This window comes from Amia ocellicauda, chromosome 2 (assembly GCF_036373705.1).
Source record: "Amia ocellicauda isolate fAmiCal2 chromosome 2, fAmiCal2.hap1, whole genome shotgun sequence".
Taxonomy (NCBI): Eukaryota; Metazoa; Chordata; class Actinopteri; order Amiiformes; family Amiidae; genus Amia; species Amia ocellicauda.
In genome coordinates, this window is record NC_089851.1 from 8,931,162 (window position 1) to 9,049,807 (window position 118,646).

General features: G+C 38.5%; 2 protein-coding genes across 7 annotated transcripts; both read left to right on the forward strand.

The window, feature by feature from the left end:
• The first annotated feature begins 28,170 nt into the window (after positions 1–28,170).
• On the forward strand, positions 28,171–85,534 carry nrp1a (neuropilin 1a). Of its 4 annotated transcripts, none has more exons than XM_066717655.1 (18): positions 28,171–28,544; positions 29,860–30,246; positions 32,111–32,285; positions 48,117–48,298; positions 53,424–53,651; positions 55,927–56,082; positions 57,648–57,814; positions 68,081–68,236; positions 69,866–70,010; positions 72,633–72,964; positions 74,917–75,061; positions 77,004–77,114; positions 77,593–77,649; positions 79,350–79,496; positions 80,088–80,365; positions 80,757–80,853; positions 81,165–81,218; positions 81,610–85,534. In XM_066717655.1, the coding sequence occupies exons 2-18, from the start codon at positions 30,174–30,176 to the stop codon at positions 81,894–81,896; spliced, it is 2,790 nt and encodes a 929-aa protein (XP_066573752.1). In that variant the 5' UTR covers positions 28,171–28,544; positions 29,860–30,173; the 3' UTR covers positions 81,897–85,534. The 4 variants fall into 4 exon arrangements, with proteins under 4 accessions (XP_066573752.1, XP_066573733.1, XP_066573760.1 ...); XM_066717636.1 differs by having other exon boundaries at positions 28,175–28,544; positions 81,607–85,534; XM_066717663.1 differs by having other exon boundaries at positions 28,176–28,544; positions 77,004–77,093; positions 81,607–85,534.
• A 6,592-nt stretch (positions 85,535–92,126) lies between these two features.
• Positions 92,127–106,634, forward strand: LOC136763576 (integrin beta-1-like). Of its 3 annotated transcripts, none has more exons than XM_066717675.1 (15): positions 92,127–92,270; positions 97,090–97,156; positions 97,684–97,769; positions 98,544–98,760; positions 99,167–99,334; positions 99,771–100,006; positions 100,194–100,349; positions 100,749–100,844; positions 102,404–102,493; positions 102,969–103,109; positions 103,528–103,730; positions 104,025–104,263; positions 104,792–105,014; positions 105,741–105,970; positions 106,235–106,634. In XM_066717675.1, the coding sequence occupies exons 2-15, from the start codon at positions 97,090–97,092 to the stop codon at positions 106,261–106,263; spliced, it is 2,181 nt and encodes a 726-aa protein (XP_066573772.1). In that variant the 5' UTR covers positions 92,127–92,270; the 3' UTR covers positions 106,264–106,634. The 3 variants fall into 3 exon arrangements, with proteins under 3 accessions (XP_066573772.1, XP_066573780.1, XP_066573787.1); XM_066717690.1 differs by lacking the exon at positions 92,127–92,270 and adding an exon at positions 97,282–97,388 and having other exon boundaries at positions 97,091–97,156; XM_066717683.1 differs by lacking the exon at positions 97,090–97,156 and having other exon boundaries at positions 92,143–92,270.
• Positions 106,635–118,646: the final 12,012 nt, after the last annotated feature.

The following is a 118,646-nucleotide window of genomic DNA, read 5'->3' on the forward strand; positions in this document are numbered from 1 at the left end:
AAGCATTATGAGAGAAAACAACAACAACAAACAACAAATGTATGCAGGATTTGTACATGCAATGATATTTTTATGTGTTTATTTTCATTTAATTAGTGGCTGATCAAAGTAGTGGCTGATGTGACAGGATGGAAGAGACAGACTCTGCCATAAAACTTATCACTAAATAAAAAATAATAATTACAGAAAAAAACACACATTTTTGTATTGTATCTTAGTAGCCCACAATAAGGCTTTGTTTGTGGAGGGAAAACAAATTAGAGGTAAACTCTACAAAGCGTGACTGCTCGGAAAATTCCAGAGCAAACGGAGAACATAAGATACAAAATACAATGGCAAACAATTCATAGAGGGAGAGTGGATTACCTGGGAGGCATTCCTTCCCATTGAACTCTTCTAGGTACTTATAAGATAATATTAAAGGCTTTTTTTCTTATTTTTATGTTTTGTTTTGTTTCTTAAAACAAAAAACAGCAGTCACAGTTTGCATGAAAGTGCAGCTTTGAGCACATACCTATAGTCCCACCAAATGAGCAAGTTTTTCATTTTAGTTGAAGTCCTGAGGAAATGGGTTCTGATCCCAATTAAGCCTCCGGGCACCTGAGAAACCTGACCTCCCCTCCTTCAAGTGAGCTACTCTCGTATGTTTGCCAAGTACTCAGTGCTGTCACCTCCTCGTTAATTCAGGACGTCCAGGATGCTTGGTGGTACAGCTTGAGGATGGACTGTCTGACTGGAGAAAATGTGAGGAAGTCACTCTAAAGCACCTCCATATGTACATACAAGCAGGATAGTTTGGGTGTGAGGGTTCAAAAGAGATCACTCGATACTGCCAGCAAAGGGAATTTGAATTTGCATGGCAATTTAGAATTGCTCAAGATACAGAAAGACTTTGCATGATAGTTTGTTTTTAATGTTTTATTTTCAGCATTCAGGCAATCATGGTTTTTGATTGACAGATTTAAGTCAGTCTGTGGTTGGATTTGAGTATCTTGTTTGAGCCACATCGTTGGAGAAGCTTCTCCTGTACACTTTGTGATTTCTTTTTTGTGTGTTTTTTTCTGTCCCAGATTGATCGCTGATGCATGGCATATTCCTGTTTCTAATTCTTGCATGCATCGCTAATCAAGAGCAGATCAGTACATGCTTAACATTATGCTCTGAATCATTTACCTATTTTTTATTTATTTTTGTATTGTTTATGTGAAATGAAAACAAAATTGCCTAGAATTCTCACGTGTAAACACTTCATCCTCTTGGAGAAACTCACTGAGCTTAACCAACCAAGAGCAGGTTTGACTCATCCCTGTTTTTTGTTGGGTACCTGTACGTAGGAAGATAGATACATGTTGGGGGTTGAAATTATTTGCTGTTTGTACTGCAGTTCCCAGTGGTGAAGAAGTGCCATTCACTGATACCTCACGAGAGATATCATACTGTGCAGCTAAAGACAAGAATGTATTAAGCTCTTAAAAACTATTCAAATGATATGAGAAAAAGTGGTAGAACGGGTTCAGCTTGAACCAATTTCCAATAATCTAGAATCAGCAAAGTGCTTGCACATTCAATGGGATCTGTAAAGATAGATTTTTTCGCATATCTACTGCTCAAAAAGTGGATAAATGGGTGGATACTTTTAGTGCAGTTTCTCATTTATAACTGTGAATATGTGGACATGAAAACGTATCTCTGAATTAACTGGTATCGTTAAGTGAAAATGATTGCACCCGATTTCTGAGATCCCCTCTCTCACACAATAGAGATGGATGGTTAAATTGAATATGATGCAAGCAAAGCCATGTTTAAGTATTTTGTGATTATACTTGAAGTGTATGAATTAATAAATAAATGGACAGATACCATTTCGCACATATCTATTTATCCAGTAAACGCACTCCACTGTGAACAATCCCAAACTTCAGATTATTTTGAGGATTATCATTTCCCCCTGTGATATACGTTACATTCATCACTGTTTTCTACTTCCAGTGGGAAAGTATAACAACTTATCTTGCTGTGTCTGAAATAAGAAGCGATTATTTCTTTTATTACCTAATGTTTAACAACAGCCTTCAGAACTCACTTATAGCTTGGCAAGCTTCCAGTTTGATACTGACTGAAGTTACTTGAATCCTTCAGATTCCCTTCGTGTGTCTGATAGCAGACAATTAGTCAATACTAAATCTTTAAGAAACACATCTGTGGGAAAGCTCAACCAAAGGATGGGGGGAGTTAAAAAAAATCACATGAATTAATAACTCAGATAATAGCGCTTGTCTGGGATTTTAAAGTTCATTTATAATGTATCAAGGAAAGTGCTCATAAAACATTACCTTGATAATCATTGCTCAAGCAGACACAATGCTTTGGTATTCATCCCGATGGAGTCCATCACAAAGCGGACTAGTCAGAGAAATGGAGAGCCAGTGACACTGACAAGAATCAAAGCCTTTCTGCTCAAATATTGATTGGCCGTGTTTGTTTTCCACATCTTTGCTTTGCTGTCAGAGTTTTTATGAAATCCAGTTAAAAGGGCAATGGGACAGACCATCCTGGCATCCGAGCAATAATAAATGTGTTGGACATTCATATACAGGATTCTGCAAGACATTTCAGATTTCCTGATTATCCTCTGGATCTTTAGAGGGCTATAGTATGCAGCTCCAACCTAATCCCTAATCACAAATCACAAATCCAATCAAGAACTGTGTATTTTTACTGTGGAGTGAAGTTTTGATTTGGTCTGGGACTCGCTGTATAATACAATTCAAATTTCAGTTTATGGTCTCAAAAGCTCCATTTTGCAGGCTGTATGAAGTTGGTACTTTGAAGCTCTCGAGATCATCCTTATCATCTCTTAGTTATTTTCTTATACATCTTTTTTTTTCTGGGTTTTAATTGGTCACGTTGAGTAAATACATTTGAGATGAATCCCGGTCTTGTCATTTGGAGTATCCACGTTTTCCCATGATGCTAAACAGTGAAAGTTGCCTAACTAACTCCAGTCTTTCATCTGCATTTCCACTATTCTGCCCAGTATGATGTGCTGTAGTGCTGTGAGGCAAGCTGCCCCCCACCTAATATTAACTTGACATTCCTCCGCAGCTCACCAGTCTAAAGACAAAAGCTTTGCCACTTTTCCTTTGTTTTTCTTTGAACATTGGAAAGAATCCATAAGACGAAGCAACCTGATGTTTGGAGTGCCACCTGGGACAGTTGCTTTAGCAGGAGTGTGAAGAAGAATCTCTGTAGGGACGGGGAGGGGGTCTGGGAGCATGGGGTTCTTGTGTGAAGTTACACAGGGCTTGTCACCTCATCACCCTGGGTTTTTGCCCAGCCATCTGCTTTGGCTGGAGCCAGCGTTGAGCAGCTGTCAATCATGAAATGAAAAAGAAAAAAGGTGACTATAGATGAACTATGAAAGACAGCATTGCAACAGCATGTATCCTTTATTAATGCAACTGTTAAGAACACACACTGCTAGGGAAATAATAACGCGTTAGGCGGATTAGTAGAAAACACATAATTGGAAGTTTGGATTCGGCGTTATTGTTATTGTGTATTAAAGGAGCAGGGTCCTTCTAGTGCAAGTGTCTGGTTGTTCTCGCTGCCAAAACTGGAAATAATTCATGTGTTGGTTGTGCAAGCACTTAATGGATGTCAGTGTGGTTTCTGTCAAGAGACTTTTATCTTAATGGAGGAACAGGAAGTGTTGGGAGATGGGTTCTTAATTGGAATGATGAAATTTTACTGGGAGTGAATTCTTTACACTTAATTAACATATGACCAGCTTCTAGAATGCTGGGAATGTTATCAGTTTTATTTAATTTTTGTGTGTTTTTCATTAAGTCTAAGTAGACTGCAGCTACATATTTGTTTGTTTTTAGTTTGTTTAGCTCTATAGTTCCTGTTCACAGCAATAGCGTGGCACAGGCACGATCTGTGTTCCCTAATTATTAAAAGCACCGTAAGCTATGGAAGTTGCTCTGCCTGGCACATTATATTAAACACGCCCTTCTCCGGTATCATCATTGCGGGAGATGCTTGAGTCTTCTGGAAATGAATTGCCACAACTTGGATCTAGAAGGGGGTGAGATAAAACAGCATGCTCTACGAAAGCAATTTATTTCACCAGAACAACATTTGAAAATAAATAAATAAATAAATAAAATGCTTATTGAAGATAGCAATCTGCTTGAATTCGAACGCTCAGCGGATTTACAAAAAAGTTTTTGCTTTCACACCTCTTTTTTTTTGCCATGTAGTGAGGATGACAAGGAGATTAATGTTGTTTTTGGAATCTAAATACTGAAGTTGTTTAAAAGATGCAGAGTTAGAGGAAATGATGAATGTCCTGTTGAGAATGTGACATCCTTCACAGGGTATTTCCCTTTAGGACAAGTGGTGCTTAAAGACTTAAGAGTTTTAAAACAAACAAGCAACAAAACCACAAAAAGTATACACATGACAAATACATGGGACCTGGATACTACATAACTCTGTAAGGCGCATGCTCCATAACATTATATTAGACACTTCAGGTCTCAAACTCTCACTGCAGAAATTAGCAATAAAGGATTCCACTAGAACACAAAACTCCAACAGGTAAATACAGATGATATAAATCCCCTCTTTAAGCCCATTCACATTTGAAGATAATATGGGTGTCTCTGAAAATCTTTTCCCCAGAGAATTTATTCGATTGAAAATCTCAACGAAAGCAACGTTAAAAATGAAAAATACATGTTTTCAGACGATAGTTCTTACAAGCTGTGATGTGTAAAACAAACAAACCACCTCAGACAACAGCAGAAGAAGGAAATGTCACAGCCTCTGTTTTGTCTACAAAATCAAATGCATTTATCTGTAAAGTATTTTCCTCCAATATATGAAAGGGCTCTTACAGCTAGTCAACATCATACACAGCGAGTATCTATGGAAATGACTCATTATCCGTGCTTCTTATTTCTCTGCTGTTCCTAACACTTATAATGTTCAAAAGATAATACATAACCAAGACAGGAATGTAGCCACATGTTATGTTTTGCTCAGGGATAGAAAATGCGTAACAAAGAAAAAAGCTCAGGATGAAATCTGGAGAGGGAATAAACCCTCAAGATGCATTTTTCTCTAGACATAGATTTGAAACAACAAAATACCAGAATGCAGACATTTCTCTCTCATTACAAAAAGGTTAATGCCATCGAGCTGGTTTCAAAGATGGAACTAGTCCGTGTTCATTAAGGAGAATGTACTGAATGTAAAAAATCTTCAAACATGACAAATTAGGGACATTATATCATCTTATTCATGTTTGTTAGGGAAGTGTCCATGAATGAAATGCAAAAAAGTGACCATTATGAAGTTATGTTGAGCTGTACGCCAGCAAACTGTGGAAGCGCAGGTCATTCACAACAAAACTGTTAATGTCAATGTACACTTCCAATGGTTTTTTTTGTGATAATAGCTTCTCTAATAAGAGAAAGTGTAATTACTTTGCCTAGCAGTACCATAGTTTTACTGTGTCATTGAAACTGAGAACAAAATGTCATCCACAAGTCAATTTCCATATAAATATCATAGGTTGCTGTAAGAGCCAGTGTCATTACTGTTGTCACACCTATTACAGTGGTAACAAAAATCTATTTACATACTGTATTATAAAGATCAATCCAACCCACAACCCCCCTATGCATAAAGCCCTCTTTGTGAAAACAGTATCATTCATATTTTAAAAGCAATCAAAGATTACCAACTCAAGGAAAGCACTGAAAAATACATGCTTTGTTTAGGTAGAAAAGACAAATTATTATTCTTTTTTCTGTATTTAGTTTTTTGTTTGTTAGGTTTTTACTGCTGATAGTATTTGGAATAACAAAACAGACAAACTAGAGAGAAACTGTTTTGCTCAGCAAATTATCCCCTCTTACAAAATGATTAGATGGGGTATTTGTTTTACCTTTAGCTGTATATAAGAATAAGAATAAGAAAAACACAACATGCAACAATTTCAAAGATTTTATGGATATAAGGACATCAGTCAATTGAAATACATTCATGAGGCCCTAATCTATGGATTACAAGTCTCCAGTTCTGAGGGAGCGTGTGATTGGCTGCTGACTGCAGGAATGTCCACCAGAGCTGCAGTCGGGTCTAGACCCTGGTGAGGACAACGAGCCACAGAGGAGCTGCCCTGAGACGCTTTCTGACAGTGTGTGCAGAAATGTTTCAGTTCATAAGCTAACCTCAGACTATCCCACAGGTGAGAAAACCAAAAGTGGAAGTCCTGGGCTGGCATGGGTACACGTGGTCTGCGATTGTGAGGCAGGTTGGACGTACTGCCAAATTCTCTAAAATGACACTGGAGTCGGCTTATGGTAGAGAAATGAACATTCAAAAGAACAACAGCTCTGGTGGCCATTCGTGCAGTCAGCAGCCAATCACACGCTGCCTCAGAACTGGAGACATCTGGCATTGTGACAAAACTGCACATTTCAGAGCAACCTTTTATTGTCCCCAGCACCTGTGTAATGATCATGCTGTTCAATCAGCTTCTTGATATGCCACACCTGTCAGGTGGATGGTGTTTCTTGGCAAAGGAAAAATGCTCACTAACAGGGATATAAACACTTTTTGAGCTTATTTTGAAAACAGCCCTTTGGCTCATATATAAAACTACAAGTGTACCTTTTGTCATATAGCAGTGATGAAGAGATATTAAAAGTCTAGATGCTGATGCAGCATATTCCTCCCTTCAAGTATTAGCATAAAATAGGTAATATCACGCTCAAATTTTAACAAGTATAAAGCTATGAAATAAACACTATCCTCTCATTTGAAGTCCTTTTTTCATACCATGTTCAAGACAAATCTCTTCTACCTTTAGTTTTTAATCATTTAACTCTGAACAAAAGAGATGTTTTAAGTTTTGGTTTTGTATAGAGCACCAGGATAATGGACACTTTCCACTTCCTGTTCTTTTCCTTACATACTCTCCTAATTGATTAGGCGGATACTTCCTAATGAAGCAATATGTCTTCCAGGGATGGGGGTTGCGGCTGTCTCCTTTAGTCACTGTTCTTCATTGGGTATGTTAAATCACTCCTATATTATTATTTTTTTAAATAAGCCAAGGATGCCTCCAGGGATGGTGAGCATATACATTCTGCCAACCACATTTCACAGAACTGGGAGACTAAAGGATGATGAATGCTTCCATCTCAACACATGCAACGTGCCTCTCCGACTGCCTAGTTCCTCAGTCTCCAAAAAGAAAAGGTTGGAATTGTTATGATGAGTTACAGACAAAGATTTTGAGTGATAAATCTTTTCAGTGTTGGTAGGCAAAGCTCAGCTCGGACATGACCGAGATCTCTGAAATATCCAAAGGACAAAAGCCGTTGGATTCCAGCAGTCAAGCCAAGTTGATTCAGCAGAACTTGGAAAATGGACATTTGCAAAAGCAGATTCAGAAATGATATTGGAATTGATTTGCTATCATTCATTGCTTTAGATGCCGTGCGCATTAACCCAGTGCAGTATTTCACAAATCAGTTAGATGTAAGTAAATGAGATTTAGTTCATAGTCAATACCTTCGCCTTCAGGTGCTTGTTACATGCTTTAATAATGTCCATTCCACATATTGTGCAATGGACTAAAGTAAAGATGAGGCAAAGCTGTGCTGGATTGAAAACACTGTCAACAGGCAGTGTATGGCAACACTATATGATAAATAAATACTGTGGCTGTACTCAATGACTGCAATTTATAACACTAAAATAAATGCACTGGCTGTGTTGTCTGGTCATTAACTACCTCCAGGTTCGTTCATCTGGGAATTCAACCAAAGGCACATTGCACATGTTATCCGTTGTATCACTTGTCACATTTCAGAATCACCCGCACAGTTATTCAAATCGTATTGTTTATGTGACACATCGATATGGTATTTAAGTTCACAAGCTATGAAGTAATGTATCAGCCCCCATCTCCTTAGCCGTTTTAAACTTTAGGGTTCCACAGCTGTAATTACACGTTTAATGAATGGGCACCTAACACATTTTCTGGCAAAATCGCTCAAGATTCCCAGCTGCAAAGCCCCATTTCATATCATTTAACAGAAACATAGATGCCTTTGAATGGTGAACCACTGCCTGTAAAAATATATGTTAACTTGGCAACAGATCTCAATAATACTGCCAGTAAGTGAGGCATGGGTTTCTGAAAAACCCAAAATCCTCACTTTAGCTGTAATTATTGAAAAAGTCAGCAACTGAAGTTTGACCGTAGCTAACACAGCTTAAAAATAACCCTGGGATTGTCAGTTCACTGCACAAGAATAGATGTAATTTGTTAATGCTTTTCGCATAGTAACCATCTCAATATGTTTATACACAAATAGTGATCTCCATTTGTCCCTTCTTTGTAATGCGTAACAAAGACCCCTTGCATTATCAGACTAATTAACAAATAAAATACAAGGTTATATAGGCAAATGGGAATTAAATAAAGAGTTGAATGAGTTGAACAGAATCTATGTAGGTGAAATAACTATTAATGCAATTACCTGTTCCCCTCCAATATAATTTATCTGGCAGAATTACATTCTCCTTTGTGGCACTTTTTGGAGACTCGTCACAGTGCAATATATGATGCATTTTTCTCATCATGGTGCATTCTTCTCATACTATTCTTACCTTATCTGTGCATTGCACATTTCATTTTTCTATAACATTTTATTTTAGAATCATCCCAACATAGAGGATATAGCATTTGGAAATCCATGTTTTGCTCATGACCTGTCAGACAGCCAAACATTTTGACATACATCTTGTCGCGTTATACCAAAGTATCTTTTGACATTACATCATTCTTGGCATATGTCCCAAAGTCCTATCTGACTGAATATTTTATTAATGACTACTTCAGTTCCTAAATAGTTAATCGATAATACCTTATCATGACGTATTCTCCCTTTAAATTGTATTTTGAGTTGAGAAACCTTTTAAAACGTGCATTGTTTAAATACTATTATATCTATATATTATTCTTAAATTAGTGCACTGAGTTGCATTAAAAATAGGTGTACAGTATATGTTTGTGGAAATATTATAGATTCATCAGAAAATGTAATTCTTTTGGGGATTTATTTTGATACATAACGTATTGCTGCTAATGCATATCAGTGGATAATCTTCTGTGGCATTTCTGAAATTACTGAAAGTCCCTTTTAAAATGTAACATTGGCTTTCAAAAGCTGATAGCATTTCAATGTAAGTATTATGAACACCAGTATCCAAAGTTACAAATCAACTAGTGACATTATCACATTTAATAAACATGTGCAAGAAAGGAACTCATACCTTAAAAGTGTCAAATATCTTTGATGAAGTAAAATGTCTTTGATGTTCTCAACCAAATGTCTGTTATCTACAAAGGATTTAAGTTTGTCTTTATTAGATTTGTCCTTTGCAAAATCTGCGAGGTCGAAGTTCAATCCACTGGGGCATAGTGCAAGGGGCTAGGAAGGGTCCTTATCTTTAAGCTTTCTTTTTTGGACTTCTTGGATTTTGGCAGGATTAAGTAGTGGGGTCAGAAATATTTGGACTTAGGTGTGACATTCCTTAGGCACATCATGACAGCAGTGGAAATGTAAAACATTACTATACAACAAAAACAAAAATCCCTGAGGAGGGATTGTAAGAATGTTGAGTACCATCAAGTGGAAGCAGGTGCATTTTAATTACTTGCAAATCTAATGGAACTGGGAGTGCCTGGTACTGAACTACTGCAGCTTATTAATGCCATGTTCACTGTCTTGTCTATGAATCTTTAAAGCCTGAATGTTATTCCTACTGTTTTTCAGGCTTTGTTTCATGTCCTTCTTCACAAAAGAGCATACAAGCCCTTTTAGGTTTGTTCAGGGTAGAACAAAACAATTCAGAATACTAATGATCGGTGGTGTAAATCTCTTTTCTAGTCTTTAACGATGCTGTGTCTTTAATCCGGCTTTGTTCCTCTTTTAAAGTATGGTTCAACTCAAACAGTTATTGTAGAGGACATGTAGGTTTGTTTGGGTTTGTTACTATCCCTCTCTACAGTTGTGCAGTTGTAGTCAGAGTTATTCACACCTTCTTTTTGGAAACATGTTACTCAGTGATTTATTCGGTTTAGTTGTTAATATTAATTAAATTAATTATATGTACTTATTACTTACATCCTTCCCAAAAGGTTTCTGATCAGTGATTCAGCCTAGAGAGAACTGTAAAGGATCCAGTTGCTTGAACCTAGGCTTAGACTGGAGGTGTGTAAGCCTTGAACGACCACTCTAAACATCGGTGAAATTTCAGATTCAAATGTAGCATCCATTATAAAGACATTCAAGGCTAGTGAGTGGTTTCTACCTTTCAAGGAAGAAGATGAAAGAAAGTTTTACACAGTCATGTGATCAGAAATGTGGTTTGGGATCTTCAAGAAGCTCTGGCAACAATGTGTCCAAGAACACCATTTGACTTTGGCTGCAGGATTCAGGACATTGTAGGGTGGTGCAGACCAATCCTAAAACACACAAAATGACATTCCATGGATGCACATTCCACCACGATTACATGTGCATCCAAGTCTCTTATCATAAAAGGTGGTTTATACCAGAATTTAGTTCTCGACATGAATTGAAAAAAACATTTAATTGCATTTTGATAAGGACAAGGACAGAGGCAATAGAATAAATCTATGGGATGTTTTTTTTTTTTTTTTCAAAATATAAGAAAGAATAATAATCATTCTAATGCCCTATTAAGAATGAATGCAGGGTTTCGGAGAGGAAAAAAGTATTATATTATATGAATCATGCATTAACAATAGATACACCAGAATTTGAATTGGAAGCAGCAGAGGGAGAGGAGATTAAAAATTCTAATAATCTACCAAAGACGTTCCACAACTCATGGTTAATGGCACAACAAAACAATTCAATACTCCGGAGGAGAGTGAAATTATCTTCATCAAAACACTTCCCAGCCTCCCCAAGAAGAAGCTTTTAAATAGCCAGCTTGGGATTAAAACGCTTTTCAACAGGAAATTTCTGAATAACTTTCAAATGCGTCCTTATTAAACAGTACTTGCTCGGAACACTTTACTTCTGAAGAGATATGTTGAGAGAAGGTAAGTCAATAGTGAAATACCCTATGGATGCCAGTTGACAGATTTCTTGCATTGGGATTGGTACATTATATGCACAATAATTATGCCAAGAAAACTCATAATGACATTTAAAAATATTACAGCCTTTGTATATATGTGCACATCTAAAATCTTGTGTTTCGTTGAATCTAATTAGATACAGGTCACTGAATTATGCATACGGATGACTGGCTAGGTGAAAATACTATCATTGCTGCAATTCGATAGAAAACAATGCTGTGCAGGGTAGAAATGTATTTCAGCTGTTAAGGTTTTGAATTAAGAGGAAAGGTTAAAGAAGTTTGTTTAATTCTCATTGGAAATCTTAAGAATTTGTGACTTGGGAGGCTAATTGGAAAGAAAATAAAAAGGGATGCAGTGCTCAAATTGTGGAATAATTCAGCAGCAAATAGAACAGGATTAAATTAGCACTCAGGGCTGACTGGTGCATTGTGAATTATTAACTCACTGAAATACAATTTGGGCATAATCAAGTATGTGTTTACATGACCCTGCTTTTAATGGCATTCTAAGCCGAAGTTCGTGAGGAGGGCAATCCCAATCTCATGTCTGACATCCACCTTTCAAAGCATAAGTATCTGGCAACACATGCTTTGCATCCTTCCTCCGCCCCAAACACCACCTTTGCAGCCGCTCCTGGGCTCATTCCACTAGTAGGGGGGTATCCAACGGCCTCGTCCTCATTGCCCTCGTTCCCGTAGTCAAGTGGGTCCATGCCAAAATAAACTCTGGTTGAGGAGGGACAGTTTACTTATAATCAGTGTGTTGTTCATATCCTGAAAAAGTGTCATGGCAAGGTATTCACTTAAATAAATGAATGAATGAATGAATGAATACATCGTTTACCCATAATACACTCTGAAGGAATAGAAAATGATTTTCCAAATCCAAAGCAATAATTAGAGGTTTCCCCCATGGACGATAAAACAATATCCTCAGGTTGAAATATGTTGATTAAGAGGAAATCAGAAAAGATGGCAACTGCATTAGAACCTCTCACCCAAAACCTGTCACAGGGCTGAAATATTCCTTATGTGTGAAAAGTACCTTCATGTTTTCAATTCAATCAAGTCATACGTCATCGAGTGTCATCTGCATTTGGATACTGTTATGTTTGTTGCTCAGTCTGATCGATGGGGATATTTATTCTCTCTTGTAGATTATACAATTTGAGGTGTTTTAGGAAACGTCATGTCACAGGTCTTCACAGCACAATCTCTTAATTTCTGGACGAGAAGGCTATATTTTATGTATATTTTGTGGTACTTCATGATTCTTTTAGATTTTTTACTTTACAAAAAATGTTTTGTGATTAAAAAATATACATTGCGTCTTACAGTTATTGCTCCATATGTTAATTTATTTATGTAAAATGTGACCATTAAAAAGTATTCTGAAAAAAAACATGATATTTCAAGAGTTTTATGATTTATTTAAAAAAATGTAAATCAAGCCAAATTTTGAAATAACTGTGAATAATGTAGTTAAATATTAATCCATCTGTTTTGTTGTTGCTTCATCAGGTTTGGCTTAGTACCTTCTGAATTAATGTGTGTCTTAGAACAAAACAAAGATGTGCATAAAAGAAAACGAAATAGAAAATATATACATACATGCCTGACTGAGTAGTTCCTAATAAACATCCCAACAGCTCACAGAACTGTATGGAAAAATAGCTTGAGTCTATTATTCAGATTATCTATATTGCACTCAGCATATCCATTCAGCAAATGATCCAATTTCAAAAAGGCTTCCAAACAAACAATACAAAAAATGTTATTTTCTAGAAAGCCCTAAAGGGAAAACTAAAAGTGGTTTGCAGATAAGTACTTTCTTTAATAGCTGCAATAATCTTTAATACCATATCATGTTTTGGAATACTTAAAGCTTGAAATAACATACTGTCCAAAGTTTTACCTTTTTGTTGTTTCTGTTGATGTGTTTTTGAGTATTTATTTAATTTGAACCCCCAACTTTTGCCAATCATTTACCACTGGCTTCTGTATTCACCTTTGTACATGTCAGAACGTGTCTGGGAAAAGAGCTCGTGAGATTTGGCCTCACTATCACAGTTGTTCCCACAGAGCTTGCATTTCCCCTCTGAGGTATATAATAGATAAGCAACCTTTGTATACTTTATAAACTGACCAGAATAAACATCAGTCAAACAGTTCATCACAAGTCAAAGACTTTGGGCAAGTTACTTCTACTGAATCGGAGCCTCGCCAAGATTTCTGTCACGTTGTCGCTGCCCACATTGTTATTCTGCTTTGTCTAGGAGGGCGAGAAGCATTCGTTCTGCAATCCAGAGGACTGCTGTCTGAGGAGAAAACTATTAGCCTGCCCCAATGTGGAGATTTATTGAAAGACCTTTTTGAGACAGAAAGGATTGTCTCATCCAGAGAAATGGGTCAAGCTGGAGTTGCCCTCCAGGCAGACGCCATCCCGAAGGCAGTGAAGGGGCAGGGGTTCATATGTGTTCACCCTGGTGTTAAAAATGATCCAGAAACCCTGAATTAAATGAAGGGACATTTCAGAGGTCTAACTGTGTGTCATCATCTTTTGCATACTTTGCACTTATATATATAATTATTATATATTTTTATTTTAATGCAAAATAATTGAATTCCCTGAACTTGGTATAGTATATTCACTTCCATTCTGCTTCTTCTTCAATTTTAAATGTTTTATTTGTATTTTTCTCAGGTGTGCTTTCTCTTTTGAACATCTAATTTCATTTTTATTTTCCTTATATTATTATGAAAAACAATATTCTTTGTTATAAAGAAACTGAGATACAATCTATTGAATTTAAACCTAATTTCCTTTATTTTATATGAAGTGACAGAAAAGATTATTTAAAAAGTATTGTTACCAAATCATCCTGGCACTGTAATAGTTGATGTTGAATTAAAAAGCAGTTTATTGCATTTAATAAGAATGTAATAAAATGCCTGTGTATTTTCCTTTTTCAAGAGAAGCAATTTAAAATGAATGATGTCTTCACGTTTGTATTTAAGTTGGATGATTCTGTATGTGCTTTGCAACTACAAGCAATTCACCTTAGTCCTGAGTCTATACAGTGAGTTTGGGAATTATGTAAACTATTTATTTACTAATTAAGATGATTTTCCTGAAACCTAGCTGGACAGTTTTGATGCCAAGGTAGATACCAAGCAACCCGGCAGTGGCGAGTCAAGCGAGACCAAATGTCAGCGCTGTGTAGCTGGACCTGCAGTGCGTGGGGTGGCATTAGGTCAGAAAGTGGCTCACAAAGATGGTTGTAACATATGTGCATTCATCAACATAGTTTTAGCTGGCAGCTGCAGTCTGCAAAATATACATGTTGAAAGGTCAGCTGCATTATGGCCTTTCTTTAGGTACTTAAAAGATTACAGATTTTAAAAGGGGCTTTGTCTGCTCCCTCCACTGTGCTGTAGATGTAAGTAGACTGCATAATGGGATGCTCCAAGCCATGAGATGGGTCTCTCAGGAATTCTTCTATTACTCAACTTTTCTTCCCCATCACTCTGGGGGCTCATCTCAAATCCCACCACTGTCAGTTACATATTCTGAATTTCTTTGAGGGAAATGCATATTTATCTAAAGAGAGGGGGGAAATAATAAACGAGAGTATCCACATATACCTAAAGCTATTATGGTTCAAAGCAATTCAAAAGTGCATTCACAGAAAGAGGCAGACATGAAACGGTATGAGAAGAATATAAGATGTAACTTGCATGGGCTTTTTTTTTTTAAATACCCTAAATTATTTAGAGGTATGTTGAATTTTGTGTTTTGATGTCGTTCTTTGTCGTATCTGTGTTGGAGTTGGCCTGCTGAATTATTGTTCTGACTTTCTAGTCTTAAGACAAAGGGACGTTTTCCTACCCTTCTTCTAAAGGCGTTCACTTATTTAATAACCCACAATACAGAAGGACAAGATTGCTTAAATAACCACCCTTGACTATTTTTATCCCCTACTAAAAATAATTTCTCCTCACGTCTTCATACTTTTCCATCAACAGAGGACCCTGGTCTCAAATATCTAAAGATCATACTTATCACATTTGACCAATGTGCAATACCCAAAATCATTAGTCAAAGCTAGCATGAACAAAAACCTTGACTCAGTGATATGACTTTATTAATTATTAACACAGAGGATAGGGGTATATTCTCAATTCCTCAATAAACTGAACTATTGACCAGTTTAATATATGTTCTGTGTTAAGAAATGAGTAACTAACCAAAATTAATCAGTGACCTGTTTTTTTGTTACCTTGAAAGGGTAAAGGGTTTCACAGCAGTTTTCCCCATGACCATTTGTCCTGTGTGGGTGTTACTATCATCTGCTATTTACGCATTTATCTTAGCTTGTCATTTATATATGTCATATGAGTTGTTCCCATATTATCTGGCATTATCTCTGGCCCTTTTGCATGATATTTCGATGTACGAATACCTTAATCACTTAATCTGAGTTCTGCTGTTAATCACATGAATAATAAGGTCGGGGTCAGGGTGAGGGATAGAGTAACAGACTAGTTTGGGGGTTAGGGCTGAGACATGTGATCAACGTCAGAACTCAGTGGAGGTACATGAGGCAGGCATTCATATATTAGTCTTGTGGGATTCGTAAATGAATGCATTCAAAATTGGTGCCCATTATTGTGAAGTGTTACTGATATGTCACTACAGAACACAAGACAGAGTGCATATGTTCTCAAATGGTCAGTTATGGGAATGGTTAAGAAGATGAACAACAGATCCATTTCAATTCTCAAAAAAATCACAAATGCTTATATTTCCCAACACATCCATTGTTGTGCATGCACAAATCAAAATTTAATTTACTTTTATCTTTTACTTTAACTTTCCAAACCCTACAAAGCACCTCTTTGTTTGAATAGATAAAATGTGCCAGTCATGTGTTTGTTTCCCTTTGGAACATTAAAGGCACTTTTATTGCAGACAGATGGAAAATAAATCTGTAACTCTATGTCTTTGTCACTGATCTTTTAAGTTAACCTTTTAAGAAAAGTAAGAATCTCACCTAATCTGAATTGTGTTCACTATATACCACAACTGTTAAAATGGACAAATCCATTTACATTAAATAAACAAGGGATTCATTGGAAAGTGTAAAAATTATTTGCACATGTGTTTCTTTAATACATAAATAAGGGATTGAAAACATAAACTGCTAAATTGTCTGACTTTTCTTTTTCTTTTCATAGCTTGGACTAGTTTATTTTCCTAAAGCCACGAATCACCTTGTTCTCAAATGCTTTAGATTCCTGCATAAGCTAAATGGTCCTTACAGTTTGGAAATGTGGCAGTGAGCAAAATTAATGGCAAACATGTGGTTTCGTCACATGTTGATCTCACCTTGCAGAGGTAGTGTGAGTAATGGTTCTCCTTTTATTTACAAAGTCTCAAAGAGAATTAATAAGGCCTTAAATTGTTTTAAGGATCCAGCTGAACTGCAAAAGTGTATATTATGTTACAAATAATGTGTGTTGTGTTGTTAAGACCCTCTCTGTGATTTTATGACTCAGACGTCTACCCCTTAGGGGGTTAAAAATAACATGACAATTGTTGAGAAATGATTTAATATTTTAGTTGGCTGCTCCAGACATCCTAGGGGATGGCGTCCAGTACACCAGAGGTGTGTGTGAGCTCTGCCTTCATTGCCTCGATTCCGCCTCGGGTGTTTCTGGGATGGAGGTATGGCAATGTCAGGGTGTTGATTTTATGGATGATGTGCTCATTGTTAATTTATTTTAGGGAACGTTAATTGAAAGCCTTCATAAAAATGTTTTTCAATTAAACAATTTTCTTTTTGATTGGTTTTTCCTTTTTCTTTTTAGGAATATTATTTTACTTTTAATAGATTAAGCTAATTTTCTATGGACAGTTGAAGCCTGAGTCTATATGACCCTTTAATTCCCCCAAGAAAAAAATAAATCAAAATTCTCAGTAATCTAAAATATAGTTAGTGAAAGTATTATAGGATATATGTCAGACAAACTTGCCCAAAGAGTTGTCAAGTCATCTCAGTGACTGACATAAATTCCTGCATATTTGAGAAGGATATTCTGGCTTCAGTTCCTGTAGCCTTTCTACTAGATTTCCCAGGCACTGACTTGTGGTCATATCCACGTCTAAACCATTTATGAAGAAAAACAAAATATGACCAGTTCTGGGTATAAATCATAGGGCTCCTGTGAACCTCTACAAAATGCTTAAAATTAATGATGTATTTTATAAGTTGATGTGTTTCACTGCAAGGATTTCTAGCATTTTTTTACAGGGCTCTGTGGTCTTTCCCCCCCCCCCTTCTTCAATAGACCATAAACATATTTTATTTGTTATTTAACCAGGAAAAGTGTCCTCTGAGACCGAGATGGCATTTTGACTTGAGTAGAGGAATAAATGTTACAGACTGGCAAAATACAGTATAAATGCAAGTAGGCAAAAACAGGCATACATTTTCCTCCCCTAACTAGTCACTTTATATATAAATGGATTGACTAGATGTGTCAAATGCACAGTGGGTTTGTGTGTCTAAGCTCTTGAGGATTAAATCCAACATCAGGTTCTGAATTAAAAAATGTGGTCACCTAAACTTGGCTCTAATTGGAAAGCAAATATTCAGACCAAAAATCCCATCACCTGCAAACTCTTGAAGAAGCAATACTATACACAGTCCAAAAATCAGAAAAGCAATGAGATTTCACAAGCAGTATCTCTGAACCAATATCTCATACATGAATATCTGAGTGTGAAGGAGCTGTCAATCTACAAAATCTTCTCGACTCAAAAAGGATTCATTACCCTCATTCGTGCGCGTTTCTGTTTTCTTTTGGTAGCGCTAATTAACACCAATATCCCTGTCACCTCAGTTCCATGCCTGTTCCCATATCTAACATTTTTCTGGAGGGCTATGTATCATTGAAATGGCATCATGGTTTCCAAATAGTCTGTATTTCTATGCTTCATCTGATTTCTAATTAGATTTTTGCAGTAATTTATTTAATTATGATTTTTCACAGTTGTCATTTTATTTTCTGCCCTCTTCACATTCATATACATTATTCTTGTCTGTGTTGCTGCTGTGCCTTGACTAAACCTCATGTTCTGTTTTTTATACAGCTGTCTTTTTGTCTGTAAAATGTGGCTTATCAAAAGCTATATCGTGGCCTATGTGTAAGGAAGTCTTAGTATGTCTGCTGCAGCATTGGTCTTTATTTTCCACTGTGCTAAACCTGAAAGACTAGACATTTCTTTCAGTTATATCAGGTCAAGCATGATGGTTATGATTCCAGTCTATCTCAGTGGGATTTTCTTTTCCATTTTCCTTTAAGGACAGTTGGGAACTTAAATGAAGGAACATTCTGAACAGGGCTTAATGAGGGTCTGCAATTGAAAACGCGTCTTGTTTTTGTCTTCACTTTGCTTTGCCATATTTTTAAATGTAACCTTATCACTGTTGATCTCTGTGACTTCTTTATTTCCATTTGAACATTGTGTCATACCTAGAAATAAAATGCTAATGTGTTTACACGTTATCCTGCATATTGTTTACTTAATTTTGTCACATATTCTTGGCTTTTATCATCTTTTTTGTCATAGTTTCTCAGTGTTTCCTTCACACTACCAGTAACAGACCAAAAAAAGAAAAGCTGTCAAAGAGGAATAACCTTTATTATCTACCATTCTGTATTTCCTGTCAAAGGTTTATGTCAGCACAACAAAGTCATTCAAGGACTTTGCCTTGTTAAGACATACTGTTTACTGCTCCAGTAGTAACCAGTTTGAAAAAAAAAAACAATCCAGAGAAATCCTTTGGTTCGAAATGTACAATTAAAAAGGCGAGGAAGGAAAATATCTCTTATGTAAGGAAAATAAGAATCTGTGTCAGGCAGGGCCCCTTTGTGAACAAACCTGTTAAACATTTCAATCCAAACTCAAGTTGTCAGTCAAGCCACTCCAATTAAATTTGATCTAAAGCTTAAATAAGTAATCAACAATAAACATTAAGGAGAGTAGTTGCCATTATACAGTTGATACATTGCAAGACAGAACTCCCAGAATTAAAAGAACATGCTGTAGTCCATAAATACTGTTTTTGTAACCACTGAGCAGGTATTATTTAAATGTGTATATCATTTTTTATAATCCTCGTTTGGTACAAGAAAACATCTTGTTAAGGTATTTGAGCTCAGTCTGATTTGAAGCTGCTCTGTTCCACTTTCAGAAACCTGAAGAAACCAACATGAAATCTAAGATCTAGGATGTTTTATTTCCCATTAAATCCCAGCTAATTGTTTTAAACGTGTTATGAATATTTAATCTTCCTCAATATTGTCATGTTTTGAAGGGTTTAATTCCCTGAGAGAGTAACTTGATTTATTGAGTATGTAAAAAAGAACATTTAAGCAACATTTAAAATAAACTACTATTTTCATGTATGGCACTGCAGTATCTCTTTTGTTCAACAGTATGGAATGGTATGACATTTTCTTTATTCCTGCATAATTTATTTAGTTTTATTAGTTATTATAAACTGGGAAAGAAAAAAACATACATGTTGTGCTTGGCTTATTCTACTACAGTTTCATTGTCAACATTTTATTGTTATTAATACCATTAAAATATTTTATTTCAGCATTTTGCCATGTCCCCAAAACTAAATGGGATGAGATAAATAAATGTAACCTCCTTATTAAATTATATCGGTCAAGAAAGAAAAACAAAATCCGTCTCAGTTTTGTGGTGTGTCACAGCATTTTGCCTTGCAGAAATAATGGGAATATTCTATTAAAAAGGGAAAATAGTCTTCAGTGTAGTCTTATTTCATTATATATGGGGTGCATTTTGATTTTATTTTTTATTATATGTGACAGATCTCCCGTTTTAATTGCCGTATAGGCATGTCTCTGAGACTGTGATTCTTGTTTTGGAATAATCAGCATTTGCCAGCCTGGCCTGGTTTAAGTCATCCTCCAGTATTCTGGAAATCTTCTGAAGGACAAAATGGCACAATAGTACATTGGAGGGTAATTAACGTTTTAGTATAATTACAGGTTTCAAGCAAGAGCACGAACCTGTGTCTTGTTTGCTTGTCTTTACTAAGCACACCATGTTGTAAAAAGGCTGGCAAACTTTGAGCATTACTATTAGAAATGTCTTACTTAATACTAGTTATGAGTTTATAATCAGTATATTTCATTATTTTACAATTTCAATAGGCTGCCTTGTGTTGCCTAACCTTGTGTTGCCTAACCCCCCCACCCTGTCCTGTTCACATGAAATAGAACATTTACCACGCTTTGTAGAGAGTCGGATCTGAAAAAGATAAATTGTATTTTTTTTGCAAAGTCATTTTCACTCATTCTCATTAGGACTGTGAAGGCGCTCAGTTCCCAAAACCATGTGGAAGCACTTTGTTTCTCGCTGCACATCTTTGTGTATAATCCATTTGGCCTTTTTGTAATGGCTACTCTGATTAAATATCTTTTAATTCACAACCAATTGTAACAAAAACATTGTTTGATTTCTAAAAGTAATTGGCATTATGTTCCGAATACGATTTTGGGGTCGGATCCAAACTATTGTAGAAATCTCTGTGGGGATGACTTCATACTACATACAGCCATTGTGCTGAAGTACCGTAGTCTAATGTGTAGGTTAGAACCATGCCGTGTTTTGCAAATCTAGTCTGGTTTTGCAAGGTTATCCCTCCATGATAGAACTGAGGCACCTGTCTAGGAAATATGGCCACCTATCTACCTGTGCAGCCTGTGGGGAGATAGATTTGAGTGCAGCAGGTTCAGAGGTTGGGAGGCAGAGGACTTTAAGAAACATGTTTTGTTTTTTTATGATACAGGGAAGCACCTGAGGTGTAAAATTTGCAATGTGCGGTTCATCATGCCAAGCCTTGAGTACTGTAAACTGGAATATTTTAAAGTTGTGTCTTAAAGCCTTGGACCTTCCACAGTACATTACATAAAACGACTTATGTTTTATGAGAAATATGTTTATACTTATAGAATAACCTGAGAAAATATGGATTTTCGTTGGAGTTCCCTGTTAAAGTAACACTGATTTCAGTAATGCCATTCATGCCATTCATTAATTATACTTCATTCTTTAAAGCTGTTGTCTTTGAATATGACCCAACATTGAATATGATTATAGGGTCTGCACCCCTATATAAAAACAGACAATAAACAGTTATAAACCATGAAACCACAGATCAAAGAATATGTATATATATATTTCAAATAAAATGTACATCTGAATTACACCACCCAAACAACACCCCACATAATACAGATAATCAAACTGCATCAAGGATGTGTCCAGGCTACACTTCCAAACTGAAATATTTTACAATACATCTGTACAATTTAAAATACATCTGTACATGTTTCTGATAACCTAAACAACTCCCCTGCTGTGCTAGGCCTGCTTTGTAAATGCTGTCTATCTTAATTTATCTATGTGGATACTTTGATTTCTCTGAGGGACTCACTTTGACATTACAAGATGGAGTTACTGGTTCAGACTCAGTATCAGCAAAACAACTGCAGATATTGACAGTGGCTGTGCTGTGAACTTTAGCACATGATAGACGAAGACCCAGGGTAGTTGAACTGAATTCCTCCACACAAATGCTACACGTCATTCCTAATCATCAGTCGAAACATACAAAAATATATATTTATTGTTGTTTTTTTGGTTTGGTTTTTGAAGGAATGATAAAAGGATAACTCTGTTGTCTATCATGTCACAATGTAGCCATTGAATGATGAGGACAAGATGAATAATTGTAACTGTTTTTTATAGCAAACGTAACAGATTTTTATGGTTGGTGCAAAAGATGTAGAATTTTAATGTTTCCAAGTTGTTTTGACAATACGTTTTGGGAATAGGCCTTGTGTAAATTAATTAAGAAGAACAACAGGATTTGAAACTGATATGCCGATCTTACCGATCATAGCTACCAAATACACAAATATTTTTGAGGTTAATAATTGCAGCGAAAATTGCAGAATGACTACAGTCTTCATGAAAATAAATACTCGCATAATTTAAAGTAAAACTGAATATCATTGTGAAAGTAAACATCAATTCTGTGTGAGATGGTTAATGAAAGCATATCAACACACCAGACAATCTAGACAATCTAGACAGTTATACTTATTGGGGTATTGAGGCACCTGAGACCCTATGAACATCAGCTACAAGTAACTCTCTACCATGAGTTGTTATGATCACAAACAAGGAGAGGAGGTATTGTGATGAGAATTATTTCCTGGAAAATATGTCCTCTGTGGCATAAAGAGGTTATCAAATGTTCGTATGACGTATTGATCTTACTTTCATCGCTGTATATTACTTTTCCTTCAATTTAACTGCCAGCACATACAAACCATATGCACAGGATGTATGTTTGTATATATGATAGATCGAATGTATTGACAGCTCTAATTAAACAATGAGGCCAGTATAAAATATGGTACCCTGAAATAGAATGCTTGAATAGGTATATAACTTTTTTTATTTAAAATGCTTTTGCTGCAAAGTGTACTAGAAGATGTGTAAATTGCAGTCCTAATTAGAACACAGAAAACATACACGTAGCATCCCTTACTCATTATTAATTCAGGATACATCAGTCTTCCTTTATGTCCCTGGAGAATCTTTAAATATTTTTTTGCTATGTTATGCATATTTATGTATAGTTCCTAACCGCTTTGCTAAATGTCACTGTAACTGGATTGTTTCCTAATTAAAACAGTATATTCATCTTTGTTTCTTTCTTGCCCTGAGTCCTCATATCCCTCTTATTGTCACACTAAGAACATACAGACACATTGCATATTTATTATTTGTTTTTCTTTTGCTTGTAATTACTACAAATCTGTTTTTTTTCCCTCTAATAATTCCATTCACATTTCATTACACCTCATGGAAATCTCACTGGAGATATATTGCTTCAGGCAGAACTACTTCTGACCCCGATCTAGTCAAATCCCCAATGTGTACACGAGAGGAGGAGAATTCGGCTAGCGCGTGTGCAAACTAACCAGTGTGTAAGGTTAGCAATATTAAAGCTTGATAAAAGCACATTTTGATGTGATTATCCTTTATACAAACAGTCAAATGCAACAAAAAACAGGAAGAAAAGAAAAGCTTATTATTTTAATATCAGTCATGTGCACCTGTAAAACAAATGTTATAATCATAAGAAGAAGAAGATTATTTTGTGATACATGATCATTATATTGTACAGATTTTGTTAGTGCCAGAGAGCGAGAGAGATGAGTTAATAAGAGATAATACGTCGTTATAACGCAAAATTATCTTGTATTAAGACCCTTTGTTTCTGTTGCAGTAATAAGCTTCGGTAATTTTGCAGAATTCAGATAGTAGTAACATCACATTGATCTCTCTATACCTTTGCAAGCAGACTTTAATCTTGAATACTTGAATATACTAAATAGTGCGGTATTGTAACATACCTTTAACACTGATAAAGACAAATGATACATCATTCATTATCATAAGTTTTAGATATTTTCTCTTTTGCTGGGATTGTGACTGGACTTATCCAGGTCGGAGTCCCCTCTTGGATGCAGACCACGTCGTCACTGGTGCACCTTCATGCACTGCGTAACCACACAGCTCCACCCAGCAGAGTCGTGAAAGGACTGGCTAAAAGACATGGGGGAGATTTATACACTCTACTGAATTCGGAGGGATTGAGTCAGTGTAACTTGCTCATAAACTCAATGAGCCCCATTACACTTACAAGTCACAGACATTTGCTCCTGACCCACACACCTGATGGTTTCCATTACAGGTGCCTTTCTCAAGAGATTCCATTGGTAAACTTCAACCTTTGTTTCCACATATTTAAGGCATAAGAAGAACGGTTTTATTTGAATTTCAACAATCAACATTTTGAATTTTACAACAAACTTCAACATAGATAAAATGACGGGAGCCAGCCATTGCAACAAGGCTGCTTTCTGGTATTTCTATGTATTATAATAGACTTTTATTGTATATTTATCATGCCACGAAAGGCATGTAACCTCTTTATGAAAGTGCCACTTAAAGATCATAAAGTCTTAATCAAAACTGTAGAATCCAAGAATGGAAAATCAGTTAGAATGGTGTAGCAAAGCCAAAACCGACAAATAATTTTGCTACATTTTGTGTAAACCAAAGAGATCCATGTTATGTCTGACATTATGTGTCCTAGTGCTATCTGGGATGAAGTAAAGTAGAAAATATGTCACTGTCACCTCTATAGTAGATAAATGTGCCTCTGTATCTGACAGATGGCATGCTCATATCACTCGTCTTGCAATTGTGTTCTTACTCCTTTCCAAAGTTTTTCTTTAATTCCATTCCCATTATCTTCTTACCTTTTCACTCCCTACATGTATATCTGTTTGGGACTGAGGTGGTTACATGAAAAGGACAAAAATTAAATCAAACAGTCCATTCTTTGGGAAATTGTCTGCCTTTGTGTGGCACTAATTATTCTCTGGGAATGTATTCAAGATTACTTTGTTATGTTGAAACAAATCCTTTAAATCATTCCTTTATTGTTCTTTTACCATTCTCATTCTGACAGATAGTATAGCAAGAGCAGATAGTCTGAAATTAGCCAATCCCATTGTTCTTGTCCCTGAATTCAACTTTTATATTATTAGCCAAAAGTCAAAGGCTGTGTTAATATGGATTTACTGAAAAGCCATTAAGTGTTACTTATTTTATTTAAAGTGCATTATCTACAAATGTAAGATGAATTCAGTAGTGAGCATTTAAAATTAGTGTTGTTCCATGTATGAAATATTACTTTTACATGGACAATTCAGGAGTGAGGCAAAAATATTAAATAGGTAGAGGACTCTCTAGTAAAGTTGAGCAAGAGGAAAAATACACAGGGCTGAATCTCTTCATATATAAATTTTTAAACTAGCCTCTGAAAACTCCCTTCAACTATGTCCTCCCCACATGTGCAAATAAATATATTTTTAAACATATATACGGGATATACAGAATCATAACCATAAAGGGGACAGGGCACCTGCCAAAATATATTTTGATAGGATATATGTACTTTCAATACTGGCTACAATTAAAAGTATTTATGGTGTTTTGTTTATGATTGTTACTATTCCCGCTTGATAAAAACTAGAAGCAACACTTGTAGGAGTAGAAAAAACGGCAACAGATTTATTTTGAGATCCTCATAGACAGTGTCATATAGACTGGGTAAATACTCATACTGGATTCATTCTTATTTATCCACAAACACACAAACAAATCACGCAAAAACAGAAAGAATGAGAACCAATGTTGTGGAAACTTTACATAACTGATTTCTTAACAGAATTAGTAATCATATCAAGTCACACATTTTTGCTACCAACATGTCAGGACTAAATAGTCCTTTGATGTCCCTCGAACAGTAGTGTGTTGGTTTCTTTAATACAATAACATCCTTAAATAAAAATCTTATGTCAATGTTCTTAAAACTAACCATAACGGTATCATGTAAGGTCATGTTGATTTAGGGCTTATGGGTAATTTAATAGAGTGTCTTTGCATGTTCTAGAACACATTCTCAGGCCTGATCTTCGGAATCCCCTCATTCCACCCTAACTTTACATACTTAAAATAACAGAATAATAATAATAATAATATTTATTATACTGTCTTCCTGAATAATAATAATAATAATAATAATAATAATAATAATAATAATAATAATAATAATAATAATAATATAAATGTTTTCTGCTGTCCAAACATTGTATAGGGTTAGAATTATAATTTCCCCTTTTGCTGGGCTTCTGATCTCCTCATTAAGGCACTGCATTTCAAGTCAAAGTCTATGGATTTCTTATGCAATGGAGGTATTTTGTTTTTAATATGGGTGTATTTCCATCTGTGTCTATAAATCAATAATTAGTAAGCTATTAAGGGTTATTTGGGCAGCTATTGGAGGGCAGTGATTTATTAAATGGAAGATAGACTGGAAAGAGCTGTTCTTGCTTAAATGTGTTTCCACTATATGTTTAAAGCAGGGTTTTACTAGAGCCAAGGCACGGGACAGGAAATAGATAAAAAGATCTAATTATGAAAAATACATGAATTTGAGGTTCAATAAGCCAAAGTTATTAAGAGTTTAACCAGAATGAGAACTAGAGTTCAGTGGGAATGGCACATAGCAGAATGGAGGAACCCTTTCCCAGATCAGCTAAAGAGGAAAATGTGAGGCTGGGAAAAAAAAATCTTCATAAGACCTGTAAAGTGAAATAGAGTCCTTTCAGAGTTATTATTAAGTGCCCCCCAAAAAATGCCTTCAAAAATGCCGCTTGTAAGTGATGGACCTGCTCTTCTGTATAATTATCTCCCTCCCTGAAATTTGTATGAGATGTTACAGTTAAATGTATTCCTGACATTTGCAATTGACCAAAACGTGTTTCATTGTATAGAAACAGGTGAACATTTTGCTCAGGTTTCCAGTGGCGACTTTAAAAATCTCAACAGGACATGCTGATTTTATGTTCCAAAAATAAAGGCATGTGTTCCAGCGGCACAAAATGACTGTGTTCTCTGTAATTAAGTTATAAAGATTGTAAAGTACCTATAGGGGAAGGATCTGCGTAGATGTAAAGGTAAATGTCACCCAGGATAACCTACGTGTTGTGATCTTCCTGTAGGATTGGTTTAGTTTTACAGTGTTGCATTTGCAATGCTATCAGGAAGGGATGTCTGGTTAGTTTATCCTTATCTACTGCCTGGATACTGCTGTCTCTGTTGGGGGCTTTCTCCAGGGCACCTATGTAACTCAGACCTTTCATCTCCAGGATCTACCCTGGTGTGCAGAGAATGCTGCAAATAAAAACGTGCAATTGTATTGTATTGAATGCAACGGGGTTTTTTATGGGTGTGAATGCTAGTTTGCCTCAGTGTGTTTACTTATAACAAATCTCCAGAGGTGAAATAAATGGTATGTCAGGAAGATATATGATTATCCTATATAACTCAAACATTTGCTGATTGTGTAAATTGGCATTATATATTTGGAAAACATTATTCAATAATATCTACATTATTCTTTTTTTTTTTCATTCAGTGTTCTATGCAAATTCAGTCTACAGTGATAATCTTAATCTGACTTTTATTTTTCTTCTATCGCATTTGCAACTACTGACCTTCAATTAACGCGTATAAATGTGGGATTAAGTGTTTCGGTTGGTCTGCTGTGTTACAACCCACCCCACGAGTAGGAGCTGTCGCAGCCTGCCTTTCATTGGCGCAAATGCTGTTTCCACATTGTATTTCCATGCGCAGGTATTCTGCTTTCTAAACCTTTGGCAAGTTACTATGTTTATAAGCCTTGTATTTAAGTGAAGTGCATATAGAGGGAAGTGACAACCTATTTCCCAATGCAATTACGTGTATGCCTCCTAAACCAGGCAAAAGCCCTTACTATATCACCGCTTTTTGAGTCAAACTGATACCTGTCATATGTTGCGGACACGGATATCGTAAACTGTTATTGTAGAAAGGTAATATTTCCCCAAACCCCATCCTAAGCTACAGCTACTGTCTTTTTGTGTGAGGGAGACATGTGTCCTACAATAAAACACCATTTTTAAGAATACATTATTATTTCCATCAGCAGCAGCGATGATTGAGTAAATTGGTGTTTTCTGCTGATAAGTATCGTTAGCCTGTCCAATATAGCCCCCGGTGTGTGTCTGGCATCCCGCAGTCGGGGTGTGACTGACGGGCTGAGCCGGAGACGCGTCTCGCAAAGGCAGGGACGTGCGGCAGAAACAGAACTTCATTTCATCCACAGCAAGAAAGCAAATCCTGGGCTTTTTTTCCCTCCCAGTGAGTTTTTTTTTTTCTTTTTTCTGTACTGTCAGTCTTTTCCTCCCGCCCCTCGGTGATTAGACACCAGATCCTTCAGCAGACCCGTGTCGGAGCAGCGCAGGGGGGCGGACAGTCTCTTACTAAAGTCCCGGGGAAGCGGCAGCAGCGTTGTGTGTGTGTGTGTCTCATCTGGATAGAAAGCAAACACATTAAAAGAGGAAAAGTGGCAAATGCACGTCGCCACCGGCACAGATCTTCCGTGCGCTGACTTGGCCAGTCCTCCGTGTTGCAGAAGCGGCTAAATCGGCAGCGGCTGCAGGGTTGTCCTGTCCCGTCCGTCCCGTCCACTGTAATCGATTATTGCTGTCCAGCTGCAAGTTGACTCCAGCACCATCGCTCTGTGGTTTGGGGACCCCAGCAGGTAAAGAGCTAGTTTGTTTCTGTTGCTGTTGTTATATTGCACAGTGAAAATGAAAGTGCACAAGGGGCTGGGTGCTGGCGTGCTCTGTTATATAGTGTGCGTGTAAGGAGCATTGCACATATTGCGCACATTGCCAACGGGCTACATTGGGGAGATCTGCGAGACTGAGGTCTGGGGGTTTCTTTGGTTGATTTCTTTTTTTCGGTCGGTATTATGTATTTATTGAAATGGTTAGTTAGTTATTAAAAAGCAGTCGTATATCGCATATGCGTGTTCTGTTCTTTTTCCACACGCATGTGTGTATGAATGGAGGTTACTTTGATTCACAGTCGTGCTGTCTTCTGGCATCCTCTGGCTTTAAGTCACTGTGTGCATGTAGGACGAGGACATAATACGGGAAGACTGTTGCAATTCGTTTTTAATAATTCCATCACCGTCTTGATTTGATGCAAGTTTTTGTTATTATTTTGATATACAATCAATCCTAAAAGTAGCAAACTGAAATTGTGAATTAGTAGGACCGCTTCAAAATACTAGAGCACCATTAATAAAACATAGCATAATGCAGATGTGGTGATGTTTTCTTATTTTTACGGTTGTGTGTGGGGTTATGTGTGTGCGTGTAGCATTAATAAGGTTTGTCCCTATCATTTTCTAATATAGCCCAGTATGCATTTACGAATGTGGATGCATACGATCAGATGCGAGACAGAATAGAAGTACAGTGTATTCTGCAGACCATAGATAGAGGAATCCATGTTTTAAAAGTACAGAATCGGGGCATTAAATAATGTGCTTATTGTCTCAGTTATCTGGGGGCTACAAGTGTAATAACGGAAGCCGCATCTAATTACTTTCCATAGGAGTCGTCGGCAGTCGCCTGCTCTGTGGATTAGCAAGTTTAGAGACATGCAGTAGCCAGTTGCCATTTCCTTACATCGCGAACAGAAGGAAAGTGCGCCTGGGTCCTGGGTCCTGGGTCCTGGGTCCTGGGTCCTGTCACTTTCTTATCTGCCTGCCTGTCTAAAGCAGCAGCGAGGCTTTTGCTTTTATTAACCCGGACTCTTCTGCATATTGCAATCACACCAATCAGTAACTCCCTGTGCGATTTCAGCTGAAACAGCCAGCCAGTGCAAAAGTAATGGTAATTGGGGGAGTGTAGTGGGGGTGATGCCAGTCTCCAGATGTTCGCGGGACTGGTGTGTCTTGCCAGATGTGAGGATGCGCGCCGTGCTCTCTGCTATGTAGAGTGATCTCCAATATCTGCGAATATATATATATGTGTGTGTGTGTGTGTGTTTCTCACTTTGCACAGGGACGGATTACATCTGCTGGCTCATCGTCTACAAGGAGGTTTGCAAGTCGGGAGTTGCTTTTTATTGGCTCAGACTTGTGTACTAGGAGATGGCAACGCCAGCGCCGGGGAGAGGAACAGGACTGGGGCAGGAGAGAGGAAACCAGAGCTAAGTGACAGGATGCAGGCGACCTGAGGCACATAAAGAGCAACCTTACAATCCTGAGACACTGCTGCTTTTTTCTTCGCTCAAGCCCCGCAGGAAGACGCTATAGCAGAGACCTGTACGGAGTTTCGTTTCTTTTCTCATTTGCTCGTCCCTTCTCTATCGCACCATGAGGACGCATTGTGGATTAGTGTTGCACCTTTTCATTGGGATCTTCCTCTCCGCCCGGGCTCTGAAAGGAGGTAAGCGGCTGTTATTGCACTGCTGTACCGGCTCAAGAAGTCTTGAAGTTGGTTAAAAATGTGAAAAATGGTCTTGACACTGTGGAGGGCACCGCGGCTGCAGGGTGTTGTCACATTGTTTCAGTTCCAGCGCTTCACACGGCTGGGCAGCACTGGCACACTGGCACACTGGCACACAGAGCAGCCCAGCATATGCGCAACTTAATATTCAGTTTTAAGCCTAATAATGATATGATATTTTATAACGACTTGGTGCATTATCAAAACGTATTGAAACTGCATGTGCTTTTGCTTATTTCCACACATAATGACAAAAGGGCAAGTTCGAACTTTATATTTAAACTTTATTATTGTTATTATTATCAACATTAATAATATGCAGAAGAAGACTACAGACGTCCACTTATTTCAGTTTCCAAATTACAGTGATCACTAAGGTTAATGAACGTAATCGTGTGTATGTGTCCCGGTGGTTGCTGATGAGAGTGATGTTAAAGCCAGGCTACACCACCACAGCTCAGCCTGACTAATGTGCTAGTGAAGGGCATGTGTTTCTGAGCCGGTCCAGCAGCCCTGCGCTCAGAGCTCAGTCTAGGGGTCTGCGCCTCCTAATCTACCGGCAGAGAGACATCTTGCACAGAGCAGGGCATCCACAGCCCCCCATGAGCCGGTCACTTACACAAAGTGCAAAGTGACAGGGCTTAATAGTTTTAAAGACTTTTTTTCGACAAGTCTTTAACAGCAGCATGTTGTAGTGATATTTTCTGTACACGTTTGCCCCATCGCTTATTAATGGTGGTCATTACTTTTAAATAGCCCTTGAAATGGTTCTTTTCTTTAATTGAACGCAAGTAATTGCCCAGATGAAGCGGTATGAACAGCAAGGCTCCCCGCACGCAGAATAGGCTATAGCAGGCTGCTGTGCTGCGGGCTGCACGTCCTCCCTGGCTGGCTTTACTCAGCTGAATCAAATGACTAATTTCCTATGTGATTTACGCAGTTGTTAATTTGCCATATTAAAGAATAGACGCTGGACTATATACTGGCATACGGTTTTTAATAGAAAGGTTTCTGTGATGCCAATGCATATGATATATATATATATAGCACACCTGTGTCTGAGCTGCTAGCCAAAACACTGGTTTACTTTGATAAATGAGTGCATACATTTCCTAATTGAAAGTAATAATGTGAATTGTTTTCTGCTTCAGTGAGTTGTGAATGTAACTTCGCCTGCTCTCTGGGCTCTCCAACCCGGCCTCTCCTATACAGCTTTATTATTTCATTTTGAGATTCATAGACATTTTCATGAAATATTATAGGGACGTGTGCTAGTGTAGGAAATAAAACTTGCACTTTTCACTTGTCGAAGTGTATGCAAAACACCCAATGAAGTGTTAATTTTGTTTGTTTAAAAAGGATTTGTACTTGTTTATTTACACAGCAGTGATCAAGTAAAGCACTGGCTTTGAGGGAAATGAAATGATTTGAAAGCTCTTTAATAGGAGGGGATCTTAAGGGTTTGGTCTGTTTTAGAAACACTTTGCAGCCCCTGCCAGATTGATAAACTGAGGCTTTCCTGGAAATGTTTCCTCTTGGTGATCAAACAGAGCACTGGACATGGCTAAATTATCAAAAGGGTCTTATAAGATCTGACATGACATAGTGAACATATAGTGTCTGGACACATTGTTTCTGTATGTATTTAAATAAGGGTTCAAATAGCTCATGCATGGTTCCTGTGTTTGTTTGTCACAATTTGCGGTTTAAGTAGCAACTAACTGTAAAAAGGTTTCACACAGGAAACATTTGAAACAATGCATGTAATGTGACTGATGGTATTTTCTCTCTTTTTTATCTGCAGACAAGTGTGGAGATAATATCAAAATTACAGTCCCTAACTATCTTACTTCACCTGGCTACCCAAACTCATATTATCCGTATCAAAACTGTGTGTGGGTGATTCAGGCTCCTGAACCGTACCAGCGGATTTTAATCAACTTTAACCCTCATTTTGATCTGGAAGACAGAGAATGCAAGTAAGTACCCCTGTCTCGGTGCTATTTTCTGATAAACTGCGCCACTTGCTGGCCATGCGGAGAAGGTAATTTCGGAGTGTGAAGTCCCAGCTTGGTGAAACAGATGTTGGCAGTTTATGGAACAGCTTTGCGTTATTACCACAAAATGTAAACGCATTTTTCAAAATGTTTTGGCGTATTTTCTAGTTCTTGCAAGTATTTGAAATCAACAGTTTAGCTCAACACATTAGGGTAAACTCAGTCCCCTGGTACTAACTCGGGATGCGGTGGCTATAATCTTTGTTTTCTCCATCTTAACAAATGTAACCTGCATGGATAAGTTTTGTAGGATCATCTCTGTACATTTAGACATGGGTTGTGGCAGATACATCCCAAACTGGAATTGCTTCGTGGAGATGAATGATTCCTAAATATGATCATGAAATATTATTTTAATTAAGCATTTTGGTAAGCATACCATCCCTGCCCCACACCCCATGATGTCTCAAGTTGCAGCTGCCTGTTGTGTTTTTTGCAACTCATAGTCATGCAAACTGTGTTCTGCAGATTATATATAATGTTGGTATTTTTACTGTAGGGCTAGAGCACATGCCTCTCATTTCTAAGTCTTCTGTTACTATATGTTTCTCCTTACTTACCCTTATAAAACTCAATACGTGCACAAAATACCCCATATAAATTGCTCTTTTTATTATGGTCTTTACTTTTTTTTACAACTCTGTAAACTATCAGTAATTTATTACCCTGGTGACTAGTGCTGTCTAGCAGATGGGGGTCCATGACTACAATTGGATCGAATTTCATCACCAAGGGACTAATAAAATGTTCGCAGACCCTAGGACACTGAAAGATATTGCAGAGTGGATGGATATGGAGAGGAAACAATACTATTTGTTAATGGAATGAAACAGGACTAGATTTCCTGTGTGAAAAAATAAATCACTCCTTACACTTTGTTGATCCAAAGGATTATTGGGAGTCAACTATGAGGGAACAGTCTGTGGAATACACTATACTGTGATGTGTTATATAATAAATAAAAGTGAGCTGGATTAAATCTTAGCTAATGCATTTCAGCTAAATCTCAAAATTGATTTCCATTGGAACTTGACCAGTGTGCTTTGTTGTGGAATTGCTTTGAGCAGGATTACAATTAATATGCTTTTTATGTGCTGTACCTTGCCAACGTGTTTGTTAAAAGTGTTTATATATATATATATATATATATATATTGAATGCTAATCTTGTAACCGTGTATGTTAGACCACAGTGTTGCAACATAAGCTTGTGAACTGATCTGGATGAATATTTATTAAACCTAATGATATCACTTGGGCTATGAATTTTAAGCTGTTAACATATTGTTTACTGGGATTAATTCCAGTATAAACTAATTCTAAATGCTTTCAGTCCCGAGGCCCAGACCAATTGAAAACCATGACCTACTTGCCTGTTGTTAAAATACCTGATGACAGATTTTTCCTTCTGTGAGATGCAAGCCCACCACCAAATACTGGATTTAATCTGTGAGTTATTTTTGGGAGGGGGTTCAAGTTTTAATTTAGTCTGGGCCTAAGAGTTCTTATTGTAAGATATTTTAATTCAGAAACAGACCCACTTATGATTTAAACATGTTCATATAACGTCTCAGTTGTCCCCCTCCCCCCCAACAATTCCAGTTGTAGTTTAGCTTTCATAAAAGTTGAACTCATACTATAATAGAAAGCATAAAATGTAAAGAAAAGCTCCACACATGCTTCAGTGGACTACCCAGAATCCAATTAGCTGCAAATGGAGCTCACGTGGTGTACATGCTGTGAAACATTGTTGTAATTAACAAACTCAACAACAATGTGCTTGTGAATTGCACCAAGGGAGACTCTATTTCCATCTTCATAAGGTGTGGATGTTTACCAGCCATGTGGGTAGAATCAGAAAAATGTTACACACAGACAACTTAAAAATAACCTTAAAAGTAGATTTTAAACAACTCAAACTCAATAACGTCATATTTCTACACCAAAATGGGGTTGCTTTGAAACGTAGAAAAGTTGTAAGGAGTGTAAGCTGACAAGAACAACATCTGAACTGAACATCTCTCTTTGTCCCGGCTTCAATGAGCGGCTCCCCACTTGGCTAACAGGGACAAAATTGTAAATATCATGAATAAGTCTTTTGTGTCATTAAATGCACTTCAATCGCAAAGGCCAGCATGAGGAATCAAAGCTGCTAGAACAGAAAGGGCTGCTTGCTTTAACATGGACATTAGGTTACATGAATTAGGCACTTTTTCCCTGATTAGATTAAAGAAATTGCAAATTTCAAAGTGTTTGTATTTATATTGTTGGTTAGCTTTCACAAAGCGGATAACAGAGTCTGGTTTTATGAGAACAGTGCTGGGTTTAGATAACGCTAACTGTGTATTCCTTCTTTTTGGAGAAATGTGAGCATGTTTTTCCGAACGTTTCAACCGCTAAGTCCATTCCTTTTGTACCGAAACTCGTGACTGAAAAAGCCTTCTAATAAAAAAACATTAAATCTCAGACAAATCCCCAAAGAATTAGAAATAAAGTTTTAAAAGTTTTTGATATTAAAAAACATAAAGCCAAGCATGGAATATTCCATTGTTGTGAGTCGTGTTTCAACTCTTGGGAAACAATGAAAACGCAAACCCACCCACCAATCGAAAGCTACAAACTCAGTTGTTGATGGCGTCTTTCCAGTGGGTAATGGCCAGAGAACTGTATCAAACAGCAAGCTACCGTCAAGTGACACGCTTGGAATTTCCAACTGGCGGGCGGGTGGAGGATTGGTTTTGATCTGGGCCGTGCATTCAAATAATTACATATCCCTGTGGTTGTGTGTGTGTGTACTGTGTAGTGTAATGTGGAATGGAAAAATGTTTTTTCTCGCATTGGGTATTCACATCCTGTTTCTTTAACATTTATATATATTTATATAGATACATTGTAACTGCCTGTATAAGTTTTTTGTTGTCGCTATTTACAATCCTTTTCTTTTGGAGAGAGTGCAAGTAGGGTTTAGAAGTTTACTCTGTCTAAAAATACAGATTATTTTACTATCCTTTTACTGTAGCGATGAATAACTTGAATCATTTTCCCAAAATTTTACAATCTGAACATCTGAAATGAACAAATTATTAATTAACAGTCGTGCACCTGGCCAAAAGATGATAAAAACACTGTGGAAACGGATTGTCTCAATTTGTAGGTCTTTAAATGTAAATACGCCATTCTCCTTAACTCTGGAGTGTTAAATCAGTAGTTTCTTTACCAAAGATGTAAATGACAGGTTTCAACCACCCGAACAATCCACGTCCTGCAGGCTTGAAATTCCTAAGGTACCACATCATGATTTGTCCAGCAGTCCTGCCGCAGTTTGTCTCAACAGACAGAACAGGGGATTCTTATGTTTGTATGAGATATAATGTAAGTGTAATTGTATTTCTTCTTATTTATTTATTTTTACAAAATATTGAGTATTTATTTGGAACTGGTGGAGCGTGGATATGCATCTCCAATCTCAATTCAAAGCTAAAGTCGGTTAAAAACAAATGCATGTTTAATGAGTAAGATGATTTACACATTCTTCGTCCTTGTGACTCGTGCCAGCCCACATGGCCCGGCGCTGTGAAACCCGAGCCATGACTTCTCCAGCACTGAGAGATGAACAAGCTGATATATGAGGGCACCTTCTCCCTCTGGGGCTCATCCCATTCACTTCTGGAATGAGCCGAACAAAGCCGTGACTTTCACTGAGCTGTGCAAACCCTGCTTGGTTTGATTCGCTTTTCGGTTTACAAAGTATATCAACATAAAATATATTCACACTGTCATACGTCATTTCTTTCTTTAGTTGCATGTGGAAGTCAGGTCTGTGCTTGTTTTGCAGGCCTTAAGAGACATAAACTGAATAAGAGTGAAGTAATCATAAGGTAGTTTTATTCAGAGGCAGATTGTATTGTGCTTAAAGCAACACGAAGAGAACTGTGAGCAGACAGACTCTGGATTGAAATAACCTGCTCAGGCACACATCGTAGATCCCAAGCTGCACGAGCAAAGCAAGCGGCCCTTGGAAACGAGGGATTTGTACACTCCTGAGAACTTGGGGTGATGGCGTCACAGTAACGGGCTCATTATACATAATGAGCCCTCCTACTGCGGCAATCAAAGACAGGGTGACCTACATTGTATTAGGACGTTTTATTATGGCAGATTCACTTCTTGATTTAGTGAACAGTTCAATCAATCCATTTTAACTTAGTATAGTGCCTTTCGCGGGGTAGCCGGAGTATAAACAAGCAAAGAAAGAAAGAAAGAAAGAAAGAAAGAAAGAAAGAAAGAAAGAAAGAAAGAAAGAAAGAATAAATAAATAATCCATAAATAATTAAATAACATATAGCAAAACAAGAACTCCTATAGGGTGGCAGATTGTTATGGGAGAAAAAAGATCTCTGGGGGACCTCGACTTAAAGCCTGCGCCTAATGGTTGCCTGCCCTCCAGGCAGTATAATTATATGATACAGCAGCAAGCGGTGTTGCTAGCTGTGGTCTTCCCTCTGGGCTGGGGGGGACCCTCGCCGGCTCTCGGGGTGGGGGGTGGTGGGGGGTGGGACACATTATCAGCCCTTGGGTGGGCATGGCTCGTCAGCCCTCGGGTGTGGGGGTGCATTAGCAACCCTCAATTCTGTCACTATAAATAACATTTCACTGGTCTGTTGCTATAGATGACATTTCCCTGGTATGAACCACTGTCCTCACATTTACTTACTAGAAAAAATGTGCTCAGATATACCAGGTTCCACAGGACAGCCGTCTGGGTCATCTTTGCAGAAACTGAAATAAGAGCTCTTTGTTTATACAAAGCTGTTATGTACTCAGTAATTCATCCATAAATAGTGACTGTTAATGCGTCATCAAATTAAGCCTTTATGCTTTTAATAAAATGAAGCCCATTCAAATCTAGACAGTGTTTTCTGGCAACTTTTAAAGCAAACGGTTGTGAAAATTGTGAAACATTTTTCCAAAATTACAAAATTGAAGTTTGTTCCAGGAACTTTATCTTGCAGGTCATACAAGAAAAACACTTTTTTATTTCCCAGCTAGCCTAATCTGTAGTTGTTTCCAGCGGGTTTGTAGGCATTAGTGCACTGAAATGCTTTCTTATGAAAGGATGCAGTCACAGGACTCTCAGTCATATGAAACAGCTGCACAAGGAAAGTTCACCATTGTTGTTTATTATTTATTCCTTGGCCGACATTACAGAACAACTCCTACAATTTAAAGAAAAACTATATTTAAACAGGGATATGCACGACTGAAATGCTGATTAATATGTTTGCACAGGTAATATGAAAGATAAAAACATAATATTGCAATTTTTAAGAAGCATTGTTCAAGTTCATAGATTGAGTTAAGGGAGTAAGGGTTGGTGCGTGTTAAATTACATCAATAAGAGATTATTCTGCTCTTTAGTTTTACTATTCATGTTTGTTTTGATTGCATAGAAATTCTCAGTAAATCATGACTATTCCAAAATACTTAAGGTTTTAAATGAGTCATTTTTCAATGAATGTGGTTCTTTGTAAGAGAGTTTCGAATCATTAGGTAGCCTGCACATTGTTCAGTAATGTTGTTGCTTTTGTTAAATTCAGAGTCTCTGGATGTGAGTGAAGAAGTACTCTGAGTTAGCATAGACAAGCATTAGTATCTTCCACTTTACTACGGGAAAAACATACTAACCAAATTGTTTTCCTTCAATTTAAAGTGTTAAATCAACTCACCAGCCTTGCTTATATTCTTCCCGAAAGCTGTCTCAGATAATCAAAACAATCACAGACAGTTTTTGTTCAGATTTCTTGTCTACAGATTGCTTCATTCTGAGCAAAACATGAATGTAAATATGTGTGGGTATCCTTTTTTTCCTGAAAAAAAAGCCATATAATTATAGTTAATGAAAAACGTGAGGAAAGACCCAAATCATTTGAGAACGCCCTTGTGCAATTCCTCCCAGATGAGAGAAAATGAAGTAAAACATTGTTTTAATTGATGTGGCTCATATAGCCCCAATTTAAAATGCCATGTCTGGGTATGCAAGTCATGTTAATTTTGTGTTATGCTTTGGATGGTCTACACATTTGATGGATGTGCAAGACATTACAGTTGCTTATTTGTGATTTGAGGCTGGTAGGTTTTGCAGGGCATTGAGTTCCTAGGTCTTTTTACAATATATAGTAACTGCCTGCTTATTTAGTTCTCCCTTTGAAGTTGAATTCAATAAAAAAAAATATTTCTTTAGTACAACTATCAAAGGGATTGAAGGGAATGGAAATATGCCCAATGCCTGTGCTTACATTGAGGAGATTCCTTTCTTTTCTTCTTTTCATAACTCATAATCTTCCGTGGTATATTTGCATTTTGCTAAGCATGCATTGAGTCCTCCTACAAGATTCTTTATCCCCCAGTATTCACATACACACCATATGCTGCCATACAACCATCTCCATAAAAGGTCTCTTTTACCTTTCTATATCTCTGCTCGTTTTAAGAAGTCTTGCCTGAAGAGCTTACAACTAAAGCCCTTCAACTTATACCAGAGTGGCAGCTGAGAGACAGTTTTCACCTGCCCTTCCATCCCAAGTAGACACCAAAGCAACAGATCATAGGAATGCCTCCGCAGCTAATTACTGGAAGATATCTGTCCAACTTGGCAATGAAGGAGGAACTGTTGAATATGGAAGTCAGATTGCCTTGTGGAAACTGGCACCCTCGGTCCTTTGATCAGGAACAGCTCTGCAAGCCTCCCTCACTCAGACAGGCTTGAGAAAGAGTGAGTTGCATCCTGGCACGAGCTGCGCACAGCAGTCGTGTGGAGAAAAATGAAAAAGAGAAACAAACAATAAGAAAACGAGTCGTCTGGACAGAATATCAGTGAGACATCAAGGCAGGAAGGAACCTCCCCGGTCTGGCAATTAATTGAATAATTAGAATCGACGCGATGTGAAGTTTGATGTGTCTTAATGTTCCGGAGAGCCGTTTTGTTTTGCAACCGGTGCATCTTGCAGGGAGCCCCTTTCTTTCTTCTGCCGCGCTGATGTGATGCTCCGCCAGCCACTGTGCTCTGAATCTCTGCCAGGCGGTTTTGTTGCCTCGCCGTCAGGCTGTGTGGCTCTCCTGTTCGGGGACTGCAAAGCCTGGACACCCCCTGCCAGGATTGTGAAGGCTGATGGGGCCGAGTCCGGGAAGAAGATAGATGAAGGTTTAATTGAATCACTTGTAGTGCAGTTATTATTGCCCCCTAACGCTGGAGTCTATGGGAGGGGGATAAAAGAAGAAAGCTTGTCTGAGTTATGTAGGAGCAGAAGCATTGTTGGGAATTGCCTGACGGTGACCCTGAAAGGAGACCTTGGCGTTATTCATGCTGTCATCCATTAGCAGGGCTTCTCTGTTCACTGTGGAAGAGTGTGAGTCAAATGCCACCTAAAGGCTTTACCTTTCTGTGACCCCCTTCCCTCTTCTAAGAATACTGAATGCACAACTCATTAGCCCACGAGAAGATAATATGAATGATGGTACATTTTGTAAATGCCCTTTAGTTGCCGCTGTTTTTGTTGTTGTGATGTTGATTGTTTCTGAAGCCATGTAAATAAACAAATGGGTCACAATTTTCATCTCATGGAGTTGAGTAGACAGTATGGCCTGCTTCTTTTCTCTCTTTCCTGTTATATTAACCTATATCCCCTTCAGTAAATCTTCTTAAGATGAAACACTATCTACAAGTAAATCTCATTACACTTTAGAGCTTACAGTATTGTGTGTGTGTGTGTGTGTGTTTGTGTGATGGAGATGGAGACTTTTTAATTTGCACTGGAGAAAATAATTTGTAGGATGAATGCTTTGTGGTGCTGCCCGTTTCCTTTTGAACAGTGACAACAGACTTACACTGTGGATAAGATCAGCTGTCCTGGTTTACAGGAGCTCTTCCAGGCATGTAATATGTATTAGTGGGTTCTGGGAAGCAAGTTTACTGGGATGTGTTTGTCAGACCAGTTGATTGTAGCCCACTTGTGCTGAGCCGGGTAACATTTTTGGAAAATGTATCTCTGATTCCGTTCCTATCTTTGTTATGATCTTTCATGTGACCTCACTGCCCCATCCGCCATTAAAATAATATAACTTTGGCTTGGTACACGACGATTCTTCAAGAAGGACTTTCTGTCTCAATAGGCCTCCATTCAAAGAGGTCTTTTTTTAGGAGAGATGGTGCGTGTACGCCTGTGACTACAAACTAAAGATTCTCCCTCGGCTTCTCGGAGAAATAATGAGGCACTGCAGCTTGAACTGCTTTGTTCTCCCTAGACCATTGTATTCCTTTCATCAAAGCTTTCTGAAATGTCAAGGTGAGACACGTAAGAGTCATTGCCTTGGTAATAGCTGGAAAATTGGGCTTCTTGGCAGTGAGCATCAGAAGACCTCCATTTACAGTGCAGCACTTCGTTCTCTCTTGGCCCCTGTCAGGATTTCCTTAAGTGATCCATTTAGTTATGGATCTGGAACAGTGTGGTAAAGATACAGGCAGATTTTCATAGGGGAGACGTTCATTCGTTGTTTGGCAATGTGATTGTTTAGTGGCTCGTAACAACTTGCATTTAATTTCAAAGTTTCTAAACTATAAGAGAGCTGATTTTGCATATCTTATGTATTAGTGAAGTATGTGACCTGTCCCTCAAGGACATTCGATATCCTGCTTTTTAGCACAGCACAAAATGGCGCAAGATGGAGGCCAACATATGCAACGAACTGATGTTTACTTGTGAAAATGAAATAATTACATTGTAGCAACATTAGGAGCCAAGGTAGATATTGCAGCAGAAAACATGCCTCTGCATCTTAGGCATACAAGAATATTATCGTTTTGTTTGTTTTTCTCAAATGTGAAATATCAGTTAGATATTAGAGAGAGTCCGATAAGAAAGTATTGGACACTGCAAGAGTCATTGTCAAAATAATGTCGACACTGTCATAGCTGTGATCTTTTGACAAATTACTTGACTTATTAGAATATAGAAATAAAAACTGCAATTTAAGTACATATATATATATATATATATATATATATATATATATATATAAGAACATACATATTAGAAGAAGTGAACATTTTTCATAGTACAAAAATGTATTAGCAATTTTATTTTCACCAGTAGTGTTTTTTTTTCTCCATAGCCCCTTAGGCAATTTTCAAATGAACCATGATTAGCCATTCCAAAATTATTTGTAATTGAGAAAAAGGATATTCACCCACAAACAAATGTTTTCATTGTTTACCCCCACCCCCAACTCTTAAAACAAACAGAATTAAACAATAAAAGCTTTATTTTGTTTTTGTAATTTCCTGTCTTTCCGAGGATGAATAGATTAATGTGAATATAATTAATTAATTCATAGTGATAAACAACTGAAATTTATTAATAATAATATAAAGACTGTGTTACTTGTGGAATGTGTAAGTCTGTTTACGCAAATCACTAATGTCTTCATGGTAACAATTGTTCAAATAAAAAGTTAACAATATGACTTAATAATATGTCATATTTAACAAACATTCCCTTATTTATCTCATGTAAATTACTATTCAATTATTTTATAGTATTTTTAACATTATTATAGTGGAAAAAAATGTAAAAGTAGACATCAGAGAACTACTTACAGTATCTACTTCACCCACACCCTCCCTGCAGTCAAAAATTATGTACTGTATACATTTAAATGTTGCAAATTAATTATTTCCTCTGCCTCCTTCCATGCATTACCCTTTTCTTATATTTTATTGTGATTTATGTTACTTTGTCATGATACATGGTTCACAGAAATCCAGAGTATGTATTGCACTATGCAAATCTAAAAAATCTTGCTCTTTTATTCTAGTAGGAACCCACTGTGGGTCAACTTTAGAAAAAGTCAAAAGTGTGATCACTATATATGTTGATTATGTATGGAAATACATTATTAATATATCAGTTTAGAAACACGTTAAAGTAAATCCTTAACTATAAAGTAGACAGTTTAAATAACCCTGGTTTATTATACATAATAGGAGTCTTTGTATTTATTTCCCTTACTAACAAATGCTAACTTTCCAGCACACTGAAATAGAGAAGTGGCTGCACCACAAACCAGGCGTGGGATAAGCTTAGCTACAAATCTCTTAGTAGTTTAAGGGCACTGGGTTTATCTGAAAATAACATTTTCTTATGAGGGATTGTTGTATATGAAAGGACGGGAATTGAATTTAAATGCTTAAAGTTATGTAATCTGATAGTTCACATCTCCTTTGTAATTAGAAGCCTAAGGGATGATGCTTTGCAAATCTATCAGCGTTAATGATAATCAGCTCGTACTGAAACATATCTTCAACTCAAATCTGATAGTATCTAAAAACTTTTATAATTCACTTTGACACTTGCAGTTGTGCACTTACTGATAACACAGTACCTGGCAGTTTGGAAATCCAGGAACAGGAATTACCAATTCTGAACACTGTTTTTGCCTTCTAAATAGTTCACCATAGGTTGAATAACAATAAGGGTTCTGTCCAGCATTGATCAACAGAATGCATTTTATTTCAAAATCACGATGCCTTGCATGTATACGTCTTCTGTTAGCAGATTGAGATTTCATTTAGTCATTTAACAATTCTCTTGTGGGTTAGATAGCAATTCAGTTTGAGAGGAAATCTGCAAATTCAGTGTTTTGTGAAGTACCAGTTATAGTATAGAGGCAACCACGCTACTCCAGACAAGTTTGTTTTTCAGCAGATTACGCCTTTAAAGCATCAGAGTGACACCAATGGGTTAATAACTCTTAATGAACTGGTTTAATTTAAAACCACTTAATGCAGTAACAGTTACAGCCTTTTCCCTCCGTATCTGTCAAAAAGTCGATGATAGGTCATTACTAACTGAAAGCACTGCTGGGCTGAAAGTTATTATTTTTGGTTGGGTTAATTAATATCCCATGTTTGTTGAACAATTGTTCCCCTTAAAGTTTCCAAAAAAAGACTGGAGATATCTCAGACATCCACAAATGTTAACACTGTTATATTTGGGCTTTTTTGACAGTTAGTTAATGGCTTCACTTAGAAGAAGTTTTTTTTTCTTTTCACAGAGTCCTGGCTGTAACTTCTTGTCTAAGACATTCTGTTGTGTGTTTTCCACTACAGTGTTTGCTTAACCCTGAGAAATTTTGAAATGTCATCAGGGGATTTTCTACCAGAGCAGTTTTTCGAAACAGTTTGTCTTTGATGGAAATGAAAACATCCTATTTAACATTTAAAAGTTAATGTGGTTTTCAACATTATTTATACACGTGTTAAAGTGAAGCCAAATACAAACACCTTTTGGGGGAAAGTAAAAACAACTGTGAAGACTCATGATGTCACTTTTTACTCTATCCATTACTTGGTATATACAGTGGGTCTTAACACAATTGCTTTGTGTTTATTTTTGGAGTTTCTTTTTATTTAATTGAGTGCATTTGTCTTAGTTTCAATAGCTTATGTTATTAAATCAATTGATTTCCTTACAGAATTCAAAATGAGGCCCTTACAATAAACATACTGCTGTAAGCTGAGTGAAAATAACACATTTCTGAAAATCTGCAGCAAAGAAGTCAATGTTCCAAAAACGTTATGGGGGGGGGGGGGGTGGACAAAAAGGTTTAAAGTAAACTTGCTCCTTAAAGGTGTTTCTGATGCAAATACATTTCATGCATCCCGCACCCCTTTTTCCTACAAAAATAATGTCAAGGTCATTAACAAGATGTTGTTTTTTAATTTCAATATGGACAGACTTTTTCCCTTTTCCATTACTGTTATGCAGGGCGTTCCAACCTCAGCTGCGAGACACAATGCGCTACTTACACTGAAAGCTCGGGGATTAGTGTTTCTAGCAGCAGAGGCGTGTTTTGAAAACCTGCATTATCTCTTGTATAATCTAAATTTAACCAAAAAGGTCAGGAAGAAAGAAATGAGATCAGGCCAAAGGACATAAAGCTTGTCTTGCCTGCAAAATGTTACAGTGAAGATAAATAGGCAGTTGTTAGAAAGTGTGTGGTTCTGTACGAATCCCCAGGGTTTCCTGAAGAACTGGAAGAGTATCAAAACTTGCAGGGAATTTGTTAACAGTTTTGACTTTATTAAATACTCAAGGTAGGATTAACCCGCAGGTGGTTACTGAAATGGATTAGTAATGAATTTATACAGTGACTAAGAGCAGAGTGGTTGGCAACCTTCGCAATTTCAAGGCAGAATGAGGAGGCGAACAAGCTGCAAACGATCATTTAATACCTTCCAGATGACTAGTGCATATATGACTCTCACTACACAGCCAGTGCGTCTCTTTAAGCACACTGGATCGGTGCAGGTATGAGTGGAGTGGCATTTGAAATGGGGTGAAGGTGTGTGTGGAAGTGTCAGGCCTTGTTGCACTTGCTGCTTCCATTTTATTTCCCTGTGGCATTTTTCTGAGTGTGTAGCAGTCGAGGCCCATATAGACGTTATTAAAAACAAAGGTTTACATTGTGAATTAGGGTTTTATGTGAGAGCCGTGTAAATGTACAACAAATGCAAACATAAAATCTAGCGTCAAGCAGAGAAAAGGAAAGGGATAAAAACTGATCATCTTTATAACATGCCTTTTAAAAGAGCGTGCGACAGGCAGGACTGGGAGAAGTGCCTGTTCTTCTTTTCCATTTATTTTATGTGCAAGACATTTTTCTGGACTGGAATTGTTAATGTAACATCACGATGACATGGAACTGAGTGATGAGTCGAATATAACACTTTCCAGTATTAAATACATGGCTAAAATGCAGAATGATGCCTGTATACAAGTAGAATTAGGACTGTAGCTGACTTTCTCATCTTTTGTCATTACAATAGAAGTGCACCATCTTGATTTACTGCCGACAAGTAGGTTAAAAAAAGACAGATTATGACTCACAAATTTTACTCTTGGCTTCCTTCCTATATTTATTCATAAATTCTGAAAATAAAAGTGCATTCCTATTAAGCAGAAAGCTTTAGCTACATCAATGATATTATTGTACAATGGTAACAGCGCTCACTTACGATAAAGTACCTGTGCTTACTGGACAGTGTATTGAGGCATTTGACATGGCCACATTAAAGGAAAGGGAGCGAGGAATCACAAAATATCTGTTCCTTCTCAGTAGGAATAGAGATCGGTATGTTTTACCCAGACAAAGAAAGCTTTTAAGGCCATCTTGTTGTAAAGGCTTGGTAAACTGCAACATTCTTGTTCAAATTGCCTCTGTTGAACTTGCAGAAGGATGGACACGAGCAACCTAATAAACTGCTGATAAAGTAGCTGTGTAAAAACAGCTCTTATTTGTACAAGTTGGAGGCAATGTTGCCACAGCTGCTTCTGAAAGGAAAAGGGCTGAATCCAAAACAAGCCGAACGTCTAAAACAAATATGATGAGCTCATTATCAGTTTGCTTTTATAAGAATGCTCGCACCATCGCACAGCGGTTATGGTGCACTACACAAAACAATTTCCTAATTGAAACAGTTACAAGACAACAAGGAGCCACCGCAGCCTTCGGCCTCTCTCAGCCGAAGAGATGTACAGCATCAAATATGGCAAGCGAAAGATCCATATGTCTCCCCGGCCACACAAGTCCATCAATGTCAGTTAAATGATCCGGAGGAAACCTAAAGTGACACGGGGCCTTAAGTGATGAGGTGATATCACTTCCAATAAAAGTAGCCACATAGCCAAGTGAAGTCATCCTTGCATTATATACTCTCGGGGGACCCAAATTCACATTTCAGAAACGAGGCTTTTGCATGCCCCGGCAGTTCCTTTATTTTCTATTTATTTGTTCCCTGTGATGTCATAAACAACTAACAGCCTTGTAAACACAGTGTGTTTTCTTGCTGCGACATGACTTCATTAACATTTTCAAAATTTCCTATTTAATTAGTTGCAGACTGTGTTGATGTTTTGGGGTTAGACCCACACAGAGAGTTGCATTTGAAGCGGTGGAGCAGGGCTTTAATACAGCTCCCCTTTGAGCTCTCAATGTCTGTATCTCTCCACTTGCTAAGAAGAGGGCAATAATGCTTGTTTGTTGTCAAAGTTAGAAAATGTAATTTCACTTGCAGCAGACGGTAATGCTTCTGTTGTCAATTTAAGTCATGATTCTAATAAAAGCGCTATACAGCAAGAACTTTATAAGCTCTGTATTAGAATATAGTGATTGCACTCTAGGTTTAACTTTGTGTTCTCAAATATATCATTAAAAAATAAAGGGGAAAAACAATATAATAAGGTTTATGTAAATTAATTAGATTAATGAATTAGATGAAGGTCGTGTGAAGCATGTCTCTTACTGTATAAGAGATGTTATCACTTGCATTTTGTGCTGTACAAACTGTGCGGAATAACATCTCTTATACAATAAAAGACACTTTTCACACAAGCTATTAACTTTAAAATCACGCACATCAGGATTAGACACACAACCCTCTTTACAGTGGGAGAACAACAACAACATTTATTGTAGTTGAATTTAACAATCAAGACCATTCTCCCCATCTAAAAAAGATTTTGGTCCAGGAAACACTGTAGCTGACCTACAGTAGTCGATCTGTGATGTGTTTTCATGCTGGTTAAACGTAACTAAACTATTAAAAACACATGCACATCCTGTGACACTTGACCCACTAGCACTGAAGTGAATTGAAATGTCACTGGTAACTGAAGAGTTTTTAAATCCTGATGATAAGATGAACGAGGTGACATTCATACACAAGATAAGAGGTATGGGAATGTTTGGAAATGCTGCTGTGATTGGCTGGTTTCCCATATTTGATTTATAATATGTATATAAAAGTACAGTTTGGGTGATGAAATGCAGTGGAAATATGAACCCAAATATCTAGACCAAACCACTTGTCCTGTGAGTCATAATGAAACACAGCAATAAAGATTCTTCCCATCTGTTACTGATCCACAGATGCTTCTAAACATTGTTCACGGTGTGATTGTATCAAAACTATATATATATATATATATATATATATATATATATATATATTTAAGTCCTTATATTCTTCATAATGTTCCATATCCGTAACCTGTGAACAATTCCATTTGCAATACACTGAGGATGTTTATTTTCTCAACCTATGTTTTGATATTGAGTAATTTATCATATTTATGTGCACACAATTGAGGGTGTTCATATGGTGAGACTGAATGTTTTTTATGGCTGAGGGCAGGAGGGTTTCTGCAATATATATACTGCAAGAGCAGATGCATTACTTCCTTTCCATTGCGCTTTTTTCATATGCATCAAAGACAATTATCTATTCAGTAGCAAGTAATTTAAATTGAAGGCACTGTCACTTCTCAAAATCAAACCATTTAGACTGACAGCTTTGCAAAAGATATGTGTAGGTTTGTTTTTTCTTCTTCTCAGGAAGGATGTGACCTGTGACAATCATAATAATGTATGAAAAACACACTGCACTGTAGAGTTATACTTTGGGAATAGATTACCACTGTGGTAAAGAGCATCATTACAAACACATTGTATACTCTATCTATATTAATTGAACTGGCACAACTTTCAGATAGCAGAAATCAGTTTGGATACATCTGCCCATATATATGCAATCCAGACTACTTTATCTGATATTTCAAAGTTGTCGCTTCTTCTGTCTCTTTTTAACATATTCCTGAGGAAAACTGAATGTGTTGGGTTGCTGTGTTTGTGCTGTCAGGTATGACTACGTGGAAGTGCGGGATGGGGGCGATGAAAACGCCCAGCTGGTTGGGAAGCACTGTGGGAAGATCGCGCCGTCTCCGGTGGTGTCTACTGGCAATCAGCTCTACATTAAGTTCGTGTCGGATTACGAAACGCATGGAGCTGGATTCTCCATCCGTTATGAAGTCTTCAAAACAGGTCAGTGTGTGAAGAAGTGAAAGGTTCTCGTGTTCTGTATAATGATTCTGTTTAGAGAAACCTTTTAATTTGTCATTTGAACACGTACACTGAAGTCGCAAGGAGACCTAAACCAATCTAGGTATACTTTTTAAACAGAATTAAATAAACATCTATTACTTATACCCTTTATAATGAAATTTGGGATACTACAACATCCCGCATTATGTGAAACGTAAGCTCTTGAGAAGACACCAGCCACTTATCTCTTTTTACTTTATTATAGAAGTTCAATTACTTCAACACACACCCATTGCTGTGTCTCTGGGGAACCCCAACCTGACATATCATAGAGAAAAGTCTTGTTTCTTTCAAAAATCCACAGAGGACAGGGCTTAATCAAGGAAGCATTCTTGTCCCAAAAGCAAAACAAGCTGAGTGTTAAAAAAAATCTATATTTGCGGCGTCTTGGAAAGGCCTGCGTGTTCATGTGATTCTTACAATCAAATGCTGCAATTTTATGAAATTGTCCTCATTCGTCACTAAAGATACTCAGCAGACAGCGGGACGGGGCCGAGAATAATGGGAGACGGCTGGAACAGAGAGCAGACTTTTCACCTCACAAACACACACACACTTAGGACAAATTGTCTTCGCTTAAGATGAAATTCAAATGGACACCACAATAAAAAGAAACCCCTTCCTGTTTTCTTTTTGGCCCCCTTCCTGTACTGATGTTGTTTGGACCAGATCTTTATCAGCCTAGCGAGAGGAAGATATTTCCATTAGTAGCTTCCAGGCAGGTACTGGCACTGCAGCTAATGTATAAATCCACAGCTTGTCCTTGGAGGCCCCAAGGTGATCCAGATAGAATGAATGTTGAATTGTGAGTCCGTCTTAATCCAGGGAGGCATGGTAGCGTGTGGGAGCACATACAAGCAGATAACACAGAATAGCAAAGGGAGTAAACTCTGGCTGCCCGGGAGACGGATTGTATTGAAAATATCCCTATGACCCCTATTCTGCCTTGAGCTGAAGTGATGGGGCACAAATCAGCTGTGATGCAGTGTGTGTGGCCCTGTATTTAAGTACTTGAGGAGCAGCCCATCATGGACAGACTTTAAATATAAAGACGAGATGGACAGCAGCAACTACAGTAGCGGGACGAAGTGCCTAATTGAGAGAAAAGTTGTTAGGTTGTGCATTTCTAGATTGCTTTTCAAATGACTTTGCTGTTTCTCAATCCAGGCATCTTAATTAGCTCGGTAATTTATTTTATGGGCAGCAAATTGCTGGCCTCGCTTCGCTGACCCTAGAGTTCCTGAGAGCATGAATAGAATATATCAGCGCAAAGCTTATGGGTTAATTGTGAACTCAGATTCTGCATATGGATGTTAGAGAGCAGGCAACCAGTGTTGTTTTCCACCGCTGTCTACTGTTGTAGATTCGAACTAGCTTCTGTTGCCAGTATGTCTGTTTATGAAGGTGTAATCCTATTTCATGTGTTGCTTTAGTCAAAGGACCGCCACTAAATGGTTATGGTATACTGTATATGTTTGTGGCATTTTAAATGACAAACAGGACGTCCCCCTGGATTGACAGTCTATGTTTATTCTGTCATTATATCTTACTTTACTCTGCGTTTAAGTCATATGCTTTTCGTTAAAGGCACAGCAATTTTCAGCACCACATCAAACACGGGAGGGGTCCATTAAACTGGGTATGTTACGTGCTTGAAATGATGGCACAGGCTGTGTGCATCGGGCCCACTTTGAGGAGAGATTGCTAAAAGATAGGATACTTGCGTCACCTGAAAAGGAAAGTCATCAGTTGCTCGTCTATTAATGCCATTTATCATGTCGCTGCTATCTGAGCACTTTACGACAGCACCTGAGTCAACAACAGGACGGGGGGGCAAAGCGCTGATCCCGGGCACGTGTTCGAATTAACTTTCATATGCCTGTGTGCTTAGATGGCAGAGGTCACATCTGGTGGAGTAACCCAGTCATCTCCCTTATGAAACTCAAGATAGAAACTCTCTCTTCAAGGGCAAAAACCTCATTCATTTTCGACATCGACTTTCTACATCGACAGAGAGGGGGAGAAAAGGAGGGGGCTGATGGCAGGGGCTAAAAGGTTTAAAGTAATGACAGAACGTATGTGTGGGAATGACAGGCCTACCACTGTCCCCTCGTGTTAATGTCTGAGGGCTCTGTCTCCGGTGTGAACCCTGCTGTAGTTTGTCTTCCCCTTCTGGAAAAGCGTTCAGGCCTGACACAGGAATTTTAGATTATTTGTCCAAAATCAAATCATTAACTCCTCTGTTTATACAAACTTTTCTCTCGGTTTTCCTGCAGGTATTTCACTAATGATCAACCCACAAGCCAACTAAAAATAAACATCTTTAACTTGACACACCAAACTTGCAATAGCACTTCAGGCTGTTCTGCTCTCGTGTCATTATTTCAAACCAGTGAGCAGAAAGCAGTGTGATGTTTCTAAAGGGGGAAGATAAGAAGTAGGCTGCAAAGAAAAGTCAGAAACCTAATTTGAGTCACTTAATAAACTCCCTTCTAAGGGTTTATATCCTATGTGTCATGCATCCACTTTATGCACCCTTAAACATATAAACAACGTTATTGGTTTATATAAACCGGCCTCTGAGACAAGCTTCTTATCTTGCCCATTTTTAATTCAGGCCTTACATTGTTTAATTTGCAAGGCCCCTGCTGTGGGGTAGGGTGTTTTTGATTACTTTTATATGTAAATAATTAACATTCAAAGTTGATGTATATTTTCAGTGGTTACTCTCCTTTTTTTTTAAATAAAAGAACATCCCATAATTTCGAACTTCAATTTTCTCCTTAAATCTTAGTAACTTCTAATAAAGATATGCATTTGACAGGAGGCTGTGATCTCCTGGGAACACTAGGAGTCTTGAATTAAGATTGCAGATCAACTGAAGATATTTTAAACCCTGTTTTTCGCTTTGTAGCAAAACATCAAATCAATTATTTGCTCGAGGAGTAAACACGTATTTCCTGTTTGTTTTTATATATAATCGGAACATTAAGTTAGTATCAAGTTGCGTAGTTTCAAATAAGATTAAACCTAGATACATTAAGGAGGCAAAGAGAAGAACACATTAACAACTGGTTGTTAATGAAACGCTAAACATTTAGGCAGAATGAATCGACACTTTTCTTATCTCTTTTTACAACATGGTGTAAACTCAGTCAGCTGTCTGAGCCTAGTGTTCTGTATCCGCTTTCCATTTTAAAGACAAAAAGATATCAAAGTGAACGACATGAGGAGTTATATTAGTGCAGGAGCCACAAGAGTCATAGGGGTGTGTAGAGGAGACAGGACTTGGTTGACTGAACTACAAAGGCCAGAATTTATTGTTACTTGGCTAATTGCACAGCTTTATTTATAGGCCCAGCACAGCTGATTTGCTTTTTCAATTTACTTTTCCCTTGTAAAAGTGTCACCACTACTTGCTTTATTTGATTTCCTTTCAGTTTTTGAGGAGGGAGGGATAGAAAGCTGTTGTTTTTGATCACGCTTTTTACATTTGTGGTTTTCTGAAGTTAGAAGGAACTGACGTGAATGAAAAGCCTCAATGTGCGAATCGCATTCTGTATCTAAAAGAGTGCAATTAAAAAACAAAGAGAGAAAAGAGAACGAGAGAAAGAAAGAAAGAAAGAAAGAAAGAATGGAAGATTTTTTTTCCCCATTGCTGTTGAAGTGAACAGCACGTTTGATCTTGTATTACATCGGCCAGGTCCTGGTTAGCTGATACTCACTGGAGCACAACTGCCATCAGAGTCACTTATTTCTGAGCATGATCGTCACCACCATGACACAGGGAAAGGAAAATGTGAAGTTATATTAAAGGTTAAATAATTATCATCATCATCATAAAGCAATAATTAGAAAAAAGTAACAAACCCAGCTCTGAACCAAGTGCAATGTTTTATTTTACCATTGAACTGAACTAGAAGCGGAACATTTTATTCATATTCTCATGTTGGGGTTATTTCCTGCTGTAACTATACAGTAATTTACCTTTTTATCATTGTTTTTGAACATATATGCCCCCCCACACCGAAGTTTCTAATATTAATTTGAAAAGGACATGAACATTTTTCATTAGTGCAACAGGTACACCAATTGAGACTTAATTATACAAATGTAGGCATGATTTAAGTAAATGTAAAGTTTAAGGAGTTAAAGTAATTCAGTTTAAGGAGTTATCTATAACTTTTAAAGGCAATCTAAAAGTAATATGGAATTAACATATTGATTATGTCAGTGATAACATTTCAATTAGAAAGTCTATAAAACCTAATTCCGTTAAAAATAATCATGAATAATCAGCATCATTGTCATCATTAACACAACCTTTAAAAACAAACAAAAAACGTTAAAAGATCCTCAATTTAAAGAAGGCCTCAATCCCACTGTGAGTAAATGTTTTGACTTGCTAATTTAAAAAGTGTGCCACATGTGCATCCCCCTTCAAAAGAGAAGTTGTAATTATCTCAAGTTTAAATTTGTTAGGCTGCAGCTTAATGATAGGGAGTGCCATGGAAATCGAAATTAGTCGTGTGTGATGTTTATTCATACCTTTGTGTGTTCGGTAGTGCTGATGAAAGTCTTTCACCACTTCTTCACATTCAGACTTCCCAGATGTTCTGCGGCTGGCAGACGCAGCGCAACACTTCCACAATCGTTAGGATCAATGACAGAGAAAAAGCTCAGAGTTAAGGAGGAGTCAGGGGACGATGGAGCTTCGAGCAGTGGGGGTGTCTCGCGTTGTGCACTGTAGCCGCCAAGGATTTTGCGGCTGCTTAGAATGCGATTTTCTCAGATGTGTATTGTTTTCTTTGCTGCAAAAACTCAGGCATTGTAAAAAGACAAGCACGGTTAAGGTACTTGCAAAGCTCACAACATCTTTTCCTCATTTCCCAAACCAGGAATCCAGTTAACACCTTGGGGGTGTAGTTAGTATACATCGTACGGAGGACTGTGTCTAATGATAGTGTGTAATTTGCATATACATTTCAGGATGCCTAGTACTGGTGGAAGGAATTGGGTTGTGCCTAAATGTATAAAGAAATAATAAACATATGTTGTCTTCCAGGACCGGAGTGCTCCAGGAACTTCACAGCAACAAGCGGAATTATCAAATCTCCACAATTCCCGGACAAGTACCCCAACAACCTGGAATGCACTTACATGATCTTTGCCCCCAAAATGGCAGAGATTATAATCGAGTTTGAGAACTTCGAGCTGGAGCCTGACACCACCCCTCCCACAGGGGTGTTTTGCCACTACGATCGCCTAGAAATCTGGGATGGGTTTCCTGGAGGTATGTGACTGTAAGATATGGTGTGTGTCCAGTGCCTGCAATAGTGCTAGCTGTGGAAATCATATCGAATTGATAGTAGTAGTTGTTGCAAAAGCAGTGGTAGGTCTAGACTTCCAGAAAGAGAAGATCTGAACCTGACAAATAAAGAACTTTGTAAAACACTTTGACCCAGAACAAGCATTGGCACATTGCTAAGCTTTACTCAGCCAGTCATTTTAGAGAGCCAACAAAATGTTCTCACTTGTGGCGAAAGTCTGTGCTTGAACTTGTGTTCTGTCATGCAAGCTGAAAATCAAGGATGTGGATGTTTACACAACACGAATGCGTATTCCTCGCAGAAAGGCACATGCTGGAGTGGTTCTCTGACACTTCACGATTTTATCAGCTCTCAGTCTACATTGTGACCGAGCCCCCAGGAGAATGAAAGGAAATTCTTATTGACCAGCACCTCATTAAAATGCGGAGACTGCGGCCTTATCTGGACCTGTACCGTTTCCTTCTCCCTAATGTCGCTTTCAGGACGGGCAATATAGAGACGTCAAAACAAAGGCCAAGAAAAAGGGGTGTATGTGCTTGCACGCCAGCCACTAAGTCTGAGGCCAAAGTGTTTTCTTTAGAGAGTGGGCATGCGAAGGCCGATAAAGTTGTTTGGCTGTAGAGATGTTTAGCTGACCTCAGCTCGCAGACAATAATGTAACATTTTCTCCCAGTTTCATGCCATGCCAAAAAAGCAGATCCTGTCTGCTGCTGCCAAATGCATTTTTGACATTCCTTTCAAACAGAAACTGCTAATGTGCCACATTGGTTAATGAAGAGGGTTTTGTTTGGATTTTCTTCCCTCACATATTCAGAAAGACTGAATTCAATGGGCTCTTCATGACGTAAACTGCATCCCATGTACAGTTCTGCCATCTCTGTTTGAAAGAGCATGAGCTTTGTTCTGTCACCTCGAGTCTAAATGTGTAACTAAAGATGACAATGACGATGTATTGTGTAGGTAGTGAATGGCAACTTGCACAGTTAATCGCTTGGGTATTAAAGACAGTGCCAGACTTTTAAAAGAATGCTGAATCTAGTAACTAAAGACGTCTTAGCTGCACAAGGCAGAAATTTATTTTTATTTTATTTTTTACTTGATATGAATAATTTAAAAGTGGCATGCAGGAAAAGACCTACTAATGTCTCATATGATTCCATCACGATAAAAGGGTTACAACAATGGCAATGTGGGGAAGTGTAACCTTGATGTGTAAAGAAATTATTAAAGCTACATATTACCACTGGTGCCACTCAGATCAATATTGCATTAGCACAGAAGGCTGGAGCTTACATGTGACTTGAGAAATTGAATTCCCCATTGTATCAAACTGTACAGTCCCTGTCTTCTGTGTAGACACAAGTGCTAGCCAGAGTACCACTCTGTTATCCAGGGGCACTTTTCCGTTAAAACAAAAGCAGAATGCAAAGTTCACAAAAAGCTCTTTAAAATTTCATAGGATTGTGAGTCATGCAGATAATTTTAGATCTCTCGTTTTGCCTTAAACTGTATGCCTTGTATTTGGGTCAGAATATTGCTGTTTTTTCTGTTTTCAAGTCCATGTAACTGCAACACAGTACGATCTGCGTAATAGAAATCCTTAAATCAAATTGTTGTACTCCATTTAAGTCACAGGGATAAGACACAGATAAGTGTAGACAGCAAGGATTTCATGATTGCTTTTATTGAGTAAGGTGTGAAAGACAAGTTTAAGCTTCAGCTTTCCTAAGTGCAACAAACACTCACTTAATATGTTCAGTGAAACATGTCATGATCTAATTCTCCGTGCACTTTGTTCTACATTAGTGCCGCCTTTTGATTGTGTTGCGTTGGAGAAATAAAAGGCTGCAGAGGCATTGACTGCATTTAGACTTTTATAGCAATCACATAAAACATCTGATGATTTATGACTAAAAGAAAAAAACGGAGTCCTTGTCTTAAAAAGAGGTATTTCACTCTTCTTAAAAGGGTGTCGCTTAACTACTTCACTGCTATTTAACAGTGCGGTTGTGTGAGCAGCCAGTCTGGAATTTAACACACTTTTCCCAAGACCTATCTCTGTGGTGGTCTCACTCTTTGATGCAAAAACAGTTTACTAGCATGTGATCGTACTTTCTAGGGGGATGTTAAAACGGGAGGTTGTGAAGTATTGTAACTTGTTTATGTTTCAGATACTGCCATGGCACATTTGAGTTGGATTTTTTTTTTTAACGTATCCCTGTTTTTTCCTTTCTTCAGTGGGTCCACATATAGGACGATACTGTGGACAGAACACCCCTGGGCGCATCCAAGCCTATACTGGTATCCTGTCCATGACCCTGAATACTGACAACGCAATAGCTAAAGAGGGATTCTCAGCCAACTTCACCGTCATTGAGAAAACTGTACCAGAAGGTGAGACTCCACGTGTTTGTGGTGCTTTGGCGTCTCATAAGTGTCATCCTATCAGACTATTTTTAATTTCCCTGGGACCTGACCCTAAACCCCCATTTAAAAAAAAAAGCCAAACTAAACATTTCATATGTACTGCCACCATAAGCTTGTAAATCTGTCGACAGACACATTTATTTTCATGTTATCAGGAGTAGGAGTGTTAATTTAAAGGGCTAATTTTCCCAGATGGTTAAAAACACCAACAGGGATTAATGTGCGTTTTCAGCATGTTGGGAAATGAATCCTCAAAATAGAGCACAGTGATGATTACACTTTTCAACAGCCCTGCAGCTAAGCACAACAGATTGAAAATAAAGACATAGCTCTGCAAATGCACGGCTTACGTTCCCTTTTAGAAATGTTAAGCACAATGGTTCTTGTACACACTCAGCAAACCTGTCAGTCTTTGTTCACTTGCCTTCTGGTTTTATGTAAAACGTGATTAATTGATTTAGAAGCACAGTTAATATGAGCATGACAAAATCCTTACCGTAAATGTACTTCTTTCTATTGACTTGTAAGAGGGGGAAAAAACAAAGACTCTTAATAGATTTTCTATACATTAAAGATCAAATCAATGAAGGTCCTGCACTCTGTGGAATGGCCTCCAGTTGTGTTTGTTTTGCCTGTTGTTTTTTTGTGCGTCTGACTCCAGGCTGTGCTTCCTTATTAAGTGATTGTATAATTAAATATAAAATGTTTTACATGATGGTCAACAGTTAGACGAAGAATCCAGCTTGAGGAAAAGTTGTGGTGAAATAATGGAGTTGATATTCTAGGCATATTTCATACTGTTCCCCAAGAAAAACAGCCCCAAGTAAAGAGGAACTTAAAATAAATTAAAAACATGTTTTCTCCCACCAGGCTCAGAAAAGTCTCCAACTCCATAATAGGCAGCATGCAAACCATGTAACACAGTCCTAGAATTGCACTAGCTTGACTCGTGTGAGCTAACACAGATGGCGGCTCCATCTGGTCTCCACCAACGAGATCGGAGCTTCCCACCTATTGACTAGAAACCCTGCTTGTGTGAGAGCTGCAGTCTCGGCAGTTGTGAACTCTGGTCAGGGAGTGAAGCTGTCATGTCTCCTCCAGTCTGGAATAGTCCCAGACTGTGGCACCAAGGGACTGATATTAAGTGCAAACAAACATCTTTGCAGTAATACAAAATATATATACATAGCAGGTAGAAAAATGATTCGGCCCTGAAGAAAGCAGAAATTGCAATATGCTGAGAACGAGGATCGGTTTGTTCCAAGATAAATGGTCTACTTGGTACTGAAGAAAAAATCAAGCACTATCTCTTTACATAATACACTTTCACTGAAGGTCTATTAAATGCTTTTCCTGAGCAAAGAGCAAATCAGTTAGAAAGCAGAGAACAGCACTTTATTTTTGAAAAGAGCCTTGTGCAGGAATTGAATGCGAGTCTCAGGAGATTCGAGCTTCAGATTGCTGGGTTCTTTCCTTTCCTTGATAGCGGTTATTTTACTTCTGGGGGGGTGGTGTGTTCTTTTTAACCATAGATTTCGACTGCATGGAGCCACTGGGAATGGAATCGGAAGAGATCCCTTCAGACCACATTATTTCGTCTTCCCAGTATAACACAAACTGGTCACCAGAGAGATCCCGACTCAATTACATCGAAAACGGTTGGACTCCATCAGAAGACTCCAGCAAAGAGTGGATACAGGTAAGAATGCCGTAAAAGGAGATGATAAACACTATGAAACAATTTACGATTTACAATATGGAAACGTTGACGTTCCGTTCAAGGAACTGTTGTCTTCCTAGACAGTAAGATATTACTAGAGAAAAACCCTTTAGCAAACAAAATGCATATTGCACTTGATGCACAGACTAATAAATGATTCACAGCTCTCACAGGGAACTTATACATCATTCAATACCAAATTTATAAACACTTTTTTATGGGCAGTTAATGGACACCGGATGATCTCTGCCAAAGGTACTTGAAATCTTGCAAGATTATTTCCTGTGGTAAATTTTTAGATTCTGTGGTGACCTCAAGGCCAAGAATTCAGCCATAAAAAAATCACAACGCTTGTCTGTAGTTTCCTTTTGATTAGCTCATCCTGGATCTCAAACATCAGCCTTAGTGTCTGTTTCCCTGCTGCGTCAACTGGGCCCAGGGAGACTGGGAATTCCCTCTGGTTTACATCGTTAGAATACATTAAATACTTTCCAAAATGTTACTTAATATTTAAAATGAAAAGAAGAAAAAATATAACACGTATAAGCAAATTATTAAAATACATTATTATTATTATTATTATTATTATTATTATTATTATTATTATTATTATTATTATTATTATTATTATTATCTAAAAGCATCTTTCTGCCCAGCCTTGTTTTATTTTGTGGTTAGACTGCTGTGATGGAAAATGAGAAATCCAGAACCAAACCACCACTCTCGGCTAGTGCCTATAAATCTATTTAATAAATGTCCTTTTGGGATACTATTCATGATTTAGTTATTGAAAGCCTGCAGGTTTACCAAAAGGCAATTTTTGCATTTTGCATAAACAGACCCTCTTTTGCTAAAGATGTCGCCATTGTATTCCTTGGGGTCCAATAATGGGGCCGAATCGCACACCAAAACTAAATATTTGCTCAAGGTGCTCTATAAGTGATGTTTCCTTATTGCTATGAAAATATTGTTTTCGGATCGTTCTTCCTCGTGTTTAATCAATGGAATGGCCTCTGTGCTCTGGGTGAACAGGAGGTCTAAGCGGATCCCATTGTTTGGTGCAGGAAACCTGGGGGTTGTGTAAAATAACAATGCGCCACTGAGTCATTGACAAAAAGAAAAAACACGCACTTGGGTGATATCCTGTGGAATTACTTTAAAGTCTGAAGGAAATCTCACAAGCCGTTGAAGAAATGAATGGACAGACCATAGTTCAGTAGTTTCACAGAGGAAATTCTTGTAAAACAAAGTGCCTTTGGCCACAATGACGAAGTGAACCAAACAAAGGTGTTTGGTGGGATGTTTAATAATAATAATAATAATGTTCTCTCTGTATTGTACCTCCCTGACCACCTTGCATCCTCTGTAGGATTTGTGAAGCATTCATCTCCAATGAGATGTTGTCAACTCTCACAGGAACACCCTCGTTCTCAGTTTGTGCGAGACAGAGATGATCTGTCTTTTAGAGTTGCACATGGCATTGAGGCAAACACACACCGAAACTGTGATGTCTCCTCGTCTCCTGTCCCAGGTTGGGCCTGTTGAAGTGTCCCAAGTATTCCAGGCATGGATCTTGACTAATTAATTACAGTGTGGTGATTAGACATCGTCTCAGCTAAAATTAGACATCGTTGTTTTATATAGACTGACGGAAGATCACTTATCTTTACACGATCAGAGCATGTAGCTTCCCAAACTAGGCCTACAATCTTGATAGAGCCAGAGAGGTGATGTTAACTTGTCTCAGATAACTGAGCCAACCCTTTCAATTAGATTTGTCAGTACACTGAAAAACTCCCCCTTGTCTCTCTTTCATCCTCTTTTCGCTGTTTATTTTCCAGCAGACTTACATTTCATGCAGATTACACATATAAAATCAACCTAACCAACAACAAATTATACAGGTGTCACTAAATGATGTTTTTCTGCTTCCCAGAGGCTTCTTGGACTGAGCCAGTCCAATTAAATGTCTCCTATCCATTCTATTACAATTATTATGTAATAATAGTTGTTGCGGCCACATCTCATATATTACCATCTTAATTTCAGTTCAGTGAAGACTGAGTTAACTGACATTAAATGTTTGTCTGTTTACAGTAAGTGGTTTTGGTAATGAGGATCTGTTAAACAGCCCCATAAAATATATTTAGTAGAAGATTGCATAATTTATATTATTTATGAGTGAAAATGTACTTTTAGGTCCGACATTTGTTTATCTGCTTACAAAACTAATTTAGTGATTTCAGCCGTTCTGATGAGAGATAACATCCCCCACAGAGCTGTAGCAATCGTTATTTTTAACCGTTCAGGGTTTTCCGCAGAAAACAGATACTGGTTTGTACTGTAAGCCTTCACCCGAAAGGTTATAACGGCTGTGATCTGCCAGTTACTGCAATTTCATGAAACCAATCATGAGTCAAAGTTGAAGACTACACATCTGTTTCTACGGAAACAAAATAATCTTGCTGTCTGGGTTTAATTAATAATTTAAAGAAATCTGGTGTTTTGTGCCGAATACCCCTTAAGGAGTTTAATTGTAATAAGTATCATTAACAGAGTAACATGTTCAATTGGGTGCTGATTAAGAACATTATGAGCCTTCTACAACAATGTGTTTTCTATGGGTTGTACGGACAGAGAATACAATTCATCATATTCTTGTATATCCGTATAGTTAGATCAGTTTAATAAATGCATTATTTATTTAATTCAATATTGAATTCATTTGTGCCAGACAGATATATTATTAATGACTGTCAGTTTTATTCCTGGGCTTTTTAATATTTTATTCAATTTTTCATACATTTTAATGCTATCATATTTTAGTGCAGCAAAAGGGGAGACACATACTGCAGCATGCTTTTATAATAATTAACTCCCATGGCATGGGGTACATCACAGACCTTTTACTCATCTGTTAGAGGACTTAATGGTCAATACAGCATTGTATGCCCTATTTTCTATAGAATCTAAAAGAAAATGTAAAGTAAGCATTGAGCAAGCTTCACATGACTGTGTTAGACATTGCATGGTTTGAAATGTTAACAAACATTCTAGTTCTGTTGTGTTATTGTATCCATCTTCTAGTACAGTATGTATTAGATCATGAATCTGCAGTAAAACTGCATATGGTCATTAATCTGTTGGCCCATCTGGTTACTCAAATTACTTTTGAAGAAATTCCTTGGAGTTTTAATCAACAAGGCCAAATTGTATTTATTATTTTATTGTATTGTGTTTGAAAAGGTTCTTTCATTAATATTTGATGAATGAAAAGATCTCACACATGAGAAGAACATATGTTGGTATAATAGGGAGATTTTCTAAATGCAACAAAATAGGAAATAACATGCAAAACTAGCCCTTTGGAGTTTTACAGATTTATGCAAGTATGCTATTTTCTGAAAGGATACTTCCAACATAATGTAGCATAATAACAAAAGAAAGAGAACTCTACGAAAACGCTAACTAAGATAACCGCAATTAATCACAGATAATACATTAATTAGATACCAGTGTTTTGTCTCTAAAATTAAATGTCAAAACGAAAGGCATTTGTAACTTATGTCATAGTTTCAGTAATTTGTGGCACACATTTTTGTGCTTTGTAATATTTACCTTGCGTATCAATTTTATAGCTTTAAAGAATACAAACCATCATCATAGACCGTTCCTTTATTGTACCAACGTTAGTAACACTCATCCTCTTTTACTAGCTGTAAAGATGTGTGTGTTCCCTTATAAATAATTTCAAATTGTTGTAGTCTTTAGAGCCAAACTCTTTGTATGGTTGAGTATGGCATGTTCTTAAGGCACTGTGATAGTTTCTTCCAAACTTATCCGTGTGTTAGCTCTCAGAGTATGTACAGTAATAGAGTTTTATTTATGCATAGAAATCTGGGATAGTAGTACAGTCCAGTAGCAACACAAAACAGTGCAAGAAGACATAGTCACATCTTGATTTATGTAACAAAACATCAATGGCCAATTTGGGAACTACTGTGGATGGAGCAGGCTGATTTTCCCATGCTTTCTGAATTCCCCGTGCGTTTGACTCCTTGCTTTCCTTACCCTGTCGTACCCTGGCATATTATCTTTAAACAATGTGTTGAATTCCATACAGTGGAGACCAGTCTGTTTAGACATTAATTATGAACTTGCCTGAAGAAATCGTTCTCCTTAACCCCTTCTGCAGAAGCAAGGGGGGGAAAGAAAAACAGCCCGCGTCAGGAACTAAAATAACGATCGTAACGATATCCTGTTTTTGCAGGATGTACAAATGTGTTTTCAATTAGTTGTGGTCAGATTAGTGCAACAATGTCCGCTCTCCATTGTTACTGACGATTAGCACTGTTCAGTTGCTATTTTCAGCTCACAGTCCCATGTGCCAAGAGATGAGTAATTAAAATATGGAACTGTAATTAACGTTTGCCTTGCATTAGTGAAGTATTTAAACAGCTCAGTCAGCTGTTGTAAATCCTGCTTTTGATAAGCACTTTGAATAAGATAAGCAGAACAAACACGGTTTTCCTTTTCGGAATTCCATTACACATCTGATTAATAAAAAAATACTTTTTTTCTAGGTTTCTGTGCTTTCCTGAATGGTCCGAAGGCTTAAAAGACAGTTTAATCCCCCTAGCAAATGCACATGTGTCCACGAGAGTCATCTTATAACTTATGGGGGTCATCTTTTCTTGACTTACAGAAGTTCTGAAATCACATTGCCGAAACGTGACAATGAAAGCTTGAGAATGAAAAATTGTTCCTGTTTTCTTTGTTCATTGAGGATTTGGGTTACTTCCCACCGTTTATTAAGCATATGTGAAAGCTGTGAAATATTTAAGTCCTCTCTCTGGTGGGTGGGGGAGTCAAATAAATTGAAACGGATTGATTTTTGCTCTCTTTAGTGTGCTTGATATGTATTATCCTTTGAAACAAAGTTAAAAGTCCCTTCTAGTAAGTAAAACGCTTAATGATTCAGGTTGATTCATGTCAAGTACTGTATGCCTGGAACTTTTAAAGCTCAATTTTTCAAATATTTTCAAAGTGAGCAGAAATTAAGCCTGGCTTTAGAGATAAAATGTGAAGTGTGGAACATGTGCATAATAAAAGCCACAGTGGCATTACGGCTTTAATGAAAAAGCAGTTTATTTACATTCAGAAATTACATTTAGAACTATTTTTGCCATCTATTAATTTGCAAAAGTGATACTTGAGCTCTACCTTTAGTTGAGTACAAGCTATTAAATCGACACAAATTTGTAGACTAAGGCAAAACTTGGTGTTATGCCAAAACCAGTGGATAAATTACCCTACACAATTTAATCTAAAATCATATTCATTTTCTGTGGTTCAAAAGGGAATTGTTTCCTGCTTTCTATTTACTGTATTATATGTAAGTAAATCATGTATGCATTTGCCAAGATCTTGGCAGTTAACAATGTCAGTCCAACCAGAACCAGATGGTATTTTAATTTAAATCACATATGAGAGTTACTTTTTTATGATTAGCTTTTTGTTTTTCTAAAATCTGCAGAATTTTTCATCATAGTCCCTGGAGTTCCCAGAGTAGCCCACACAGAAGTGACTATTTCCCCCCCCCCACCACTCACAATATACAGGAAGGAGCTTAGCATGATGGACTTCTTATGCTGAGAATTTATTAGACCCCCAGCAATGCAATTATGAGAAAGGTAAACAGCGAAATCGGCATTATCTTTCCAAAGCCGCAACAAAACAATGAATAACACCAGGCTTGTGGTGTGATTGTGTGTCTACTGCACAGTTCAGACAATATCAAATTAATGTAATTCAAAACTTTAAAACTTTAATTAAGGAGCTTATAAACTGTCATCTTTTGAAATGACAAAGGATGATTGTGAATCCATGTAACTTAACTCATATATAAAACTGCTCACTAAAACGATGTTATCTAATTGTACACCAGGCTTAACAAGCTGTCCATGAAGCTGATGTGTTTCTGCCTTTCCTGTTACGTTTGTCATTGTAATAACACACTTCAGCATTTGTGGTAATGCTAACACACAGCATAAGTTTCAAGGTAGTAGTCTTTGATTAAACATCATGTCTGTCTTCACTGGCCTAGACCTCCACTGGCCTGTGAACGGGCCGACCCGATTCCCCAGTCATCAAACTGTGTGCAAAATGTGTAAAAACACAGACTATGGAAAATCAGTTTTCTCTTACCGGTGTCTAGCCTTGTATAACAATGTTACTGCACTTGGCTTTGGAAATCTTTCATTCAGCCAAGTAAGAGAAAAAATAAACTCTATATAATGATGAAAAAAACTTTATTCATTCATTGCTTTTCTTGCTGGTGCGCAAAGCTTTACAGACATTTTAAACAAGAAAATGGTACCATCACAGAAAAGGAAATGCCCATCTGTCTTTGTTATTATCTGTCTGTCTTTTGAAGACATTAAGAGACTTTAATCTCCTGTAAGAGAGAAACTGCAGCTCATATCTTTATCTTGAAGCTCCAACATATTCCCAGAATCTTGTTTTGATGTTGTTTTTTGCCTGAGGGATATGCTTGTAGTCTCGTGCCCCTTTTGACAGTGAACGCCCACCTTTCGAGGTAAATTATCCTCGATGATAATTTACAGCTCCAAGCACTCAGTAAGCATCACCAGGGGAAACCAGAACCATCTGACATACAAATATTCAAACCCGATTACCCGATTGTTGTTGTTTAGCTGGCTAATGCCACTGACTTAAATACATGTACCTTTGGTCATTAACGCCCCGTCAGTCGTGTTTGTACGGTGAGTTTTCCATCACGATAATTGTTTATTTTATTAATGCTGTAGTGGAAAGGTTTATTTACAGTTCCTGCATTGTGTGCTATGTTGCTGACCTCTTGTGACCTTTCTGTTAAATCAGTGTTTCACTTCTGTCTGTTCTGACCTAGTAAAATCGAGTGTCATGAATAAATCATGGAGGGATCGCAAAGGTCACCCTGTTCTTTAGCTGCTGCTCACATATTTCATACATGTGTAGATGATAGAAGTGATGGACATATTTTAATCAGGGGTGAGGAACATAATTTAGTTGAGCTGCCACGTGGCTGCACCCCCAAATGTAGGATTTGTAACTGCGTATAACATGTCTTTTATTTAGCAAGTGCCATTTTTAAAATCCCAGATATGTAGCGTTTTTATTAACATTTTAAACAATATCAGTGTGCAAGTTTATTTCACTGATCACAGGCATTCAACGTCAGCAGTTTATTACTCATCTCCCGGGTTCACATTGTGTGGTCATTAGTTCAACCATTTCCAGATTGAAATAATGTTTTTTCACATGACTTATTTTCCAGTGCACTATGAATACAAGTTGTGAATTAACAAAGGCGCTTTGCCACTGTCCTAGTATATGATATTCTGGCATTATATACAATTATATCATAAAAAGTTTAACTGCAAGCAGAAATCCATTACCTTAGCAAATAAAAGAGGCTTTGAAATGCTTGATTATATTTCATTATGTAAATTGGGCAAATGGAAGTATAATTACTAAATAATGTACACTTGTTTCTCTGTGCTGAAGAAATTTAAGAATTGATTGGAAGAACACTTTTCACACCACGATGTGCTCCTCATCAAAGCAATTAAAGCGGCATTACAGAAATAGCCTCCACTCGCTTTTCATCCTCGCAGACTCTTATTTTACACCGCCCTTGCCAGACACCGCTGATATAAAAAGATCTGTTTGGATTAACGCATCCCCACAGCAAAGACCTGCATCTCATTGTTTTCTTCACCTGGACATGGAAGTGCAGGGGCTCTTGAGCTGCTTCCACATATTGACATTCAATTCTAGGATATAGATTACAGATGCTTTATTGAATTGTAGTATTGTATCATATTGTAGTGAGATGTTTCTAAATGATAAAAATAACTTTCAGTCATTGCCATAAAAGGTTATAGTATATTTTAACATATTTGCAAAGAAGGTGCAGGAAATATTAAGAAACCCCTCCCGAACTTGTTTATTTAATGAAATTGAAAGTTTGACCATATAGATAATGTTTTACCAAGAATGTAACAGCTGTATTTCAAAGGGTAACATGTGGCATCTGGGGAAGTGACAGTTCAGCTCAGGGACTCCAAGAAGCAATGATATGTTCCTGTAATGCCCAATAAAATAGTTTTATAAAGGACTAAGGCCCCGATTTCATCCAAACTTCATCCCAACCCACTGAAACTCAATACACTATGCTATGTTTCCATTCAGTATAAGGCAGAAGTTCATGCAAATGCTACAACACTGACAACTACTGGGCTTATAAATTGGTGAATGGGTCAAAGTTTTAGTTAAATCTTGAACTATGTCTCTTTTGACCTCTTGGGAAAAAATCCCAAAACATTAGGTATTCACATGAACTACAAATACTTCTCTGTAAGCGGATATGACTTGATAATTGCATTTCAGTTTTAAACCAGGGCACACTGATGTCCTCACTACTACACACATTTTAAACACGCTTTTCTATCATTGTCCCAAATCACAGTTGCAGAGAATGCCTCACATTGTTACGTCTCGTAAACTGGGGGAGATGTTTGTGTCTACAGATTCTTTCCCAGACAGACGTCTGTGTTTTCAAATTATTCTCCATTCCTTTCCCTGCCCCAAGACATTTATCGCCATAATGGATTCACTGAAGTATTTTGGGAGAAATTTGTTTATAGGTCTATAGACTACGGGGCAGATCTTTCACCTTTATATGTGTGTTTGTGTGTGTGAGAGAGAGAGTATGTGTGTGTGTGTGTGTGTGTGTGTGTGTGTGTGTGTGTGTGTGTGTTTGTATATTGATAGTCCAGATTAAGCATTTATTTTCTTCCACATATCCCATTTCCATTACTTGGTATAGGATATTTGTACTTCAAGTACTGTATTTTTTCTAATTTGTTATTGGCAGGTTAGGATTTGGATTTGTTTGGATTTGTTCTGGGTCCAAGTATTCCAACATTGGCAGGTTTACATTTTGCTTCTGGCACAAACTTCTGTCTCTTTATGATTGTCTTCCTGTAACAGATTGAAGAAAATATTATTATTATTAATCTCAGTTAACATAATCTAAATTAACCATTGATGAATAAAACGCTAGATGGTCATATAGTTTTGTAAGTCAGTTTATGTCATTCACACTTTCTCCGCTCTGTGCAACTCTTCCAAATCAATGGTTTCAGTTATGGAGACATTTTAAAGGAGTCTATTGCTGTTTTTAAAAGTTTAAAAATGTGACTTTAAAATCAAACTGTTTTTAAAAGTTTATAAATATGGCTTTAAAATGGAATCTGCAACTGTAATTCAGACGATGGCAAAACTGACAGTGAGCAACTAGAACCTGAAGGAAATATATAAGGCAGTGGGCCAATGGGGGGGAACATCTATGGAAAATGAAAACGACTATCAAATGTCTAACGTGCTCTGCAAATCGCAGGAAACCAAGAAGCTTTGAAACAGAAATAGTTGTGGGTTAAAGACATCTGACAGAGGGGAAATGTTTGACGAATTATGCTATTGAGTTATGTTAAAAGTTCACAAAGTGCTTGGAGCATGTGCGATTTTTACACTGATGTGCACAGACATTACTAAAGTGAAGCATGCCTCGAAAATGAGGTGAACTCAGAGACATCTTTGATTGAGCTGTGTGGCACAGTGTGGTATGAAGCTCAGGCTGCGGATTGTAGGGATCTCTTTACCATTTCACAGATAAAACTAAAATCTTTCTGTTTGACATGAAACTGAGACATATTTCTGTAAAACGATCAGCTTGAGCATTTGTTCTCGTGATTGCTCCTTGGCCTGAATTATTCTGGCAGGCTCCGAGCTCACACTGTGCTTGTGTGTGTGTACATGCGTGTGGGGGGGGGTTGCATTTTTGTAACTTCTTTTAATAGAAATTGAATCTAAGTTAATCCGAGTTTGTTCAAGAGTTTATTGATAATTTACTGCCATTTTATTAAACTTTTGTTGATTTGTTATTTGTCTGTCTATCTATGTTTGAATCTTGAACTACCCTAGCAAGGCAGGGTGATTAAAACTATGTTGTTCCTTCACAAACACATTGTGCACAAATTCATGGGTGTTTTATAATTGTGTAGTTATATAATTTGATATTTTTACATTGTAAATGAATGATTGTTTCCTGGTTGGCAGGTCTTTATTTCTATGTATCTGTGGCCTACAATATCAGGGCTTGTTTATTCTTCCCCTCAGGTGGACCTTGGTTTCCTCCGTTTTGTTTCTGCCATTGGAACACAAGGCGTCGTCTCCAAGGAAACCAAAAAGATGTACTACGTGAAAGCTTACAAAGTGGATGTGAGCTCCAATGGGGAAGATTGGATCACATTAAAAGAAGGCTCCAAGCAAAAGGTAGGGGTCAATCCTTTTCCGATATATTTTTGTAATGCTTTCATTGCTGGCCAACCAAAGGGATGGCCATCTGTACATTTACTGATAGAAATTGGGCTCTCCATCATTTCAGAATGTCTCTTTAATAAGAAAAGGTAAGGCAGACCTTCAAATGTTACAGGAGCAAAGAAATAAAGGTCTCCTTTTGAGTGCTGCTGAACTCCATAATGTCCTAGTCATAGCTCTATTATCTTAATTGATATGGTAAAACCAAAATAGTTTAAATAAATGCATGGTTGTTTGAATTTTACTTCAGGCTTGGTATTTTTATTTTTTATTTTATTCAGGCACTTAAGGGCTTTTCTAAAGAGTGAACCCACTTCATAAATGCTGATTTTGCTGTTCAGGTTCCCATCTTTAACTGGAGAGGTTTTTAATAGTTAGTGCTGAGTGGAATGATGCAGTGACATGTGGAGAGTGGATGATTTTACTTTGTCATACATGTGACAACTATTGCCCTGGGAACAAAATGACAAGACTTCTGCTTTTGATGTACTAATGGTCCGGTCTTTGAATGTTTTAGTGCAATATTTCATTGTGGATTAGATCTCTTGTAGTACATGCATTAAGATGTTTCAAAAACCTAATGGTGGTATGGCTCGGGCTGGAGCCTTTTAGATAGAAAGGTCAGCATGTTGATTCAAGGGTTGGGTGAGTCATGAGTAAAAAAAAAAAAATCATGATATATTGCTTTATATTGAGCGAGAGCCTGTCAGATTCCTCACTCAAAGGCAGAAAATAACTTGCTGTGTAACTGGCTTTAGTAACCCCTACAGGGGAAAAAATATAAAAGAAAATCCATTGGAACGTGCCTGTGTGATATATGGAATCCAATAGGTCAAACAAAGTGCAATTTTGCCAATTTCTGAGACTTAGCTGAAGTTTTCTTAAGAAATATAATATTGTTTTCTCTGTGTTTTTAAAACCTATATACTAAGGCACTAATCGTGGTAATAAACAAAGTCAAACAGGCAATGTGTTCATCAATGTTTGTCCTCATTGGTGGTTACATTTTAGCTTGGCATGAAACTGAGACATTTATTTCTAATCTCAAAGGCAAAACAGACCTTTAATCACAATAGATCTTTACATATCTATCTTTGGATTGGGACCGGTTCTCATCAGTTCACATGGACCATTCAGCACACACCAAGTCTATTGACAGTCAAAAGATTTGTATTTACTTTGCTGTAAGTGAAGTGAGAATTTGAATGCCCATTACGCTGGTGCTGTGATTAATATGTTGTGAAAGGGACCTATTATGTATCTGGAAGAACCTGTCTACCTAAAAGCCTGGATCCACCCCTTTATTATGCATATAAATATAGTCCATAATGAGACACTTCAAAGTGGTGAATTGAAAACGAGCAGAGATTTATTGACCCGAAATCTGCTACAGAAGCCCTGTTAAGTGATGATACCCTGTATAGACTACTCTTTGAAGGAGCGTGGCCTAAATAAGGAAATGTCTCTTCCTCTTTTCTTTCTGGGACACAGCTTGATGTGAGGCTTTGGTATCAGTGGTTTTCTTCCTTGTGAATTCTTTAAATAAACATAATAAATAATTAATGGCTTTTGTCTAAAATACAGACTTTCCAAGGGAACACAAACCCGACAGACGTCGCCATGACGCAGCTGCCCAAACCAACACTGACTAGGTTTCTCCGCATTAGGCCCGTGTTATGGCAGAACGGGATCGCCATGCGGTTCGAAGTGTACGGCTGTAAAATCTCAGGTTAGTTCAAATGTCATCATGATCCCAGTGGACACTGACTAACAATGTCTTCAATTTTACTGTTTTTGCAGAGGTTTGATTTTTGCTCTTGGTTTATCTGTTTGTTTAAAGTAATGAAATAGAAGCTTGTAATGCATTTCGTATTAGTATTCATAGTATTCGATAGTGTGTTAATATTCATCTTGAAACTGATGTTGTTTCAATCACAAAGAGTCGATATTGAGAAAGTATTGATTCCATAACCCCCAATATGGTTGTACTTTTATTAACAGTGTTTCTCTATTAGTGGGAGAGTTCTTCTGCTGAGAACAAACATTTACATTATATATAAAAGGCACAAAAAGCCTGTTACATATTTATGCCTACCTGGTGTTTGGAGAGTGTCCTGAGAGTGTCTAAGCCCTTTTTTTAGCAGTGTGCAGCTCCTATTCTGTTGTAGTCTTCTCTTTTCAAAATAAACTCGCACCTCAAGTGATTTCTGTAACGTGTGTTTGTGATGCTGTGACACAGTGCAGTGAAATATGAATAGACATGACGAGCAGATTGCTCATTGAAAGGTAACTTGATCTGGCCTGTTGTGACTGTCCTCTCAGAGAAGGAGTGTTCACAAGCTGCAGCCTGTGGTTTAAACCTGTGGTGATTCGGCAGCAATTTCCTTATGATGCCAAGCCAGCTGTGGTGAACTCATATTTAGTCAAGTGAAAGTGTAAAGACCAGAGCACTTGCTGGAGGAGGAAATTGTCAGGATTTTTTTGTTGCTATTTTAATGGTTGCTCAAAAACATGTGAATCTTTGCACAGCTGAAGTTACAAAAATAAATACACTTAATGTGGTAGAAGAAATCGTACATAAAACAGACACATTTATAATTAACATCACACATTAATCGGCAAAAAACAGATGGTCGTTTTGGTCCCATCAAGATTCCACATTTAATACATTAATTACTTTTAAAAGATAATAATCTTCATGGTAATAAAACATCCATCAACTCCTTTGACTTCGCTGGTATCATACTTCTCCCCACCTCTCTGATTCTTACAATATTTCTAAATGTAGAATAATTAAATCATCATGTCTCTTGGTGGTGGTGCTGCTGCACTGTGTCAGCTGCGCCCTGACTTGTCAAGTTCACAGCTGGGCTTCATTAGCAACCTTACTATGTGTTAAAAAAAAAAAAAAAAAAAACTGATTTCTTATCCTTCGAAAGAAAATGAGCAATGTCATGTTCCCCTGCATTTTTGACTCACAAAGGACTTTAACTGTAATTATACACATCTTTCTGTGAGATTAAACTTATATATTAAAATATAAATCCTATGCACCAATTAATATGTCTCGTTTTTGCCCTGATATGCCGAGCTGTGCTTTTTGTGTTTGTTTTTTTAAGTCTTGTTATCAAACTGTTTACTGTTGTCTGTTTCCAGACAAACAGGAAATATTACACATTTCTCATGAAATTCAAAATAGCTTTAAAAATACAGTTTACGTTAGCAGTAGTATGGGATCTTTTTAAAAGTAAAAAAATATGCTCCTAAATTTATCCTTGGAAACTGACCAATATTAAATAGCTTTGCTTTTACTAACCAACATAAACATAGCCTCTATTGGAATACATTCTATGGTATTTGTATGTGTAGGCCAAATACTTTTTAATTTTTGTTTTGTTTATTTGTTTGTTTTCTACAGCAGATTAAACTTGACTTTACGTCTGGAATATTGTGTTTATTAATCTTAACGTCCTTGTACTTAAAAACTGTACTATGTTCCATAAATAAACCATAAATAAACAAAACAAGATGTGGGGCACCTTCACACTGGTTTGTTTTAAGAAAATGAAGAGAATGGTTGGGAGACAAAGGGGATGCTGCCAGAGATGAAAGGAAAATGTACTTCAAATCAAAGAAAATGAAAAGCTTAATTAGAAGCCTAGAGACAAACACCCTAGGCGGAAATTAGTATGCAAGAGGTCAGAAGACATTAATGTAGGCATCAAAGAGGAAAGATATCATTTGCTTGTCTTATTTTCTGTCAGAATAGGAGGAAAGCAAGAGTGTCATTGCAGGGGAAGAATAAGGCAGATAAAACAGAGCACAAAAGTACTGCCAAGGAGATAGACCTAATATATAACAAGATGAACTAGCTCATTACAATGCCTTGTATTAAGCTAATTATACTCACGCCATACATGGTTGTTTTAGAGAAAACGATAGACTGACCTTTTTCTTTTTTTTGGATGGAAAAGCAATACCAAGGTATTTCAGCAGCTATATGAGCAGGACTACCATCATACAAAGAAGTGGAGGATAGTCAATATATTACAAAATTAGGATGAGGAAGAAATATGCAAGAACCCAGACTGTACGTGAGAAATTTCACACACAAACACAAAATAAAACTCAATGCAGTTCAGTCCTCAACCCTGTCTGGGTAGTTTTCCTGACTTCCTTCCAGCTCCGCGCTTTTAGACTTACAACATCTCCCATCCAGGAAAGTTCAGCTGTCTTTAAATCTCTGTCATGATGTGTCTGCTTTACTCGTAAGAGAAAGAGGTCTAGTCTGAAATTTGAAAGATATAAACATAACTGAACTCCCCATCTTACACTCTACTACCACTTACAGAATACCCTTGCTCTGGGTTTCTGGGAATGGTGTCGGGCCTTATCACCGACGGCCAGATCACAGCCTCCACCTACCTCGACCGGAGCTGGGTGCCGGAGAACGCCCGTCTGATGACCAGTCGCTCGGCCTGGGCCCTACTGGCGCAGGGGCAACCCTACACCAACAAGTGGCTGCAGGTGGACCTGGGAGAGGAGAAGCTCATACGTGGCCTCATCATCCAAGGAGGCAAACACCGGGACAACAAGGTCTTCATGAGGAAGTTCAAGATCAGCTACAGCAACAACGGCTCGGACTGGAAGTTCATCATGGACACCAGTGGAAACAAGGCGAAGGTGGGTGGAAAACGCTCCACACAGCAAACGCACGGCGAACGCACAGCGAACGCACAGCGAACGCACAGCTCCATAGCTCTTCATGTCCTGCAGTGTTTGCTAAGCAAGACAGACAACAGTGTTTGAGTTTTCTGTTCCATGGGGTCGATGAAAATAAATCCACATTAGGCAACACTTCATTTTGAGTTTCGTAAATAGTTGTTTAACAGGTAACACAATCAGTTGTCAATGTATATTATTTATTTTATAAGTCAATAGAAATTCTACAAGGGTGCTCTTTTTTTTCCCCTCACACTAATAACGGCCTCATTTCACTTTCTTATTAATTACTGGATGCTGAATTTGAATGTTATGGACCGGACCAAATCAAAATTTGACTCCAGCACTAATGGCAAATAATTTCAATGCTCAAGGCTTTGTACAAAGAATTCTTCTTTCTACTTAATGCATATCCGCCATCAAGTGCTGTTTTTTGAATTTGCTGTTGGCATGTGCGTCAAAGGTTTGATGTGCCCAGGGGCAAAGTTAATTAAATATCAGTAAAACTTGTATTTATAATATTCAAAATATAGAATAATTTAATATGGGGCAATTGTAATTTACTTTGGACTTAACATTCTTACTGTGTAGGCTTAAGCACACAGTTTGCTCTCACGGCGGCACCTACAAAAAGGAAAGTCACCATTAAAAAGAGATTACTTGTTATTCTAAATCATTCTTACCGAGTGATTTTCACTAGAAGTTCAAACACCGTCGAATCACTGATTACACGTTTCAGCACATTTGTCTTCGTCAGAGCAGAATGACAATGTTAAGGAAAAAAGAAATACGCAAAAGTAATTTACATCACCCAGGCAAATAACTGATGTGTGCAGGTCCTATGAGTGGAGACTCTATCATTTGAACACCTTCTTCGTATTTCACAAGAAGTCCTGGTAAACAACATTCAAAAGCTGGTGTCAGTCGTGTAAAAGGCTTTGAATGCCTTACAGTAAATATTGCTTTGTGTATATAGCATTGGAAAATAGACCATTATTTATTATAAAGTGAAAGAAGTTTTGCTTTTATTCTTGATCTTAGTGTGAAAGATCCTGATATAGTTTCCTGTAAACATAGGTTACTTAAGTGATGAGATACTCTCAATACACAAAAAGTAAGAGTTCCTTTTTGCAATAATCCTTCTGACTTGGGTTAACTTGACTAGTGTCTCCCTTTGCAGTTCATGTGCCACTTTTCAGTATCCTCTTCTTGAAGGCCAGCTAGGAAACCCATAAAGTCAGTTGTCACTCTTTCAACTTTCAAGAGCTGAGAGAGAAACATGTGACATCGATATTGACTTCAGATGTGTCTGTCATCATTGGTATGCTTTGTGTGTTCTGCACACTTCCCAAGATATACAGCTGCACTCTGTGCCCAATTACAAGAGCCCAGGCAGGAAAATAAATCCATTCCATATGTCCTGATATTTGATTTATGAAGAAAAGAAATCTAGATATCCACTGTCCCACTTCCTGTGTCTTTTTATAAGAACCTTAAAGCAATCTTCAAAGTGAGACAAAACATATTGCTGTGCTTCTAGCAATTAATCCACATCAGTCAAATACTGTGTTCTGGGGGGAAATGCTGGGGAAGTTTCTTTGGTAAAGTATTTTCCAAAGTACTTTAATTTCCTCATATTTCACTTGCCTGGTTTCTCGCTTGTTTTTATGATGCTATATATATGCAATGATATATAACGATTATATATCTCAGACTATGATGTTCATTTTTCTTTTTTAAGAAAATAAACATTTAAGCTCCATATGTTTTTCATTTGAGGAGAAGATGGTGTCATTGAAATGATTGTTAAACATATTTTGTTATCCCTCTAGAATAATTCTGTGTGTAGACACCAATCTACCCTTGTACATTTTCTCACCAATGGACCATTGTTTTTTTATCTTGGCTTGTAGAGTTTTGAAGGCAATATGAACTATGACACCCCCGAGCTCCGGACATTCGAGCCCCTTCTCACGCGGATGATTCGGGTCTACCCTGAGCGTGCAGCGGCCGCTGGCCTGGGGCTGAGACTGGAGCTGCTGGGCTGTGAGATTGAACGTGAGTGTGAAAGCCTGACTGGGACCGGGGACTTCCTGCTCCTCTCTATATACAGCTGGTTGTATAGCATTGTAAAGACAATGAATGCTATTGTTTAGTTCACCTAAAGCTGTTGACCACTTAAACTGGCACCTGTCTCAAGAGCATGTTTCAGTCTATTGATCGCATGTTGATTTCCAGTGTTTTCCAATTCCACCCATTTTATTTCCCTGGAGGATGATTGGTCAGTTCTGGGCCCCCGGTGAACATATTGAAGTTCAACAGATAAACTACTGTTATAAATAGATGTGATTCAGTTGAATTCTATGGGGATTACTTCAAACTGAGAAATGGACTTCTGCCTGTCAGCTATCAGCGTTTCCCGCAGGTTTGCAGGCAGCAGATAAGAAGTGAAGATGTTAGGTTTTGAACCATGACTGGGCAGTCAAAGTGCATTCACCAGCAATCTCCAAAGGCTCGTAAACCTAAGTATGCATAGATATAGCAAAAAAACATCAACATCCAGATCTTCACCGTGGAGTGTGCTGAAGTCGTTTCCCCAGAACATTACACAATGCCTTCTTCACAGGGAGTGTACACAGAAATAAAACATCACAGAAATACAGAAATAACATCTGGTGTGCAGTGCACTCTTTTAGTATAATTTAAAATGCCACTTCATCTACATTACCCTTCGTTTTGGAGGATTAAATAAAAACGAATTAATTCTATTTTTATCTACACCAAAACGCTTTGTGCCACTTTTAATTATACAAAGGAGACCTTCTCACAAATGAAACAGACAACACTGCAGGCCTTTGAGGCAGAAAGAAAGGCAGTAGGCCACACCCAACTGAAAGTGTATCAGTTTTGCTGCCGGACTTGGGATCTGAATCAGATAAAGCAAGATCAGACAGCAGCACTATTCAAGCAAGACTGCGGCGTGGAAATCAAGCACATAAATGTGGCAATCATGTGCCTCTCCTCGATATCTTCCCCAGGACATTGCTGCTGCTCTTGCCAACAGCACATAGAAACGAAGGCTGCGTTGAACTTGAAGTAGCACCTCACAGATGTTTGAAAATCTATGTTGCCGTAAAAGCAATATGTCAGGATGTCTGTTGCACAACATTTTGTTTTTCTTTAGATTCTTAATAATGTTCATCATACCCTTGAATATTAAAAAAGTGTAATGTATGAGACATAAACAGATGATTCCTTGTAAGTGGATTTACATATTGGATTTCTAAAAGGTTTTCAGCTTTACCCATGTAAGCTGATGAATCCCTGGGGTTTCTAGCTTAATGATAATGCTTATTTGTACTGTTAAAGCTACCATAGTGAATTTACCAGGCAACCCATGATAGCAGACATAGATTATTAGGCTCCAGCAAACAGCTAAATCCATATGTCTCCAATGAACCTATTGCCTAATGGTTGGATATGACCTCTGCCCCGTTTGATACAGCTGATGCTAGTTTATCTAACTTGTGTTTCCAGCAGAGAGTTACTTCTAGAGTTTCATCCTGCTTAACGTTACCCAACAGAAGCCTGCGCAGTTGTAGAGCAACGTATTCAAATCTTAAAGTAAATAAACTAGCAGACCAAGGCATTTCTCAGAAACTAACAGGCGACACTGCCAGGTCACTAACTAGGGACTTCACTCCACATCCAAAAATTACAGTAAGGTATAATAAAAGCATGGTTTGGCATACAGATTATAGGTATAATACAAGGGCTGGTTAAGAGGGATGGATCACAGTCTATTTCTAAGAATTGTACACGTCCTAACACTCGATCTGTGTTGTGGAAGTTGACAATCTGTTTCGTTCCTCCACATAAAAGCAAGAAATCTATTATTATCTACTACCAGCGTTTCCATGCACAGGAATGCTATTATTCTGCAGCACCTCACAGTGCGTGTGTGAAAGTGTGTTCTGACTCTGCGGTTTCCTCCTCACAGCACCCACGTCTGCTCCCACCACCCCCCCCACCACGGCGAGTCTCCCCGAGGACTGCGATGATGAAACAGCGAGCTGTCACAGCGGCACAGGTGATGACTACGAAGAGACAGGTGCTACCACCACCCTCATTGCACTGCCTGCTTCAGCCCCATGTCCTGTCCTGTCACCCCCCTCCATCATCTGGCACTCCATTTAGGAGTATGGCTGCATCCTTGATGTGGTCACCATCTGAAATTATTTATAGTCGAACTTGCCGCTCTTCACTATACATTTGCATGTTCCCTTCCCTATCAGTACACCTGGAAGGATAGTTATATATTCTGCACTTTTCAGTCATTTGGTCTCCAGTTGTTTAATCTGTAATTATATGTATTTTAGTTGATTGCTTGGGCTGTTATTATTTTAAAAGGAAGCGACAAACCAAGAAGATAATGCAAAGAATAAGACTGTCCTTTTAAGAGGACGGTTAGTACATTTTTGAGGCAGTGTTTTTAGTTTGTGAGAAGAGTTAAAGGGCATATTCCACAGAACTGACTTCATGGAGGTTTAGAAACAGCAAATCTGACTGTATTCTTCAACACTTGACAGGTGGAGGTGTTGTGCTGACAGAGGAACCCACAGATATGGATCTTGAAATTTTCCCAGGTAAGGAAGCTATTAAAAGACACTTCGTCAAGATTGCGGGAAAGTTGTGTATTTGGGCTACAGAGCTATGTCATTGCGGCATATTCAGTAGATAGTCAACAACCTTCACTGAATCTTAATTGACTGAAAACTCCGGCAGATGCAGGAATCAATGCTCCGTCCTTGACTAATTGGTGAAGACAGCATCCTATGTGCCTCAGAGTATAATGCTTCATGGGAGAATATATGTAGGATTGAATGCTAAAGTTGCACATGTTACTAAAGTTCAGAGGTATTTATCACATGATGCCAGATTGTATTGAACATTTAAAACAATTTTCCCAACAAAGAAGCCAATAAAGTGCCATGCAACATGAAAATGTTTTTTTAATCACTGTGAAATGTTCTTGTAGTTTATTTAGCCTACACAATAAATGTCAGTGTTATAGCTTTCAGGCATACTTGGCAACTCCAAGAAAGGGACAAAAAAATACCTTTGTAATTGGCATACCTGGGAACTTTCTGATTCTACTGACCCTGAGTTTCTTCATTGCACTAATTACCCAGTTTATTTTTCCCTCTGGTACCCTCCTTTCATCCGCTCTCTCTCTCTCTGGCTTCAACCTTTTTCCTCACAAACTCCAACACCAGCCCCCAGTCCACCCCTGGGATGAATTAACCAGTATTATTATTGTTATTGCAAATGCAAAAAAAAAAACATAATGTCAAACAGTATTATATATTGTTCTCTCACAAAGAGAATACAAATGTATGCCCAATTCACAATACATTACTATAGACTTGAATCGATGAGGGGAATTTAGACCAAAAAATGAAATACAAAATAAATCAAATAAAAAGATACAACGATGTACAATGATGCAGTTTGAAAAAGAGTTAAATGAGGGTATATTTGCTGTTTTAATTAAAGTGTGACTATATTTTTTTTGTTAAAGACCCATTCCATTTTTTTATCCTGCAAAAGTGCCTTGTTACAGAACAGACGTTACTGCATGGTTAAAACACAGGACACTACCTCGTGTGTAGTTTGATGTCCTATTATTTTTATCCAATTTAATAGCAAATCAAGCTGTTAAGCCATTTCACATTTTTCCCTAAGCTTGCCATTGCAGCCTCCTAGGTGTCTGGGGGGAATAAGCTCCGCGCAATGCAAGCCCATTACATTAACCATTTTCTGCTTTAAAGTTTACAGCTCGGCTCATTAAAAATGACCTCTTTTTATGCTGTTCAGGATATACCAACTTTTGAGGCTGTTATTAGTGTTCCTTCAGTTCCTGCAGTGTTACCGATAACAGGGTCTCTTGTAATAAACCTCATTTAATTACCCATCTCTAGTCGGGGCTTTATTTGTTTAAAGGGGTGAATTCATTAGTGTGTTTTAGGCTTTCTTCTGTGAGGAATTCAGTCTTTAATCCTCCCCGCCCCTTTTTTATGATTTGTTCCTCTGCCTTTTTGTTTACTGTTCCCATGAAACCTCTCTGCTGTTTTAATTTACATCTCTGGGAGCAGAAGCTCTCTGCTGCCATCTTGTGCATATAAATTAACAACAAAGGTACTGCTTTTGATTTACAGCCTATGCCTGATAAAGCTAAGGACTGGGGTTTATAGCATAGCACTGCTCCTACACACAGCATTACAAAGATAATGTTACACTTGAAATGACACACTCAAAATGTTAACTCCAAGCCTACTGTTTGCAGATTTCCTGTGGTTTAGCTGTGACTTTGGCTGGGCTGACGAACCCTCGTTCTGTGCTTGGACTTCGGAGAAGGATACCAATGCCAGGTGGAAAATACAATCCGCAGGAACTCCAACTCTTAATACTGAACCAAACCAGGATCACACAGGTGAGGAATCGAGAGAGAGAGAGAGAGAGAGAGAGAGAGAGAGGGGGGCAGGCAGGCAGGCAGGCTGTGGTCATCATATATAATTTAGCCAAGGGTTGGAAATACATGGTGAAGGACATCCCAGTGAGGAGGCTGCTCAATTTATATCCTTCAGAAAAACCCAATCTGCTCGTCATATTATTCCCACAGTTATTCATAGCATATTACTCTCTATAGCCCAGCACTTCGGAGGCATACATTACACTAATTTTACAAACCTCAATAGCTCAAGCTGGGATATTAAATTAAATCAAATCAAGAGGCTGAAGAGCAATTTGACAGATTCTTCTGAGGGTAATAACTGCTTTAATTATTTTCCCCTTCAAAGCAGAATTTTTCCATATCTCCCAGCCCTCGTGGAAAGTGAAATACATTTAAAAGAATAAGTTTCGCAAAGCTGCACTGGTAAATCTCCTATGTGTCAAAACTGACCAAGTTGAACTTAACCCAAAGGAGTGGCCCACCATCACCGTGTACCTGAATTTAGCTGCTTCCTCTGTTGCCTGATATCCTGCACCAGCTTCACACAGTCCGCGTTGTTCTTCTTCTCAGGAGAAGGAGGTAACTTCATCTACCTGCTGGACGACAGTGCTTCTGAGAACGAGGTGACCCGGCTGCTGAGCCCGGTGGTAACGTCCCAGGACTCGGACCTCTGCATGTCCTTCTGGTACCACATGTTCGGCTCTCACATTGGCATCCTGCGCATCAGGCAGAGGAAGGAGACGGCAGAGGGCCAGGCTGACGTTCTCCTGTGGACAGTCAGTGGGCATCAGGGGAATCGCTGGAGAGAGGGACGCGTCATCATCCCACACTCTGACAAAGCCTATCGGGTACGGCACTGCGGTCATCTTTACAATGTGTAGGAGCAGAAAGCAAATTAGAGGAATAGAAAGAAAGGTGGAGTTTTGTACTTTGTGAACATGATATAACCCCTCTGTAAGATCAGTACAGTGTATAAAACTCCTGCACGTGGAGACCTGCTCTTTTGGCGTAGCGGTTTTATCACTCTACTGTGGTGCAGCTGTGTGGTGTGGGTCATTCATTTATAATACTGCTGTGCAGATTAGCTTCCAGTAACTGTAACACATCATTGATGTGTTAGCATAATGTTTTCCTTTTAATAAAAGCACACCAATTTATATGATTGAATAAAATAACTACATTTTCCTACCGTGATATTTTGAAAGTGCCTCTAATGAAATGACTCTGCCTTTCCAACAGGTGGTAATTGAAGGTGTTGTAGAGAAGAAAAGATCGGGACACATTGCAGTGGATGATGTAAAGATACTGGATGACCTAGACATGGCAGACTGCAAGGGTAAGTAGCACGTAGGCCTGTTTCCTGTTCACAGAGAAATAAAGACCCGGTGTGAGATCAAAACTAAATATTGAAAACTCATAAGCATTAGAGAGGATCCCAGCAGAAATATCTAAACTACTGGCTGGAGAACAGGAATAATAATATAGACCTGTTATTGTTATAAGTTTAAATAGGTCATCTGCTGTGGGAACGGCAGTTTTCTTGTTTTTCTGACTAAAGGCCCAGACCAAATCAAAGTGTAGACCCAGCCCATCAATCACAATCCATTTAACTTGATCCCTCTGTGACACTGTCTATTTTTTGTTTAGACCCTGCTATTCCAACGGAGCCTACGGAAACAGAAATTAACTTCCCTGATTACAGTATGTATTTTGTCTGTAATGTTGTTGTTTTGTAAATATGACTGAACACTCCTGCCTTTTAAGAATAATATATATAAAATAGCTTAAAATGTCATAATTTTGCCGCTCAACCTTTAACACCGTTCTACTCAACACAGAACTCACAGAGTGTAATCCATACAAAACGATACACTGTATGGGTTGGGAAATGGGATATCTGGAGTGTTATAATCAATAGATGCCACGCAGGAGTGCAGTGTAGGATTATCTTTCTGAGCTTGCAGCTGTGGTAGGAGTACTCTGACTCATATTTGAGAATCATCGAAATCAAACTAAATTGTTTTGGTTAAGAAAGTAATGCTCAGTGTTTGTTAGGTTGTATATATAATCAGGTTTTTTTCATTTTCAGAAGAAAGCGATACTGTGTATCCTGTATATCCAGACCATGAGGAAAATGAAGAGAATACTGGGAATATGCTGAAAACCTTGGACCCTATTCTTATTACCATCATTGCCATGAGTGCCCTTGGGGTCTTTCTGGGAGCCATCTGCGGTGTCGTCCTGTACTGTGCCTGTTCCCACAGCGGACTCTCAGAGCGGAACTTATCTGCTCTGGAGAACTACAATTTTGAACTCGTAGATGGAGTCAAACTAAAGAAAGACAAACTCAACTCACAGAATTCCTATTCAGAAGCATGAGCGCCGGGGCGGAGCCTGAGCGAGACCTGTGATTTTAACGAGGCAATCGGTGGCGGCCAATTGTCCCTGGCGGCGACAGCGGATTGGGGAATTGGGTAGGACTGTGACTGAGCCATGCTTTTCTCAGGAGCTACAGTGAAAGAAACCTACAAAACAGGGGGGCACTGTGTACAAAGTTAAAAATATGTACAGTCAGATATTATTTTTTATTTCTCATTTTAATAATCGGATGCTGGTGTTGAGACCAATTAAGATAATGTTTAAAGTATTTATCGTTTTCTGGAAGGAGATCATTTATTTTTCATTTTACGGCTGTTCGTTTGGTTTTGAGAAGTGTAAAAACCCAAAATGAACCATACTGACAAATATGTAGTATTGCCTCCCGAGGGACATACAGTGTGTGTCCCAGGGGTACTGTGCTTGCCCAGACCTTGGCCCATGTATGGTTCCTGCAGTGCCTTTATTACATCTTTGTTGGTTTTTTTTGTTGATTTTGGAGTTTTACATCCCTTTAATTATGAACACACGCAAGAAGACATTGGCTGGTCGAGTCAGCAAAACAAGATCATGTCCTCTTTGGTTTTGACCCACGTATTGTATATAAGTTTAATATATTTTAAAGCCCTTTTTAAAAGCTGCAGTATCCCTTTTCATTGTGTGTGTGATGTAAATACTGTTTAATGAGAGTTTAATGAAAGGTGAAGAGATTGTGTGATAAGTGAAGCTGGTGTTGTCACAAAGGAAATACAACTTTGGCGTACAAAATAAAAGAATGTTAATGTTCAGACTTTTCAATATTGGGCCTCCACAACGTGACATTTTTCCAGGAGTATTTTTGTTCAAAGAAAGATTGAAGAGAATAAAAAGCTTTCTAAGTAGCCAAACCACGTATTTTTGGGGATGTATCTATAAATAGGTGCCCCAATGTGAAATCGGTTAACTTCAGTTATCTCTAAGACCGTCTAATTTTACTCTATTTTTGTCAATAATTATTGACAAAACTTTCCTGTTAAAAACAAATCTTTGAGCTTTATGCATCCACACCAAACCACATGTGGTTCGGATTAGTTTTATTATACCACTGTATTGAATGAGGTTATGTTGCTAGGAAACGTCTTTGATATGTGCCTATTCATCACAACACAAAAAGGAAAAAGAAAGAAAGAAAAGGAAAGGAAAAAAGTTATTTTGGTGTCTGTACATCCATATGTTTGTATTTTTGTAGCACAAATGAATAACTTCTGAATCCATAGCTGCAGTGAAAACTGTCTGGGCCGCCCTCCTTTCTTGTCACAATACTTAAGATAAATTGTGCCTCCCACAATTTCAGTGCTGCAGTCAGTCTCATTACCCTCCTCTGCCAGGATTTTATTTTGCTCTACAAACATAATAAGTTAGGAAAATATCTGCCACCATACCAAAAAAAAAACATCGGTCTGCTTCACTTGTCTAGCTGTCTGACAGTTAACTGGCTTCTCTTTTTCTTCTTGTGATGTTCGGTTTGAAACTTTCTGTGTTTACTGTTCAGGTCGGTTTGGAAGCAGATTGTAACAGATTGATGTGTGTTACAGACGTGTAGAAGACGAGGGAGTGAGATTCAAAGGCAAGCAGGGTGCTCTACTGTGGCCTCTTCTAATGAGTTGGTGCCTAGGGTTATTTTTTCTGTTGAAAATGTTGTGTGGGTTCTGTTGAAACCTTCCCTTCATATCACACAAAAGATTAGCTGTGAGTAAGCAGAACGGCAGTGCTGTGTTTCTCGGTGACTGGTGCAAATGGCACATGCAGTTTTTTATTGCATTGGTAAGTTGTCCTTTGATAGTTCTGTATCTTTACCAAAGGTCAGTACCTTACATTGCTGAGGTCATAGCAGAAGGTGTAGCAGAAGGGACTTAATGCCAGCCCCGCGCATTACACAGATTACAGCTGTAAATTCCTAACGTTTCAACGGAAGTGCCCCCTGACCCGAAACATAGTGTGAGGCATGTATACAGGTGTTAGAAACATACACGAGGACACATTTTGTGCAGGCTTCATTCCATTACTGTTGACTACTGTGAGAGAATAAATTAATATTAAATATGAATTCATTGCCTGCTCCTGAAAGATATATACTTTATATCACACTTAGTGATTTTAGAGTATGGCTGACAATGACATTCTAAAATTCAACAAGGCAAGAAGGCGTAGTTTGTGACGAGTTTGTTTGAGGGTCTTTAAATGTAAGATCAACACTTTATGAAGTGAATGTTTTTTTTCCATAGAGCAAATGGTTTTCCCCCTTAAGGACACATAATACAAAACAATACATTATCTCAGCCAGGCTAAAGGAGGAAATGTTTGGTCGATCCCTGTGTTATTCTGGCATTTGAAAACCTTTAGCCGGTTTAATTTTTTTTTAAACAATGTTCCAATGATTAACAAATTCTACAAATAATTAGACAGACCTGAAATATCATTAGTCTGGTAACCAGAGAAAAAGGATACTGTAGCTTCAAATAAAAAGAAACAATGTTGCACTGATAAATATATTTAAAAAATGTATGTGTTTATAATATTGATTTGTAAAAAAAAAAAAAAAAAAAAAAACAGTGTTACAAATTTTTCTTTTTATATGGTTTCAGATTATGTGATATAATGCTGAAATATAAAACAAATACATTGTTTTCATTATTGAAAAATTATACAAATTTACTATAGTAATGTTTCCATTTTACTGGTATATTATTGCTTCGTTTTGTACTGTCATAAACCTTTTGTGCAGATTTTTCTACAAAAAAAAAAACCCAAAAAAAAAATCTTTTATTTTCAATACTGCTTCTGTATTTGCTGTTAGAGAAAATAAACAGCAAGGCCTTAACTTTAAATAATGTTTGTACACTCTGGATAGCCTCAAGAACTCACCTGTGTATCTGTTCTTATCCTTTACTCTATGACTACTACATTCCAAAGATTCAGCTGTAATAAATGTTTCGTTAAGATGTTGCGTTTTTTTTAGGTATTATTTGATTTGATTTGAATTGCTGTCTTCACTGTTGAAAAAACATTAACTTGAAGGGGAAATATTGCCGTTTTGGTAAGGCGATCCTCATTAAGCCAGCAGCTATGGTTTGGACTATGGAAGCTATGACATACCAGCGATATAGCTGGTTCTGTTTTCTACGTGGAATGGACCGTTCAAGAGGACAACACACATTTGGGGACTTGACCGGGACAAGGAGCTTTATCAGTCTTTGTCATCATCTTTCCATGGACTACCTGCCGTTTTCCCCTGAAAAATATACATGACATGAATACACAACGTGGTGCTCCTGAATACGGAGCTAAGAAACAAACTCTCGCAGTCCTGATCAGACTTGTTCTTCAGATCACCTGAAAATGGACTCCGGGTGCGACTGTGCTAGGTCGCGGTGAACAACTCAGTCTTGACTGAAACAATGAAATAATTCAGCAAACAAAGGAACAGTACCATCTGGATGAAAAAAAAAATACAATGATGAAAACACAGAAATGATTTACATTATCTGGTGGATTAGCATAGACCTGATGACTAGACATTATCCTGGTGAAATGCTTCAGACGTTAAATAATAAATGGACTAACAGGTGTTTTCTTCTGCAATAATAAATATTTGTTCAGTAGCTGTTGTTTCTTTTCGATTATAATTCTCAGCACAGAAAAGCACAGTGAACTGAGCAGTCACCAGTTTTTCAAGGGTGTGAGTGTGCAGTTTGCTGGATGGGCAGCGTGTGAAGAGACAAAACTGTGCATCCTTAGAAATGGGCGTGATTTTAGTAATGTTTGTCAGTTTCCCTGGGCCATGGCTGTCATTGTGAGTTTGTTTGTTTGTCTGTTCCTTGTTTGTGTATTTGTGCATGGTTGTCTGTGTATGTTTGTCTGTTTTGGGATAACCCCAAAATATTTAAATCGATTATAAATGGCTTACCTGGCACTGAGAATCAACAAACCACAGTTCATTAATGTATGTAGTTTCAGATTAATAATAATAATTAATGAATTAATCCATTCGTTAATTCATCAATAAAGGGGCGATTCACTGCACACTGAAGCAGGGGTTGAATAAAAGGTTAAATAAAAGGCAGAACAGAAGTAGGCCACTTGAACAACCTTACACATTACAATATTAAACAATTCCAAAATATAATCTTGGGATTATAAAACTGAGTTATAAAACTGTCAGGGAAGCAATTTTCTTCAAAACCTACAAAACTAATAGACTCCCATTCGTGTCTGCAAGGATTGTGATTGTGAACAACAGGCCGCACGTTTCCTGACTCAAAGGAGATGGACCCCCCTCTAATGGCTTTTGTGAACAGGGCTGTTCCCACAGTAACTGTTTGTTTGTAATTAGTTTGCAGTGTCACTCTTTCTAGCAAGATTATATGGTTTTCAAATGGGATTTCTGAAGAGCAAACTTGATGTACGAAGAAGAAAAACCTACACGCATACGATCACAGTACGGTGAGTACATACAATGTTCTCGCCCCTGTTCTGAGAATGACAAAGTAGTAGTACATTGCAAAGCTGTCAAAAGTTGCATAATGCAGAACAAACACAAAATAATACTGTTGTATAATTGTGTATAAGAATGTTGTTTCATATGTGTATAAGTAAATTCTCTGTAGTTATTTGATTCATAATAATAATAATCTGGCAACATTTAGTATAGTGACCACAAAATTCCAATTAATTACTCTAAGAATACTGCAGAAATAATACCTAAATATCTCATGCAGTTCCCCTGAGCTCTGATTTTGCTTGTGTGGTCTCACCCCTTGTTTGTAACACTATACCAAACCTGATCTTGTGCTTGTGCTTAAAGTCATTCTGAGGAAGTGCATGAGCTGTCCTGTGTTATTCCTGTGGTATTCACACATTAGCCATTTAATTAAAGTAAGGCGTGACCATTAAGCTTTTGTTTTTGTGTGAAATTTAGGGGGGATTAAAACCACAAAGGCAAATGTGATCACTCTACCCTCTAATAATGTAAGCAGGGGGTGATGCAGGCTCTTGTGATGTACAGAAGATGATGGTATTCTCTGTAAATGTTGCTCTGTAACCAATGAAAGTCTTTCGGATCATTTGATTAATTGTGTGAAACACTCCCGTGGGGAAAAGCTTCCGTCTGGGTGAAGCTGTTGGACTGACAGAGTGAACAGCGGGCCAACAATGACAGGAACAGCAGCGCGGGCGGCAGATGCTGTGCTGCCATAGAAACCACCATTAATTATGATCTGACACGCGTGTCACCGGAACCACGTCTGTGTGAAACAATCAGGGCAGCCCAGGCACATTTCCACCAGTTCTGCACATTGGGATTATCATTTACCCACAATAATCCACACTATTACCCAAAACCTGAATCATGGATTATATTAATTTAGACATTACTTCATTGTAGGATATTTTCATATATTTTATTGTTAGTATAGTGGTCCTATGGAAATGCATGGTGCAGGCAGTCTAAATATCCTGTACACATTTTAAATTAAGCAATATATAAATAAATAAAGTATAAATAATTCACAAGGCCCTTTTTTGCTTCAGAGTGATACAATTAATTGTTTCCTTTAAAGTGTAGTCATAATAATAATTGTTGCAGGAGGTGTTTGCACAGGCAGCTCTCAATGGGCTGAACATGTGCAATTACCTATGATTAATGCCAAAGTAAATGGTCCTAGAATTAGATATTATTGAGTTTTCACGGCTCCAATCCTGCAGGGTCGACATTTAAGCAGGTTCTCTGGGCCTCTTTAATTCATTAATTGCCTTAGATTCTCAGCAAGGTTGTGAAATTAGCCCAATTACGTCAACGACAAGCTAGCTAAGAGCTCGGATAAAACCCAAAGGCAGGGCACTGTGGCATTCCAGACCAGAGCCATGAACCCCTACTTTAGACCTAATGGTTTATACAAAGTGAGATCTGTATACAGCTCTTCAACAACAGTGAATACAGGAGGGGCTCCATGGCTTTACACTGGATATTATAATGAAGACCAGTGCAGCCCAGCTCTCAACCAGAAGCAATACTGACCAGTCTGTGTGCTGTAGGGGCACTCAGGAGAGAAAACAGAAAGGACTTGTACACAGAGAGTCATCACAGCCTGTAGCACACTCCCCAGCCACATTATTAAAGCTGACTCCTTGGTTTAGCCTTGGGAAACGGACTGATGAGAATATTGGATCAGTTCAGCGACAAGCAACCATTTGAGCGTGATGGGGCACACGACTGCCTAATAGTCGTAACCTTAAAAAAATACAAAATAAAAATAAATAAAGAATAGACACTGAAGAAAAACTCCACTTGCAACGACACATAAAACATAGGATGACATAAGTCAGTGACATTGCTCCGGAGCTTAAAGTCATAGAAATATCTAGCTCAGGGCAAGGCACATATGCTTCCACTCATACAATTCCCATGCCTTGGGAATCAGGCAATATTGGCTTCAAATAATAAGTCTCCTGAGCACAAACCCTGAATCACTGCTGAGAATGAGAAATGACAACTGCAGCAGCGCCTGGAGACTCGTGAATGTGGAACAGATGAGTGGAGACTGGCCATGTGCTGATCTGACAAATCATCTCTTATTCAGTCAGGGCCTCCGTTCTTGACACGACTGTGGTCCCTTCAGTCCTTTGAAGACTCAGGTGTATAATTCGACCTCCACACACTGAAGGTCCATTGTGCGATCTCACTTGCGTGTCCAAATGCAGCAGAGATGTTTCAAGACAACACTCCAGCCTCCACTGGGCAGGATGTGTTTACATATCCCCCCCAAAGTTTGTCTTATCAGGACCGCCTGCACACAGGGCTCATTGATGGGAGGTTACAGACTGAACGAAGCAGGAGTTTCACAGCTGCAATGACAAAGCACTGTGATTAAATACTTCACGCATTATTTAATAGCTTCAAAATAGTCACATATTGTAGTATTATGTCAGTCGAAATCTTTCATTTGAGATACTTGTATATCATAAAAGTGTATCATGTTCAAAATGCAATAGGTGATTTTGATCTTTTTTCCTACTGTGAAATGATCCTGCCTACTTAAAAAGAAAAAAACTCTCTCTCTCATATATATATATATTTTGGCAAGACGTTAGAACTATTTCTGAACAGTACAGTTTCCATTATAGAATACACCCAGATGTGCCGTAAATTTCTCAGTTCTTCAGCCATAACTGACTTCCAGAGTGTTGTCTCCTGGATTCTAGAGTCCCCCGAGTCTGTTCTTCAGATTCCATACATTCAAAGCCCCCTTCCCCTTTCAACCTGTTAACAGCTGCTTCAGAGTACAGCCATCTGCTGAAGGGGGGCTAGTAACATATTTACTCACCTCTAAAGACTAGGAATAAGATGAGATTTTATTTTAGTTTGTAGTTTTGTGTATAAAATCTTTGAATTATGATAAGATTATGAACCTATACAGCTTCAAAATCTTAAGTCATAGTTCTCATGCTGATCTGATTTTTATCACACACACAAAATCCTCGAATGCATGCATATACACAAGAGGGCGCTAGTGTTCAACTGTCCTGGCCTGCATGGTTTGCAGGTTGTTTTGCAAATGAATCCTCTATCACAAGACATTCCTCTTTCAATCGCCTTCAACGGTCCACTTGTGTAGTCTTAATTAAATTAAAAGTTGTACTGGTTTAACCCATAGACATATACATTCCCTAAGACTCAGGATACCATCAGGAGAGAGAGAGAGAGAGAGATGTCTGTGTGGGGGTCTTTGGGGCTTGGGCTGTCCTCCACTTGTTCCCCATGGGTTGTGTGAGGCTATACAATAAAGTCTAGCTTCTTAATCAATCTGTACCCTGGAGTCCTTGATTCACACCACCCTCGGACTATGAATAATAAAAACAGACCTCAATGGTTATTCAAGGTGGAGGCATCTCTCACGCCACCAAGTGGAGCAAAGGATTCAGTTCAGACGTCTGTAATTCAGAGCAAAGTGCTTCATTCCCTCATTTTAATAAATCAGCAATGTCTGCATGGCATGCATCTGTGAGTGCTCATGAGAGTCTATATGGGTGGATGGCACATGTTTAAAAAGGTGCTGTGGCCATGTTTGGCCCCCTGGCCTCCCCAATCCTCCCCACTGAGTCAGCAATGCTCGTATCCTTCACAAGGACATCTGCAGCTCTCGTACTCTTTGTTTGTCAGTAGGGGTGAAAGTACATATTCTGTTTGCTGTTTGTGAAATGCACGTTGTCAGGAGAGGTGTATGTCCAGTATTGATCCTGTGCTCCATGTTTCTGTCTGTGAAGATGTTTCCAAATGCAGCATTATTAGAGCTTGAGAAAATGTATTACACATTATTTAGCTTGGAGTTTACTTTATTTCTTCAATGCTTATTTTCCAGACCCTACATTAATATGTTGTAAGCTTATTGTACGCCCCTCTGCTGAAACGGCCACACTGGATCAGCTGATCCCCAGAGGAGACCAACCCCAGCCCACCATTAGTCAGTGATGTACTGAAACACTTCTGGTTTAAGCATATTGCCATTCTACTTTTGCACTTCAATTCAACGTGATACGTTATTACACTATGCACCTATGCAAATGTACTTGAGTCATTTTAAAATGATATGTTCCTTATATTATAATCTTGTAATAGTTTAATTAAAGTATTTAATGAATTAATAAATAATCTGGCAAACTACCCTACTGAACTGTTGGAAGGAAATCTCCAACGAATGAACAGAAAAAAATAACAGAATATTTTTTCTCTGAAAGATGATTAGAAGTGATTGATCAGCAACTGATTATTAAACACTTAAAAAGCAGAATTTTAATAAGAAGGTTAATAATAGGCCATTTATATATGTGTTTTGATAATATTGTTCATGTTACCCCAATGCTTATGAATGCCACAGTGTTAAATAAATTGTAGTTTATTGTAATACATTAATTGTTTTATTATGTATACATTATTGTTTGTCCAGCAGAGGGACTTTACTGGAAATATGTTATCAATGATTTCACTAACCTTCTCGGACCAATGACATCTAGGTTATGCAGGGCGTATTGAAATGATAGAGAATGATTTTTGACTACAGTTTTTTCTTTGACCAGTGTAACTTTGGACTTCTTTTTACAGGTTGTTTTTGCGCCCAAGAATAACTATTAAAGAAATCATTGTTAAATTGGTTTATTGGAAATCTATGGATGTGTTTTTCTCCTATGCAAACAGGTGAAATGGTATAAGAAACTAAAATAGATCATTATTATTTTGTTGCAAAAGTATCAGTTGTTGCAGTTTTGTTGCAAAAGCCAGTTCAATTTTGGTGTTATATATATAGCTTTGAAGACTTAAGTGGATTGGTTTGTTTTAACACATTTTAAGGTAATGAAAAGTACATATTTTGTGAGTTTTTAATCAGACTGTGTTTGTAATGTCTGTTTGTCATGTGGACAAGTTGGTAAGTATGGCGTCTGCCAAGAAATAATAATAATAATAATAATAATAATAATAATAATAATAATAATAATAATAATTGTGGCAGGGAGGGGGTTAATTGTCCCTCCCTGCCTGCTCATGGACTGCAGGTGGTTGGGGTGATTGATAAATTAAGGTCTATCAACCCCAGCCACCTGCTATATAAGGAGGCCTCAGCCTCAGCCTTGGAGGTGTTGGAGAGGTGGGCGTGGGCGTGGGCGTGGGCGTGGGCGTGGGCGTGGGCGTGGGCGGAAACCTGCCCAGTGTTGCACGTGTTTTGTTTGAGTATGTATGTTACGTTTTTACACAGTGAAGACCAGGTCCAGCCTGTGTATTTTTCTTTGAGTTTTGTGTATCTTTTTGTTTGGCCGTCGTGCCAGTTTATTTTGTTTATTTAATAAAGCCTGTTTTGTTTACCTGTAGTCAGGGGCGTCGCAAGGGGTTAGGCATCCTAGGCAATTGCCCTTCGGCCCCGGGCTGAGGGGGGGCCCCCAAATGGGAAAACCCCACCCCCTCAGTTCCCCCCCACTCCCCACTCTCATGGGGGAAAACTCCGCCGCACCTCCCCCCCCGCTGCATCACCGTCAGGAATTATTTTGCCTGTGGAATGAAAGATTTTGCCTCTGCCTGTGGTCTGTCTCCAAGCCTCCATTACTGGCTACCCGCCACAATAATCAACAGCAAAATAATCAATATTGATGTAAGGGGTGGGCTAGTGCAAATAGAAAAGTCAAAGTACATTCTGCCGTTCAGTCCAGCAGAAGCGACAGAGGCATTAGACACAGTCTGAATCAGTGTGTCTGGAGCAGTCCCAGGACAGTGAGCAGGGACCTCTGTGGGGTCAGGAGCGGGCCTGGGCAGAGTCTGCGGGTCTTAGGGCCGCTGTAGCGGTGAGAGAAGAGGTGAGGCCAGGTGTAGCCGGGTGCATCTGAGGAAACCTGCTGGAAGTAACATGTTGTGCCAGGAATGACATAGACAATGTTGTCTTCGTTCGTTGTCAATCAAATCCGTGATATTGTGAGTAAGGGAATTCACCTAAATAAGTAAGTGTCATTATTTGGGTAATCTCAGTCAACAATGGAAAAACTATCTGTGGCAGCAACTTGTCATTCAACACTTCTATCGAGGTCTTTATCCACTTTCTGGTCTAATAAATTAGATTACATATTGTGTATGTAATTTCCGGCGCAACATTTTATTTCCGGCTGCTCTTTGTTTTGATGTTACATGATGAACATTGATGATGGACATTCAGTTTGTGATTGGAGAATATTATGTATAAATAATGTTAAATAAGAAACTATCCTTATATTTAAACTCTGACAATAACTAATTAAGCTCAGTACTACATCCAGTTGCGAAGATTCAAGTGGACCAGCCATACTGTACCAAACGATCTTGTATGAAGCTGGTATGCTTGCAAGCTGCCTAATAAGGCAGTGCCTGGCAGCTTTAAGTTCAAAGCATTTCTACTGTACTGAAGATATACTGTAAGCAGACCTTGTGCCAGCAGTGGATGCTAGCTGAAATCCACATACTCCTTCAGTTGAAAAGCATAATCAATGTAGAAACACCCTGGACTGCATGCACAGTAGTTAAAGGAAATGGGTAATTGAGAGATGGGGGGGCGGAGGCTTGGGGAATGTGGAGGAGCGGACAGGGAGTCAGGGATCGCCTCACCAAATATGGCAACAGATGTGCTGCACTGTGCTCTGGTTTCTGTAACACTGTGGAGTCCTAGTACAGATCGTTTAGTGTATTTACATACAGTGACAGGTGAGTAAACTGTCATTAGTCACAGCGCAAAATAGAAAAGACTTCTGTCCAGCTCACTAGACTATGGAGCAATAAACTGCATCTTACTGTAAACCAGAGGTTTCAACAAGTCATTATTTAGCAAGTCCAAGTAATTCCCAAGTCTTTTTGCTTCAAGTCCAAGTAAGTCCCAACTCAGTATTAAGCAAGTCTCAAGTAAGTCCCAAGTCATTGAGCTACGTCAAGTCTCAAATCTTCAATTTTGAGCTTCGAGTCTCTTTTATAATTAATTACCACTTATGATCTTCTTTATAGTTTAAGTAATACAATACATAACACAGCAGATTATCAAAAACATTTTTATTGTCCATATATCACCGAAATAATGTGTGATAGTATAAGAATAAATCCAAGGAAAAAATATGAATATGGATTTTCTTTTTGGTCCAAAGCAGAAAATGCACACTCCTACTACTGAGCCTTACTTCAAACATAAGTAGAAGAACATCAACCATGTTGCTAGATGTCTTCAATTCATAAATTGAGTATTGTACTTGTACTACAGAGGATTGCACTTGCAAAATATCAAGTTGGACAGAACCGTCACTCATCTGTGCATGATGTGGTCGTAGAATTAGTCCAACATGGCTGAAAACCCGCTCAATAGGTGCACTTGTTGCTGGTACAGCTAATGCCCCGAATGCCACTGAATGGAAATCTACCCATTTTCCCAAAGAGAAACGTCTTTGATCAATGCATACTACTGGTGCTCACTTATGGCTCTGAAACCTGGTCACTAAATGCAATAATTATACAGAAACTGCAAGCACTAAAACTGGAATAACAAAAGACAGAAAAACAAATGCAGTGTGGTCACAATCGATCAAACTAATAAGGAGGTCGGGCCTTTTGAAACTCATGAGAATTCTGTAATTAATGACTTTCAAATCCGGTCATCAGGCCCGGTGTTGTGACAAACTGCTCCTCTGTCACAATGAGCGCCTGGCGAAAGTACGCGTGCGCAGTGAACACGCCCATAAATGTGTTGGTAATAATTCATTAAAATGATTTTTTATAGTGACCAATGTGCTATTTACGGATAGATGACAGGATGAGCTACATAGGGTTTGAAAGCTTCTAATAAAGCCCATTCAGACAGGTCCTTTATCTCTGACGGGATGAGCTGCCTCGGATTTGCAGTGTTAAATACGCTGCTATAGGCAGGTCGGCAGCTGCCCGGGCCTCCATCACCGCAACATCCCGTACGCGAGTCCAGGGTCCCAAACACACATTCAACACACTGCACTGTGCGCCTGGGTCTCGTTATTGGACTCTTCCATCTCCAGTCCTGGCCGATCAGAGTACAGGATGTCAGATCACAATGCACAGAGCTGAGAAATACATACGAATAACCGGCAGCTCCAAAATGACATGGAGTGGCAACGAGCTCGCCACGACTCTCTGCTGCAATATTTTGGAAACGCATTAACAACAAATACATTAATGCATTAATTGCAATAATGCAATGTGACAATTTTTGTAATTGCAATAAGTTCTGAACTTTATTTTAAAATACTCATCTAACACAACAGCTGTATTAAATACATTTGGAAACATACCTGTGTTTTCAAGTTCCAGTGAAAACAAAATATATGGCAATAGCTGGTGTTTTAATAATATTCATTTGTTTGTTGCTCCTCTTTCCTTTTCTGTCATAGTGTCGCAGAAGGGTGTTTGGCTCTTAGGTGGGTTAACATACCAGCTGTAGATTTGTGGTATATTAATTGCAATGCACATGTTGTACACTTAACAGTGTTTTAATTTACTTTGTCAAAGTATTTCCAAGAGGAAGCCATTGGTCGTGTTCTTGTAGCGCCGCATGTCTGCGCAGATCTGCAGAATTGCACCGATCGCATTGGCGGAGTCGCGCAGATCTGTCATTGTCAGCCAATCACAGACAAGAAATGACAAAGAAATCCCACCCTCCCGTCAATTTTCATTGCAGCTACATAGACAGCCAATCAACCGTACAGGCTTTAAAATAAAATCAATATTATTATTATTATTATTATTATTATTATTATTATTATTATTATTTTAACTATCAAATGTTAGATTCACTTGTCGATAGTGGCCATCTTTAACGAATAGTTGAATTTTCGAATATTTGGTCTCATCCTATATATATATTACATAACTAGTAAAATTGTATAAAATGGAAAGAGAGCGTTACTGTATCTTCTGTAAATGTTGATTCAGGCTCATCCGTACTAGATGGAATAATAAGAATAGGTTCATGCATAGAGAGATTCGAATTGAAATTGACAAAATTGTGAAAAGTGAAAGGAAAACAAGTTTTAAAGTATATTCATCTTTGGGGGGGGCACGACCTGTGACCCAAATGTTTTTTGGGGGCCACCACCCAGAAAGTTTGGGAACCACTGCGCTATCCACCAATCAGGACGGGGGCCTCCAACATAAATTTTGCCTAGGGCCTCCAAATGTCTAGAACCGGCCCTGCCGGTCATGATCATATTTATGGACAGTCATAAACAAGTCAAATCAAATAACCCCTAAATAACTCATGTAGAATAATACCCAGTTAATATAAGCTTAATTAATGACATTGTAACCATCATTTGACATAAATAACCTTTTCAAATTGTAGAGAACTTGTGGAAGTGTATGCAAGATAGAACAATGTTTTGAATAAATACAGATTATTGCAGGAATCAATTTATTTTCTTAGCATGAAATGTAAAGTTGATGCTTGCGATGATTCGTTAGTTTTTCTTTAGTTGCAAACTTAAATCTTGAAACAGTGTCCTAAACAAGGGAATTCTGAGGAATTTTGTATTAATCCTTCTATTCCACAAATATCTTTGACATTTAGTGTTGTTATTCTGCTTCTGTGTTTGATTGTTTCTTAGAAACACAATAGACCATATCATTTATGTGTTATATTTTCGGAACTCTTGTCACCTACTACTGTTACAGTCTCCTGTATTGTTTTAAGGAGAGCATGTTTGCTGGTTGCTGGTTGTACTGCTAGTAATACGGCAAAAATGGGAGCTGCTGTTGCTCTAATTGAATGGGTTCCCAGAACAGGATTTTCAGCATTAGAAAGTAAATGGTGAACTGTCAGCTAGTTGATAAATGGCTGTGACGGTCAACACAGTACTGTACACGGCGATCGATCAGCTGGGCAGGATCAGACTAGAGTGTAAAGCTCTGGATTTAGCACTGGCCCAGAGGGACGGGGCTGTAAATACAACACTGGTAATAAACTACAGTGAGCTAAACACAGAATGCAACTGGCAGGGCTGCCATTTACTGAATGGACGCTAATAGCCTTCTGAGTAACAGTTCAGCTACCCTACATTTTGCGTTGGTGGAAGTTATTGAAATGTATAAATTGATTGTTTTATTGTCTATGTACAACAAATCTGTACAGCAGTCCAACATATTATGACATATACAGTAATAGCTCAACATAACAGTACAACATATTTCTAGTTTTGTGGCATAAGAGCTTCAACACACCTTTACAAAGATTCTTAATAAAACTCTAACTGTCACTATTCAGATTTTAAAATTTGTATATTTTGCATATTGTATATTAAAAATGTAACCTTTACATACTTTAAGCCTTTTATTAATGTGCATCCCAGTTTGAGTCCATTTGTAAGTGTACATGATTATATAGAGTTGTTATTGACCTATTGATGGTTTCCAGTGAGTAAAGAAAGGGGAACTGTTGGTGGTACAAGTGAGTAAATGAACCTGGGGTAAAGAGGAAGGATGAGGGAGGGTGGTGTGAGAACTTCGATTATTGTGGTTTTCAGATCTGTACTTCAGCTTTACTTAACTTTAAAATTGCATTTTTCTTCAAGGTAAGTACATAATGTATTCTGAATACATTTTATGTTCCTAACTTGTATATATTTATTGTCTTTCTTATTTTAGATGGACCTAAACCTACTTTTTATATCAACATTATTAGGATGCTTGTATTACAGCAATGCTGGACAAGGTAATTTGACATATATGTATGTGTGTGTATATAGATATAGATATAGATACCTATAGATAGATATTCACTGAGTGTACAGAGCCTTAGGAACACCTTCCTAATATTGAGTTGTACCTTCCTTTCAGAGCAGACTCAATTTGTAAGGGCATCGACTCTTCAAGGTGTTGAAAGCTGTTCCACAGAGATACTGACCCATGTTGACTCCAATGCTTCCCACAGTTGTGTCAAGATGGTTGGTAGTGGATGAGCTGTTTTCGACCACTGGCCTGCCGTTGGCTGGATGTCATTTGGGTGGTGGACCATCCCTGATACAGACGGGAAACTGCTGAGCATGAAAAACTCAGCAGCGTTGCAGTTCTTGACACCCTAAAACCGGCACACCTGGCATCTACTGCCACACCCCGTGTGCCCCGACAAAGGCACTTTGCCTTTGCCCATTTACCCTCAGATTTTTTGTAATGCTTCATCAGGTCACAACTTAATGGATCTGTTTCACACATGTCACATGTTTTCTTGTATTCTTACAGAAGGAAATGAATGTATAATGGCAAGAGCAAAGTCTTGTGGGGAGTGTATTCAAGTTGGAGAAAAATGTGGATGGTGCACCAAACCCGTGAGTGCCTCATGTCTTAATTTCAGAAAATATATTAAAATATATATATATATATATATATATATATATATATATATATATATATATATATATATATATATATACACAATATAATCACAAGTACTAGTGGAGACCTTCAAGTCAATCCTGTGAAAAGGTAGTTATCATAAACCTTTATCAAACTCCTCTGGAGAAAGTGGATTATCTTTTGAACAGTTGAACATGTGAGAACTTTCTTTGCTTCTTATCAGCAAGTCACAAAAATGCCAAGAGAGAACAGCATGTGTGAATATTACTTCAGTCATCCATAATTGGATGGCCATTTTTACATCAGTTCTGCTGTATATTCATATTGGGAAACTGGTTCCTGCAGTTGGAAATTATCTCCAGCACATTACTGAATGGTGTACCTTACTTCATGTGTAATATTTGTTTCATAGCTCAGGCATTTACATTTTCTCTCCACAACAGGTGTAGCTGGGTCAATAAGATGCATGTGAAATATGAGAGGACATGTGACTATTCCAAAGCTCAACATATATATGTTTTTGAAACATAAATATTTAGTTAAATGTAAAAGACACAAAACGCATAGAATACAGTAAAACACACATTGTAGAAGTGAAAATAACTTTTTTCTATTCAAATAGGTGCTGTAAGCCTAGTACTCTGAGGGTTAAAAAATTAAAATATTGGTCATAGAGTTCTCATAGCATTGATTTGAAAACACTGGAGTGATGCTTTTTCTTTCTTTTTTTTAACCGCCATTTACAGCACTTTTTAAGACGAGGAGAGCCGACCTCTGCCAGATGCGATGAACTGGAGTCCCTGAAGAAGCGCTGTCCGCACGACTTAATCGAGAACCCCCGGGGCAGCCAGACGGTGCTCGTCAACAAGCCAGTGACCAACAGGAAGGAGACCTCTGAGAAAATGAAACCAGAGGATATCACTCAGATTCAGCCTCAGAAGATGTCTTTGAACTTACGACCCGGTAATTAAAACACACACACACACACACACACACACACACACACACACACACACACACACACAAAATGTCTGTTCTGTAAGGAGTGGTAATCAATATTACTCTATTGTTATTATTTATTTATTAGCAGATGCCCTTGTCCAGGGCAATTTACAAAATATAAGAGCAATATAATTTATGGGACAGCGTTATTGTACATAGGATATTGGGTTCCAATAATTGATCTGGGATCTTCCACTTCTGCTTCAAAATTTTAGGAAAATGTAATGTAAAATAAATGCATATTATCCATGCCCCTTGTTCTGCCAACAGTGATTTGTTCCAGCCTGACATTTGAATCTTTCATAATTGTACTAGTGTAGAAAATGTTAAATGTATGTTTTTCAATTTTTTGTTTGTACATTTTCAGATGAAGCCCAGTCATTAAAGCTGAATTTCAGAAGAACTGAAGATTATCCTATTGATCTGTATTATCTTATGCACCTTTCTTCCTCCAAGGATGATTTGGAAAATATAAAAAATCTGGGAACAAGTCTGATGCATGAAATGTCAAAATTCACCAGTGATTTTAGAATTGGTAAGAATTCAGTTATGGTAATTTTCTGATGTTCAACACACACATTAAAAAAGAAAAAATCAATAACAACAGAGTTTGAATTTTAGAGTTAAGAGCTTTTTAGAGCAGCTGAGTCGAATAGTTGGTGCAGGAGGGTCAGATTCTGCGTATTTTGCTCAGGAAAAATCGGCGTGCGTGTCAGGGAGGAGATGTGCTGGGAGTAGGATAGAGCAGGGTCAAGGGTCCCTCCAAGATCCTTCACAGTAGAAGAGGGGGAGAGTGCGGTAGATTCCAGGGGAATTTAAAACTAGAAATCAGAAGAGGGCAAAGAGAAGAAGTGAAAGAAAAGAAGGTCGGATTTGAAGAAGTTAAGTTTCCAAGATGCAAATCTAAGAAATGGCAAATTAATAATTTGTTCTGCATTGTGCATTCTATCATACCCTTTTCTCTTGTGTAGGTTTTGGCTCTGTGGAGAAGACTGAGGTGCCCCACATTGGTACATCTCCAGCCAAGCTGCTGAACCCTTGCACTGGGGACCATAACAGTACCAGTGCTTTCATCTATAAAAATGTGCTCCAATTGACCAGTGATGGAAACCAGTTCAACACTCTTGTAGGGCAGCAGCAGATTTCTGAAAACTTGGATTCTCCTGAAGGAGGGTTTGATGCCATTATGCAAGTTGCTGTCTGTGGAGTAAGTACGTCTGTGTGCTTCTCTGTTAATGAGCACAAAACTCTTCAATGAGTGAGTGAATTTGCACACATTTAATTTATCCAGGTGTTTTTCATGACACTGTGGAATTCCTAGAGGAATTCCAAGGTTCATTGGACACTAGTTTGTGGGTGGTATGAAATTCATTATTTTTATTTTTTACTTTCAGGAGCACATTGGCTGGAGGAATGTCACCCGCCTGTTGGTGTTCTCCACTGACGCTGGCTTCCACTTCGCTGGAGATGGAAAACTGGGTGAAATAGTTTTGTCAGATGATGGAAAATGTCACCTGAAAGATGGGATGTGCACAATAAGCCATTATTATGTATGTATTTTTGAGAATATAGGCTCAAGTATTTTGGTTTTGTTGTATATTACTCTGCATGCTAAGTATTGTGACAGTGTGAGGGGCATGGCGTATCTTTAATTAGTGGAGGAGATTACAAAACCTCTCCTCCAAGACTCCAACCCCCAGAAACAAGCAGGGCTCCTGATGGAAATAGTCCCACCCCCCACTTCCTCTATAAAAGGAAACGGACCATGGTTGCATTCTTGGCTGGGTAAACAACGTCCACAAGAGGGCGGGAGAGGGAGAGGGAGAGGGAGAGGGAGAGGGAGAGGGAGAGGGGAGCAGTTTTATTAAGTTTTGTTTATGGTTTTGCACATAGTTTTTTCTGAGGATGGTAAATAATCTGGGAGAATGTCTTTCTATTTCATTTTTCAGGACAATCCCTCAATTGCACATCTGGCTCAGAAACTGAGTGACAACAACATTCAAACGATCTTTGCCGTCACTGAAGAATTCCAGCACGTTTACAAGGTCATTTGTTATTGCTTAGATTTTTTCCTGTTCCTACATTTTAATATATTATCTTACTAAATATCAGCATAACCATTTTTTTTTTTTTTTGGTTTCAGTGAATTCATTCTTTATTTTAGAAAGGATCTGGTATTTCCTATCAAGGCTTGTGTAATTTGTGTCCTCAGCAGCCTGCTCTGCTCAAGATACAATGTATGATTTGAATTATGTCAAATGTTTGGGGTGGCATGTTATAATCATAAATAAAATAATATCCTTCCATGCAAACTACACGGTGATTACAGATGAATCATTTGTTCATTCAATTTACCTTTTTTAGTACAAACTTCCAAAACATTAAAAGCTTTTTGAAAAGTGAAAAAGAAAGGTAAGTGACACAACAGTGAAATTCACACATCCATTTCCAGCCAGTGCTTCATCCAGTACAGGGTCACAGCGAGCTGGAGTCTAATCCAGGCACAAGGCAGGGTGCAGACTGGGTGGGATGCCAGTCTATTGTAGGGCAGCACTAACATTGCAATTTAAAGGAGCCAGGCGACCTCAGCTGCATGTCTTTGGGATGTGGGAGGAAACCAGAGCATTCTACAAAAATTCACACAGCCAGAATAAAACAGAGCTGCTGTCATGTCTACCGTCCAACACTCTTGATCACCCCCAGAGGTTGCCTTTGCTCCAACTTCTCCTTTCCCCGTTCCCCGTCTCTCTTCACCTAATTATTGAATTATCACTCCTCGTCTCCTGGTTAGCTGTCTAACCTGCTCCTCATCTCTCCTGTTCATTAGCTCTCTCTATACCTCTTTGTTTCTTCAGTCTGGTGGGACGTTTTGTTTGCTGTGCCTAGTGACATTTCCGAGCCTTTTCTCTGTGGTAGTCTGAGTGTTTCCGACCTTAGCGTTCCCTGTTTGACTTGCGTTTGCTGGATCTCCTGTTTTGCCCTGTTCGCTCCATCGTTGTCCTGTTCATCTGACCTTGACTTTTGGATATCCCCGATTAACCTGTTTTCTAGCCTCTGACCATCTGGCTGTTCTTTGATTTTCCCTGTGCTCTGCGCTTGGGTTCAGCGCTCCTGTCACCGACATTAGCTTCCATTATATTTTTTTAATGTAGTTTAGTTTTGCATTAACACTCCCGATCTGTATTTTGTATACTGGATTTACTGGAAACATAATTTAACTTATAATATGTTTTACAAGTTACATTGTTTTTCTACCTGTAGCAGGTGATTCAATATGATTAACTTTATGAGCATCAGGAAAAAAAAATGATAAGTGAAACTGTAGCATGTAAGTAAACACAATCAAGTTTTCAGTTATCCTTGTAGCTCTGTCTTGCTTGTTAATAGCCAATAATATATAGAGAAATACATATTTAAAACATGTTATTTTGATATACTGATCACATAATTGGTTCTTATTTGGACTGCATCCACAGCTACTATGATGGTTTGTGTAGTTTCTCCGAATATGGGCCAGCTTCATTTAACGTGTGCGATTGATACGCGGATTTTCCAGCACCATAATGCCACTTTCAGAGGGTAACTTTTGTTTTTTGGTCTTCAGGAACTGAAAAACCTCATTCCAAAATCTGCTGTCGGAATCCTCTCTGCCAACTCCAGCAACGTGATCAATCTGATTATTGATGCCTATAAGGTACATGTGCCTCTTAGTTTTATTTGGGGGTGAACATGAGTAATGCAGAACTAAGTATCTTATAGTAGCAGTGCATAAATGAAATCAATACTTCTCAAATATTTTTATCTGAACTTTAGATCATAAATACATCAAACATAGGAAACTAACACTGCCAACATCTGTATGTGTAAAAACACTTCAAAAACACACCACTGAGAGAGAGAGACCTAGATTATAAAAATAAATGTAGATAAATTACTAGCAGTTAGGTTGTTTGTGCAGGGGAGGGAGGGAAGGAGATAATGAGACAACTCTGCTGCATTGTTAGAGTGATACATAAACGTCTTCATACATTCCATGAATTTAAGGCCAAATATATCAAGCTAAATGTAGAAAACCATGCACAATGAGGCCGCCAGTTTATCAGATGATAAGTGTTATTCGTAGCTAACTGAACATAACTGTTTAGTTTTTTCTTCCTTTTTAATTTTAGTCTCTGTCTTCGGAGGTCATCCTGGAGAACAGTAAATTGCCAGAAGGAGTGACCATTAAGTATCAGTCACATTGCAAGAATGGGGTTGTCAATGAAGGAGAAAATGGTCGAAAGTGTTCTAACATTTCCATTGGTGACCAGGTAGGTAGAAAACAAAGTAACGTGTAACCTTTGATTGTTTCTTGACGCACTTTTTCACCTTTTTGCTGGGCAGGTCGGCTGCAGTGTGACTCATTTATGAAAGAAGCAAGTTCTTATTTTTTGTCACATATCCCAGCTCAGCCTTTCCTGTCCACTTGAGTTCAAGCATAGTTCTTAACCCATTCAGCTCTTGTTGATACTGCCTGTCATATCTGTTTTTAACTTAAATCATAATTTGCAAGACTTGCACATCACAATGTAGATCCATGTGTCTCATCTATTTCTCTTATGAATGTATTATAAAATTATGTTATAGTGGGTGACTGATTTATATTGTATGCATAGTATCTTAAAACTTCAAATTTGGAGTGATCTTTACTCTCCTTCCATGTTAAGAGCTGTGCATTGTTTATTCCAGGTCTTCTTTGACATAAGTATTACTGCACACAAATGTCCTAAAAATGGTCTGAGTGAGTCCATCAAGATCAAACCTCTGGGCTTCACTGAAGAGGTGGAAATTCTTCTTAATTTCATCTGTGAATGTGAATGTCACGACGCAGGACAGGCGAACAGCCCTTATTGTAACAATGGCAACGGCACCTTTGAGTGTGGGGCGTGCAGGTAAATACAGAGCCCTTCAACTTGAACATGAGATTAATGTTGGTTTATGCATTTATTTTAAATAAGAATAAATACAACTTAGTTGAATGTCCTTACATAATGAGGGTGACGGTACACTAAAATGAAAGTACAATTTCTACAAAATCTGACAAGTTACATTTAAAATATGGTTAGTAAAATTATTAAACATTATGTTCTTTCTGCTTCATTAGGAATTGCTAGATGTCAACATTTCCTCTGTCAGTCACACTTGACATTTAAACTATTTACTCAATGTTTAACTCAATGTCTCAGGTGCAATGAAGGCCGTATCGGCAGACACTGTGAATGCAGCACCGAAGAGGTGAACAGTGACGATCTGGACGCTAACTGCCGAAAGGACAACGGCACCGATATCTGCAGCACCAATGGAGACTGTATCTGTGGGGAGTGTGTGTGCAAGAAGAGGGAGAATCCCAGTGAGGTGTACAGCGGCAAATACTGCGAGTGTGACAACTTCAACTGCGACAGGTCCAACAACATGATTTGCGGAGGTATTGTTTTGTCCTGCCCCCCACCCCTCTATTCAGATCATTGTGCCAACTTAATTGGTATTAAGCAGTGAATTAAACTAGATTGGTTGTGATACTCTTGTAGCTTTAATAAGCCTACTGTTATGACAATATGACAACTTCCGACTTCATTAGGCGGAGACTGTGATAGTGACCTGGTAGGAAGATATTTTAAAAACCTATACATAATTACTAACTGTCCAGCTATTTTTTAAACCCATCAACATGCTGCATATGTGTTTGTTTGCTAATATTTGATACCATTTGAAAAAGCCTTGTAATCATTTGAAATGCTATAGATTGCCGTTGAGAATGTCATGGATGAAATCCTTGCTTAGTATAAGAATATACCAATATCTGTAGGTCTATCTATAATGCATATTGTGTTAATGTAAACTCAAGCTGAAGTCCGATATTCCCAGCTACTGTAAATTAACTGGAGAACTACAATAGTCATGTTAATAGAGAAGGAAATCTCACAGCGGTTTGTTTCTTGGTTTGATTTTGCAGGACATGGTGAGTGTGTCTGCAGGGTGTGCCAGTGTGAAGCGAACTACACTGGAAGTGCCTGTGACTGTTCCCTGGACACTACGACATGTCTGGCATCCAACAAACAGATCTGCAACGGTAGAGGGACCTGCGAGTGTGGCACCTGCAAATGCACAGATCCCAAATTTCAAGGGCCAACCTGTGAGATCTGCCCAACGTGCCCCGGAGTGTGTACCGAGCACAAGTGAGTTGACTATTTTATTAAGATAATTTAAAGCAGGGGAGGGGTGTTTATTACCCTGTGTCTTAAATATATCAGGGTCGACAACTTTGCGCTCTGCATAACATATCCCACAAGGACACTCCTTGGAGTTATTTGATTTTAATTGAGCTAATCAATTATTAATTTCAAATCATCTGCAAAACTGTCACTTTTTTATCACAAAATGCACGACCCTGGTCTGCCTTATGTTGATGTCGATGTCTTGAGCTGACAATTCAAACCCCTGTGTCCCTGAAGTTATAATGGCCCCACAGAAACAACATTTTTCATATTGTAGTTCGGGTGCAAAAATGGTCTGCCGGTGTTGTCAGTTTTAATTTAAAAAATTCAAAGAAAAGAAAAAAAACACAGACAGTGAATCTTTTCACATTTCCACTAAATAAGTATTATGTGATTCAATGAAAACATTTTGTGCAAGTGACAGATCCCAGTTTTCAGATAAAAACCTACCCGGATCTTCCCCAATGTTAAGAGAACATTAAATTGTCCCCCAACGATAATGTATGTCCGGCTCCATAGGCATAGGGGACACCAGAGAGAGGGTGGGGCAAATCTCGAATTTTTAGAAATTGCAGGATTCTGTTATTCACAGTGCATTTCATGCTCTATGTATGTAATAGAATACCATTTCAAGTTCAAATTGCCAGAAAAATCTACTTTGTCATGGAATGGGTTTGATCTCCACAGGGAGTGTGTGCAGTGCAGGGCATTTCAAACTGGAGAGAAGAAGGACACCTGCGAGAGAGACTGCTCCTATTTCAACCTCATCAAGGTGAAGGACCGTGATGAGTTGCCCCAGCCAAACCAGGCCTTTCCCCTCATGCACTGCAAGGAGAGAGACGCCAATGACTGCTGGTTCTATTACACCTACGCCATCAACAACACCGAAAAAGAAGTCCACGTGGTGGAGATTCAAGGTGAGTGAATCTTTTAAATAATTTCGAAACATTAAATAAGCCAGTTTAAATGTGAATTACATATAGTTAAACTACCCAAATAGGGTAATAAGTCATGTCCCCTTGTCTTTTTTGTATTTTAACAAAAACACTGAATAATTACTGCATGGCAATATACCTGTTTAGACCCATCTGTGTTTTCAGAAGGTAAGATGTGTAATATATGGTCCAGAATGTTGAATTTTAAACTAAACTTTCACTTTGATTCTGTTGCTGTTTGAGCAGCGTGCCCTGCAAGACGAGGCCTGCATTGAGCAGGACATGATTACAACAACGTCAAATCTCCCCCAGAGCTCATCTCATCAAGACCACCTACACAAAGGGTTCATTGATGGAGGGTTGCAAATGAACAGAACAAAAGCTTCCAGTACAAAATAATTAACCAAAGATGCAGGAACAATGGCATCTGTCTATAAATACTATATAGGTCATGTATTTGATTGCATTAATTTTATGATGTTTATCATGATTGTATTCATTATTTTTGCTGACCAGAATTATTTTAAAGCAGCAGATTTTCCATTATATATTATACTTTATACCTTGACTGCCCAACAATGTCCCTTTGTGTCATAAATTGCCCAGTCCTTGATTGGCCATATTAAAATAAGGTATTTGCACAGAATGTACACTGCTAGAACTGAATGCATTGTCTCCTGGATTCTGGTCCCCAGAGTCTGTTCTTCAAATCCATCCATTTAAAGACTCCATTACTTTTCAATCTGTTAGCTGTTGGTTTAAGAGTATAGACATCTGCTGAAGGGGAGCTGTTGACATATCTACCCAACTAGGCATATCTTTATATTATATATATACTTGATATACTTTATAATAATAATACTTTATATATATATATATATATATATATATATATATAAAGTATTATTATTATTATAAAGTATATCAAGTATTATTATTATAAACTATGCTATTCATGGAGGAAAACAAACTGTATAAAATCAGAGCTAAAATGGAAACTAATTAATCAGGACAGAATATTTTCTTTGGAAGCCGTACTTTATCTAATTACTTTATCCAAAGTCCACAGTCCTCCCTCTGAGAATGACCTCAGTATACTTACTGCTGCTACAGCCATCTCAGATTTCTGTCATTAGCTGATGTTTGAAGGAAAACATCCTGTTCCCAGAGCTGATATCACATGGAGCCACATATTGTGCCGCTTACTGTTCCTCAAAGAAGTGCACATATTTAGTTCAGGCTACATTTTTAAGTGTATATAAAAACATAAGTAAGAATTTCCATGCTGGTCAGATTTCTTTCCCCCTCTCCATAAATGTATATATCAGCAGCATCAGCCTTTGTCGATGCACTGCTGGACGAAAGGCCCCCCAAGATGTTTCCACATTATCTTCACTCTTTTCCAGGTTGCGCTTCTGATCTCATCTTCCCATCTGCTCTGGGGTCATCCTCTTGCATCGTTTTTCATCTCTTGAGATCTATTCTACAGTTTCTCTGTCTATCTCTGACCTGTTCCTCCTGCCATTGTAACACATGATATATATATATATATATATATATATATATATATAGATAGATAGATAGATAGATAGATAGATAGATAGATAGATAGATTGATTGTAAAGCCATTAGATAAGCCAGCTTATTAGTCATAATTAATCATAGAATCATCATTAGTGTAAACCATTGCCTAAACAAATATCTCTGTCCTCAGTCTGCAATTATACTCATCCTCTCTCTAGATGGATAAATAGAGGTATGTATATATACTGTCTGCCCACATTGAAAATGCAGCAAAATAAAGTTAATACTTAAGTAAAATGACTCATACAGTCTTTTGTACACAAGAGGGCGATAATGTTTAGTTGTTCTTAACTAGAATGGTTTGCAGACATTGTCACTATACACTCACCTAAAGGATTATTAGGAACACCTGTTCAATTTCTCATTAATGCAATTATCTAACCAACCAATCACATGGCAGTTGCTTCAATGCATTTAGGGGTGTGGTCCTGGTCAAGACAATCTCCTGAACTCCAAACTGAATGTCTGAATGGGAAAGAAAGGTGATTTAAGCAATTTTGAGCGTGGCATGGTTGTTGGTGCCAGACGGGCCGGTCTGAGTATTTCACAATCTGCTCAGTTACTGGGATTTTCGCGCACAACCATTTCTAGGGTTTACAAAGAATGGTGTGAAAAGGGAAAAACATCCAGTATGCGGCAGTCCTGTGGGCGAAAATGCCTTGTTGATGCTAGAGGTCAGAGGAGAATGGGCCGACTGATTCAAGCTGATAGAAGAGCAACTTTGACTGAAATAACCACTCGTTACAACCGAGGTATGCAGCAAAGCATCTGTGAAGCCACAACACGTACAACCTTGAGGCGGATGGGCTACAACAGCAGAAGACCCCACCGGGTACCACTCATCTCCACTACAAATAGGAAAAAGAGGCTACAATTTGCACAAGCTCACCAAAATTGGACAGTTGAAGACTGGAAAAATGTTGCCTGGTCTGATGAGTCTCGATTTCTGTTGAGACATTCAGATGGTAGAGTCAGAATTTGGCGTAAACAGAATGAGAACATGGATCCATCATGCCTTGTTACCACTGTGCAGGCTGGCGGTGGTGGTGTAATGGTGTGGGGGATGTTTTCTTGGTGCACTTTAGGCCCCTTAGTGCCAATTGGGCATCGTTTAAATGCCACGGCCTACCTGAGCATTGTTTCTGACCATGTCCATCCCTTTATGACCACCATGTACCCATCCTCTGATGGCTACTTCCAGCAGGATAATGCACCATGTCACAAAGGTCGAATCATTTCAAATTGGTTTCTTGAACATGACAATGAGTTCACTGTACTAAACTGGCCCCCACAGTCACCAGATCTCAACCCAATAGAGCATCTTTGGGATGTGGTGGAACGGGAGCTTCGTGCCCTGGATGTGCATCCCACAAATCTCCATCAACTGCAAGATGCTATCCTATCAATATGGGCCAACATTTCTAAAGAATGCTTTCAGCACCTTGTTGAATCAATGCCACGTAGAATTAAGGCAGTTCTGAAGGGGAAAGGGGGTCAAACACAGTATTAGTATGGTGTTCCTAATAATCCTTTAGGTGAGTGTATATATAGTTACTGTATTAATTTACATTTGAAGAGGAATACAAGTAAACAGTTTAGATTTTGGGAAACAGGGTTCTAGTGTAAACTGCAGCTCCCTCCAGTATTCACAATATATTATATTCAAATTCCTGTACAGGATCATTTCAAACTATTAACACTGTAAATATACAAATATCTAAACTGTATTCAATAACCTAAATATCGTTGGCCATGTCTCAGTTTTAAGTAACAGTTTCTTACTGAATTCACAGGCAGGGTATTTGATTTTCAAAAACCTTTTTCTTTGTTTCTTTTGAATGATGAGTGTCTTTTAGACATGGTTTCATAAATGTTAGTTTTAATTAGTTTTTTGTCTAGAAAAGAAATATATATACCAGTGAGGGATGTATTTCATAAGGTTTACAGTTTTACTAAAGCCACAAATAGAGATGAGGCAACATAAAATAAAATGGCACATTTTCTCATCAAAAACATACTACACATCTCACTCAGAGCACAGACCCAGCCCCTCTGTATTCAAACTGGCACCACGGGGACGTGTTATTTTGAGATACTTTATCGACAATGCAATGCACAGGGACTTTATCTTTTTAAATTTGCAGCCTAGAGAACATCTATGCTGTGGTTTCACGGGTGTCAGCTTCCGGACAAAACCAGTGGTGTTTTTGCAGTGCTCTTGGTCTTTGTGTGTTGTGTACTGTTATGAACACTTCTCCTGAAACAAGAAACAAGATGCCAACATATTTCAGACAACTTTACTACTACGATCGTTCTGTATTTCTGTAGCTAACATAGTTGTCTTCAAACATTTGTATAACATTAATTGTATATGCCAACAATCAATGATAACCAAGAGCTATTTGGTTTTTTTTGGTATATGCTACAGTATATGGCCTGTAAACCTAATTGCATAGTGACTGCTCGAACAAGTGACAGCATCTGTAAACTCTTCTAGGTAATTCCAATACTATGGATTTTAGTGATCTGTGCAACAAAGGAACTCATGAACCAAATCTAGGGCTTCATTCCAAGTCTGAAAAGCACAGTTAAGGATATTTCCATTGATGGATGAGCCAAAATATTTTACTTTTCCTAAGTATGTATCCCTTGTGTAGTACAAAAAAAAAAGTTTGTTTGCAGACTTCAAATAGTATTCATCACTAGAAATCACTTCTTGGTGCTCCTAACGTAATCAGGCATGAAAGTTTTGTATGCATGTAAGAGTGATATGTTTATTGAGTTACTGAGGAGAGGTGGGTGGGGGATTACAGTTACTTAATCTGATACTTCCAATTAGCTACTAAATGTCAAATCATTTCTGATCTAGGTTTACAACTTAGAAATCTCAGGGATGTTTTCAAGATGTTTTATATCTGAAGCACGTGTAAGAGTGAAGAAGGATCAGTCAAAATGAAGCCGTCTACGGCACACTAAAAGTCATAAGACGTCCTCCACTTTTCACTGGCTCCTTGACAGATTTTCTTTCACTGGGTAAGAAGTGAGCAGCATTCCTTCCTGGTCCATTTGTCTTCCTCCTCTTTCTTGCCTGTTGATGGAATTATTGCAGAAACAGATGTCTTGGCTGGGATCAATGCAAGACAGCCAAAAGCAACACGACATTGTTTGCAGGAGGAAAATAATGTATTTGTAGGTCTTCGATTTAAATGTCTCTTCTTTTTCCTCGCTCTACAATATTGAGTCGTTTTTCCAGTGAAACTCTCAAAATTGATATCTATTTTTAAGTAAACAATCTTTTATATATATATATATATATATATATATATATATATATATATATATGTGTGTGTGTGTGTGTGTGTGTTGCAACATTAACCATATACTGGTGTGAACAATTGGATGTGTTTGAATATGAGGCAAAACTGTGGGTCATAGATTTTTCATGTTAGTAGTGTGAAATAGCCTAATTTGTTTTTTGCAAAGATATAAAGTTCTCCAAGACAGAAGTAATATCAGCAGTTTGGTTGTCCTGATGCCATTCTGCAGCCTGTAATAATGGAAGTTCAAACAAAACATCAATAAAGAGGCAGTTATTTTGGAATATTTAGGGGATAAGTTAGGGGAAACAAATATGAATACATTATTTCATTACTCCACCCCACCCTGTCCACCTTGTCCCAAAATGTCCCAAAATTCCTATTTTAATTTTACTGTTGTTGTTGTTTTATAAATGGAGAAAACAAAAAGTATGTTTAATTGGTTAAGATGGTTAAACGTTCTTGCAGTGACACCCAGGTTGAGTGAAAGTCCTGAGCTTTCTTTCCCGCAAGGCTGAGCACAGCATGCTGCATGATTAATCAGAAACAAAAGTTCACATTTTAAATACACTAATCTGTTTATCTTTTGTTTGTGCTTAAAAAAATGCTGCTCTTCTTCATCATATAGCAGGCGTAAACAGGGTAGCCCTTGAAGCAATGCTCTTTCTGCTCATTCTTCTGTTTTCCCCAAAGCCGGTTGATTTTCATTTTTACTTTTATCTTTCTTTAAAATATGCATCATCCTTTCTTTTCTTATCACACTCTTGACAACTTGTCAACCACTGGAAGAAATATTGATGTGGTGAGAAATGTCTCACCCACACAAACATAAAAGGGGATGACTGACAAAGGAAGGCACAACTGTAAATTATTTTAGTGACTGGGAGACAAGGGAGATGTCATGAAGGATATTTTCTCAGTAAATAGAAGATGGTGTGTATCACACTTTGAGCATTGTTTTGTTTTTAAAGATTAAAGCATATGTACATTGGGTAACTATTCTTCATTGGCACCATGATTTTAAACAGACAGGGATATGGTGTATCTCAAAGTGTGTGTGGAGGAGCTTCAACAACCAGTTCACACATTTTTATACAAGAGATGGATCCCTGGGTGCATTACTTAATGTAACCTTCCCCATATATATAATAATGCTCCTTTAATTTAGTACTCTGCAGGGTGTTAGGAGCCAGAAGCTGTCATGAGAGAACCCCAGGTGCCAGTACTACATGCAATTACTTGAGATTGTTACGGGGCTTCTTACAGGTGATATAACCCCTCTGTAAAATTGATACAGTGATGAGATACAGATAAAGATACCGACCCTCCTGCAAGGCAAGTTTATGTTCTTACTGCAACTGTGCTTCTCCCCAGCAGAGGATCCCCTAACCACACCAGCAACAGGCCCCTGGGCCATTACGCCCTCGCAATGCTCAATCACATATGATAAGCAAGGTATGTGTCAACACAGTTCAAACACACTTTCAGAGTAGTGAGTGAGTTAGCTGCAGGTTTAGCGCTTCATGCCCTCAAACCACACCTTTGAACTGCCTAATGCACATCACACTACTCAATTTGCATAAATGCATTTGATATCAAAAAGCTGTGCACAAAGAAAGTTCAACACAACAAAGTGTTTATCACAAAATATATATATATTTTAATGTTTCAGACTCGGGAGGTAATATCCACTTGAATATCCAATGGCAGCTCCCTCCTTTCGATCCTTTAGATTGTGAGCAGTTAAGTAAAGGCGAAATATGTGCTGCAGCATGTTTTTGACACCTATGTGTCTATCAGGCCACAGACCACACACATAGTATAAATAGTAGAAATACACTCACCTAAAGGATTATTAGGAACACCTGTTCAATTTCTCATTAATGCAATTATCTAACCAACCAATCACATGGCAGTTGCTTCAATGCATTTAGGGGTGTGGTCCTGGTCAAGACAATCTCCTGAACTCCAAACTGAATGTCTGAATGGGAAAGAAAGGTGATTTAAGCAATTTTGAGCGTGGCATGGTTGTTGGTGCCAGACGGGCCGGTCTGAGTATTTCACAATCTGCTCAGTTACTGGGATTTTCACGCACAACCATTTCTAGGGTTTACAAAGAATGGTGTGAAAAGGGAAAAACATCCAGTATGCGGCAGTCCTGTGGGCGAAAATGCCTTGTTGATGCTAGAGGTCAGAGGAGAATGGGCCAACTGATTCAAGCTGATAGAAGAGCAACTTTGACTGAAATAACCACTCGTTACAACCGAGGTATGCAGCAAAGCATTTGTGAAGCCACAACACGTACAACCTTGAGGCGGATGGGCTACAACAGCAGAAGACCCCACCGGGTACCACTCATCTCCACTACAAATAGGAAAAAGAGGCTACAATTTGCACAAGCTCACCAAAATTGGACAGTTGAAGACTGGAAAAATGTTGCCTGGTCTGATGAGTCTCGATTTCTGTTGAGACATTCAGATGGTAGAGTCAGAATTTGGCATAAACAGAATGAGAACATGGATCCATCATGCCTTGTTACCACTGTGCAGGCTGGTGGTGGTGGTGTAATGGTGTGGGGGATGTTTTCTTGGCACACTTTAGGCCCCTTAGTGCCAATTGGGCATCGTTTAAATGCCACGGCCTACCTGAGCATTGTTTCTGACCATGTCCATCCCTTTATGACCACCATGTACCCATCCTCTGATGGCTACTTCCAGCAGGATAATGCACCATGTCACAAAGGTTGAATCATTTCAAATTGGTTTCTTGAACATGACAATGAGTTCACTGTATTAAACTGGCCCCCACAGTCACCAGATCTCAACCCAATAGAGCATCTTTGGGATGTGGTGGAACGGGAGCTTCGTGCCCTGGATGTGCATCCCACAAATCTCCATCAACTGCAAGATGCTATCCTATCAATATGGGCCAAAATTTCTAAAGAATGCTTTCAGCACCTTGTTGAATCAATGCCACGTAGAATTAAGGCAGTTCTGAAGGCGAAAGGGGGTCAAACACAGTATTAGTATGGTGTTCCTAATAATCCTTTAGGTGAGTGTATATATATATATAAGCAGATAGAACACTAAGAAGACAATGTTTTAACTTTTGAGTAATTAAAATTAGAATGCAGGTTTGACTGGAGCAGTGGGGGTGCAGAAGAATTCAAAAAAGTGTTGTAATGGCTGGTAAATATACAGTACTTAGCAGAGCTTTGTATCATAATATGGACATAGATCTGAGTTTAGTCAATAGAGCGGTCCCTTCCATAGGTTTTTGGTTCATATTAATGACAGTGGAAGAGTACAATAGAAAAGCTATGACCAACAGGAAAATGACATGGAGAATCCAGTAACAGAGATTACAAATCCAGTTGGATGACTGTATTAAAGGTGTAACTTTTAAAAAGGGGTAGGTAGATTATTCTGTTTTGAAACTGTCATTTGTATCAAGAAAACCTCCTGCAGGTCTTCTCCAGACCACATCTGAAAGGTGAGGTTAAAAACAGTGCCGTGTATATGGCTGTGTTGCTGTGGGAAGAATTAATCTATTGCATCAACCCTCTACTTTCATTATTACTTGTTGTTTTCTGTAGCCGGTTAATCCAACTAGCCTGCAAAAACGTTACAGTATTGTTGTTTCTTTGCATGTTTAGTAAAGCTAACCCTAACCATCCACAAGATGATTTATTCAAAGTGTGTGTTTGAAAGTTCCTGTAATATGATAGCCCTGTAGCAGTGTTATAGACACTTATAATGCACAGCTACTAACTAAACAAAGTGAAGGGATATTTGCATGGATTTCATTGATAAAAGATGGAATAGAAGCATTCTCATCAAACTTGAAACATATCCTGCTTGCACAGCCATTACATAAGTCAGACAGAAGGTTAAAAGACTTGGTTAATGTTTCCTGTTCCTGAGCAGACGCTTTATTGTTTTATATGCATGTCTGACATTACAAAGCTTCTGTGAAAACAGTTCACAAAGAATGAGTACGGAAATGACTAAATAAGATAAGAACGTGTCTCATCCAGACATGTCTCTGACTGTTCAGGTGTAACTTAACATTTCATTTAGCAATCATTTTATATACGCTTGTGAATACATTGGAGAATTTCTGTCCTGAGTTGTCCTTATTAATAAAACCATGCATTTTTGTCATATAAACCAAAAAATATCCATATATTTTATAAAGAGAGCAAACATTATATATATTTATTTTATATAGGCCACAACATGCATGTGAGTTGATTGTGTCATATAAAGCGAGGTCACTGCTTAAGGTCTTCATTTTCAGCTTCAGCTGTCTTCAGCTGTCTGGTTGTGAGTTTATATTTACAGTAACCAATCTACATTTTATTGCAGTGCCACTATATATAAATAACCAATTTTCTTTGCAAATGTTTTATGCCATTATAGTTTCACATTTGACCATGAAACAAAACATAAGCATAGCTGCTGAGATGTAAACAATAGGTTGTGAATGCAACCCCTGTTATCTTTCAAGTCAGAAGCACTGCTCAAGGGGGAGGGGTTACTCTATAACAAAACCGTTGCAAGGAAGGAGGTAGCGAGCTGATACCACTAGGGGCCTCGGCAACACAACTCCAGACAGTAATACCACAGGCCCCGTAGGGCCACACTTGGGCCACCCAGGAGCGGGGACCGCAGTCACGCTCTTACTGGGAACTGTCTAGAATCAGCATTTCCAAGCAGGGCTACAGAGGTTAACTCTTACACCCTCCGCTTACTGCCTTATTGGATAGGCTGGGGAGGTAAACTGCACTCCACAGAAGCAGACTGCATGCTAGACAGTACAGTAAAATGCGTGGCTGCATGCGCTGCTGGGACTGGGGTGCAACAGGGTAAACCCATGCCAACTGCAGGGACTGCTCTCTCTCTAGGATGGTGCGTGAGAGCATCTCCTCCACAGAGGGGCCAATGGTGAAGCCTGGTGAGATGGGGGCGTACATGACAGGCAGGTCCTGTCCTCCTCAGTGACCCATCATGCCTGGGACAGCCAGAGCTGGTGGCGCACCACCACAATGGCTGCCAGGGATCGCAGTCGCCCTTGCTCCTTGATGCATCACAGTCACCAGCTGGTCGGCCACCGCCATCTCCGAGATGTTGGTGATGCGTCATCGTGCTCCGAGGGCTCAGCTAGCTGGCCAAATACAGGGTCAGCAGGCTCTTGGTGTTCCTGCCTCATACGCCCTTTGGCGCATCGTCTCTGTAATGAGACACTGCCTGTTGTGGCAGACCAGGTCGCTTGGCTCCGCAGACAGTGGAGGTAGGGAGATGAGCGCAGTGATGGTGGAGTTGACCTCCAGGAAGTTCACCAGGCCTGCTTCTGTCGCACCCTGGGTCCTGGTATAAGCCTCCCTTCTCCTGCCTAGGGCGGGGGCTGTTGCCGGATGGTCCCAGTTGGCCCTCAGACTGTAGGATTGGAGGTCAGGAAGAATGCTGACCTCTCTCAAACCTGGAGCACTGCGGGGCACTTCCACGGCCCTCTGAATCACTGCCCAGAACTCCCAGTCCTGTCCCACAGGAGCAGGAGGGATGTCCCTGCTCAATGAAGGAGGTGGGGAGGGTAAGACCAGCTCCTGCTCCATGAGCTCCGCCTCAAGCTCTGAGTCCGCGTGGGTGGGACAGGGCAGAAGACCTCACAACTCCAGGCAGGCAAGGTGCAATGACGGGGGCGAGAGGAGCTCATCGCCGAGTGCACACACGCATGACCAGGGAAACGTGCAGCCGCGACCAGTGGAGCACCTAGCAGGCTCGCCGCTGTAAGTGCGTCTCCACTCGGTAACATTTATGGACACGGGGGCACTACACCAGTTGCAGAATACAAGCACCGCATATGCCCGTAGGCTTAACCACACCGTGTGTGACAGGGTTTCCGGGGACAACGGGTGACACGGGGTCCGGGGTCCGAGGGGTCCGAGGGTAGTAGACCACCAGACGGAGCGGGTCCTAAAACTGAGGCCTGCACATGCGGACGAGGAGGCATAGTAGAGCTCGATCCCAGCAAGCTGAGAGAGCGAGATCTCCTACAGCCACAGCTGCAGGTTGTAGTGCGGGCACAAGCAGGTGGAGGAGCCCCTCACACAGGCTCACAGACCGAGGTTCAGGCCGGGCAGCCAAGCTTTGGATTTTACTGCTGCTGCTAGTGCTCCTGCTGTGGAGGAAAGAGCCCTGTCGACAAAAAATTGACACTACAATCGGAATAAACACCGATCAGCCATAACATTATGACCACTGACAGGTGAAGTGAATAACACTGATAATCACGTTATCATGGCACCTGTCAGTGGGTGGGATATATTACAAGTGAACATTTTGTCCTCAAAGTTGTTAGAAGCAGGACAAATGGGCAAGCGTAAGGATATGAGCGACTTTGACAAGGGCCAAATTGTGATGGCTAGATGACTGGGCCAGAGCATCTCCAGAACTGCAGCTCTTGTGGGGTGTTTTTCCAAGGAAGGAAAAGCGGTGAACAGGCGACAGGGTCATGGGCGGCCAAGGCTCATTGATGCACGTGGGGAGCGAAGGCTGGCCCGTGTGGTCCGATCCAACAGACGAGCTACTGTAGCTCAAATTGCTGAAAAAGTTAATGCTGGTTCTGATAGAAAGGTGTCAGAACACACAGTGCATCGCAGTTTGTTGCGTATGGGGCTGCGTAGCCGCAGACCAGTCAGGGTGCCCATGCTGACCCCTGTCCACTGCCGAAAGCGCCTACAATGGGCACGTGAGCATCAGAACTGGACCACGGAGAAATGGAAGAAGGTGGCCTGGTCTGATGAATCACGTGGATGTCCGGGTGCGTGTGCGTTGCTTACCTGGAGAACACATGGCACCAGTATGCACTATGGGAAGAAGGCAAGCCGATGGAGGCAGTGTGATGCTCTGGGCAATGTTCTGCTGGGAAACCTTGGGTACTGCCATTCATGTAGATGTTACTTTGACACCTACTTTTGTACCACCTACTTAAGCATTGTTGCAGACCATGTACAGCCTTTCATGGACACGGTATTCCCTCATGGCATTGGCCTCTTTCAGCAGGATAATGTGCCCTGCCACAAAGCAAAAGTGGTTCAGGAATGGTTTGAGGAACACAAAAATGAGTTCAAGGTGTTGACTTTTTCGATTGGTTCCTACAGAAGTGCGCAGAAACCCTTCTCCCTTGGGCAGTGCTTCCGACTTGAAAGATAACATGTTTTTTTGTTTTGTTATGTTTTGTTTTTAATATGGGCACACAAGCATTTTTTCACTTTGCATGACTCTAGGTTACAGATGCTAACAACTTGGAAGCTCTTACATATGGGGAACACTGTGGTGCATAGATCGTTGAGTGAGAAATATAAGTCCACATGCAACACACAGTTTTTACCTTATTTTTCACATGCTACACCAGCCTATGCTTTACCATGTATTACCATGTTTTTACCATGGTACACCACACTACACTTCAACATTTGTAACCGTGTTTTTACCACAGTACTCTATAGTTTACCACTTGTTTACCATGCCACACACCTATATGCCTTACTGTATTTTAACCATAGTACACCATCATGTACAGTAGATAGGGACAAAAGGGTCACAGCCTGATATTTGGCGCATGGTCCCATGTGACATATCTTGTTCCCTTATGTCACTTTTAAGTTTTCCACCACACTTAATATTATAAAGGGGTTATGATGTAAAAACAGCTTAATTACTGTTACAGCTATTTTTATTTTATGACCAATAATA

Coding starts and splice junctions, on each gene's coding strand:
- LOC136763576 (XM_066717675.1), top strand. CDS start 97,090: ATGGACCTAAACCTACTTTTTATATCAACATTATTAGGATGCTTGTAT. Junction 100,007..100,193: donor TGCAAGTTGCTGTCTGTGGA/GTAAGTACGTCT, acceptor TTTTACTTTCAG/GAGCACATTGGCTGGAGGAA. Junction 100,350..100,748: donor GCACAATAAGCCATTATTAT/GTATGTATTTTT, acceptor TTCATTTTTCAG/GACAATCCCTCAATTGCACA.
- nrp1a (XM_066717636.1), top strand. CDS start 30,174: ATGAGGACGCATTGTGGATTAGTGTTGCACCTTTTCATTGGGATCTTC. Junction 68,237..69,865: donor AAGAAGGCTCCAAGCAAAAG/GTAGGGGTCAAT, acceptor TCTAAAATACAG/ACTTTCCAAGGGAACACAAA. Junction 72,965..74,916: donor CCAGTGGAAACAAGGCGAAG/GTGGGTGGAAAA, acceptor CTTGGCTTGTAG/AGTTTTGAAGGCAATATGAA.